Source organism: Gopherus flavomarginatus, chromosome 6 (genome assembly GCF_025201925.1).
Source record: "Gopherus flavomarginatus isolate rGopFla2 chromosome 6, rGopFla2.mat.asm, whole genome shotgun sequence".
In the NCBI taxonomy this organism is placed as follows: Eukaryota; Metazoa; Chordata; order Testudines; family Testudinidae; genus Gopherus; species Gopherus flavomarginatus.
This window is the reverse complement of record NC_066622.1, coordinates 29,852,841-29,962,995: the sequence shown is the minus strand read 5'-3', so window position 1 is coordinate 29,962,995 and position 110,155 is coordinate 29,852,841. Positions and strand designations below refer to the sequence as shown.

The 110,155-nt window shown below is 51.0% G+C and overlaps 1 protein-coding gene across 2 annotated transcripts; it reads left to right on the top strand.

The window, feature by feature from the left end:
- Positions 1-959: 959 nt before the first annotated feature.
- On the top strand, positions 960-105,236 carry PACS1 (phosphofurin acidic cluster sorting protein 1). Of its 2 annotated transcripts, none has more exons than XM_050959180.1 (24): positions 960-1,227; positions 55,498-55,585; positions 66,275-66,364; positions 69,868-69,993; positions 70,299-70,443; positions 74,401-74,492; positions 75,138-75,218; positions 76,549-76,605; positions 77,582-77,742; positions 81,004-81,097; positions 82,034-82,114; positions 82,500-82,615; positions 85,369-85,507; positions 86,180-86,284; positions 87,533-87,639; positions 91,357-91,511; positions 92,023-92,133; positions 92,758-92,860; positions 93,439-93,481; positions 94,880-94,922; positions 95,761-95,896; positions 96,843-97,069; positions 101,328-101,447; positions 101,903-105,236. In XM_050959180.1, the coding sequence occupies exons 1-24, from the start codon at positions 968-970 to the stop codon at positions 102,013-102,015; spliced, it is 2,793 nt and encodes a 930-aa protein (XP_050815137.1). In that variant the 5' UTR covers positions 960-967; the 3' UTR covers positions 102,016-105,236. The 2 variants fall into 2 exon arrangements, with proteins under 2 accessions (XP_050815137.1, XP_050815136.1); XM_050959179.1 differs by having other exon boundaries at positions 76,546-76,605.
- The last annotated feature ends 4,919 nt before the right edge of the window (positions 105,237-110,155 follow it).

The window sequence follows — 110,155 nt, the reverse complement described above, 5'->3', positions numbered from 1 at the left end:
GGAGGAGGAGCAGAGGGAGTTAGTGGGGTGTGTGTGGGGAGGGTGGGAAGAGGGACAGGGCTGGGTTAGTGGTAGGGTGGGAAACAGGAGGCAGTGAGGTGGGTGGGTAGTGAGGATTAGAGGGGGGCGGAGGAATTTAGTGTAGGGGTGGGAAGGAGAGGGCAGAGGAGCTTAGGGGGCTGAGGGGTGAGGCAGTGGGGTGTGTGGGCAGAGAGGATTAGAGGGGGCAGGGAGAGGGCTGAGGGATTTAGTGGGGGGGTGAGAAGGGGAGGCAATGGGGTGTGTGGGCAGAGAGGATTGGAGGGGGCAAGGGGATGGGGAGAGGGGGCTGAGGGAGTTAGTTTAGGAGGGGGAGGCAGTGGGGTGGGCGGGGTGGTAGCAGGGTTAGTGGGGAGGGAGGGGGGTGAGTGGGCAGAGAGGATTAGAGCGGGCAGGGAGAGGGCTGAGGGATTTAGTGGGGGGGTGAGAAGGGGAGGCAATGGGGTGTGTGGGCAGAGAGGATTGGAGGGGGCAAGGGGATGGGGAGAGGGGGCTGAGGGAGTTAGTTTAGGAGGGGGAGGCAGTGGGGTGGGCGGGGTGGTAGCAGGGTTAGTGGGGTGGGGTGGGGAGGAGGAAGGGGCTGGCCTGGCCGGGACTGGAGGAGGAGCTCAGCATGGCCCTTCCGACCCTTTAAGCCGCGGGCAGGAGGCGGAGGCGCGCTCCTGCCAGCGGGTGCTCGCAGGGCTCATCCCACCCTTCCCTTCTGTTTCCCGACCCTCTTCACGCCCCCGCCACCCCAGCACGGGCACGAGCCTGGCGCTCCAGCGGGGCGGAGCGGTGGGGAGGTGCGAGCCCCGCTGTGACCAATCAGGTCGGCGCGGGCTCCCCCGTGCCCCGCCTCCTGTCCTCGGGAGCGAGCGGCAGCGGGCGGGAGCGCGCCCGGGGCAACAGGCAGGGCCGGGCAGCGGTGCGGGTCTGGCTCGACTTCATGGCGGAGCGCGGGGGTCCCGGCGGCGGGGGGCAGCGCGCCCCCGCCCCGCAGCCCGCGGCAGCTGCGCTCCCCCAGCAGTCTCCCTCGGGGCAGCCCCCGGCCCAGGCCCCGGGCGCGGCGCCCCTGCCCCCCAAGCCGGGCTCCGGGCCCCTCACCCCTGGCGGGGCGGCCCCGGGCGGGCCGGCTGGGCGCCCGGTGCAGATGAACCTGTACGCGACCTGGGAGGTGGATCGGAGCTCGCCCAGCTGCGTGCCCAGGTGAGAGGTTGGTGGGGCGCGGACCTGACCCCCTTCCCCAGAGAGACCCGGCTGGACCGGGCCCCCCTTCTCCCCCCTCCCCGGAGAGACCCGGCTGGACCGGGCCCCCCTCCTCCCCCTCCCCCGGAGAGACCCGGCTGGACCGGGCCCCCCTCCTCCCCCTCCCCCGGAGAGACCCGGCTGGACCGGGCCCCCCTCCTCCCCCTCCCCCGGAGAGACCCGGCTGGACCGGGCCGGGCCCCCTCATTCTCCCTGCACGGAGCCCTGGTTGGAACAGACCCCTTGCCCATGGAGAGTCTCACCTTCGCTTACCCCTGCTCCCTTCTGCTTTGTCTCCCCTCCCCACACACACCTTGCCCTGCTTCTCCTTCCTAACAGGGGTCTCCTCTCTCTGCCCTGCTGTTCCCCAGTTTCCTCCCACATGGGCTGCTATCATCCTGCTCTTCCATGGAGCGACCGCAGGGGACCCTGCCCCTGGACCCAGCTCTCTGCTCAGCCTAGCAGTGGCCAGCCCCTTGGGATAACCTTCGGGCCCTCCTATCATAGTGGTGGGCTCTGTAGGATACCAGCTCCCCCTCCCCCCTGCTGTGGGGGCCCATATGAACCACAGAACCTGCATAGGAACATATGTCTGCTCCTGAGCCCAGAGGGACCAGCATGGGGCACGCACTCCTTGCTTAGTATCCATTCATTCCCATGGGAACTACCCTCCTCAAAGCAAGGTGAAACCCAACTCTGTTTTGTCTCCCAAGTACCCAGGAGAGAGATCAACTTCCTCTGCCCCACACGTCGCTCACCTGCCCAATCTTGTAAGTGCGACATGCCACAGCCACCTCTGGGGAAAGCACCCTTTCTCACTCAGGTGTGTGTGCAGGGGCCCATCCTGTTCCCCTTCTACTTGTGCCTGGACCAGGGACACACCCCCTTCCTAAAAATGCTAGTTGTTGTGAAAGCCCAGTTGGTGGTATTGGGCTGGCAGATGGGAGCTGCTGCCTGGCTGTGCCTGGCTTGGGAGAAGTGTGTGGCTACTGGGAGATAATCAGTCTTAGTTCATTGATTGTTTGTTTATTTTTAGCGCCGTTCCTTTGATGCTGCCAGAGTCCAGGTGACTCGTTGTCATTCTGCTCTCGTGCTGCTGCTGTGGCAGGGATCGTAATTGCTGTGCTAATCTGTTGGTGGTAGCAGAAAAATATCTCAGACAACACATCCGGCTGTTGCTGTATTGTGGCTATTTGTGGTCACTAAGGCGGCTTCCTACATGCTCAAGGGCACCCCAACCTCAAACAGGGTGATGGCAGAATACACGTGCACATTTTTCAGCTCACAGAGCACTGGCCTCGGGCTTGCCTCGCGCTCCACTGGAGGGTTTAAAAACCAGCCAACCGCTCTTGTTTATTTCTTGGATGTTTTGATGAGAATTCAGGTTTTTTCCACCCAGTGTATTTAGGATCTGCTCTGTATTCAAATACATTCAACACCCCTTTAAGAACAGTGCATGTAGCCCACAGAACCAAACCTGCACTGAGGTCCACCTCCAGTAAGCGATCCTGCTTCTCCAGAGAACACTTAGCAGTGGATCCTCCAGGTTTCTCTGTCTAAATAAGTAACTGGTCTACGTTTTTTTGCACGGTTTGCTCAAGTCCCTAATTAACTTGTATTTCATTGTCCTGGCAAACTATGCATCTAGTGATGAGTGAGGCTCACTGCAGAGGTGACAGGCTCCCTTGGGTAGCTTGTGGTCTGCCTTGGATGGGGTATATAATGTTTATTTCACCCCCCCTTCCACATCTCTCTTATGGGGGTGTCAATTTCTGAGGGAGTGGCAGGTTAATATGTTGCATATGCAGAGTTTGGTTCAAGGTGAAAGCTATTTCTAAAGCAAATGGAGTAAAAGGTGTGGCTTTTTTGTTCATTTGTTGGGGAGGCGGGGTTGGTGTGATTATACCAAGCTAAATTGTGCTCACTTGAGAGGATGTTCTCATAATTCAATCCTGGGCTAGTGCCTTAGGAGATCTGGGTTCAGGTCCTGGCTCTGCCACAGATTTCCTGTGTGTCCTTGGGCAAGTCCCTTCATATTTCTGGGCTTCAGTTTCCTATTCCTGACATAGAGAATTAAACCTCTCAGCCCGCAAGGCATAGAAGACAAATTCAGTAATATTTGAGGTACTTGGATGTGATTGTCAAGAGGATCTTATACAAATACTAGACTGTTACTCAAGTAACAAAAAGTTAGTTCTGTTAAGACTAAACTGAATCTATCTAGCTGTGTTTGGTCCCAGGATACTAGAGAGACATGGTGGGTGAGGTAATATCTTTGGACCAACTTCTATGAGGGGGAGACAAGCTTTTGAGCTGCACAGAGATCTTCAGGACAGAAAAGCTCTGTGTATCTAGAAAGCTTCTTCCTCTCACCCACAGAAGTTAGTCCAATAAAAGGTATTACCTCACCCACCTTGTCTCTCTAAACTGAATCTTGACCTTTCTATAAGAGGTAGGTGCATTTGGTTTTTAAGAGCAAACTACTGCTCTTTGAACTTCATAACTAGACACCTCTAGGCCATTAAGGACCATATTTCAGCGCTATTTGAGTACTGGCTCAGTATACACTTCCCCTTGGGCTACTTTGCCCTCCCTAAGGCATTTCTGGGTGATGCTGCACATGGCAGACTTCTCTTGTCTGCATTCCCCTCTCCCCTGCTCTGAGCTTTGGCTATAAAATGTATATTTGCTGTGCATGCAGTTTCTGCTGGTCAAAGGGTTACTTTGATTCCTTGGGAGAAAAGGACCATTCCAGATGAATGAGCACTCTGCAAAGGCTGCCGTTGTCTCTCAGCACTTCACTCATTGTGCACATCCTAGTCAAAGTCACTGACATTTTCAGGACAAGCTCTGAAACCCTCCTAGGAAAGGTGCCCTGATTGCCAATTATCAGCTCCTGTAGCATTTTGTCATGTGATTGCTTATCTTTCAGATGGGCTGCTAAGGTCAGGCTTGTGCTTACACACTTTTTACCTCCCATCCTGTCAGCTGGTAGTTAAATTGTTTCATCATCCATCCAAAAAGAAAGCAGATTTAGGGCCTGATAGGTTTTCTTTCCCCAAGATCCTGAGCAGCTCCTTCTCCTGTTCACTTCAGCTGGAGCTAGGGAAGCTTGCCACCTCTGAAAAGCAGACGCCTAGCGTAGGCCTTCCCAGTATCCGCAGATTGCTGATGTTTTGGTCCTAGTCAGTTTTAAAGGAGACTGTAGATACCTGTTCTGCACCAGGGTTCTGTAGTGCATTTCAGCATGGCTGTGCAGGACCACCCCTTTTGTTGGGATCTTTGTCTCTTTGTGACTGGACACTGAGTGTCAGTACAAGTGGCTTCACAAGATGGAAGTCTCCTTTCTCATTTTAGTGAACAGCTGTGTGGAGCAGAGAGCCTGCTGTAATTCCTAGCTGGATTCCTAGATTATAAAGCCAGAAAGGACTCTTGTGATCATCTGCGCTGACCTCCTGTCTATCGAAGGCCATATGACTTCCCTGGATGAGGAACCTGAAGTCAGTGAGGATATCACAGGGATTAATTTAGCTTCTCATGTACAAAGCAATTGAAAACCTACAGCCTGAATAGGGACTCCCTGAAGCACTACTGACTGAGCTAGCCAAGCTTCTAGGGCCCAGGAATCAAAGGACCATGGAGCCTGGTTTCTTTCTCACCTAGAGGGAGTCCCTCTGAGTTTGGTTTGTGGCATGTTGGTTGTGGGTGCTGCATGCTCACAGCCTTGTGGCTGAACTGGGGGCTTGTTTTCCAGGGCTATTTCTTGTGGTCATTACTCCAGAATTGCTTTTACATTAATCTACCATTCACAGATGAAATCTCAGCTCGTGTTATAACTTCCTCTGCTGTGAAGATGACAGGACCTCCTTTCTTGCCCCATAGAATCGGGGTGATTTGTGCGCTACATTTTTGTGGCCTTGCCATTTACTGTACATCACCGTAGCTGGCATGGTTCTGATTTGAGAGGCCGGCTTCTGTGTCTCACGTAAAACTCTAAGGCCGCTTGGGTTTTTCTCTTGTATCTCACCCATCTGCTAATTCTGGCGTTTGGTAGATGTAACTGGAATGCAGAGAGTTCTGGAGGAAATGCGGCAGGCCAGGCCTCCTCTTGTTGGCTGCTGCTGTTAGAGTCCTGCGTCAGTTTTGAAACACAGCTGTACCAAAGTGTGTTATACCTGCTGTGCAGAGCTTCGCTGCCCTCGGGGTGGGGGAGAGACAAATCCAAGAATTGTTTTTTCCCATTATCCTCAATTATTGTGGTGAAGGGCAAAGTGAGGAAATGTGCCTGTATTGGCAAGCGTCCAGGGTAATTTGTCATGGTTGCATTAAGAAATAAACGCAGGCAGGGATTTATCAGCCTTGGTGGGTCTACGCTCCTTCCCATCCCTAATCTTGTAACAAGGAAGCCCTCCATGGTTTCGTAACCTGTTTCTGTGTCTTGGTGGTAACTTGTTTCACATTTCCTACCTTCCAGAGGTAGCGTGATAAGAGCGGTCCTCTGCTCTCTGTGAGTTTGGTTCCTGAGCAACTTGACCATTTTTGTGATGTGCTTCATTTATTTGCCCGAGTTTAGAGATGGAGGAATTGGAGTCCTACAGAAATCAAATGAATTTCTAGCAGCGCTAGGAATGGAACCATGATCTCTAAATTCTAAGTTCCCTGCTCTAACCCTTCCTCCCAGAGCTGCAAATAGAACCTAGGAGTCCTGGCTGGCTCCTGCTAGAGCATGTTCGTATTGTACTGTGTCTACTGGCTAGGGAGGCTATGGAGGTATACAAGATCATCTTTAATTTATGTGTGCCCATGCCTTAGAGTCTTAATTATCATTTTTAAACCGCAAGATGGCTAATCAGATTTCAGACTGGGAACAAAGTATGAAAAATGCAGACCCCCACAAATGCATGGGAAAAGCAGGAGTTGTCAAGTCTTGAGCTTAGTGTGCAAGCAGCACATTCTGGGATTAATTGGTAGAACACCAATGGACTAGGAAGCAGAGGAAAGGAGGCCAGGACTTCTAGAGTCTTAACCCTGCCCTGCCACTAACTGTCACCTGGGGCAAGTCACTTTGTCTCTCTTTCTCCAGTTCTGAAGCGGGGCGACTTGCCTGTTTACCAGAGATCATGAGGAGTAATGTTTATGCAGAGCTGTGGAAGTATTGATACTGAAGGATGCCATGAAAGTCTTAGCCTTCTGTGGTGATAAGATACTCAGAATCAGAGCGTGCTTTTAACCTGAGCAGAATCCTTGTATATTTCATTGCACTGCTGCTTCATAAGCCAGGAGCAGATGAGAAACACATATACACCCCAGCTGTAAATTAAATAATACAATCTTGCTGTTCTAGAACAAACTTCTTTTTTAAAAACTCCATGGAACTTAGGTAACAAGCAAACTCAACCTCAGCCTCCAGGTATTGTTAGTCAGCAAACCTGAACAAGCTTTGGTTTAAAAGAAAATACAAATTTCTCAAGAAACTTGGACACTTCAAACAATTGGGAGAGGAGATCTTTGTCTTAAAAATAACTCAGAATCCTCCTTTCTGTCTGAAAATGTTGTGCCTCTGGTAGATAAGTGATACTTAAAAGGCCTGTAACTGAAGGAAGGTAATCAAGTATATTTTTCTTTGTGCAATGTACAGGGAGTTGTGTATAGTCAATTTCATTATTTCCCTGCCTACTTGATTAGCTAGTCAGTTTCTTCATTCCTGAGAAATCATTGTAGATTTTTAATTGTATTTGAGTTCTTGCTCTTGAAGGATAGGGACTGGGGGGAGGGCAGGGAGATGGGGACAGGTTGTGTCTCTTTAAATTTGGCCCAAAATGTAAATTTTATTTTCAGATTGAAAACAGCCCCTTTTAATAATGAAGACATTTGTTTACAATTTATGACTAGGATTGTGTCCCATTAATGTCTCAAGTCATTGGCAATAAATATATTGATCAGCTTTGAAATTTAGAAGCCTGAGGCCACGTCTACACTACCTGCTGGATCAGCAGGTAGTAATCGATCTATCGGGGATCGATTTATCATGTCTCATCTAGACATGATAAATCAATCCCTGAATCAACACCCGTAATCCACTTTGCCAGGAGGAGTAAGTGGAGTCGACAGGGGAGCCGCGGCGGTCAACTTGCCGCTGTGAGGACGGCCAGGTAAGTCGAACTAAGATACCCTAATAGTGTAACTGAAGTTGCATATTTTAGGTCGATTTCCCCCCTCCCCCAGCGTAGACCAGCCCTGAGTATGAGTATTAGTATGTTTTAAAAAAAATATTTCAGTGGTAAAGCACTTATTGGGATTTAATGAAGCACTGTGAAAGTGCAAAGCTAACTTTGGTGGCTTCTAGATTAATTGTAGCCCTTCACAAAAGGATCAAGGTGTTCTGGTGAAAGGCTCAATAAAAACCTTCTACTGTGCAAGGGAGATCAAACCAGACTAACAAGCTCTTAGGATGTATAAAAAGACAGAGAATGTTGGAGCCTTGAGAGAGGTCTAGCTCACAGGGATGAGTAAGGGAAGACATGATAGAAGTGAGTAAAGTAAGTGTTGTTGAAAAGTTCAGTTACATGCTCCTAATTGACCCTTTCTAATACCAGAAGAAAACACTGAATTAAATGAAAGGGTGGCAAATTGAAGCTGAAAAGAGTAATAACTTTTAGTGCAGTGCATAATTAACCTGTGGAACACACGGGTCACAAGATATTGAGACCAAGATCTTAGGAAGGTTTGAGATACTAATTTTAATAACACCCAAAGCTATGTTAGAGAGGATGAAAACATCTAATGTGCATGTTGCGTATAAGCCAATCTCTCACTGATCTGGGTTTAGGAAGAAACATAAGGCTGTTATTGAAGACTATAGGGGTTTCTTACACCTTTCTCTAAAGTATTTGATACTGCCACAGTTGGAAACTGGAGACAGGAATCTGGAGTAGATGGACTATTAGTCTGATCCAGTGTGGCAACTCATTTGTTCTGAAAAAAGACCTTCAAATGTGCTGATGGGGTCTGAGAGACGCATAGCAAAGTGTATGAAACACACTAATTTGGTTGCCACATCACTGCTCAAAAGGACTGTTCTTTTCCTTTGGTGAATTAGTCCTGTGTGTGCTAGAAAAGTATTCAGTGTGTTTTTGAAACTGAATATTAAACTGCCACCCAAATATGTTCTTATTACAGTAAACATTTCACGCCTCTTAGGCAGTACCTCCTCTGCCTTCCGTTGCTTACTTTTTAACATAGCTGTGATGGTTCTGCTGATTGAGGTGACACCTCTCAATTACAGGAGCAGCAGAATGGATGCTTGTCTTGAGGTGCTTAACTCTGTCAAGGAATGGTGCAGAAATGACACTTTGTGTGTAAAAACGTGCAGCCTGTGGAATTTGAGCAAGGTCATTTCAAGGGAAAAGCGGACAGTGTGGAGATTTCTAGTGGTGTTGTGGGGAATATTTCCATTTAGTTTCACTTTGGCCTGATCAGCACATCTCTGCTCTCAGTGTTACAAGGGGAAATGGTAAACAACGTTCCAGCAGTTGCTATAAAATCACTCTGTTGTCAAATAGTTCAGTGTTTGAAAATAAGTGGCCTGCAAATGTAAGGCAACCTGGGTTAGTGCATTATTAATAATGTATTTAAAAAGCCATCTCTTTCAGTGTGTTCTCTCTACTTGCCTTTACCTAACAAATATGAGGCATGTCAAGTCTGCAGTAACTGGGGTTTTCTGGAGGACGCTTAGGAGGTGTGATGCGTTAATTGTGAGGTTTCTCAGGTGTCAGATCTGTAACTAAGGCCCCTCTTTTCCCAAGCGTTTGCTGGATGTCCGTGATAGGCCCAAACACAAACGTTTTCAGTACTCTGATTAAAAGTTGCTCCTAATAATCTATGATATCCTAGTTTTCCATAGAGACTTCCAGGACAAAAGACTAGACAAGACTTGAATTTTTAATGGGTACGGAACAGTTTTGCGCTCTCTCTACATTATAAAGAAACCAACCCCCTTTCATTTCACCTTTTGTATACAGTTTAGGGACACACATTAATGCTGACACTTCAGCACTGTGTAGGGGGCAGACTGATTTTGTTTGAAGAGAAGTTTTGTTTCTATATTTCATGTACCATCTGGCTTTGCTGGGATAGGCTAAACCTCAGTGCATGTTAATAACTGGCCCAAGTTGTTTTTCCACATGATGATATAGAGCATGAGGTGAGGGGAAATCATTCCCGAAGCCATGAAGTGTCGCAATGCATCATAGTTATCCAGGAGGTCCTGGCCCTTAAGCTATTTCTATCCTTTGTCAGGTCATTTGTCAGTGCAGTTACCTGGTTTTAGCTGCAGAGACCGCAGTAGCCCACCCCAAAATGTGCCCCTTATGTCATGTTAGGTGCCAGAATGAGCATCCCGTTTATATGAATGGAATTAGCTCACCCCTGTTTGAGAGCCGTTAAAAGCTCTGATGTTCAGGTTCCATTCAGAAGGCTTTTAACAAGAAGGGCTCAGAAAATGAACCTATGTCAGCCTGAATTTGAATCTGACATGGGGCTTGGATAGGTAGATCAGGTGGGCTGGGAGGTTAACCCCTGAGGTAGGCAATGGATGGGGGGAGAAGGTAGAGCAATGGTCTCTTGTGTGTCTTCAGCTTGTCCCACCTTCTTTGTTCTCTGCCTATGTTCCCTTGGCATTCTTGCATTTCCCTTGTTGTAACCAGATGACTTGCTTTAATTAATGATTCATTCGAGGCAATGGCTTTTCTGATAAGATCCAGCGCCTTCAAAGGGAACGAGTAATGCTAGACAGCCACCACACACACTTGCTATTGACAGGGTTTGATTTAACCCAGGGTGTTTGAAGGTAAACTCTGGCACAGATCAGCCTGATCTTGTTAATGCAATATGTTCTGTTAATTATTTTAATCGCATGGAGGAACTATCAGCGCTGTTCTTGCAAGCTAAACAGTGACTGATGAGGGCACTATGTGGATGAGAGATCTGTGTGGGGAAAATAGGGGCTGCAGGGAGTAGAGTGGGTGGCTTAGTAGCTGGTGCTCCTCTTAAGTCAGTATGGAACCCTGGCAGTCTGTGATTGAGGGGGACCCTGTGTTACAGTGTGTGCTTTTTTTTTTTTTTGTTTTAAAAAAGGAAGGAAATCCCATTTTCAAAGGGTGGAACATTAACTCCATTATCCTGAGCAAGTTTGTCCTTGCATTTGCCATTGGATACAGTCGTCTTTTTGTACTTAACTGTTAATCAGATAACTTCCACGACCAAGGTCGCTGCTTTGCTGTGATGGTAGGAAGTGATTTCCCCCCACACTTTTCTAAAAATCATTCTGGAGGCACCAATTTATAGACATAATTTTTACTGAGCGTTTGTGTCTGTCCATAAATTACCATCTGTATGTTACAGGCATCAATAACTGCGTGGAGTCTTTAAAGAGCACTGGCAGATGTTATGATTGGAAGCATGATGAGCTCATTCAAATGATTTTCTATTAATGTAAACAAATGGAGGCGCACACAACAGCATATGCTAGTCCTTATCCAAAGCACAGCACAAGGTAGGCCAAGAAATCACTTTGGCTAGCCAGTGATTTAAAGAATGACCTGGTCAGAACTCAGCCTTGTCACAAAGCTAAATAATGATTTGCACACAGAGTTTAGCAAAGGAGTTCTGAGGGAATCTCAGTTTAAAGATCCAAGGCCAGGCCCCGGGAATGGGGCTGTCAGGAATCCCCCTCAGGTAGAAGTTGCAGAATGAAATCGGGATGGGTGTGAATCAGTTATTAAATCTCTGATTGGGACTGGTGATGAGTGAAGTGCCATTCCTCTCCCTCCACCCCCAAGCTTGTTAGTGTGAGCTTATTTTTAACGCCGTACATGGGAAAGGACAGGAGGCCTTGCATTGCTTTTTATGATGGTGAACTGAAACCTGTGGGACAATCAGAAATAATTCTCCGCTTGTCTTAGAGTTTTCCATAGTGCCACACTTTCTGTAGTGCTGAATCATCTATGGGCATTGGGACAGTCAGGAGTAGAATGCAGCTGTCCTGGGTTCCAATCTAGTGTCTTCATCACAAGAGAACACCACTACTCTAATACTAATCTTCACTTTCTACAGCCCCCTGCCTTAGTCCCTGTTCATCCTGTGCCCTGAATGAAGTACAGGTCCTGCAGAAGAAATAGCATGTGAATGTCATTAAAGACTACCTTCCATACATACACAGGGGGCTCGTGAAGATTGCTCATACAACCTTAATTCTGTCACTTCCTGACTTTCTTTTGAGTCCATGATTTTGCAGCTTTGGTGTTCTTTTAGTGTAGTTTTTTGTAAGAAATTCTCTCTGTGTGTGTGTGTGTGTGTGTGTGTGTGTGTAAAATATATATAACTAAAAAACTAAACCTATCCTAAAGAACTATGTTGGCCCCTGCCTGGGTCAGCAGCAAGAGTTGAACTCAGGACCGGTAGCTTCACAGCATGGACCTCTACCACTAGAGCAAAAGAACTGATGGCTAGCAGTAGGGGGGTGTAATCCTCTGTGTGGATCCTTCATTGTCTGTAACAGACCTTGCCATCAGGAATCCTAGGTTTTAATTTTCTGGATCTGAAGAGGAGCGTGATGTGATGACAGCACAGCCAGACAGAATGAATGTGCCAGGTCTGAAAGGCAATATGCCTCTGGATGAGATGTGGGTCTGCTCTAATAGAGACAGGATTCTGTTTCCAGTTCTGCCTGAAATGACCTTGTGTGCGACCTCTCAGCTCCCCCATACGTAGCAGGGAATAAACGGTAGCGGCTTTGCTCGCTAGTAAGAGCTGTGACATGCATGTAACTATTATCAGCAAGTGGAGCAGCTGAGATTAGAACTCATGGCTTCCCGTTGGCTCCCACCCTAGCACTTCTTTCCACTGACCAAAGGGATAGTGGCTGCTTTGTTCCATGGGAGCTCAGGGTGGGGCCAGGAGTGTGCTCAGGGAAGATGGAAAGTTCAGAGATTTTAGCAGCAATCTTCTAGCAAGCTGTACGGAGCATGTGCAAAAGGTGATTTTCCTTCAGCTGCTTGTTACGCTGTCAAACCTGGGTAGATTTTCATGCGGCAGCAAAGGACCCCTTTGACCATAGCACTGTCCCCCAGTGAGATTTCAAGTTCCTGCTTGAAACCTTGGCAGTGCTTTAAAGGAGTGGTGGTGGGAGGAAGTTTAATCTTGGCAAAACTGCCTGTTACTCCCTAACCTCATTTGTGCTCGGACTTACCCCCAAAACTCAGCTTGTGGCAGAGAACAAGTATGGAAAGCTTCAGTGGTGAAAGTTTGGCAAAGTTATAAGCAACAGAAAACAAGAGCTTATAATGGAAAGTGACTGTAAATCTAGGTGTCAGTACCAGCTGTGCCTGTTATGTGTGTAGGTACACAGACACACACATTTCTCTCTCTCTCTTCCCCCCCCCTTTCCCCTCCCCTCCCCCGGAGTCCCTCAGTAGTGCTTCTAGCACTAGCCAGGCTGGGTTACTCCCCAGCAATGCAAGAGGCTCCCTCTGGATCCTGAATGTACTGCTCCCCTGGGTTACAGAGTAACAGCCATGCTGCCAGGAAGTACATCACCTATTTCATACTTGCCACATCTAGCAGGTTTGGTGCCTACGTGCTCCAACGCCACCATAAGCCTGACCTCCGACCTTATTAGCACCAATACACAGTCTGCCTTTAATAAGGTTTGTATTCAAACAAAGCAGTTTTTGTCCCAGTGTGTATTTGAGGGAGTCACAGTCCTGTACAGTATTCCAGTCTGATTTCTTTTGCTTTGAACTGGTGGAGCATTCTGTTGCAGACATTTTTGTCTCTGTGTAAGTAATGGAACAGTGTATGTGGCACTCTGTATATCCCTGAATCTTAACTCCTGTGAATAGGTTGGAGTTGTTGAGACGGAGCACAGCCATTTAGGACAGGAAGTGAAGATTCACACCATAGCTAATTCAAGCTGCTGGGCAATGTAATTAGCAAAATTAGCATGGGCTAGGGAGTGAGGCAGGCTCTTCTCTTTTCAGATATCAAATACGATTCTAACTATATTCAGATATATTTGAGCTTTACTATCAGTTACATTTTATTGCACTTTCCTCTGCCTGCTAATGATGCTGGGGAGCTGAATCCCCTGCAGCATCGGCAATGCCCCCAACCTGTAACAGCCCAGAGCACTGTATAATGGGAGGGACCTTCGGGGACTTGCCTGGTGTCTCTGTATCAGGGAAGAGTCAGTGTAATCCTCCTTAACCCAGCCTCGATTCAGGCATGCCTAGTTGGAGCTTTGCTTCTCTCCAGTGCTGGCCATTCCACAAGTGTCCTTAGCAGCTAGTCCCGTTGCCTGGCACGGAGTTGCTTTGTTTTGGTGTATTTTTATTATGGTATCTACTGCAAACAGGGCTCGGTCGTGGCAGGTGCAGAGGGCTCTGGCTCCAATCCAGCAAAGCACGTGAAGATTCCATTGTCTTTAGTGGGATTACTCAAGCAGTTAGCACTTAAGCATGTGCTTAACTTTCTGGTATAGTTATAATAATAAAGCAGTGATTTTCCTATTGAGTTTTTCTTAATAACCACAAAACTAATAGCATTGTTGCAAAATCAACATGAAATCTTATCAGCGGAGCTGCGTGTCAAATCTAAATCTCCCCTGCTGCCCCTAGGCGCTCATTCAGTCCTCCGTGGCTAATCAGAATAACCCCTCCCTGTTGGTCCTCTATGCAGCATATTGGCCTACATTTACCATGCTTCCCTTGCTGCAGATTCCATTATCTGCCACGGCAAAGGTGTCCTCAGCTGAAGAACTCTCCCAGTCATGAATAAATGATGTGGCAGATCTTCAGCCAACCTTAATGCACTGTTTATGAAACTGCAATTACTAAAACGTTTTATGAAATTATTATTACTGGGCGGCAAGAATGACTCTGCAGAAATGGGCTCCTGAGAATTGGAAATAGGAACTAAACCGAGATTTCGGCATTCTCTGTTTACTCATTGCAGTTTGATGGCGCCACACTAAGTTGCTTCTGGTAAGTTTTTTTTTCCTTTGGCTAAACTGCTCTGAACTCTTGCCTGAGCAGCAGTTGATTGAAGAAATGTTGGCTATCCTGCGGGTCTTCAAGCAGCACAGTATAGAAAGCTTCTCCTCCATTCATTTCCTGCAGCTCACAGTACATACGGTCAGTTAAGAGTAACACAGGTGGTTCTGTAACACCCACACTATTTACTTCCCCATATGTGGGGTGAATATATCCACATGCTGGCTTTAGTTTCAAAAACAGGAAGTAAGTGTTGACTTTTCCTCCTTGTAACTGTCTCACTTGACAGGAAAGAGAGGGTTCTTAATTCTTAGCTCTGCTGTGGCACTTTTCATCAGCAGATCTCAAAGCACTTTACAAAGGAGGTCAGTATCATTAGCCCCGTTTTACAGATTGGGGTGGGGAAACTGAGCACAGAGCAGTGGCTTGCCCAGCATCACCCACCAGGCAACAGAACACAGGTCTCCTGAGTCCCAGTCTAGTGCTCTATTCCCTGGGTATGTAGCCTCTCGGTTAAATGTAACTATTCCCACTATGGCTCCAAACCAAACATGGAATCAGGATACGGGGTTGGGACTCGGCCCTGTGTTAAACTATCTGCCCTGCTACAGAATCTGTAACCTTGGGCAAGTTACTTAATTTCCCTGTCTTGTTTCCCCATCTGTAAATGGGGATTGTGACTGGTTGGAGCACAGAAACTCTCCTGGGAGCTGCCGCCTGATGTGCCAAGACTACTTCTACCCCTACTTTTCCTCCCAGCTCAGGACTCTAGCACCATGTCTTGTTGAGCTAGACACTCCCGTCTGCATCAACACAGACCCCGGGTCTAAATTACTTGCCCCAAAGCTGCAGGTTTACCCAAAAGCAGCTCCCAGAAGTGTTCCTGTCTCTAACACTCAGATGCCCAACTCCCAATGAGGTCTAAACCCAGATAAATCCATTTGACCCTGTATAAAGCTTACACAGAGTAAACTCATAATTTGTTTGCCCTCTATAATGCTGATAGAGAGAGATGTGCAGCTGTTTGCTCCCCCAGGTATTAATACATGCTCTGAGTTAGTAAGTAAAAAGTGATTTTATTAAATACAGAAAGTAGGATTTAAGTGGTTCCAAGTAGTAATAGACAGAACAAAGTAAGTCACCAAGCAAAATAAAATTAAAATGTGCAAATCTATGTCTAATCAAACTGAATACAGATAAGTTCCTCACCAGTTCGAGAATGCTCCCTTTTACAGACTAATCTCCTCATAGTCTGGGTCCAGCTTTCACTCACCCCTTGCAGTCACTGCCCTTTGTTCCAGTTTCTTCCAAGTATCCTGAGGATGGAGATGCTCTCTCTCTTTAGCCAGCTGAAGACCAAATGGAGGGGTCTCCAGGGCCGTCCTTAGCCATAGGCAGAATAGGCAGCCGCCTAGGGCACCACTAGATCTGGGGGCACTGCTCTGCCGGGAGACTGGACAGACGGGAAGCAGTGGAGCATGTAAGAGCAGGGCTGCTGGGTCCTAGAGAGACGAATGCAGCACAGTCTGAGGGAGGGGATTGGCTGCTGGGGTCTCTGGGAAGGGGTGAGGGAAGGAAATCACCTGTGGGTGTGACTTTCCCCTGGCATGAGGCGAGGCAGGCTCAGCGGCTCTGGCAGTATCCTTTGTTGTCCCCCATAACATCCATTCTTCTCCCCAATGCCCCGCAGAGCACCGCCCCGTTTCTCCCTCCCCCCCCCCCATGGAGCACCCCTCTCTTCCCCCTCCCCTCCATCAGGGCTGGGTTGGTGAGGTGCTGTGGGGGAGGGGAGGCTGGCTGGCTGCCTGCTGAGGAATGAAAGTGAAAGTAACTCACTTCCTCCAAGGCAGCCAGGATTAGAATGGTCGCACAGGGCTGGGCTGGGGATAGCCAGATAGCATGTGCGAAAAATCAGGACAGGGGGTTGGGGTAGGGTGAGCAGATGTCCCACTTTTATAGGGCCAGTCCCAGTTTCTGGGTCTTTTTCTTATATAGGCTCCTATTCTCCCCCACCCTTGTCCTGATTTTTCACACTTGCTGTCTGGTCACCCTAGATAGGGGTAATTGGTGCCTATATAAGACAAAGCCCCAAATATCAGGACTGGCTCTATAAAATCAGGACATCTGGATCTGATCACCCTAGCTGGGGAGCGCATCTCTCCCCTGGGCTGGCAGTGATCCATCTTGTCTGGCGGGAGCTGCACAGGGCAGGATGAGCTGCTGTGTTTCCATGGGTGCCCCGTCCCTGAGATCAGATGCTGTGCTAACTTCACCATGGTCTGTTGGGGTGGCGGTGGTGCGCATTGGCGTGTGATCGGATCTGAGGGTTTGCTGCTGCTGTTGCCACTCTGCACCCCAAGAGGTGGATTTTGGGGTCCTGCAGTTTTCCACCTATCTCCTTCTCTACTGCAGCTGTTGGACCAGCAGCCTGGGGGGTGAGCCAAGCATGAAAGCAGTACTGTGTTGCCATTTAAAGTGTCATTTAACAACTTTGTTTGCCAGAAATGCTTGCTAACAATCCTGAATTCAATTTCAATATTTTTTTTTTAAAATCAATATCTTAGCCAAAACCAGAAAATTAAGTTGTTGACAATTATTTGTGACAAGTTTGGTATGGGGAAGGGAGTGGACCAGTTTTCATCAGAGAAACAAAAAATGTTGACTGACTTTCCTATAACCCTGTTACTGCTAAATAGAGCCCTCCAACAACTGTAATATGCTCATCTCCTTACTAATGTATAGAGCAGGGGTTGGCAACCTGTGGCACACGTGCCAAAGGTGGCACGCAAGCTGATTTTTGATGGCACGCAGCGGCGAGCTGAGTGGCTCAGCCTGCCACTGCTCTGGGGTTCCGGCTGCTGCCCCATTGGCACCCAGGGTCCCGGCCGCCGGCCCCACTCAGCACCCATTGCTGGCCTGGGGACCCCAAGGAACCCCAGGCTGGCAGCGGCTGAGCAGGCCAGAGGCTGAGACCCCGGCTGAGCCACTCAACCCACTGTCGGGCTGGGGTTCCATTCACTCAGCTGGCAGCGGGCTGACAGGACTAAATTCAACGAAATAGGAAAACAAGAGCAACTAATGACAAAGTGCAAGAGCCTAGAGCAGTAGTCTCCAACCTTTTTTCTCTGGTGGGCACCAGATGAAGGACCGTGGTGGGGGACAAGCATCTGCCGAAATGATGCGGAATTTCAGTGGCATTTCGGCAGATGCTCGTCCTCCGGCCAGTACGTGGGTGCACTGAGAGGCCCCTGCGGGCACCGGGACACCTGCGGGCACCGCGTTGGGGACCCCTGACCTAAAGAGCCTCCTGAAGCACGGTGATCGTTTTGATTTAAATGGACTTGAACTGTACGAAAAATTGAGTTGTTGCCACACGCAAAATCGATGATGGACATTGTACAGTTTATTCATACCAGCAAACTTGTTGACGTATATCCTAATGTGTACATTGCCACTCGTATTCTACTGACAATTTGTGTAACAGTAGCATCAGGAGAACGGAGTTTTTCAAAACTAAAGCTCATTAAAAACTATCTCCGCTCTACAAGTCAGGAACACTTGACTGGTCTTGCTATTCTTGCAATTGAACAAGACATCACTTTGTCTTTGTCATACGATGATATTATTACTGATTTTGCAGCCAGAAAGATTGCTTTTAATTAAAAACTAATCCTTGTTTCAATACTTCTTCATAGAAATTTCCAATAAAATGTTGACAAATTAAAAAAAATGATATTATTTGCATCATTCTGTCAAATCAGAATTTTTTCTATAGTGCTGCTGCTTTAGTGCTAGTCCATCAGCTTTACAGTGTGCTTAATTAAGTTAAACTGGTTTTAATAACATGCATGTGGCAAGTTTTCCAGTACTGTAAGCTTATGTTTGTGTTGCTAAGAGCAAGACAGGCACAGGGGCACCAGTTTAATAATCTCGCCTAGGGCACCATAAATCCTAAGGACGGCCCTGGGGGTCTCCCAGGGGTTTAAATAGATTTTCTCTTGTGGGTGGAGACCCCCCTTCTCACTCCTATCCAAAGTCCAGCTCCAAGATGGCTTTTAGGAGTCACCTGGGCAAGTCACATGTCCATTTGTGACTCATAGTTTTTACAGGTAGCATCCATTGTTCACATGCTACCTTGAAGGTCCTCAAGTAAATTTCTTATGTGGATTGGATCCATTGTCTTCTAAGTGTTTCTTGATTAGGTCCTTAATTTCAACATTCCTTTCTCCAGGAACTGACCAAATGTTCTACTAAGCTTATTTAGAAATCAAGCCAGTACACAGCCAACATTCATAACTTTGAATACAAAAATGATGCATGCAAATAGGATTAATACATTCAGTAGATCATACCTTTGAAATATGTTACATGGTATATGTAGCATAAAACACATTCTAAGCATATTTCCACAAAGCCTTATGGGATGGTGTCCCAGGGATGATGATTGTTCTCTTCCCCCCTGCATTGCCTATCTTGTTCATTTGGACTGTAAGCTCTTGGGACAGGGGCGCGCTGTACAGACATGACTTGGATGTGGTTTCTCTGCTTGCCTCTTTAGCCATAAACATTTCCATCTCACACACATTGTGTTGCCATCAGGAAACTCCAAATTCAAGTAATTAGCCTTGCATGCAGCCCTGGCCCCTTCCTCTATTCCTGGGCCCCCTCCCTAGCACCCTGAGTATCAAGATAACAAGTGGAGCAGGCACTGTTTAGAGGGATTTTGACCTTTCATTATTGTGAAGCCTGAGACAAGGCTGATCTCTCTAGTGAAATTAGATAATGTGACTCAGCTAATCACTGCAGAACTAACTGCGTTCACCCAGACCTAGCCTGGGATGATTTAGTTGGGGATTGGCCCTGCTTTGAGCAGGGGGTTGGACTAGATGACCTCCTGAGGTCCCTTCCAACCCTGATATTCTATGGAACAGCAACTATGCATCTGCTACCTAGTCAGCGCTACCCACCTCATACCCCCTCTTTGGCTGTGTCTACACCCATAATTCACACCGGTGCACGCTTCCCAAGGCCAGATCTGGTGTCAACAGGGCTTGTGCATTTTTACTAGTCTGTCCTCTCAGAAGGCTTGGTAAGTTGCAGTTCGTTTTGTAACACCTCTGAAATAATCCTCATCTTGGCCAGCCTGCTTGTCAGTGCCTTTCAGTTTGTTTGCCTGTATTTTGTCGAGCTGGGCGTGCTGTGAGCAAGTACTGGGGCAGCGCCTCTCACAAAGGAGCCCCAGGGTCTGTTTTGGGCTAGTTCTCTTAACAGTGCAATTACATACTCCCAGCCAGGTTTATGCTATTGTTCCAAGGTTGCCTGCAATCAAATCTTTCCTAAAGTGTTAGCGTGGGGAGGGTGCCAGGCAGGCGGTGGGGTGGGAGCGGTTCCCCATCGGAAGGGCCGGGAGGGCGCCAGGCAGGGGGTGGGTGAGAACGGTTCCCTGGGGAAAGGGCCGGGAGGGTGCGAGGCATGCGATGGGGTGCGAGTGGTTCCCCAGGGGGAGGGCACTAGGCAGGCAGTGAGGTGGGAGTGGTTCCTCGGGGGAAGGGCTGGGAGGGCACCAGGCAGGCGCTGGGGTCAGGTGGGAGTGGTTCCCGGGGGGCAGAGCCGGGAGGGCACCAGGCAGGCGCTGGGATGGAGTGAGAATGGTTCCCTGGGGGGAGGGCACTAGGCAGGTGGTGGGGTGGGATGGGAGTGGTTCCCCGGGGGCAGGGCCCGGTGGACCCCGCTCTTGTCCAAGATGGCAGGCCACCTTACTTGCAAGCATCAGTGAGGCTCCCCTGCAGCATGGATATTTGTCTCTTTTCCCCAGGAGTGTGTGTATTGGTCAAACACTGTTTGAAATCTGTCAAAGCAGGTCCTGCTGCCTGACCCTCCTAGGTCCTCTGCCTCAGTGTGCTTGTGCTGCTGCTTGCTGCAGGGATCCCAGGACAGGTCTTTTCCCTGGGTAGTGTGGTGAGCTGCCCTTCCAGAGCCTTTCCCTGACCCGGGATCTCCTCCAAGGGCTGCCCTCCTCCCTGCAGCTCCCACTTTAGGGTGAACAGATGTCCCAGTTTTATAGGGACAGTCCCGATATTTGGGACTTTTTCTTAGATAGGTGCCTATTATCCCCCAATCCCCTGTCCCAATTTTTCACACTTGCTATCTGGTTACCCTGTTGCCCTCCCCGAAGTGAGCTGCCTTTTGTCTCCCCAGCTGGGATGCAGCTGATCAGTCACATGGGGACCTTGTGACACCCAGCAATAGAAGTGCCCTGATGTTTTCAGCAGCCCCAGTTGGCTCAGTTGAGGGCAGCCCAGCCAGTGTGCACTGCCCCCTGCAGAATGCTGTCTGCTCCAGAAATGAAGCTGGCATTTAAAAGAAATGATGTTTCTAGCCATATGGCAACAGAACATAACCGGTGCAGTGGTGTGACTCCTTGGCCCAGCTTAACTCTGAAGCTTAATGGTGAGTTTAGATGCCAGCATTAACTATTTCACTGCTGATCAATGCACAGTAGGCAGGGACATGCCTGCTCCCCTCGAGCTGTCTCTTTCAGCCATGGGAGGTGGGCATCTTTTATTCAAAGTCAAACGATTTCAGAGCCTCCTTAATTTCCTATGAGTACAAACATATCAAAAATAGCAGTGATAAGGGTTCTGTTCCCAACCCTGCCACTGGCTTGCTGGGTGACCTTTTGGTGCCTCAGTTTCCCCCCTGTAAGGTGGTGATAATACTGACCTCCTTTGTAAAGCGCATTGGGATCTACTGATTAACAGCTCTGGATAAGAGCTGGGTGGTGATATGTAGTTTCTTTTATAGAAGTATTACAATTATAAGGATATAAAGCTTTGCTTTAGAAGTGTAATAAAAATCCCAATGCCTCATGACCCCTCAGATTGCCTTTCATGAGCCTCCTGAGGGTTGCCACCCGCCAGCTGAGACATGCTGCTTTAGAGGAGGGTAATCTCATATCCCCCGGGCTACTAGAGCAGCACAGGATGGTTCATGAGGATGAAACGCCTTCCTGACCTCTTGGCAGTCAGCTGCTGTCCTGAAGCATAGAATTATTATCACTTCTCTTTTAGGGAGCCTAGCTACTAACCAGGATGCAGCAAACAACTTCCTGACAGTGACTCAGTGTGGCTAATCTTTAGTTCATCGACATAGTGTGCTCATGTTTGATGGCACGTTAGCGGAACTTGCTGAACTTGCAGGTGGTGAAGAGTGAAAGTCCTGATCAGCTAAGTTGCATTGCAAGGTGCAAATCGCAGTCCCAGCTGGTGAGGCCCTTTCTGTGGCAGGCAATGATGTTGCTGTATGAGAATCTCGCCATATCCCAAAGGTCCTCATGACTTCAGCTGGTTAAGTGGGTGCTCAGCGCTCCTGGAAATTAATGTCAGAGCGTTCTCTTAGGCACGTTGCAACCGCTAGTGGCCTGTGGCCTTCGCAGGGGAGGAGGGCTTGAACAGACCACAGAAAGGTCTGATTAACTCAGAAATCTAAGCCATGTCATTCTTATTTCACTGCTCACATAGGTGCAAAAGTCTTTTAGTTTCAAAGGGACGCTCTGGAATTGAAAATCCCTCGTCTGCAGACTTCGCACCTCCTCTCGTTATAAGTAACACTTAAAACAGCTTGAATGTCTTTGATGTTCAGTTATTTTCAGTTTCTTCACCTTGCGCTTGGGACCATGTGACTGCATACACTCATGGCTCCTTTACTGCATTCTTAGGGGCAGGAGGTCTGGTCTTCCATGGAGGAACGCTGATTACAGAATGGAATGCACTCCACAGCACAGAGGGGGAAAGGTCTAATTCTGTAGCTGGGTACTGTCAGTATTAACCCCTGTTTTTACTTCTCCTCCCCTTCAATTTTGCAAACTGCTCTTTTGGCCCAGAAAATTCTCATGTCTCAGACTTAAGGAAGTTGCTGTATGCCTTTTAGATTCTAGTGAAGTGATTGTAGTGCATTTCTGAGCCGAGTCCTCTGAATAATTCTAGCCTTTTGGCTTCAAGATTGCCATGTCCTTAGATTTTTGTTTTTCTGTGCATAAGATAACTTTTGAACGTAATTGATCTACAAACAAATTCAGTTCCCTTGCACACTAGTTAATAGCAGCTGCACATGGGAATACGTAGTCATCCACAACTTCATGACTAAATATTCCATTGCCAGAGGCAACTGCATGTAAATATTTAGTCTTTGTCTAATTAGTAGCGAAATATTTAGACGTCAGTTAATTAAACTAATTGACAGTTCTAATATGTCTGTATGTCTGAAGACCAATGATGATGTCAGAGACCCTCTTTAGCAGCAGCTCCATGAAGGATTTAATTCTTACCTGATTCAGTGACAAATACCTGGAGTCTTACAAAGCAAGGTGTTCAGACAGGTGTGCGTGGGAGAGTCATCCTGCAGTGGCACATCAAGAATGACTTAACATTCATGATGAGCCACTGGTGTTAGGTCATTCCAAATGAGCAAACTTCCTCTGTTGCCCTTGGAGATGTGAAGTCTGAGAGATTGAGATGAGTCCTATGATTTTTTTAAAGGGAACTCACAAAGTTTGGCTGTTAGAAATGGTCCTCCAGATACAGCTCAGAAATATTGTAGTTGCAAAATTTCACTGAGAATTTCCAGGAGGTGGTCTGAGTGGAGAGAGAGTAAAGCTTTCTGTTCGGGGAGCATGCTGCAGGATGTGTCATTCTTGTGACAGGGAAAGGACCGTCACTGTTTGCTTTTGGCAAGTGGCAGGAGACAGAAAGGAACTGTGGGTAGAATTTTCAGAAGTACCTAAGTCCCATTTTCAAAAGTGACTGAGGTACTTGGGAGCCTTAAATCTTAGGCTGCTAAATCACATTTGAAAATGGGCTGACGAGCTCTGTGTAAGCTTGATAGCTTGTCTCTCTCACCAACCCAAGTTGGTCGAATAAAAGATACTGCCTCATCCACCCTTTCTCTTGGTCATAGGACCAACATGGCTGCAATACCACCCTGAACCTAAATCACTTGGGCACTCATTAATTGTCTCTTTTGCCTAGTGATCAGTTCACTCAACCAGGAGCCAGAATCTTGTGTGTTCTGATCCCATCTCTGCCAGTGACTTGTTCAGGCCTTAAATGAGTCACTTAATCCCTCCTCTTCAGCATCCCCAGCTGTAAAATCGGGATAACACCCAGCCGCTTCCCGGGGGGGTGGTTAGGACAAAAGTTAGCTTGCTTTGAAAATGGAAAAGCACCAAGGGCTTGAATCTCTTCAAAAGACCCAAAGTGTCAAACTCCTCTAAAAGAACTCCTGTGTTAGCTGCTCTGCTCTGAAATGGCTTTAGAATGCTTGTCGCAAATGGCAGCTCTTGTTTAATTACAGCTAATGTCCTGCTGGAGTCACTAAGGTCCAGGGAATGCTGTGGCCACCACCACTACCACCTGCAGCCACTCATTCCACTTGGCAGTGTGACTGTAGGGGCTTTAGCACATCTCGCACGGCTGAAGCCATTGAGTCTTTCGCTTCCTCCCTCGAGTCAGCACTGAGGCGTGCAGTGATCTCCCACAAATAGTCTTGTCACGCTATATTGCTTAAATCTCATTGGTCTCTTAGGCCACCTCCAGACTACCCAGTTAAAATCGATTGCTCGGGGATCGATATATCGCGTCTAATCTAGACGCGATATGTCGATCCCCGAGCGTGCTTATATCGATTCCAGAACTCCATCAACCCCAACGGAGTTCCGGAATCGACAGAGAGCCGCGAACATCGATCCCGCGCGGTGTGGACGGGTGAGTAATCCGATCTTAGATATTCGACTTCAGCAACATTATTCACGTAACTGAAGTTGCGTATCTAAGATCAATTTCCCCCCCATAGTGTGGACCAGCCCTAAATTGCAGTAAATTAAGATGATTCACCAAGTGCTTCGGTTCCTCTTATTGAGATGTGAGGGATCTTGGCCTGTTGGAGTGCCTGTGTCATGGCAGAAGCATGCAGAGGGTTAAATTTGCAATACACATCTACCCTAAAGAGTTTGCAGGGAATGGGTTGAACTTTAAAGTTGGGGGGAGGGTTCTTAGAGCTGGGATGCTGCCCTGGAGTGCTGGTTTTTCACAGCTGAAATATTTTGAATGGAATATTGCATAGTCTTTGTAGTTGGAGTACTTCTTGGCCCAGCTGGCTCCAGAGTTGGATTAAGGCATAAGCTAGCTAAGCTACTGTTTAGGGCCTTGTAATATGAGGGGCCTCTTAAAAAAAAGAAAAAACTGACTCTGTTTCAAATGTTATCAAAATTGGTGGATAAAGAAAGGAGATATGGGAAAAAGAAGATTCTCTCCAAATGTAGAGATTTTCGTTCAAATATGACAAAAATATACACACCTGGCTACACGAATACCCTTACCCTACCCTTACCCTTCACTAATTGTTCATTATTGATAGCTAGGAGGCCACGACTGAGAAAAAAATGATAATCACACTTGTAAAATTACTATTTCTGCAAGTAAGTCTGCTATATCCGTCTTCTAAGGCAGTGTTTTGTTGGCCAGCTCCTTCTGGTAAAATCCTGATCATGCCGTCATAACTTATTTAAATAATAATCTCACTGCCTATAAAATTGGGGAAAATGTGAGGTTGGACTAGATGGCAGTGTCGTGAAGTGATCCTGCCGCGCTCCTGCTTGTATGGGACTCATCCTAGGAGTGACGTCACATAAAGCACCCCCCTCGGCTGGTAATAGCCGGAAGGCTGCCGTCTTCCGTTTACAGTCCAGCACGCTCAGTCGTATAGTGCCTTCGCTCCTGTTTTTTTTTCTTACGTGTTAGCGTGTGCTTCTTTTGATCTGTACATACGTACAATTGTGTATTTTAGTGCGCACACCGCTTTTTGCTTCATGTACTATCCGTGCTTCACATGATTGAGTTTGCAGGCGATCATCTTATGGACTTGGGTTGAGTGGCTCTTGAGCAGGATAAATTTGTGCTGGCTTCCCTCCATCAGTTTCAGGAACCTTCACAGTAAATATCAGAGTGTGCTGACAAAAGGGTAAATAGAAGGTCTTGAGAGACGTGAAGGAAGATATACATATATATCAAAATATTCTGAGTACTTGGTGAGCAAGTAATTTTAAACTACATGCATATATGATTTATAGGCTACTAAAGTCTATAATAGTCATTATATTTGCTTGAATATAGGCAAGTTTTTCTCACTTTCTCAGTTCCTGTCTAGAGATTACCAATCTTTTTTTTTCTGGTAAATTCTTTTTCGCATGTATAGCTTGTTGTCACTCTGTGTGTGTGAGGTGTTTACCTGAGATTAATCAGTGGTCCTGGGAGAGACAGAGGATAGAGAAGCGAATGTGAAGAGAGATGTTTGCCTTGAAAAGACTGCAAGAAAAGTTATCTGCCCTAAGCATTCTGTGCATTGAAAGTGACAAACTCTGTAGCTTATCATTTGAAGACATCCTCAATGACTTTGCTGTCCAAAAATCATGAAAGAAAATTTTTTAAATTTCTGTGTGAAAATTAATGTGATGTGCAAACAGACATACTGCAGGTTGCACTGCTTCTGTTAAGTGAGCTGGTCTATGTAACTGTTGCCATAGATACAAAGTTTTCAAACTACTAATTAAGAAATCATAGCTGAAAATATGTTATTGTGAAACTATTTTATAATGCAAACAAGCATATTGCAAGACATGTTTCAGTTAGATTATTATTCTGTTTTTACAACTTCGCCTTTGTATATATGCAAATATAAAGCTTTCATGTTTATATATTCAGTGTCCTTTCTGTGAAAATAATATATATCTTTTTAATCATAAGGGGCCTCTTACAGTTGACATAGTTTAGGGCCTCAGAATGTCATCATGCGGCCCTTGCTGGGTCTCTAGAAGCCCATTTGGAGAGGCCTGGCAGTGCCTGGAAAGTGACAAGGAGGCTAGTCTGGCATAAAGGGTTAGTGTGTGAAAGAAGGCACGAAGTTGAGAGTGGGTGAAAGAAATAGAGGGAGTGGGTGGGATGTTCGGAAGATGCAATTGAGATGAGAGCTGCTGTGTTCCACTCCCAACAACTGCCTTTCTACTGTGGGTGAAGCATTTATTGTGTGTTAAATGGGCACACAGCTTTTTGTGGCAAGACAGTGAAATACGTGGTGATGGTTTCTCTTTTGCATAGGTTCGTATACCCCTGCATCAAGGCAGCTTCCTTTGCTCTCCAATTGACACTTGTTTAGCATTGCTGACTCTGCAGCTACCTGTGCTAACTGCTCAGCAGATGAGAACTGAATACATTGGTACCTGTGTATGCAAATCCTTCCAATCTCTGAGGCAGATGTGATTTGGGGTGGCTTCCTGGCCACTCCTTACTGGAAATGCTGGCAGTCAAATTCCAGGATGAGTAGCTGGCCTCTTTCACTCACGCGAGACAGTTGAAAGCTTCTTAGAGCTAAGGAAAATGTGATCCGATTTTTAAAAGCACCACATAGTATTTCCATGCTAGTGGAGCTCCGTTCATGGGAAGGTGCTACCTGGCCGCTGAAGTTACTCACACGGAGGTTACTTGACAGTGTGAGTCCAGGGGAGTTATGGGAATGGAGGATTAATGAAATTAACAGGGCACTGGTAGTGGTTTAGAGCTCTCTGCCTGTACATAATGTCTCCTTTCAAAACCTGTGTCTTGATACAGGCTTGGCAAGAGAATTGATATAAACTGATAACTGGATTATTGGCGGGAAATAGCTTTCTAATCAAAAGTCAATATGGGTCTGGGACTGGAGGAGGAAACAAACGTTTGTATTCTGGTGAGAGGGGTTTGTGTGTTGGGAAGGCACGTTTGTGATTCAAGATCTTTTCTGTAACCAACATTTTCACTAGTTTATAGAGCTTGTATAACTCAGTTTTACCTTCAGATACTGACTTGCTTAATTTTTTTCTCCAGTGCAGCCTAATTAAGAAGTTGAGGTGACTGTTTCACTTCTATTTTGAGGTGTTGTGCTGGGCTGTCTGGATCAGTCTTGGAGGACTATCGCTAATGCTCTTCCTTTTGGAAGAAAGCCTGAGTGGAATGGATGAGGCTTTTCTGTTCTGGAGTAATGAGTATGGAAGCTTGCACTGTCTGAAATGGTGGCCAGGGCTTGAAAACTTGCCAGGCGTCAATTGCCAGACGACTAAATAAGCCTACTTAGGTAAAGCTATGTAAAAAGACAATATGGTGAATAGCATTCCTCACTTCCTGCTGCCCCCACCCCCAGGAGTTGGTATTCATTCATACTTAGATAAGAGGATGATGCCGGACTGGGATCAAGTCCTGCCTTTGTCATAAACTCCCTGTGTTACCCTTGGACACGTTTTACACTCTGTCTCAGTTCTCCTTATGTCAGATCAGAGTAATACTACCTGATCATCCAGCAGTGCTGTGAGGATAAATTCATTAGTGTTTGTGAGCCATTCAGATATGAGTGTGATCAGGGCCATGAGAGGAGCTGTATAGTTGAAATTCAACTGCTGGAAGCCGGAGCTGGACAGGTTCAGACTAGAAATAAAGGGCACACTTTTAATAGTGAAGGTAATTAGCCATTGGAACAATTTACCCACAGAAGTAGTGGCGGTGCCATCACTCAGTCTTTGGGCTGGGCTACACTAGGGGAGGGGATCAATCTAAGATACGCTACTTGAATAACGTAGCTGAAGTCGAAGTATCTTAGATCTAATTACCTACCGTCCTCACGGCGCGGGATCGACGTCCGCAGCTCACCCTGTCGACTCCGCTACCGCCGCTCGCTCCGGTGGAGTTCCGGAGTCGACAGGAGCGCGTTCGGGGATCGATATATCGCGTCTAGATGAGACGCGATATATCAATCCCCAAGAAATTGATTGCTACCCGCCGATACAGTGGGTAGTGAAGACGTAGCCTTTAAATCAAGGTTGGACAGCTCTGTAGCTCAGCCAGAAGTGACAGGCTTGACTCAGGAACCACGGGAGGATATTCTCTGGCCTCTCTTATGCAGGAGGTCAGACTTGATTGGGGTGGGCAAACTTTTTGGCCCAAGGGCCACATTAAGATTGCAAAACTATATGGAGGGCCAGGTAGGGAAGGCTGTGCCTCCTCAAACAGCCTGGCCCCCGCCCCCATCCAACCCCTCCCGCTCCCCTCACTGACTGCCTGTCTCAGAGCCCTCAACCCATCCAATCCCTCCCCCTGCTCCTTGTCCCGGAACCACCCCCTCCTGGGACTCCCCGCCCCTGACCACCCCCCAGAACCTCCCCCACATCCAACCACCCCCTGATCCCTGTCCCCTGACTGTCCCCCGGGACCCCCCCGCCCTTTATCCAAACCCCTGCCCCAGCCCCCTTACCATGCCGCTCAGAACAGCATATCTGGCAGCCACACCACCTGGCTGGAGCCAGACACGCTGCTGCTCTGCTCAGCAGGAGCGCGCAACCCCGTTACCCAGAGTGCTGCCCTTGCGGCCGCGTGGTTGCGAGGGAGGGGGAGACAGCGGAGGAAGGGCCGGGGGCTAGCCTCCCCGGCTGGGCGCTCAAGGGCCGGGCAGGACTAGGGTGACCAGACATCAAATGTGAAAAATTGGGATGGGGGTGGGGGATAATAGGAGCCTATAAAATCGGGACTGTCCCTATAAAATTGGGACATCTGGTCACCCTAGGCAGGACAGTCTCATGGGCCATAGTTTGCCCACTTCTAGACTAGATGGTTATAATTCCTTCTGGCCTTAAAACCTATGTATCTGTTAATTCTGGAGCGTGATGGTTTAGGCTGCCATGCACATCTGACAGGGAGGCCAGGAGCATCTCTCTGCTACTGTAACTCTGCAATGGAGAACATCAACACCCCCCCCCCCCCACACACACACACACATGCACAGTGCAGCCTGTCAAAGCTGAAATGGCTGCCAGGTACAGTGTTTGCTAGATCATCCCTCCAGTTAGTTACTGCTGTGTCTGTTCTGTAGTACCACTGAGTGACTATATATAGGGCAGAGTTCCTCAAACCATTTGAGAAGGAAGGAGGAAGCTTTGTTTGGGTTGTTTAGGAATGACAGGTTTCCTGTTACCCTGCAGGATCATTTTCAGTTGCTGTCAACAGTTAAGGTTATCGAGACGTTGCTTTTTCTGATGTCAGAACATGCAAGTCTCAACAAAGCTTCTCTAGTATCCTGATGTACGAATTTCCTTTTGCCACTTGGAGCAGGTTTTGACTTGAGTCAGTGTGGCTAATTGCCTCTGGCAAAGCTTGGAACACAGTCCATTGCATTCAGCAGGAGACTCCTGCAGTGGGCAGAAGAGTCCTTGAGATGACCTTGGTTGACAACTGGTTACTGAGTAAACCTTGCTTGGCTTTGGAAAGATTGGTGCTAGGGAGGGAAGGACATAGGAGATGTTCTGTTGGTGCTTAACAGCCTGGGAATAAATTATGTACTTGTCATGTCAGTGTAAAGGAGGAGTGATAGAAAATGCAGTTAGTATCAAACCCAAGTATATGCCTTTCAGATGGAGCACTAACCCAAGGCTCCGACATTTCACAACTGTCAAATTTAGCCTTTCTGAATGGCTAGACGTCTGAGCCCTCTGTGCTATTAGGAGTGGATGGTTCCTTACGTGTAATCCTCCCTAAATTTGCATTAAGACTTTTTGGCTTTGGTTCGTAGCCTCAACGACCTCTGCTTTGACGCCTTGCTCCAGTTGGGCAGTATTCCAACAAACAAAAGCACTCTTAGTTCTCTGTACATTTTCTAGAATTTTGCTGATCTATGGGCATAAACTTTTAGGAACTAGACCCCTTCCTAAGGCAGGGAGTTCCGCCGGTGGGATACAAAACAGGATCCCACAGCATGTTATAGTGTGTGTGTGTATTTCTCCCTGGGATGGCGGGCCCTCACAATAATGGCGTAATTGCAGTTTAAATATGTTTTACTCCTTTAGCCCAAGTGATATGGACTCATGCTTTTGGTGTTGAAGATTGAGTTGCCAGGCTTATATGTCTGGGGTGTTCTTATTGGCAGCCACAGTTCATTAAAGTACCACTTGAATTAAAATAGCATTATTGGCTTGTGTGTCAGCCTATGACCCCAGTGTTGCTGTAAGCTGAACCCGGGGAAATCTGTTAGATGGAATTTGTATTGTCCCAGGTGACTAAGGTTTCAATAAATCTACATGGTTATATTTAAAACTTCTTAGACTTTGCGTATACTAGGAATGGTGATGGAGAAAGATTTATAATTGCTCTTGCTGTTAAGAATCTTTCCTTACTATCTAGTTTTACACTATTCCTTGCATGCCTTCAGGCTAGTTCTGACCTCTTCCAAGTCTGAATATTTGCCTTTCTCTGGCTTGGTACAGGTGACCGTTAAAATGCTAAAAGCTTTGAAACTGCGGGTATCTTCCTTTCTGCTGCTTGGAACATTGCTTCAGAACTTCTTCATTGCTGGAACAACTGCTTCAGCACAGATAAAAAAGCTCCACTTCCGTTGGACCAGTTTGGAGAGAAGCTGTTTCATCATCACTGCTTTGAAGGTAGCTGGCTGCTATCTAAGGGTTTTTAAAGCTGCATATATTTGCAACATTAGTCTTCATTTGTGCTTATATCTCTCTCTGAATGTGGCAGGATCCAAGCTGTGCTGTCGGAATTTTCCTTGCACTGAATGTTTTCAGTGAAGTGAAAAAATCTAGTGAGAAGGGCCCAGTAGTGGGCAATAAAAGCTGATTAGAGGCATTGAAAGGCTTCCATACAAGGGGAGATTAAAAAAGAATAAGATTTACATAACCTACCAAGGAGGTGAATAAGAGGGGACGTAGGAGAAGTGCACAACACAGTGAACATCAAAGCGAGATTCGCAAACTCCTGGGAACCTTTTTTTGATAAATCAACCTTAACTATAGCAGTGCTACTGCTTACGAGAATAAATCAAAAGGACAGTGGCCCCACAGAGGTATAAAGGGTTACAGTAGATCAGGAAAATGTCCCAGCAAGGCTCCCTGATTGTTCTTTCTCAATGATGTCCGTATCCAGTGGAGGGCTGGCTGGTAACTTTCTGTCTAAACTGTTTTGTCATAAAACTGGGTTTTCCCCTAAACCAAATTTTTTGCAGAAAGGATCTGCTTTCAGCCAAACAAACAAATGCCCCAAATCCAAAATATTTTGATTCAAAATTCCACCACTATGCTTCCACTCTACTCTGAACAAGACACCTTGGACAGCTACAAGTCCCATGACTCCAGTGAAGCTCCCCAACACCCATCACCAAGAGGGTGCATCATAGGAAATGAAGTTCGGCCACAGGGTTTGACCCATAGAAGAAAATAAGAGAGCAAGGCTCCCAAACTACAGCTCCTATGAGGCACAACAGTGTCATTTTTTCCATGGGATTTTCCCCCTTGCCCCTCCATTTTCCGACCAGCTCTATCTAATCTATTGTGCTCAGTTTAATACATCCAAAAGATTTGAATGCACAGCTGTCTTCACCCCATTGGTAGTGATGTCCCCTAATCTCTAGTTATGGTCAGCTTAAATGACTCGCAAGTCCAGATAGTTAGCTCAAGCTAGCTATATTGCCTCTCACATACAGGGTGATCAGACAGCAAATGTGAAAAATTGGGATAGGGGTGGGGGGTAATAGGAGCCTAAATAAGAATAAGACCCAAAATTGGGACTGTCCCTATAAAATCGGGACATCTGATCACCCTACTCACATGACTCCCGCGAGCAAACTTTTCTCAGGAAACCCAGAGATATGATTTATGACACACAGGGAGCTGAGATGTTAAGGAAGAAAGTGCCAATCTTTTCACAGTAATTTTTTGGCATCAAACACTTTAAATTGCTATTTTTGTTTAGCAAACAGATGGAGCAGAGCAATAACTACTCAAGCTTTCCATCTCTGGCACTGTCAGAGCTCCTCTATTGCATTATAGCCTTTTAATCCATCTCCAGATTTGTGTGATGTGTCTAAGGAACTCCCCTCTGATATCTGGGTGCCTGCATCAGAGTTGGAGTTTCATTTCTTCCTAGGGCATTAAATACCCATGATTCCAAAGCACTGCCCAATTCTTAGCCCAGCTGTCTTAGTTTAGTATTTCCTGCTAGATTCCCAGCTTGCAATGATGGAGGAATAGCTCTGAACAAGCCCAGATTTTCCACCTGGAGCCACCATGTTTTATTTTTACAATCATCAAAGGGAAGAAATTAACAAGGATTCCAGTCTGGGCATGGTAGTTGGGCTGATTTAATTTGTTTCGTTGACGAGACCATCTGTTTCGAGGACCCTTGCGGAGCTATTGCTGCAAAAGGAGTTTTATTATTTAGACGGCAATTAATTCCATTAGGGACAGTATAATGAGAGGTGGTTACGTAGCACTGTCTGCGATGAGCATATGGTCAAGAACAAGCCATCTGAAAATAAATAAATAAAAATTATATGGATGTAGCTATTAATGGTGCCTTGTGCTTTTTCCCTTAGTGCTAACAGTGCTTTGAAAGCATCTTTTTCATGTAAGGTTTTCAAAGCAAGAGTTTGTGGCAGTATCAGAAACATAACAGGGAGTGCTGGCTCCCAGCATGGCCTGGAGGAGTCAGGAAGTCTCTCTTGTGGGCAGTTTGCCCCATGATTGTCAGTTGTATGGGTTTCTTTAACCTTCCTCTTGAAGCATCTGGTACTGGCCACTGTCAGATGGGATACCAGACTACACGGCCAACTGGTCTGGCCGACCCACCAGGCTGTGAGGATTAAACATCCGTGCAGTGTGCAAACGGCTTTACTAATGATATAATTTCAGGCTTACCATGAATGGTGTGAATAGTGCTCATGGCAGCCAGCTGTGTGTTGGAAAGCAGCCGGGGTATGTGCTGCTGTAGAAGTCTAAACTCTAAGATTGATGTAGATTGAATCTTGCTGATTCTTTCTGCACAACATCTCTGAGCCAACCTCTCCTATGCGGCTGCACAGCTAAAACTGTCCTCTGGGCCCTCAACTTGCATCTCGGTTCTTGCCCTGTCCTCTGCTCTTCCCACCTTGCCCTGCTTGAGTCCATTCAAAATGCTGCTGCAAAGATCCATTTTCCTAGCCTATTGCTCTGACTGTGTCCTCCTATTCGCACATCCCTCTGCTGGCTCCTCCTTCTCTATCATCACATCAAACCTCAGCCACTTGTCATCACGGCCTATCTCCACTGTACTGTCATCTCTCCCATGCTAGTGAGATGTTGAGTCCTGTCTCCCTCCCCTGTCTTCATCGCCCACTTGGCAAATCCCCCTTTGTGTTTTCTCCCTGCTGCCCCACAAAATGGGGAGGTGCTCTCCATAAACATCTGCCATGCTATCTCATTATCTACCTTCAAATCCCTCCTTTGCAATGATGCCTATATAAAAGTTGACAAGGGTTAAGCAGCTAGTGTGCTGACCACTGCCCATAGTGCTGAGCGGGACTGGCTCGTGGTTCCCTGAGCCTCCCCTGTTTGTCTGTAATCATCCGCTGTCTGGTCCCATACTGAGTTTGTTTTTGGGGGAGGGGCTGTCTTTGTTCTGTGTTTGGGCAGCACAAACCCAATGGGGTTCTGGTCCACATCAATACAAATAATAATGTAATAGCTTTAGTATCTTGGAGTGAAGAGAGCTCCCTAATAGCCAGCATCATATGTAATAAAAAAGGTCTAGGTAAGATCTCAGTAAGATGAGAAAACAAGATAACAAAACTGCCTTTCCGGTACCACTGTGGCAGGGACTCGCAGGTGCTTTGAGTCCCTCTGTGGGCCACATGCACATCCCACTGACACCGAAGCTCTGCTATGGCCAGGCCCTTCCATTTCAGATGAGCATCACTGCCATTGCTATGCTTTCCCGTTGCCCTTAGCTGAGGCACCGGAGGGTGTGAAATTACTTCAGAAATGGACACTCCTTCCAGGCTGGAATGGGAAGCAAGTTTGGAGGCTTGCCCAGCTCATCAAGTGCAGAAGAAGAGAATAGTGTGTGTTGTGGGCACATTGAAGCTGTGTGGCAGTTTGAGATCCCTTCATCTGGCCTAGTAATGGCCAATTAAGGAATCTCTGAGGCCAAACACTCTGATTTGTAATTGTAATGCTCAGCTTGGCTGGCTAAATCGGTCAACACATTTTGGGCTTGTGCTTCCTTTTCAGCTGCACTGAAAAAACAAAACAAAAAAAACAATACTCTGCTGGATTGGCAGCCTCTGCAGGCTAGTCTCTTGGCTCCAGAACAGGTGACACAGGGTATGGCTTTGTCAAGTGCTGCCCTGGAGAGGGCTGGGAGAGATGAGTGGAGCCTCAGTAGCCCATTCAGTCCTTGGAGCCTGCCGTTAAAACCCTGTCCTGTTAGGAATTGGAGACACTGTTGTTATAACCAAAATGTTCAGTGAAAATGTGTGAATTATTTAGAGAGACTCGGGGCGGGGATGGAGGTAATATCTTTTATTGGACCAGCTTCTGATGGGAAGAAAGACAAGCTTTTGAGCCAAACAGAGCTCTTCTTCAGGTCTTGAAAACAGCTAAATACAAGATTGAAGGGCTGGTTTAGCGTAAGTAGCTAAGCACATATTCTAAGGGACGATTTAAGGTAAAGTGGCCCATTAAGACCCATGTAGTCGTAGGACAAAAAGGGGGAGTGGGGGTTAGTGGGTTACAGATTGATGTAGTCAGCCACAAATCCAGGGTCTCTGTTCAGTCCATGATTTTTAGAGTCTAGCAGAGTGATGAATTTAAGCTCCCAGGCTTGTCTTTTGAAAGTGTTGAGCAGGTTTCCTTTGATAGGTCATTATGAATTAGTTATGCAGCCAGCAGGGTCGGCTCCAGGGTTTTTACCGCCCCAAGCAGCAAAAAAAAAAAAATCTGCAATCATGATCTGCAGCACTTCGGCAGCAGCTCTACTGCCATCACTTTATTCTTTGGTGGCAATTCAGCGGCAGGTCCTTTTCTCCGAGAGGAAGTGAGGGACATGTTGCCGAAGAACCAGACGTGCCACCCCTTTCCGTTGGCCGCCCCAGGCACCTGCTTGCTGCGCTGGTGCCTGGAGCTGGCTCTGGCAGCCAGTGCCCAATGTGCTGTGCTAGTGTCATTCCAACGACCTGATCCTCCCGGGCCACTGGTGGTCTGTCTTCGGGATCATCTCTGTTATCCACCGTGACAGCTGACAGCTCTGAATCTCTCAAGGTGTGGCAAGCTGCACATTTATTAATGATGGAGCTTGCCACTATGAACAGCCCTGACAAACTAGCTCATTACTTTCCTGATGCAAGTTAATGAGATTTCCCTATAACGAACCCCCTACCTGCTCTGTGGGTTATATCAGGGAGGCTAATGGAGGCCTGCAGATTGTTGCTCTTTGTAATCTTGCTGTCTCCCAAATTCTGCCGTGCTTGGTGTGCTAGAAGTACTAGATGGAGGCATCCTAGATCCATGTTTACAGCGTGCATGCCGAGCCTTTGGAAGGGTTTGAGATATAGATGGACTTGGTGTGTTTCCTTCCTGAACGGTGGCCTGAATAGCTGCAGCATAAAGCTGTCTTTTTTTGTCTGACTTCGTGTTCCTTTTTCATGCTCTGGCTTTGGAATTGCTGCTGTGAGGCCAACAGGTACTGAGCTTCTGGCCTGTCTGAACACACTGGAGCACACAATCCTTGCTTTATGGATTCAGGAAGTTCAAGGCCAGAAGGGGCCATTAGATCATCTAGTCTGACTCCAGTACATCACAGACCAGAGAATTGCAGCCAGCAGGGTTACTTGTCTGACTAAAGCAGATCTTCCAGAAAGGAAGCCAGGCTGGATTTGAAGAGAATAAGAGGTCGTAAATCCACCCCTTTCCTTGGGAGTTTGTTCCAGTGGTGAATCCCCTTCCCTGTGAGAAATTTGTACCTTATTTCTAGCCTGACTTTGTCTAGCTTGCTCCCCACCATTGAGTCTCTTTTTGAGAGCCCTCTGCTACCAGAAATCTTCTCCTCCTTAGGTACTTAGCAAATGGAATCTGATCACCTCTACTCTTTTTGTTAAGCTAAATAGGTGAGGGTGGTTGGGGGTGTAAATATACCATTGCTGCTGCTGAGGAAATTAACAAACTATATCAGCTGTTTGTATAGGGCCTGCCCAAAATCCAGTATCTTTTGTCCTGAGCTTCCTATTTGGTTCTATGGCAACAGCTAACTGTCAAACATTAAGCCATGTCTATCTAGTGAGCTCCCAGAGGCACAGCTGGACCAATGCAGCGGTGAGATCGTTCATGTAGCCGTTCCATGCCGATGGGGGAGAGCGCTCCGGTCAACATCATAAAACCACCTCAATGAGCAGCGGAAGCAGTGTTGGTGGGAAAAGTTGTCCTGCCGACATAGCACTGTGCATGCTACCACTCATGTTGGCGAAACTTATATCCCTCGGGGGTGTTTCTTCCGTATGGGAATGGGAATAAACTATGCGGGTATAAGGCACTTTGATCCTGGTATCACTGCATCCGCACTAGGGGCTGTACTGCTGTACATAGATGGGTAAATAATCACAGCCTTAACAGAGGGATCCTGCCAGTAGAAAATGTGCAAACAGGCCCATACCCTGTTCAGTGAGCAGAGTAGAATGAGCTGGTGGGGTTCTGAACAGGGAGAATGGCAGCTCTGGAATGCTGACATATTTGGTGCTAATTGGCGCAGTTTAGTTAGAGGAGCCAAAGGCTGAACTCCGATCTGCTTCCTGTACGCTAGTGGTGGGGTAGGGGTAGGTGATGTGTGTGGCAGCTGCTACCTTTACTTTGTCTGTTCTGTGAATGGTGCCTTCACTTCACAGTAGTTATTGATCAGGTGCCTTATGGTTCTTGCTACAAAAAGTCCCATGTGAACAATTGCCCGGCTGCACAGAGCCGGGCTATCATTCCTGTCAAACCACCCAAGGGATTTCTGCAAGTATCCTCCGTTCCTGGTTTTGGAAGGGAAACATTAGTCAGTGGCTTTCAACCTTTTTATCGTTTGGAGACCCTTAAAAATTTTTGAATGGAGGCGTAGATCCTTTTGGAAATCTTAGTCTGCAGACTCCTAGGGGTCTGCAGACCACAGTTTGAAAACCGCTGCATTAGTTGATCTGCACAAAATACCCCACGTACAAAGACTGAAGTCTGTCTTGAGAAGGTGAATGAGCAGACCCAACTCCTGGTCATCCCACTTCCAGTGGTTAGGAAATAATTCAGCAGCCTGAGGAGGATTGCTCCCAGCCCACTATTGATCACTGGCCCCATTCCATATTTCTGACATTGACATTTGAAAGGATACGTGCTTTGAAAAATAATAGATCGGGAACATTTGTCAACTCGGAATCCCAGTAATGAGTCTTCGAGCTGAACTGCAGAGTAGCGATATACATTTCGTGATACAAGGGGAATAGTAAATCAGTTATATAATCATGCGCATGCACACAAGTTAGGCATCCCCTTTCCATTTCTCCATGTATTTTCATTCTGCAAAAATCCAACTGCTCACAGTAAAACACACTGGAAATGTAAGAGAACCTTATAGCCGGTGAGGGCAGGTGTCTGCTGGAGAAGGCAGCTTTATTTGGAATAATTCTCTTCCCCCAAACATCTAAAGAGCCTCAGTGCACCCGAAGGTCCCAAGGATGTGAATCTTGCATCTAGCAAATACTCTCTCATGAGCTCTTTTCCTCCGGCTGCTAGAGTTAATGCAGCTATTAAAATTGCTTCTGTTGAAGAGCTCATTCCTGTTACCGCCCTCTAACAGTTTGAAGTTTTACAAGATAATTGGACTGTAATTTTCCTTTTATATAAAAGCTTCCTTCAGCAGTCTTAGAAAATAACGTTTTCCCCTTTTGTTAAATGCTTGTCAGGGTTAGCCTGAATCTGATGCCTGTTTTAAGCTTAGACAAAGGCCAAGTGTGTCTGTCACACCCCTCCCACTCCAGTCTATTCAGTATAAAACCTTATACTCCTGAATTCTCTTAAGCAGTGCTGCTACCTTTTAGGTGAAAGGGGTTTTGATCAAGTTATCAGTTAACTCATGTTGCCCAGGAAAGCTTTTTTCCTTGGAGAGTTCTTTGGCTTTGCAGGCTTTCCCCATGAAAGCCATAGGCAGGGAGGAGAAGTTGCTGAGAGGGGTAAATAGGAAATATACCAAGAATTCATACAGCCTTTCTTCTGTGGGAGTGGTAGAGGGCAGACTTCCTGTTATCAAGGCGAGCAGCACTTCCTCTGTCTCCTCCCAGCACCGAGAAGTTGGTTGCGGGCAAGGCAGATTGGCTGGCGGGTGGAGAGATGGTTCATTCAAGCTGTCTCTGTTATAAAAAAAGCAAAGGCTGGTCTTTTAAACACTTGCAAAGGCTTCAGATGCCTGACCCACCCTGGGGTACCAACTGTAGCTATGTATGTAAATATTCACATTGCAAACAGACTTCCAATATGGTTCTCCTGGCTTTAGGGGTGGGGATTCCCTTCCTTCTTCACCCACTGTGCTAGAGAAACCATGAAATTACCAGCCCTCTAGGTAGCTAACACTTTAGTAAAACTTTACTGGGAAGTTGGGAGGCTGGCATGATACTGGAGCATTACAGCATTAGCTGTGCTGTCTTGTCCAGGGAACTACGATCTACTTGCCCTGATTTGTCCTGCAGTTGAATTGTGCTTGATATCCCTGGCCTAAAAACTATTGCATAGTGTTGCTGTGCGCTATTAAACAGCTGCCATGTTCCACCCCAGAACTGGCTGCTTTTCAGAGTTGAACGGATTCCTGTTTCATGAACACCTTGTATCTGGAGCAATATAAAAGACTGTTATTATGTGTATCTCTAAGGTGTAGTTCTTACAAAATGTTTTAAGCCTACAAAATTGGTTTTCAGAGAAATTAAAGATGTACAAAACTGATTAGTTCAGCTTCATCTACATAGGCTAGACTAGAACTAAATTCACTGTCTCTGTGTATGTCATATAGTCATAGTTTATAAAAGGGGTCGGCAACCTTTCAGAAGTGCTGTGCCAAGTCTTCATTTAGTCACTCTAATTTAAGGTTTCGCATGCCAGTAATACATTTTAACGTTTTTAGATGGTCTCTTTCTCTAAGTCTACAATATATAACGAAACTATTGTTGTATGTAAAGTAAATAAGGTTTTTAAAATGTTTAAGAAGCTTCACTTAAATTAAATTAAAATGCAGAGCCCCCCGGAGCAGTGGCCAGGACCCAGGCAGTGTGAGTGCAACTGAAAATCAGCTCGCATGCCGCCTTCGACATGCATGCCATAGGTTGCCTACCCCTAGTTTATAAATACAGAAGAGACATTGTGATCATCTAGTTTGACCTCCTGTGTAAAACAGGCCATAGAACTTCACTGAATTAATTCCTCTTTGAAGTAGAACAGATCTCTCAGAAAAACATCCAGTCTTGATTTAAAAATTGCCAGTGACGGAGAATTCACCACAGCCCTTGGGAATTTGGTCCAATGGTTCATCTTAAAAATTTGCATCTTGTTTCTAGCTTGAACTTGTTTAGCTTCTTCCAGCCATTGGATCTTTTTAGATCTTAGTCTGCTGTCGTATTGCTTTTGCAACCACAAACCAAACCTGACTACGTCTGATAGTACAGTAAAGATGTTTCTTAATTACAGAGCAGCTGTAAGCTCTTTAGATCAGGGACTGTCTTTGTTCTGTTTGTTTGCTGAGCACAGTGGGGTCCTGGTCTGTAACTGGGCTGCCTGGACACAACCACAGTACCAATAAAGAATATAGTACTAAAGAACCAATCAAGGTGTCTCTGTGGCACATCCATAAGCATTCACAGTTGCTAGCTCACTTTCCCCTAGATCTGAAAAATAGCTAACCCCCAAGCAGAGCAGAGAGAGATCCATGCAAACTGGTGGTGCAGTTTCTGGGGTTGTTTAAAAGGGGACTGGAAGCAAAGAGTTAATTAAATTCCATTCCAGTGGTGGATATGTGCAGTTATTGCTACTAGCGTTAGTTCATGTGGGTGCTGCCTTCTCGGCCTCCAAAGCAAAAGAGATTTGTGACTAGCGAGGCTCCTTATTAGCTTATGATGCTTTTATGTGGGGCCCTTGCTACCTTCTTCACGTGTGATTAAACACGGTTTAATGAAAGGGAATTGCAAAGTAAAGTGAATCTTTGTTTTTGTTCGTGATCTATACAAAATTATGGATTTAATGGCTTGGTGACCCCACCTCCAACCTGCACCAGCTCTCTCCATTGCATTCCAACAGGTCGCCTTCAGATCTGGGGAGTGAGTGTAAAATGCTGTCTGTCTTGTTGGTGGTCCTTCTTGTACATCTGCCTTGGTTGTCAGTCACGTGCTGCTTGCAGTCTGCATTTGGTGTGGCTGTTTCTTGCCATACCCAGGCAATGGACTTCTGCACATTTGACTTTTTGAGCTGTGTTTGTCTTCCTGTGTGGTTGTGCAGCACCTAGCCCCATGGGGGGCTGATCTAGACTGGGGCCTCTGTGCTCTTCCACACAGTGCTGCCAATCCCAAGCATTCAAAGATCATGAGTCAGGCTCTCCAAACTCCTGAGGTGTTTTAAAATATGTGTTCGGCTCTCCTGAGGCTGTCTGGTTTCTGAGCCCTTAGGGCACTGGCTCCCAAACGGTACTAAGGCAACTGCATTTTGTCTTTTTTGCAACTCACTATTACATATATTCACCCTCCTCCCTGGCACTGCAATCTTAACTGTGGCCTGATGTGGAGGGGAGGCCAGGTGCTAGGGTGGGGTTCAGAGATGACCCAGGCCTGCTAATAGTGTGGGGGTAGAGGTGAGGGCAGCTGGCTTCAGCGGTGTTATTGAGCATGCTCAGTACATCCAAGCAGAAAATCGGGGGGAGGGGGGATGTGACCCTGCATGACCCCCCCTGGCCCCCGCACACACACAAGTCGCCTCTGGTGGGGTTGGAAAGTGAGTTTACCCGCAGCGGTGGCTCCTTTCCCACAAGGCTGGGCCCAGCCTTTGTGCTGTGGGCATTATGACCTGGTGCATGGGATCACAGCACCATTAGGTTTGGCCTGAGTGACACTGCAACCCTGTGTACCAGATCATAATACCGAGAGCCAGGAGCCTGGATAAACTGCCGCTGCAGGATGAATGTAGGGTGGACTTGCTCTTTAACCTCCCTGCACTTTACTAGGCTGGGACAAATGTATGTTTGCCTATGGCGACTCATCTAGAACCTTCCTGTAACTTGGTGAGTCAGGGCCCACCGTTTGGGAAACAGCTTTGAGGTGTCACATTTTCCAAGCTTTTCGCTATAACCATGAAGCCTTGCTTTTTGAAAGCCAAAATCATCACAAACTGACATGACTCCAGGACAGGATTCGGCAACTTCTGGCACGCGGCTTGCCACTGTAAGCACCCTGGCAGGCCAGGTTAGTTTGTTTACCTGCCGTGTCCACAGGTTCGTCTGATCGTGGCTCCCACTGGCTGCAGTTCACTGCTCCAGGCCAATGGGGGTGGCGGGAAGCTGCGGCCGATATGTGTCTCGGCCTGCGCCACTTTCCGCTACCCCCATTGGCTTGGGACGGCGAACCACGGCCAGTGGGAGCCGCGATCAGCCGAACCTGCAGACGCAGCAGGTAAACAAACTGGCCCGCCTGCCAGGGTGCTTACCCTGGTGAGCCGTGTGGCAGAGGTTGCCGACCCCTGCTCCAGGACATCGAATAGTATGATGAAATCCTGAGTTGGCAAAACTATGGAAAACAACTAGGCTAATGATCTGTAGATGTCAAAAATGACTTTGCTTTCTAAATGAGTGATCAGCTGCCATGACTGCAAGTTCAGGAGGGTTTCTTTTCTGGGGAGACATTGGCATAATTCTTAATAAAGCCAAAGATGACAGCAGGTGATGTCTTCTCTTGTCCTTTGCTCCATTACTTTTGCCTGGAAACAGATGGAATACACAACTACTGTTATCTGAGGATTCCTTTAAAATTGTTTCAGAGGAAACTGAACAGCCCCAAACAAACACTTCCATAGCAGCATAGTCGTTCACATACACAATAAGCTTTGCCTGGCAGATTAACCTCAACAGGGGAATGATTCACTGGTTACATCTCTCGTTATCTCTGGTGCTTTGCTACAGTATGATCTCTTCCGGGCTAGTTGTGACATTGTGCATTTAAGGATGTGTACAGGTAATACGAGGGTTTCTTTCTGTTTTAGCTGCTACTGGAGATCATTGCAGCAGAGGGCAGTTAAGGCTATGAGACAGGCTGGAGAAAATAGGGATAGTAGCATGAATGGAAAGTGTGCAAAGTTCATGGAATATTTTAGCCATGGAGTTGAGCAGATGTGATGTCTCAGAGCAGTCAGATCTCTGAAATGTAGCCCCCTCGTTCCTCTGGTTGGCTCTGGAGATGCAGGCCTGCAGGGTGTATTAGTGGTGATTCAGTGATAATTCATGCTGCTTGTTCAGTGCTTTTCATCTGGAGATCTCCAAGCATGTCATAAAGGAAAGTATCATTCTACAGATCAGAACTGAGACAGGAAGGGGAAAGTAAGTTGCCTGGGGTCACATAGTGACAGTGATAGAGTGGGGAATGGAACCATGGGCCCTGACTCAGTATCTGGTGCCATAACCAGCAATAGATGCTTCTGTTTTCTCTGGGTCACTACTAAGCACAGGGTACCCATGTGGCCCTGTGCACTTCTACATTGGTGGAGGGGTCACTTCATAGAAAAAACCTTGTCTAAACTCACAAGTTGTGCCAGCTGAACCAAACCCCTGTAGACTCCTTGCACAGGCTCTTCAGCCAGTTATAAGAATGACTTATATTGACTTAGCTTAGCACCATCCCTGACTTAAAGTAAATGTTTCCAAAGTGACTCAGGAGCCTAGATCCCATTGCCCAGGGCCTCTAGCTGCTACCATTGTACAAATCACTACCAAGAGAGTGTGTAGGTCTTGTCTCTTGAACAGATCAGGTACCTTATGTGTGACTGTTAGGTTTGGAATTTTGTGCTATCTATGAACGCTTTCCAATGAGCAGTAATGACTTGGTTTGGCGTGTTCACATTGGCAGCATCTTGCAATTCTCCCTAGCAAAAAAAAAAAAAGAAGAAACACCCCTACCAATCACTGGGCTCTCACACTTGCAGAGCAAAATGTAGCAATGTTTGATGGTTTCCTGTGTCTTTTGTCCTTGCATAGTGCTGTGTTTACACAGCCTGCATACAGCAGCTGGGCATCCCTGCAGAGGAACAGTATGTTTCTCTTTGTGCTCTTCTTGTATTTTCAGATAATCCCCAGTGAGTTTGTGTGCATTGCTCAGCTCCTCGCTCTGGGAAGAACTGAATCTGTCTGCATCCTGCTGACACCAGATAATGATCAAACTGTGGAAGATTTATTTTAACACAGCCTATTACAGAGCTAAAGCTGAAACCTGGAGCTCTTCTTCTAAACAGTAACATTTTAACCATGTTAAATCAACATAAAAGGAAGAGCCATATGGGATTATTATAGTAAACATAGTGTTTTTCCTGTTCTCACTAGCTGCTGACACATTGAAGGACTGGGTAAAAGGCTATTGGGATAAAGATAGGGCCCTTCAGGGTGGGTGTTGTTTCTGTGTGTCAATCATCTTTATATGCTTGGCATATGTTAGCATCTACAGCAGTACTCAGGAAGCCACGGCACCTCTACTCTTCCGTTCAGCAGCATGACCGCAAGAGAGAAAGCAAGGATTATAAATCAAGGCGTTCAAAAGTGTCTGTCTTTACTTTGGTTATTTTAGTTTGCCCATCTGACCTCCTTTTTCCATGCAAATGGCACCGAAAAGGCTGCACGCCGCCAGCAACTGAGTGTGTGAAGACTTCCTGTGGATTTCCTCAGCTGGCTGAATATGACAAGTGCCAGCTTGTACAGAGTTAAACAAACACACACAAGACCCCGCTGGCTACAGACAGCAAGAGCCACTGGGCTCCATGTTCTCTCTGATCACATTGGCTAATCCCTGGGGAAATGGAGTTCTTTACATCTGCTGCCTTCCATCCTAGGCACTCTGCTAGTATATGTGTGTCAGACCGAGCTGGCAGACCACAGCAGCACTTCTCAGGGACCTGTCTCTCCAAGCATGGGCAGGGATAGTGCTATCTCCACATGCTAGCGGGTAACAGTAGCTCTGAGCGCCCCAAGATGCTCTCATTAATCTCAAGGCCGGTGTTAGTTAAAGGGCCTAATGGTGCAATGTTGAATGTCACCATTAGCTTTCTTATTGCTGATCATTTAACCAGAGCAGGGGTTTGCAAAGTATGTTCAGCAGAATGAAAAATATAAGGACTGAGTTCTGGTGGAGTTGGGAAGGACTGTGGAGCTCTGAGAATTAAAAGCTTGGAAACCCCCTCAAGCATCTAGATTGGTAGAGTTTAAGGCCAGAAGGAGCCATCGATATCATCTAATCTGACCTTGTGTATAGCCCAAGTGAGAGAATTTCACCCTTTATTGTGCCAAGTCGCTTGTGTTTGATTAAAGCATCTTCCAGCAAGGCAGCCAGGTTTGATCAGAAGACAGCAGCAGATGGCAAATCCACTGCTTTCCTTGACAGTTCATTCCAGTTGTTAATCCCTGTCTCTGTTAAAAACGTGTGCCTCAATTTCTAACTTGTCTGGCTTCAGTTTCCAGCCATTGCTTCTTGTTCTGCCTTTCTCTGTTAGCTTAAAGAGCCCTTTGCTACCCACTCCATTTTCCTCATAAAGGTAGCTATGCACTGTAATCGTCACCTCTCAGTCTTCATTTTGATAAGCCAAAAGAGTGAGCTGTACGTCTTGCCCTGTCAGGCACTTTCTCCAGCCTTCAGATCATTTTTGTGGCTCAGATCTGCATCTTCTCCACTTTTTCAACATCCTTTTTAAAACATGACCCCCAGAACTGGCCGCAGTACTTGAGTGTTATTCCCACTAGTGCCGTATCCAAGGGTAGCTCCATCCCTGCTCCAGGTCATAGTGGTCCTCTTTGCCAGGCATCGCACTGGGAGCTCATGTTGATTTGTAGGTGTTCTGGGGTAGTGGGCGGAGCTGAGCACCAACATGTCCCCTATACCTGACCACCATAGATTTCTCCTAGCCAGGCCTGAATACTAGTTTGCTTGTGCACCCTGCATGATTGTTATACACTGTGTTGTAATAATGCAGCCTGTGAAATCTCTGTGTCTGCAGCTCCCTTCTGGTTATCCTTTGTACATCACTATTTAGCTTGTTTGTCATAGAGTGCGGCGGTTTCCTGAAACCCTTTTCTAATTTGCTTCTGCTCTGTTTAACTTTCAGCTGCCCTTATACATTACTGGCTAAATTAAAAGCCCTTCCATATTCATGCACCAGTTTCACCATTTTCAAAGGAAAATAGTCAGAGTGCCAAGACTGTCCCCAGCTAGTGGCCTAATTAAATGTGAAGACAAGTATGTTGCTTACATATTTTTTAGGTCAAAGCTGAACTTGGTCTGTTTTTTGTTTATTTCTCTAAACACAAGAAATAAGGCTGATCTTGGGGTTAAAAGACAGAACTTGTGAGGTCTGGGCTCCATTCCTGGTCCTGCCACAGACTTCCATGTTACGTCACTGCTTTGTTTCCCCCTCTGTAAAACCGGGATAGCTAATTCTTCCCTACTTCTGAAGGGGTGGGTGACTTAGAGATTACATGGAGCCTGACTGGATATCTGGAGATCTGGGTTCCATTCCAGATTCTACCACTAACCTCTAACAAGCCTCTGTGCCTCGGTTTCCCCATCTGTACAAGGGCACCAGTCCTTGTCTTTCTTTTTGAGATCTAGCAGTGAGATGCACTAGAAGCTAATTACTTTGGAACTGGTAAATGGAAGATGCTCTAAAATTAATAGTTCTTTGCTCATTTAAAACTGCCTGGTATGAAGATGACCTTTTTAGGAGCATAGGACTAGAAGGCAGGGTCACCAAATCTAGTCCCTGCTATCATAGCCAACCCCATCAGAGAATCCTGGTCAGAAACATCGAGCTCCATCTTCAAACTAGTTGGAGCGAGGACAAATAACCTTCCTATTGGAAGGCTGTTCCAGAACCACACTCCTCTGGTTAGAAATCTTCCTTTTTAAATGATTTTTCCTCTGGCTAGTAGAGAAGAGCGTTAGATCCGGTGAAACCCATGCTGCAGCATGTCCCCACTAGTCCACCAGTAATGCTACACCCCAGTGCTCTGCAGGGACTCTGACATCCAAACTAGTGTGACAAAAAGGTGGGAGAGAGGCTCAGTTTAGCCACCGTTCAATAAAAGCCTAATTATTGCAATTAATTCCTCTGGCCTGCGAGTATTTACTGTACTAGGGTTACACATGTTTGGTGCAGTCCTCTGGCTGCTGGTGAGCTGCTTTGGGCATCCCAGTTTGATTACATGCATTAAGGTGTGTCTACATGCTACACAGACAGACAACTGACGTAATATAGACCAGCCGACGCCTTTCCCTCCACAGCAGGAAGCATGTACCCCTCCTACCTATTGAACTAGCTACCCTAAAATATCAATATTAATAGTTTTTAAGGCCAGAAGGGACCATTAGATCATCTGGTCTGACTTCTATGGTACAGGCCAGACAATGTTAACCCTGCACTGAGCCTAGGCAGTTGTTTGACTATAGCATCTTCCAAAAAGGCAGCCAGGCTGGATTTGAAGACAGTCCATCGCTTCCCTTGGCAGGTTGCTCCAATGACTAATCAGCTGGGCTGTTAAACATTTATGCCTTATTTTCCATTTGAATTTGGCTGGCTTCAACTTCCAGCCATTGGTTCTTGTTCTGCCTTTCTCCGCTAGGTTAAAGAGCCTGTGAGTATCCTGCATTTTATCCTCCTAAAGAGACACCATGATTGAGTCACCTCTTGATCTTCTCTTTGCTAAACTAAGTAGATTGAGCATTTTAAGTCTCTCACTCTAAGGCATTTTCTCCAGCCCTGGAGTCAGACGTTTCCACGCAAAGTGACTCCTTTAGCTCCAAGGGTAGGGGCTGGTGCTGAAAGTCTGGGGTTCAGTCCCACTGGAGGTAAACAGGCCCAGTGTGTTACACAAACAGGCATGGGGGAGGAACTATTCCCATGCCTCCAAGCACCGAAGGACTGTAATGATCAAGTGTCTCTAGGCTAAGCCTCTCTATTATTTTATTGTGCAAACAGCAGTGTAACTTTCACTCCGGGATCTTGGAGAGCTTGACGAACAGCAATTGCTCCAGCTTGGCAACATGCCTATGAGATGGATATTACCCAGCTGAAAGATGGGGAAATTGAGGCATAAGTAGGACTTTTAAAGAGCACGAGAGTGAAAATCCCAGTTGCAGTGACTTCCCCATGGTCATACAGAAAGTCAGTAGCAAAGATAAAAATAGAACCCAGGCATCCAGCCCCTCAGGCCCCTGCTGCCACCACTAACAGTTATAAGGAGAAGGAGGCCATATCTCATGGCTAAAGCAATGGGCTGGGTAGTAAGGTGTGGGTTGCACTCCCAGCCCTGCCACAGACCTAGGGAAGCTGCTTAACCCCTCAGACCTCTGTTTTGTCTCCGTAACATGGAGACAACCCCTGCCTCCCATGGATGCTGAGTTCCTTGGTGCCATAATACTTTAAGTATGATGATGGTGATGGTGGTGGACAAAGCGGGTAAAGAGCTAAGTGCATTATCTTCGTGACCTGCATTCCAACTCTGGTAGCTTTCAGGGGGAGTTGTTCATGAGAACCAAGTGTAGATAAATCCCGTACAGGCCTGCTCTCTCACTCCTGACCCAAGTGACTAAGTTGTGAAAGCTCCAGTGTCGCTGACTGGAGCTCTTTCAGGAACTCCGTAGCGATAGTTTTCTGCCTGACAAAGCTGTATGGTTTCTCAAAAGATTTCACAATGATGGATTCTTGCAGCAGCCCTGGTACATCAGGAACGCCTGGGTTTGCAACATATCATAGATCTTCCTTTGGAAGTTGTGGCTCGTATTATATGTTTTCCCTTTCCCTCTGTGGCGCATGTGAGGAAAGTGAGGTTATTACTCCAAGGTGGTTTCTACACTTAGTGGGATGGGGAGAGGATTCTGAACAATCACGATTCACGTTTGCAGTCCTAGTCAATCACCTACCTCCTGGGCTGATGTGTGGCGGCTTAATGTGTACCTTAGGCCAGATAAATGTAATGCATGAGGTGGCCTGGATTATGTCACCTGAGTAGTAATTTTCCCTGAATTTGCAATCATGTCTTGGAAGTGACCTGTGACTTCCTCCATGGTAATCTTAGGTATCTCTTGGCATTGTGGCAACAAAAAAAACTTGCTGTGTCTAAACAGCTTTAGAACTCCTAGATTTTGTTCATCTGGGAATGGACATGGGTATGGATTGGAGACTGGTAGATGATCTCCGCTTGGAGAGGAGATGAAAATGAGGTGTCCATGCTGAACTAGTTAGATCCACCTTTGGTACTATTGATCATAAGGCAGTGGTGACCCTTGTAGACCTGTTGCAGTAGATGAGCCTGCTTTTAGCTACTCCTTTCCATCCGAAGGTGTTTGGAACATGCTTCTTTCTCTCTGAGGATGCAGTCATGAAAGGCTGTCAAAAGATCCCATCTACCTCCCCCATTGCTCAGTGTATGTATGGGCTGTGGAGAATGTGGTAGATATTTATAGTATTTTATGAAAATTATGTACTTGTTTGTTCTTGTGTTGGGGGTTATGGGATCACGAGGGGTAAATTCCAGTGGATGCTGAGAGCTTGTCAACCCAGGGAAATAGCCCACAACAGTTGTTGTGCACTAGCTTCCCGTGTGAACATTCTTATTCCACATTCATGCCTTGTGTGGTTAGTGGATTAAGCTGAAGTGCACAAAGGCACTCGTAGTGCGGAATAAGAGTGTCCATGCAGGGAGTTAGCGTGGAATAGCTGTTATGTTCCTAATTCACACCCTAGCTATTCCACACAAACACCTCATCTAGACAGACATTAGCAAGCACATAAGCAGATCAGACTAACACCTCTAATTCCCACCTATTCACTGGTAGTTACAGAACAAAACAGAGAACCTACTGCTGTGAAGTCCAACCTCGACCTCCTGGTGAATAACCCAGTTTGGACCAGGCCCAGGAACCCAGGGAAGAAAAAGGAACTTTGAAATGATGTTTATGAATGGGATTCTGTGACAGGATGGACTGCGATAGCAGGGGACTGGACTTGGTTACCCAAGAGGGCCCTTGTTCTGTGTCCTGTGCTCCTGTGAATAAGTCTGCCAGTGACTCTTGGATAGAGAGAGAGGGTCTGCAGAGAGATGCAGGCTGAACCTCAGACTCAGAAGAGGTGGCTGGGACACCCAGCTAAAAGGGCAAGGAAAGGATACAGATTGGGTGAGAGAAGATGCGTATAGGTGCTTATTGCTTTAACCCTGTCTCTCTCAGCTTAAGTTTCTATGAATCAATAAATCATACTTGGTTTTGATGAAGCTATCTTGAGTCACTGCTGATTCTTACTGGTCACAAACTCCCATAGAGAAGTCTATAGCCAGACCCAAACCCAGCTGGGCCGGCTGAGGTAATATGGTTGGTAAACAGGGAGTGTTGTAGCTTGGTGATCTTCTCTAAAGTGGGGTGAACCTTAGGGTTCCACTCTGGGAGAAGTGCAGGTAGAAGCACTTGAAAGACATGGAGAGAGCAAGAGAGATCCCAGGGGCAGCTCATTCCAAACTGTAATGTGGGGCTGATAGGGGACTGAACTTTCAGCTGGGCAGCTCTGAAAACCAGGCCACTTCTGAGCTGGCTAACTAGAGACATCCAAGCCTGAAGATTTTATCATTTGCTTCTGAAAACAAGAACAATGCACTCTCTGCCCACCCCTCAAATCCTGCCTGATCCAGCACTGATCGTTCTTCTGACTAAGACATCTTCTGTTAACTCTCCAGATGCTGAAAGCTGAAGGACAGTATTGGGTAAAGGTTAGGGTGCATCTGCTCAACCTTTTCTCCCTTTTAACAGAGCTTTTTGCGTGGGAATTGCCTTTGTTTTTCCAGAGCATATGGAAATACATACACCACCAGTTCCCGTGTAACTGTAAAAAATATGTAACTGTACTTAGCATTTGTAAGGTTCCACAGTGTGCAAAGAGGCTGCCAGTATGGAGTTCCCTTGTGCTGGCCTCTTATCTGTTGCAGCAGCTGTGCAGATAACAATAGATATTCCCACATTGCTGCTTCCACTTCCAAAACAACTTTGTCTTTCAAGCAGTGTGACCTTTTTAGAACCACAGGAGCTAAGTGGAGCCCAATGTGTTTCCTCAGTCAGCACCTAATGTGTTTGCTGTTAGCTGGCAGCAGGTCCTTACCCAGTTTCTCTCACCTTTGCAATAAAACTATGCCTCCCTGAACCCCTTGCACTTACCTGTCTCCTTCCTGAGCTCTGGCATGTGCTTCTGTTACAGGTGCATTCATGTATGCAGATGAACAATGAGTCGTGGATGACTTACCATGTGCCTGGTACTCATGCCGCATCTGTCATAAACAGATAGCTAAGGGTTAACGTCTCTTTCACCTGGAAAGAAGTATCTGAAACACCTGACCAGAGGACCAATCAGGAAACAGGATTTTTTCAACTCTGGGTGGAGGGTTTTTTGTGTGTGAGTCCTTTGTTCTGGGTCTTCTGCCTACTCTCTCTCGGCTATGAGGGGATTTCTATTTCCTGCTTTCTAATCTTCTGTTTCCAAGTTGTGAGTACAGAGATCATAAAAATAATAGGGGTTATTGTTTTTTTCTTTTATATTTACATGTCTATAGTTGCTGGAGTGCTTTGAATTGTATTCTTTTTGAATAAGGCTGTTTATTCAATATTCTTTTAAGCAAATGACCCTGTATTTGTCACCTTAATACAGAGAGACCATTTTTATGTATTTTTTCTTTCTTTTTATATAAAGCTTTCTTTTAAGACCTGTTGGAGTTTTTCTTTAGTGGGGAACTCCAGGGAATTGAGTCTGCAGCTCACCAGGGAATTGGTGGGAGGAAGAAGTCAGGGGGAAATCTGTGTGTGTTAGATTTACTAGCCTGACTTTGCATTCCCTCTGGGTGAAGAGGGAAGTGCTTGTGTTTCCAGGACTGGAAATAGAGAAGGTGGACTCCCTCTGTTTAGATTCACGGAGTTTGCTTCTGTGTATCTCTCTAGGAACACCTGGAGGGGGGAAGGGAAAAGGTTTATTTCCCTTTGTTGTGAGACTCAAGGGATTTGGGTCTTGGGGTCCCCAGGGAAGGTTTTTGGGGGGACCAGAGTGCCCCAAAACACTCTAATTTTTTGGGTGGTGGCAGCTTTACCAGGTCCAAGCTGGTAACTAAGCTTGGAGGTTTTCATGCTAACCCCCATATTTTGGACGCTAAGGTCCAAATCTGGGACTAGGTTTATGATAGCATCTCAAGAGGCTTCTCTTTGCAATTAACCAAATCTGGCTCCATCTGCCTTTTATTCCTTTTCTGCTTCTTTATTTCCAACTGCTAGAGATTGACATGGGCCTGGTGGGATGCAAAGTATAGGATTGCTCTTGGGAAATCTGAGTTCAGTTCCTGGCTCTGCTACAGATTAGGGCCCTGGGGCAGATCTCCCCTAAATTCCCAGCTGTAGTAACCCCTACCTTTCTTAATAGAACATGGTGACCTGTTACATGTTCATCTGGTCTGGCCTCCTTAGCTTGTCCATAAATAGAACAGACCTAACCTTTTAAACTAGTCCTGGCAAAAAGTTAGTGATGTTGGCTCAGACATCAGGTCAAAGGTTGATCAGGAGAGCACTTTAAGAGGCTTCATGCCGCTGAGAGTTGGGTCAGAGAGTTCAGCAAAGAGGCGACGGTTCCCTTTTTTGTGGCATGGGTGCAGGTTAACCCCTATTGCATTGAAGATCTATTGGATCTCAGATCCTATGGTGATGGAGGTCGGACAGTTGGAGAAAGGAGAAGCTATGAGGCCTCAAGCTGGGTTTCATGTCTGTTTGAACTCAACTCTGAAAGAGTCCTAGGTGGGACCATCTGCCCTGCAAACTATTTTTTGTCCTTCTGACCCATTTTTTTCCTCCTCTCCTTTTTTGTCGATCTGCTGGCTTCCTGTCTAATAGCAATGCTTCTGGCGTGCTTCTATCTCAGTGACGTAGCCTGGAGAGTGAAGGTGGTGCTGTGAGGGACGCTGGAAAGCACCTGTTTCTTCCTTCCATCCTTCTATCTCCCCTTCATCTCTGAATGAGGAAGGTGCTGCCTTAGGTGCATCCTGGGACTTTGTTACTCATTAATTGTGGATCTGAGGAGTTAGCAAAGTAATCACTAAAAACTGCAAGTGAGAACTTAGATCTAACAGAAATCTAAGGATGCACAGCTACAAAACCATGGCATGTAAGTTACCGTGGTCTAGTGGCTGAGCTACTGGATTGGTCTTGAGCAATAGGGATTCATCCTGCCACTGTGTAGTATTTGAGCATCTTGTCTCTGTGGGGTAAGGAAGTCTTATTACTCCCATTTTACAGATGGGGAAACCAAGGCATGGAGGGGAAGTGATTTGCTTAAGTTCGCCCAGCGGCAGAGCAAGGACTAGACCCCAGAACACCTAGCTCCTCCTCAAGTACCTTAACACAAGATCCCCAAATCCACTCTGGCGCCAGTAGACCCAGGGGATTTCCCCGTTGCCTAGAGATGAGAAGAATGCTTCCTCCATATTGCCATTTGTTGATGCCACGCAGGCCCCTGAACTTTACTTTAGGATGATAGCATTTCCCAGCACAGGGTTTTCCTCTTGCTCCAGCCACTGCTCCCAGAGTATTCACAAAGGGCTTGCCATGAAAGGAACCCTGGCTGGAAGGCATCCCCATCTCCTGCTTCTTGGGCTGCCACGGTGGGGGACCAGTGGGAGACAGCAGTGGCAGACACTCCCCACGGGGTTCACACGGAGGAGTTACTGCTGTGGCCTGATCAGAAGAGTCTGCCAGGCACATGCACAGTTCTGCTCCTGGGAGCAAACAGGGGTGATGCCCGTCTGACTAACGGCACTGCTCAGAGATCAGCACTTCCAGCGCTCCCCGGCAGGAGGCGCCTTTCTGCAGTCACCTCTCTGGTGGCTGAGGAGTGATGCCCTCTCAGATGGCCTTTTCATATGCAAGCTGGAGAGCACTTGCTGGTGCCCCCAAAGGTTGTAGAGCCCATCTGAGGGGGGTGCCCAGTCCTGGGTCTTTGTCCTTGGAGAGAAGGCAGGGTAGAGGTGGCTGGAGCCCAAGCTCCAGCTTTCCCTCCATGAGCAATAGGCATTGTGGAATGCAGAGTTCCATTTACCATGTGCTAATTGGACAGCTGGAAAGGAGGCTTTCCTGCCTGCAGAGGGAGGTGCAGCTGTACCTGTCCTGGGCAGAAAGATCACTGCGGTTATTCACTATCCTTAGCACAGAAGGTAGCATCTCTGGCAATGTCAGTCCGTCTCAGCCCCCTGGCACCTGGACCTGGTCCCCACCACTCTCGTGGCACGTGCATTCGAACTGCGAAGGAAGTGTCTGTTTATCTCCCCTCCGCTACGTTTGGAGTCTTCATTGCTCTCTCTGCCCCTAGAAGTGCACTGGGGCTGTGAGCACTATAGCCTGTTTCCCAAACTGGTCCTTTGGCCCGAACCAGCCCTCAAGATTGACCCTAGGCTGTCCTGCCGTTGGCAAGCCTTCTCCAACAAGAGTCAAAAGGAGAGAGCGCCTCCTAGCCTGCCATTTTGAAATGGCTAATGTGTGTCTCTCGGGTCTACCTGGTGGAAAGGTTATGTGGCTAGTGTCAGAGCTCACAGCCTGAGGACAGCGGTGGCCACATTAGAGGACAATTGCATGCATCCCAGTGGGAGAGCTACTAGTAATTTTTTCCCTTTGCTACAATCTCTTGTCCCTCCAGTACAGAGAATGGAGTTAGTGGATGAAATTTTCAGAGCACCCAAGTGATGTGCTCCTGAAATGGGACTTGTGCTCCTAAGTCACTTCAGCGCAGTTGAAAACTCCATTCAGTCTCTGCACGTAGGCATTCTCCCTCCCCAGGTCCATACTGCCATTAGAGTCCCACAGAAATGGATCTTAGGACTTTAATAGGAGGGAAAAGAGGAGAATGTATCTGAACTACCTGACGGTTTCCTTTCTCTGCATAGTGAGGTCCACAGACCCAGAATGTTGCTACAGGATCTGATGCAGGGTTTGGCTCAGTGGAGAAATGTGCCTGCTTCTGTTGAGCTCTGCAGTGCGTAGCTGTCGAGTTTTTCTGGAAGTTTTTCAAGTTTTTTTTGTGAAGATTCTGTCAGTCAGCCAAGCAGGTAACTTCCACAGAGTAGGAAGGGCTTTGGGGCCTGGGCTGCACCCATTCCTGGCAGTGACTGACAGGTCAGGTTTCCCCGCAAAGCTAGAGACCCACTGTAATGTGAGTATGGAGCTGATTGCTCAGTGAAAAGAGATCTCCCGACTTTTCTGGGACAGATCAGGCAGTTGGTAAAGTACAAAGTGTCTCTCACAATGGGTGTCCTTTGAAATCTATTTTCAAAGATTCTTTAATGTGTGGCCTGCATTATACCACCCTCTGCTCGCGACAGCACACAGACAGTGCAAGCAAGTGAAAATCACTGGTAGCCAAAACCCCCATTACCCAAAGGTTTGGCGTGGCCCCCCAAGACCTGGCTCTGGATAATTGGGGCTTTACTTGTGTGTTAACCTATGTGCCTTCTGTGCATTAGTGCAGTCCATATATGTTATGGCCAGAAGGCCTGTTCTTTTCTAATCTGATCTCCTACATATCACAATCCATAGCACCTCACCCTGTAACTTCTACATCAAGTCCAGAACTGCCAGAGGCTCAGGCTGAATGGAACAGGTTTGAGTTGCCTTCAAAGATCACAAGTTCAAAGCAGGTCAGTGCAGTGTTGCTTGACTCCCACATGAGCTTCCTTTCCCTTTCTCTGAGCACTGTTTTTATTGCAGGAGGCTGGACGGGCCAGGCACATAGCTGGGAAAATATTTGCACCACAGAAATGCACAAGGGCATGTAGACAGCCTTGGGGAGTGTCTACTCCAACCAGCTTGTAACCCAAAGAAGCGCAAAGCTCTGAAAAGCTGCCTCTTGGCCCCGATGGAATAGGAACCCATGAGTGGATTGCATCTGTCACAACCCCTGATTCCCTGTTTAGCTTCAGGAATGCTTCATCTCTTCCTGCATCTCCCAGCTGCTCCATCCTGTTTCTGACACTTTCTCTTCTCCTGACAGGTTGTTCAGCTTGACCCTGAAGAAGCTTATCATGTTGAAGGAGATGGACAAGGACCTAAACTCAGTGGTGATAGCTGTGAAGCTGCAGGTCAGTGTGCCCAATCAGCTGCCTGAAGATGGTGTGTTTTGCACATGGGAATAGGGTGGGAGCGTTCCAAGCTAAATAGTTGCTGTTGGATTCCCAGATCTCCTGCTGACTTTTTCCCCACCTGGTGCCCCAGTTTCCCTATCTGAAAATGAGGCTAACTATGCCCACATGTGTAAAGCACACTGCGATTGACAGATGAAGAGCTCTTTGTAAGACCTAGATAGGTATAATTTAGGGGAAATCTCTAACATGCGAGGATCTTGCCCTCCAGAACAGCCTGCCCTTCAGGCAATCTCTCCTCCCCTAGAACAGGAAAATGCTGACGAGGCTGCTACAATGAGATGGGCTGTGTGGGGGTGGGGGGTAACAAAGCAGCCGGGGGTGGGGATGAGTTGACATTATTCACACAGTGAGGAGCAGCCCAGCAGGGTAAGGATGTAAATCAAACTGGAATGTTTAAAGAGCAATTAATTTTCTCTAAGGTGTCATGAAAGAGGCAGGTCTTAGGAGGGACTTGACTGATGGGCAGAGGAATGGCCTGGGTGAGGACTCCCATGCAGTCCTGGTGTGTGTGTGGTGCGGGGAAGTGACCAGACAGGCTGTTGAGTGGAGAGGACAGGCAGGCAGGGAACAGAGTGAGAAGAGTGACTAAGTGAGCAATGGCAGTGTTCTGCAGAGTCAAAGGTAGCGGTGGAGGAAGGGGAGCCAGTAACGGGGTCAGATCAGGCTTGTGATCTTAGCAGCTGTGCTTTTCCTGGTGGTGGAGTGGGACACCGGGCATGTCAGGGAGCCCAGAAGGAAGGAGGTTACAGCAGCCAAGGAAGGAGATGTAGACCTGGGCAGGATCATTAGCAGTAGAGAGTCTGGAGCCAAGAGATGTTCTGGGGAAAGCAGCAGCAAGACTTTCTCTGTGCACCCAGCCCGTGGACTAGAGGGAGGCCTGGGACAGGGGTGGTGTTGGGAAATGCTAGGAAGTCAGTGTTGTCCCTGCTCCAGTTAGATGAATGCTGTTACAGATGTAACTTGCTGTGGTCTTTCTGGTAATCCTCTTGCAATAGGCGCAATGCCGTGATCGGCCCATCCACTGCTTACTGATCTGCTAACATTATGTAAGCCCTGCACCGTCAAGAAAATGTATAACCTGAGCTGCTGTTGTGCATCTTTCTCTGCCAGTTTCGATGTCTGCAGCTCTACATCAGGTGATGCCTGGGAGCTCTTCCTTCCCACTCCCCCGTAATGAGTCTTGCTAAAAGCTGTTGCTCTTGCTTACCATTCAGGCTGTCAGCTTTGCAAGAGATCATTGGCATGCTTGACGCACATTCCCTACCGCTGTGTGTCTCCCCCATTGTCTGAGAGAGCCAGCCTGATCCAGCTCTCTGGCTGTGATGCCCTGTGGGGATTCCCTGCAACACTTGGAGAGGAGATTGAGGGCTGAATCACTCTTGGTTTATAAGTGCAGCTGCTTTCTATGTTTGAAAGGGCATGAAGAAATTAACCCCTCCTTTCAGGAGCTCAGGGGTTTAATTCAGGTAGTCTCACTATGTCTGCAGCCCTTTAGCTAGGACATTTGGGTGGTTAATTACAGGGGGGAGATGGGCGCCCTCAGGATCTCCACCGCATATAACACTCCACACACTTGAGCCATCAAAACGAGAATCCATTCACAATATATTGTCTAGAACTTCAAAATCGAACTTTCCCTCTTCTAACGTTGTTGGTGTTCCTGCTGTTAGGGCCCTGAGTTAATATTCTAGTCTGAGAAGGTGGGGCAAAGTCTCACCTCCTATAGCTGTGGTTAGGTTCCTGCCAGGCTTGTGCAGCTTGGACTGTTCTGACTCACGCTGGGTTCACACTCTGAAGGTAGTCTGCAGCTATAAGAACTGGAGGATGTGGGTTCTGTTCCTACTTCAGATCCTGCCCTTCGAGGCCATCAGCACGTCACCTTTTTGTGCCTTACATTCCCCGTCTGCCAAGCGGGCTCCTGACTGCCCCCCTTTGCAAAGTGCTCTGAAATCTTTGGGTACAAAGCATGTCAAACTACAGCCAAACTAAAAACTGTATGTGCAGCTTTATTGACCAAGCCCAGCCATGTCTTACGCCCAACTCAATGGCACTTCTCTGTTGGCCTGCACTGCGATAGCTTTTGAATGCTACATCCAATAGATTCCAAAATTCCAGGGAGTGTTCTAGGCATCTGTGGACAGAACCCTTTGATTTTGTGAAAATCAGAAAAAAACGAATGGAGGAAATGGGAGACGCACAGTGCTTCCGGCGGGGATTGTAAATGCCAATAGGGAAGAGGAATTGTTCAGGATGGCCTTTAAAAAGCACATCTTCTACACGTGCATTCTTCTACATGCTACGGTCTGCAGAGCCATTCCAGTGGATATGCCAGCCTGCTTCAGCTGGGGACAGACCAGTCTGAGAGTCACCGGCTGCAGCACCCCCTCCAGTTTTCTCTGCCTCCCCAGTGGCCACCCTGACTCCTCCCTGTTGCTGAGCTCTGCTGAGGGAAACCCCAAATAAGCAGAGCAGGGCACTGTCTGAAATAACTAAATAAGCTCCTGAAGGAGGCTTGACTTCAGAGCATTCCCATTTTCCCATCCCCAGACAATTCTCATGTTTTGCAGATGGATGGCAGCCTTTGCCTTTTGCTCTGACACATGCTTCCAGGGTCCCTCTCCAGGATCATGGCAGCAGTAATATTTGGCTTTAGGGAAGAAGGAAATTCACTTAATCTTTTCCTAGACAATGTTTCTGATCGGGTTCTGTACAGAGGGAAAGCTGAAGCAAACACTTGAGTAGTATGGTTCCTGGAGTAGCTTGGCTTCAGGACAAACACAGACACATGGTGCCTGGAAAGTCGATCATTGGCTCGGGTTTGGGACCAATACTAGCAGGGATGAGGTCTCCTCTCAGAAGAAGATGGCCATAATGGAAAACAAATGGTGTCCCAGAGAAATTATCGAAGTCCTACTGGAGCCGATGCAGAATTGTGATCTCCTAGACAGGCATGCTTCAGTGATCCTGGCTTTCTGTGATTTCTATGTAGTAATTCTGGGTATCGCCTCCACATCTTGCCCTGTCACATCCAGTGGCAGAGATCTAGCTCCAGTTGTATATTCTTCTCCCCACTCCCAACACTGGAGAATGCAGAGAATCAGGTTTTTTTAAGGAATCTTCCTCATTTGGCTCAGAGAATGAGAACCAGAATGAGAGAACCGCATCTACCAGCTGGACCAGAGTGATTCATTGAGATCTCAGAGCTTCCATGGATAACAGACCTGTTCTGGTCGTGACAGCGTGTCTGATCGGGTTTTTATACACACTAGGAAAAACACAATCAGCTTTTCTCCAGAGAGAAACTCTCCCTGTCCTGGGCAGAGCAACGTTGGCTATCTCTATGTACGTTGCCCACCCAGGGGGAGATGAACACCAAGACTTCCGCAGCAGAAGTTGGATTAGCAGAGTAACTCCTACACCCAGAAATATCTAGTTGTAAACCAATTTGGTGGGCTGGTGATCAACTGTCTTGAATCTGGAAACTGTAAATAAAGTGTCCTGCAGCCTCTCTGTATCGGGATGTATGATGATGAATGACATCTTGCAGAACTGGATGAGGTCCCTCCTTTGTTTTTCTGCCTATATCATTGCTCCTCAGTGCAGTACAAAAACTAGTGGGGAGATAGAGGCGGTGATACTGTTTTATGCCTTTCCGGCTGAAGAGCCAATGGCACTCGGGCCTGATTAACTGAGTGTTGAATCGTCACTTGTCTTTAGCTCAAAAAGGAGGTCTGCTTTGCAAGACCAATCCCCCATCTGTGACCAGACAGGTTGAGAGGAATACAGGCTGAAGTGATATAATAATAATAATAATTGGAGATATACCAATCTCCTAGAACTGGAAGAGACCTCGAAAGGTCATCAGGTCCAGCCCCCTGCCTTCACTAGCAGGACCAAATACTGATTTTTGCCACAGATCCCTAAGTGGCCCCCTCAAGGACTGAACTCACAATCCTCGGTTTAGCAAGCCTATGCTCAAACCACTGAGCTATTCCTCCCTCCAGTTGCCCCCAGGCACTGCGAAGGAGAGCTCAGCAAACAGAATGTATTCTGCTGGCTGGGTGCAATGTCCCTGGTTTAACTGCCATGCTAACCTGGTGAAATGTAACCTTGAGAACCTCCCTGAGGGCGTTATTGCAAGTGTATCAGAGTGGCCAAGCAAAAAGATCAAGTCTCTGCAGTGTAATGTTCTCAGTATGTTCAAGAAAAGGACGTTCTGTGCAAATCCCAATATTAAATGCTTCCTTAGAGCATCAGCTTTATTCCAACCTGCAAGGTCATAGAGCATGACCTTGGATCCTTACTCTGCTCCTGACAGCACTACTCAGACTGAACCCCTGTGGAGGTGGTGTCATACTTCCTGTCCAAAAGAGAAGGCTTCTCGGTGTTTGAAGTCGGGAGCTTTCTCTAATGAGATCCTGTATTGTTCTTTTAATGTAGAGAAGTCATTTCATTTCCTACATAAATTGAAGAAATAGTCCTCCTTCGGGTAAGCATCCAAATCCAGTCTCTAGGAGCGCAGAAGGTCAGATGGCAGAGTAGCGATGTCTCCGGTACAGGGCCGGTGCAAGGATATTTTGCGCCCTATGCGAAACTTCCACCTTCACCCCCCCCACTCCGATGTCCAGCCCCCACCTTCCTATGGCCAAGTTCCTCCTCAGCGGCCCAGATGTTCACAAAGTGTAGGGGGCACGGGGAGGGGAGAGGAGCTGCAAAGAGAGAGGTCGTATGGGGGCTCTCCCAGGGGGTGAAGGTGGCAGAGAGGTGGGTGCACGGGATTGTTGGTGGGGGTGAAGGTGGCCAAGAGGTGGAGGGGACGGGGTGTAGTGACTGGGAAGAGATTGCACAGAGGCAGAAAGGGCTCGTTGCAGGGGGTGCAGTGGGAGGGAGGGAGTGGCACAAGGGAGAAATGAGCAAGAGGGGCTGGCAGGTGGGGGGAGAGTGTTTGTGCCCAGGGTTGTTGTAGGGGGGTGAAGGTGGCAGGGATGGGTTTGCACAAGGGAGGAGTGGACAGGAGGGAGATGGCAGATGGTGGTGGGGGGAGGTCCTGAGGTTGATGCAGGGGTGAAGGTTACCATGGCTGGCTCGGGGGGTTACCGGGTGGAGGTTGCCCAGAGGCGAAAGTGGCAGGACAGGGTGGGTTGCTGGGGCAGGGAGTGCACAGGAGAGAAGGCAACTGGTCAGTGGGTGTTAGAGGGGGTGGCGCTGGTTGGGGGAGGGGTGCCCAGGTTGCTCCCACATACACCATTCGCCAGGCCAGGAGCTGGACCTGCCCACCCCTTGGTGCTCCGTGGGCCCCTGCGGCTCCCCGCGGGCCAGCTAGGTACTTTGCAGGCGGAATAGACACCCAGCTTCTCTGCCCGAAGAGCAGGGCACAGCTGTGCCTTCTTCCCTGCGCTGCGGGCCAAGCCAGGCTCCCCGCCGCCCTGGGGCTCTCAGCGGTGGCACAGGCAACCAGCCTCTCCTCCATGCCTGAGCCTGCTGCCGCTGCCACTGCTGAGAGCCCTGGGGGCGACAGGGAGCCTGGCTCAGCCCACGGCCCGGGGAAGACGGCACAGCTGCTAGTGCTAGACCACCCTCCCCTTCCCCACTCCGTGGGTGGCCCCTCTGGAGCTGGGAGGCAGGGAGTAGCAGCAGCCCCCTTGTTCTCCTCTGTTTAAAAAAAAATTGGGGGGGCACCACTTTTTGGTGCCTCCAACCACTTGGTGCCCTAGGCAACAGCCTAGTCTGCCTAGTGGTTGCACCAACCCTGCTCCTGTATTGAGACTGGCTGGACAGCCACATGGTCATCAATATGTAAGTTTGCCAACTTCTGCATCTTAGCCAGTGCGAAAAGCCTTCTCCATCCCTTAGTGCTCAGGGGAAGATGGAGGAGTTATAATCTACCATGTTTTCAATGTCTTTACTTAAAGAATGATCCTGCTTCCCACTCTGGGGGCATGCTGCTCTGAAAAAACAGCAGATCTGGTGCTTGGAAAGTCCATCATAGTCTTACCATGAAGAAGTATAAGAACATGTATCCTTGCTTACCTGAAAAGTTCTCTTCTTCAAGTAATAAGGTCCACAGATCCAGCCCACCCAGGAGACAAATGAATGAATCATCCAGGCTAGAGATGGAAATTGACATCCAAGGATTTGGATTTGTTGTCACTGAAATTTCCCATGCTCTGAAATAGGAGAAATTGTGCTTTTTCCCCAAAGTACATGAATCGCAGTCTGTAATTTAGGAAACTAGGTCTGAATGATCCTGGCTGTGAAAGTTCTTGGCTGCAGGAGACTTCATGTAGTGGGGCATTCCCCTGCTGCCAGTGACTGTCAGGCCTGGTTCTGCAAGCAGATGGAAGTACCCATTGTAATGGATGTGGGGACCTTGTTGCTCAGTAAAAGGGAATTTTCAGGTAAGTGCAAATATATATTTTTTTTCTGTTTTTTCATCTTCCAAGTTCTTTGCAAACATTAGCTCTCACAGCCTGCCCCAGGAATACCATCCCCCGCCTCCCATGGATGCACAGAGATGGCAAGAAAAAGTCTGGGAAGAGCAAGGATTGGAAATGGAGTTGCTGATCCCAGTTCTGTGGTCTCTTCCTAGGAGCAATAAACTTCCTAATGGTCAGATCTGCTGGACTGGGAAATAGTCTCTCCTAAGAAACATCCCATGAGATGGGGCAAAGCCTTAGAGATTTGCTCAACTCTCTCCCTCCTTTACAGTATCTTCACCTCTACTCCACTCCACATCTGCCCCTTCTCCCCTGTTCTTCCCTGCCCCGTGACCCCTTCCCTTCAGTGTCCCAGTTCACTCTGCTTGTGAGTTACATCCCTTCACCCTTTGTTTGGTCTGTTTAGACTGTCAGCTCTTCAAGGCAGGGACCATCTGCTACTCTGTACAGCGCCTAGCACTGTGGTGCCCCATTCTTGGCTGGCCTTTCGGCACTACTGCAATAAACAGGATTACTAACCATAACCGAAGTGGAAGCCACGCGGCGCTGCTGGGAGCAGATGGGGCTAATCTAGCAAATGTAACTAGTATGACTATGAAGAAGGAACTGGTCTTTCCTCAGGCAGCCTAGCAGTGATTTGGAGAGAGACCTAGAGACAGCAGTGGCCCACCAAAGAGCACTGCCAGTGCTGGGACAACCCAGCACTGCATCAGGGACTTTTCCAGCAGCTCCCTTTGGACCAGGGAACTCTTCAGTCCACATTTCCTGTGTAAGGCAAAGAGCTCATTTGTCTAATCACAGGGGTGGGGGGATGACCCGCTCCATCCTCACTTCTACCAGAAAGCCCTATGCATTTAATTAAAAATTTATCCCAGGGTGAATTAGTTACAGCTGAGATGATGTGCTTTTATTACTGACTTGACTGCTGGGGGTTTTAATCCTTCCCCTCCGGGGTTTCCATAGACTGTACAAATGATCCCACATCATAGCAAACCCCAGCCCCCCCCTCCCCCCCGGCCTCCACACCTCACCATAAGTCCTTACCAACCAGTGCTCAGGGGGTTTAAACCAGTATTTCGTGTCCAGTCTAAGGAGAGCTGTTACCGAGAGAGCGTTTCCTTTTATTGCTGTCTGCTTCCTGCTGTTTCCTTATCATGTTCCTCATTGTTAATAACTTGAGTTTATTAGGGTTTCATGCAGAAGAATTTCAAAGTGCTTTAGGGACTATATATAGCTCGCTCTGTCCCTGTTGAGATGCAGCCACCTCTGCAGCACGCAGCAGCCATTTAGCAGCGTGGATCACAACATGCAGCAGGTCGGAGCAAAGTAGCCTGTTTGATTGCAAGTGCCGGAGGCCGAGTGACACTTCCCCCACAACACCGCTGCCTTCGAGAGCCAGTGAAGAACTTTCAGAAGAACTCTGACCTCAGGGGCACTCGCATCACTGCCGAGTCTGAGGCCATTCTCTTGTGGGGTACACATGCAAATATTTAATGAGCTAATTAGCATATAAGCGTAAACCTCAGCTTGAAAATGTTTGTGTGAATTTGATGCAAATCCTGCCTACCCTCAGTGAGGAAGCACTGTGGGTATGGGGATTCCTGGCTCTGGGTGCAGTGTGGGGTCTGATGGCTTGAGCGGTGGTTCCTGACAGCAGAGCCAAGAGCCCACACCTGGCATATTCGCTCTGAAAAGCCATGTGGCTCAGGGGGACAAGATCTGGATCTGTCCTATTAGAGACCTGGCTTCTCTTTCCCAGATAGCAGCATAGGCAGCCTGCAGAAATATTAATAGCAGTCCATGGAAGCGGGAAGCCTCAAACTCATGGTCTCCTGGTTTGCAACTCAGTGCACCTTCTTTTCGGTCTAAGGGTGTCAGCTGAGGTGTGACAAGGCTGCCAAATGTGCCGGTGCCCGGTGAGATGCGAGGTGCATGGCGGGTCTCCGCTTAGGACTTTCTTTGATGAGCATGGCCTTGAACATCTAGACAGCACTTAGAGGGCCTCACCTAAGGGCCCCTCTACTAAGGTCACGAGCAGATTTGATTAGCACTGCCTGCCTGCTTCAGGGTTTGTGCATCTGTCTTTGCAGCACCTAGTGCTGGCCACTCTCAGAGGTGGGGTTCTGAGCTAGACGGGCCGTGGGTCCAATGAGTCTGGGAGCTCCTATTGTTGCTCATTTTAGGCAGCATTGGCCTGACTCCCACTACAGGTTATCAGTGGGGATAGATCTTCTAACCCTCGGCAACAAAAGCACAGGCCTCTAACACTAAAGCTATAACTATATAAGCTGATAAGAGATTCAGTGATGGGAAGGCCGGAAGGGCCCATTAGATCATCCATAGGGTCCTACCAAATTCGCAGTCCATTTTGGTCAATTTCACGGTCATAGGATTTTAAAAATTTGTAAATATCATGATTTGGTCTATTTAAATGTGAAATTTCACGGTGTTGTAATTGTAGGGGTCCTGACCCAAAAAGGAGTTGTGGGGGGTGGGATGTCACAAGGTTATCGTAGGGAGGTTTGTGGTACTGCTACCCTTACTTTTGTGCTGCTGCAGGCGATGCCGCTTCATTCAGAGCTGGGTAGCTGGAGAGTGGCGGCAGCTGGCCAGAAGCCTGGCTCTGAAGGCAGCGCTGCCATCAGGAGCAGCGCAGAAGTAAGGGTGGCATGGTACAGCATTGCCACCCTGGCAGGGTGCTGTCTTCAGAGCCGGCCAACAGCCACCACTCTCCTGCCGCCCAGCTCCGAAGGCAGTAAGGGTGGCAACTCCCCCTAAAATAACCTTGCCAACCCCTTGCAATTCCCTTCTATGTCAGGACCCCCAATTTGAGAAACGCTGGTTTCCCCTGTGAAATCTATATAGTGTAGGGTAAAAGCACACAAAAGACGAGATTTCACGGGGGTAGACCAGATTTCATGGTCCGTGGCACATATTTCGTGGCCATGAATTTGGTATGGCCCTAATCATCCGATCTGACCTACTGGATGGCCCAGGCCGAGAACCCGTTCCCCCTGCACTCAGCCCAGACATGTGTGTTTGATGAAATACAGCCAGGCTGAATTTGGAGACACTGAGAGATGGGGAATCCCTCCTTCCACCCACCGTTCCCTTGGCAGTTTGTGCCAATGGTTAATCACCCACACTGTTAAATCTTGGTGCCTTGTTTCAGTTTGAATTTTTCTAGCTTCAGCTTTCAGCCATTGGCTCTCGTGCGGTCTTTCTCTGCTAGGGATAAGAGTCTATTTTGCTGTGTGGATCAGCTCCCAGAGGGGGACATGCCATATGTATCCAAAGTCTTCCACTGTCTGTGGTAAGAGCAGGGAGCAGTTGGAGTTGGGATTCCTGTGGGCATAGTAACAACATGCCAGGGGCTTTAAAGGTGAGGCTCTGCCACCCAGTGGGTCTGTGTGCTCTGGGGAGGAGTGGCTAGAGCAGGAGATACTGGGTATTATTCCTGGCTCTGCCACTGTAGTGTGTGACTGGGAGACCTGGACTCAATTCCCTCCTCCAACAGACTGTGTGAGAGACCTTGGGCTCTGTGCCTTAGTTCCCCATTTGGGCAGCAGAGATAATCCTTCCCTAGCTCCCACTAAAGATTGTTGAGGTGCCCAGATGCTGTGGGGGCAGGGGGGCTGGGTAAGTGCAAGGAGATCTCAGATAACAGGCATTTGGAAAATGCCAATGTTATTCCTACAGCACGAGCACTCCTTTTGTCTGGGTCTGTCTCCGGGAGCTCTCTGCCTGCCGCTGGATCCAGAGCTTGGTAACGGGGGTGGGGGGTGGGGGTGTGGAGGATTTAAAGTGGTGCTGAAAGTGAAACAGCAGCAGGGGGATTCCTGCTTCTTACAGGGCGTGTGCAGGTGTGGTGTTGGCACTTCCTTTGGAGATCTGCCAGGCAGTGCGTTGGAGAACTGGCCTCTGGGACAGAAGATGAAGGGTGGATTTCAATCCTGTCCTCGCCCCCCAAACCCCCTTCACAGCTATGGCTAAGGATCAGCATGAGCAGGAGGCTGCAATACCTTCTCTCCCTGTAGTTGGGCTCTCCAGGGTGGGGTTGGCTCAGGTTGATGGGGGGCACTACTGGGCAAGGTTGCCCTACTGGTGCTGATTTGGCCACTACTCTCTACCTGTCCTGATCCCGAACGCAGGTGAACATGCAACACTGTCCACTCTGTGTTGGTTGCAGGGCTCAAAGAGAATCCTGAGATCCAATGAGATTGTCCTGCCGATCAGCGGACTTGTAGAAACAGAGCTTCAGCTGACCTTCTCACTACAGGTGAGTGTGCGCAGCCGTGCGGGGCACTGAACTGGAGAGGCCTTTTCCTTCACAGGTGGGAACTCCCGTGTGGCACCAGGTTAAGGTTATGTCTCTTCCAGTGTACCTGAGGGCAGGTCTACACTACAGCGGGGATCCATACTTTGAGATCGATCCACCGGCAGTCGATTTAGCGGATCTAGTAAAGACCTGCCAAATCGACTGTGGATCGCTCTCTAGTTAGCCCCTGTACTCTGACCCCAACGAGAAGAGTAAGATAAGTGACCCCGCGATCACATAGCTGGAGTTGCGTAGCATAGGTCGACTTACTGCGGTAGTGTAGACATAGGCTGCCTTGGTTTTTAGAGAGAAACTTTGGCTAGAGGGGCCTTCCAGAGTCCCTAATGCCCACAGGGCTACAAAGCTCTTGGAAGTGGCAAGCTGAACAGCCACAGTTGCACTTAATAACACCAGGTTTCCTTGAAAGCTCCAAGCAATGACAATTCCATCATCTCCTGTGTGACATTCCCCTTGCCTGCCCTCTGCCAGTCTAACAGTTGGACAGGAGACAAAAATTATATGCCTGGTGTGACCTTGGGCAGGTCCTTTACCGTCTCTATACCTTAGTTTCCCCATCTGTAAAATGGGAGCTTTCTTAGGAATGTACAGGATGGGACTGGACTTCCTGGGTCGTTGAGTCCATTCCTGTGATACTGTAGGCAACCCTGCCATGCCATTAATGATGGAGGGTTCAGATATTCCAATGCTGGAACCGTACAAGTACCTAGATTGAGTGAGGTAGCAATGCCAAAAATGGCTTACAACTGTGCTCTCCACGCAGCTTGCCATGTTTCATCCCTGCTGCTTGACCCCTTTGACAACTCCCTCCACCTTTGTAAGATCTTGGCAGCAGAGAAGCAGGCCCCAAATGTCAGCCTTGTACCATGGGACTCTTGTGTTTTCCTGATACGCTTTGTATCTTTTTAGATGTGACCCTTCCCCTTTCATGTGGAGAATTGACAGAGCGGTAACTAGCTATTTTTGCGCCTAAGGCAAGAATATAAAATTGTGCCTGCCTGCCCCCGCTCCTCTGGCCGCGCCACCCCACCCTTGGCTCCTCTGGCCACTCTCCCCTCACCCTTGGCTCCTCCAGGCACACCGCAGCCATGCTGTGCCCCCCCTCCACGCTCCTCCAGCCTTGCCCACCCTTGGCTCCTCCGGGAGCACCGCGGCCATGCTGCGCCCCCCTCCATGCTCCTCCAACCGTGCCCTCCCTTGGCTCCTCCAGCTGTGCCGCCGCCCCCCTTGGCTCTTCCGGCCACACTGTGGCCATACTGCGCCCCCCCTCGCTCCTCTGGCCTCGCCACCCCCCCTTGGCTCCTCCGGCCATGCCCACCCCTTGGCTCCTCTGGGCGCGCTGTGGCCATGCTGCGCCCCCCCCCCGCTCCTCTGACTACTCCCCCCCTCGCGCCTCGCTCCTTCAGCCGCACCGCGGCAGTGCTGCCCCCACCTTGCTTTTTTTTGGCTTGAGGCAGCAGCAAAAAAGTTAGAGCCAACCCTGTGCTCCCCGCTCCGCCTCCACCTCCCTGGGCCTGAGCGTGCTGCCGGTTGCTTCTCCATGCTCCGGGGCGGAGAAGGAGGTGAGCCCTTGTGCCCCTCCCCTTTGTGCACCTGAGGCAAGTGCCTTGCTCACCTCGCCCTTGTTATGGCGCTGGGAATCGACCAGCATCCCTAGAGTATATGAGCCAGGTATATGATCACAGAGTGAAACTGACTAGCCTACTATAACTTCCTAAACTGAGTGACATGCGCAGAGCAGACTAGCTTCCCCCACATCCCCAGTTTTCGGCCCTCTTTGAATACACCCAAGTGTTGCTTATAATACAGCATAAAAGGATTTCCAAATGATTTTAATCCTGAGGAAAATGCACCGTGACCAGTAATAAGAATTGATTAATTAAACTGTTGCAATGACATCCTTTGGCAGTTTCCATCTCTTTTAGCAACTGGCAGTGTTTGCAGGCAGTCCTGGCCTGGGACAGGTCCTTGGAGTAGTTCTGAATGTCCTTTTCTTCCCTGCACTCACCCAAGAGAGTGCATACAGAGAGCCTTGTTATTTCTCATGAGGGACACTGGATCTTCCTTTTGTTTTTCTAAATACAGACTCAAAATGGCAATGAAGCTTTTGCCATACCTCATTTGCCAGTGAAGGTAAAGTACTGCCCTGGGCTGTGTGTCCTGGAGCTGTGTGGTGTGCTCAGACATTGAGCATAGCACATTCGTCATCCTGGATTATTTCAAGGTGTTCATGACCTGTCTGATCCCTTCCTTAAAGCCTCTCTGGTGTAGCAGCTTTTGGAAGCTGCGGTATGCTCAGAATGGCCAGCCAGAACACTGCCTCTTTCAACAGCTGGCTTCCAGACACTTCCTGAAATTAACTTGGTTTCTTTCAGGAAGAAGGCATAACCAGTGTGAGGCATGGGAAGGCAGGGAACTGTCAGGCAGGACTCCTGGGTTCTGTTCTTGGGTTTTGGGCAGGAGTGTGAGCTAAGGGGTAGAGCAGGAACTGAAATCCAGCAGTCCTGGGTTTTGGTCCCAGCTCTGCTGTTCTCTCAGTTTGTCCTTGGCTAAAGGGTAAAATCACTGGCACTTCTAAAAATGAAACTCTAAAGACCCATTTTCAACAGTGATTTAGGAGCCCAAATCTGACTTCTTTCGATTTAGGCTCCTTAATCACTTCGGTGCTTTTGAAAATGTCATCTTTCAGTGTTGCCATTTTGCCACGTGTAAGATGGGAATAACTTATCTGCCTCCCAAAGAGAGAGGAGGCTTAAAGTTTGCAAAGCACTTGGATTCCTGGAGGAAGACATGACAGGAGGCAGAACGCTATTCCTCCTGTCTCTGTTTGGTCTCCCTGTGCAGTGCTAGTTACTGTCTGCAAACCTAGCCCGGCTTGTTCTGCTCACATTACTCATGCAGGTAGTGGTGTGAGATTTTCCCATCCTCTTTCTCCTGCTAGTGGAGCTGCAGCCACCCTGCCCCCGGACAGAACAGCTCACCCTCTGTGCCTGGTTGTCCGCTGTGCTGCAAAAATCCCTGTTTCCCAGGACAGGCAGTTAGGAGCTCTGAGAATTGTAAATGCGTGCGCTGTATGGTCTTGTTGACCCTTGGCTGCTGCTCACGTTGCAAGCTGGATCCCACCAGGGGGCTTATCACCAAACAGGTGTGGACGGGATCTTAGATCCCACTTCCATGACTTTGTCATACCAGCTCCAATCACCAGCCTATTTGGCCTGACCACTTGCCTTTACCGATCAGACCAAGCACTGTGCCTAGGGTGGGAGCTGCTATTTGGTGCCTGGGAGAAAGATACGTTAGGCTTTGCTGTCCATGGAGGAGGGACGGGATGAGGGGATCTCTGCTCCCCACACCTTCACACTGGGCCACATGGAACCCCAAACATACCGGGCTCTCGTGCGGCCCCCTGTCATTGCTGCTCTCTTGACTGTCACTTGCCCTTGCAGTATCCCCACTTCCTGAAGCGAGATGCCAACAAACTGCAGATCATGCTGCAGAGAAGGAAGAGATACAAAAACCGGACCATCCTGGGCTACAAGACTCTGGCTGTTGGGCTTATCAACATGGCTGAGGTAAGGAGGAGGACGAGGAGGGAGGTGCCAGGCATGGTCATGGGGAAGACGTGATTAAATGTAACCTCTTCCCTCGTCAGCTCTGACTGAAGCAGAGTGCTGTGTGCCTACGCTGGGCTCAGGGGTGGGACCTAGCCAGAGATACCTAGACCAGCAGAACTGTCTCAGTTCTGTGTCAGCTTGGGTCCTCCTTGCATGGCCCATGCGGGGCCATGGTCTCAATGGGGGTGACTGGCTCGGTATTCTAAGCAGCCTCCCATGGGGCCTGCTGGGAGTACATGTCGCATGGTGTCTGCCCTGCCCAGGTCATGCAGCATCCCAGCGAAGGAGCTCTGGTGCTTGGACTCCACAGTAATGTGAAGGACGTATCTGTGCCCGTTGCTGAGATTAAAATCTACTCTCTGTCCAGCCAGCCAATCGACCACGAAGGGCTCAAGTCAAAACTGTCCGGTAAGGAGGGGACTAGTTTGGGATGAGGGGGGCTTGGGCGTGTGGTATCCAGAGGGGGAAGCTCATTGGGTGCCCTGGGTCCAGCATGACTAGGCAGGTGCACAGCTTGCTAATTATCAGTTGGCACAGTGAGCTGCAGGTGTTTTCAATCCTCTCCATCGGGCATGTGCCCCCCTCCCTGCTGGGAGAGAGGTGGGTGGCTCCCTGGCAGGGGACGCTGTGCTGGCAGTGGTGCCTCCTTCAAATGAAATGGAACCGGTGTTCTGACTTGGGCATTAAAGTTCCTGAGTGAGTCACTTGCTGTTTGTTAGAACTGGGGTGTCGGAGCCAGTGTCTTGGCCAAACTCCACCACAGGGAATTATGTTCCACCTCCCTAAATTCCTTCCCAGCTCTGCCTTTTCTCTGGGACTGAAAATTCTTCCCTTCCTGTCCTGAGCTGTTGTAGAGTGTGGCTACACATTCCTCCCCAGAGGGAGCTGCATTTCCACACTGTGGCAAAAACACTTTTCTCCAGAGACTCAGCTTGACTTAAGTCTCAGAAGGAGAACAGATTTTTCTTGGTCCCTGAAACCTACCAGCTCTAAAAGCCACATGCCTGCTGGTTCCGTTCTGCATTGTACAGCTCTGCTAGTCTTTTGTATGCATGGTTGGAGGCAGTGTCTTAGAAAGCACTTGGAGCCTCTTCAGCTACATTCTGTCCCTGCGCAGCTACATGTGTTTCTGGTGGTTCTGTGACACAGCCCATGTGCGAGCAGCAGCTGGCTGGGTATCGACGCCTTCTTGGTTACCGGTAGGGCGATTTGGTCTAGGGTTTTAATGTGTTTAATATGCAGGAGTGAAGGTAAAACCCTGCTCAGGGCCCAGTTCCACCACGTCCATTCGCATCAGATCTTGTTTGGACAGTGGAGGCTAATTCCTTCCAACACGGCTATATTTAGCCCTGTGTCTTGGAATCCTTCCGTTTATGATACTGTCGCGGATGGCTGCCTAGGCAGTAAATCTGGTTGCCAGGGAAACCGATGGAGATGCAGGCTTTGTGTTGGATTTATTTTAATATTTGGGTTTATTACCAGCAACTCTGTGACCCAACAAGGGAAGGCACCTGGGCACTGGTTGGGGGCGGGGGCTCCTGTTGATCTGGAAATTTGCACCCTTTCCTGTCCGGCATCTTGAGGCAAATAGAAATCAGTCCAGGTCTCTCATAGACAGAGCCTGAGTTCCTCTGTGGTGACTGAATCTAGTCCTTGCCACAGAATTGTACTTCTTTATCTAGCTTTCATTAAAAACAAACCTGTGCAGCTCTTATGGTTGCTAAGTAAACCCTCCACATGTGAGGGATGTAGTAGTGTCTGCCTGAGTCTGCAGGCAGCCTGAAACAAGCGTTGTCAAATGGAACTTCATTTATCTCAACGGGCTGTTAACTCTGAAGCATACTTATGGCAACATACATATCAATATGGTTTACTATTTAGCTGCTGAGCATATTAGTGGAGACATCCCCTCAGTGTTTATGGTGTGTGCGCCATGCCCCTTGGCCCTATCTTCTAGGAAGTCTGTGTGTGCGTGTGTGTGTGTTAATGCTTATAAAGTGCTTTGAGAGCCTCCAATGAAAGGCACTAAAGAGGGGTCCAGGCTTCTTGCTGTAAAGGGAGAGGTGGTTCTACTCTGCTAGATTCCGTGAGGAAACAGGAATGTAAATATTGTGAACCATGAAATCCCCTCTCTCTCTCAAACTCCAGCACCAGCTGATCTTTGTCCTTGAGTGGGAATTTAAACAATTATTTTATTTTAATAGTATCCAAGGACAACTCCCCATCCCCAAAAGAATCTAACCAGATACAAACAACTGACTGTCAAATGATGGGAAATACCAGATGGTCCCAAAGGGAGTGCTGGGAGCTATTTGCATCCCAGTAATCCACCCAGTTCCCAAGTTCATCAGTCAGTCCACGGCCAGCTCATCTCAGATGTTGGTCCGGCTCCATATTCCACACTTCTCCACACCATGCACAGGGCGACTGTTCTCCAGCCATTGGCTGCAGGCAAGGCTGCAATCAGAAGGACTGTGGGCTGCTATGGGCCATGGGGATGCTGTCTTTGGACATGACTGAAGGAGAGGGGCGGAGGAGGATCGACTGGGCATTTGCTAGTTTTTTTGCTCCCTTAGGGTATTGGAAAGGATTCATTTGCATTTACCTTGGATGTATCAGGAATGGCTGTTCCCTGAGGTTTGGAGACCCTAGAGAAGCTGCCTGGGAGCTTTCTCATCCCTTAAATGAAGGGGGGAGAGGTTGAATCTTCAACAGACTTTATTTTCTACCAGCTGTTCATCCAGTGGACGGCTGGCCTGGTGGCTTAGCACTTGCCTAGGAGACCTGGGTTTGACTCCCTGGGCCACCTTGGGTGAGTCCCTTAGGGTAACTGTGCCTAAGTCCCATTTTCAAACACGACTTAGGAGCTTGAGTCTCATTGGAAGTCGCTGGAATTTCGGTGCCAAAGTGCCCGAGTTACTGTGGGAGGAAGGCCTTACACTCTGAATTAAAGGATGGGGATACATGTCGCCAGGAGCTCAAGCCATTTAACTTAGTAAATAGAAGGTTCAGGGGTGACTTGGTCTGTAAGCACCCATGCAGGGAACGGAAATTGGCTAATGGGCCCTTCAGTCTGGCAGACACAAACGTCTAACAAAAGCCAGTGGCTGGAAGTTAAACTAGATGAATTCAGACGAGAAATAGGCATAAATTTTTCATAGGGAGGGTAATTAAGCATTGGAACAACCTGCCGTGGGCTGTGTTGGATTCTCCATCGCTGGTGATTCTTAAACCAAGATTCAGCCAGGCGTTAGCCTAGGCCAGGGGTCAGCAACCTTTCAGAAGTGCGGTGCCGAGTCTTCATTTATTCACTCTAATTTAAGGTGTCGTGTGTCAGTCATACATTTTAACATTTTTAGAAGGTCTCTTTTTAAGTCTATAATATATACCTAAACTATTGTTCTATGTAAAGTATATAAGTGTTTTTTAAATGTTTAAGAAGCTTCATTTAAAATTAAATGAAAATGCTGAGCCCCCCGGACTGGTGGCCAGGACCCGGGCAGTATGAGTGCCACTGAAAATCAGCTCGCGTGCCGCCTTTGGTATGCGTGCCATAGGTTGCCGACCCCTGGCCTAGGCCTCAGGGCTTCCCTGCACTATGCAGGAGCTCAGACTAGATGACCACAATGGTCCCTTCTGCCCTTACAGTCTATGGATCTAAGCCACTCAAATGTGACCCTTTCCTCGATGCCTTGGTTTCCCCATCCCCCCAGTCCGGTCACTAATCCAGCTTTCCTTCAGCCTCATGCCTGTTGAGACTGTAAGTCCTTTGGGTACTAGCCCCCCCGGTGTCTCTCCCACCCTCCAACACAGCAGGGCGTCCAAGCATTACGGCAGCACAACCCAGCTTTCGAAAGAGTCTGCGTCAAAGGCCTTCTCAAGCAGACCTGCCTCGGTGGGTCCCATGGTGCCGGGGCCCTCCTAGTTCTCTAGTCACCCACAGAACCTTCGAGGGTAGATGAGATCTGAATTTCTAATGGAAAGCCAAGCCACTAAAGCCTCTCTCCTATATATTGTGCGTGACCAAAAAAGGACGCAAGCTTCTCTTTTGGATCACCCTTAAAACCAAGTCCTGACAACTCTGTGGCTACTTATGGTACTTTCCACTAGAGAAGGGATGTGCTTGTCTGATGGTGGAGAGGCCCAGTGCTGGCTGCCTGCTATCCCATCTGTAACATAGGCCAGGCTATACAGAGACTAGGGCCCTGGCTGGACGGCACCGCTCTAGAGGACCAGTGTGCACTGCAGAGCACCCTCTGACCTGCAAGACTGTGACATATGGTGTCCTGGACCTTATGCGAATCCTGCTGACAGCGCTAAGCTCCCGTGCTGGACTTCCAGCCTAACCCCAGCTATCTCTTCCAGATCGGTCCCCCGACATCGACAACTACTCAGAAGAGGAGGAGGAGAGCTTCTCCTCGGAGCAGGAGGGCAGCGACGATCCCCTACATGGACAGGTAACCCCCACCCTCTCCCCAGTCTGCTGCCCCCTCAAAGCGCTCAGGGCAGAGCTCCATTGCAAGGCATTACCAAGCAATAGGCTGGCTGGGCCTGGCTGCCTTCATTTGCAAACCCCTCTTTCCATGGGTTCAGGCTTTCTTCCAGTACTGACCTCTCCTCAGTGGGAGGGTTTCCACCCAGTTTCTGCCTTTAACCCTCCCCAGCCCTGCGTACTTCAGTGGCCGAATCAAAGCAGAGAAGAGTGCCCCCAGCAAGCTCGGAAAAGGATGCCAAGTGGCTGCCCCTTCCAGCCTGCACCTTCAGGGGGCAAAGGGAGCCAGAGGTGGTGCTGAGCAAGCCAGGCTGGGAGCTGGTTCTGTGAGCATCCCCCTTTGGGAAGGGAGAGGAGAGGCGGACACCTTGCAGAGCAGCCTCCCTTTGGGATCTAGCTGAGGACTGTGGACTCCAGGCCACTGATCCCTTGGCTGTTTGCCCCAAGTGGTCACCTATGACTGGGCTTCTACCTGGAGCTGGGCTGCTGCGCCCCAGGGATGAGGGAGATCCTGGTGAAGGGAGCTAGCTGTGGTATTGTGGCCAGGCTCCCATAGCCCCAGGGGCTGCGAGGTATTTCTCTGAACGTGCTGTCTTCCCCGCCCCACAAGGACTTGTTTTACGAAGACGACGATCTCCGGAAGGTGAAGAAAACGAGGAGGAAACTGGCCTCAGCCTCAGCGATCACTCGGGTGAGTGTGTTCTGAGGGGGCTCTGGCTGGCTGGCCGCCTTCTGGCTCCAGTCTGGTGTGAGGCCTCATGCCAAGAGGGTCTCTGAACTGGTAATAAGCAGCTTCCGAGGGGGACTGGGTGGCTCTGGGACTTGGGGTGAGGCAGAAGGAGCCATTCGCCTCTCGAAGTGACCGCGGCTCAGCAGATTCAGACACGCTGCTGTGGTGTGGGGGGAGCTACGCAGCTTCAATCTCCAGAGCTGTCAGGTTGTCCCCTTTCCACCACATTGTCACTCATCTTGGCGTGGCTGTTTGACCTCAGCTGTGGCTGGGAAGCTTTGCCCTGTCTCCAGTAATGCTGCCTCTCACCGTGCCCTGCTCAGAAGGCAGGTACAAGAGCTCCTTGCATGCCTCTCCTTTAACACCTAGCTGTGATAACAGCCTGTGAGCTGCATGTGGGTGCTATACATGCTTTCAGCCTTGCCATCTTGTGCAGTGCACTTGGCCGATCTGCAAGCTAAGCAGGCTTGCTCTGGGCTAGACCTCTGGAGGATGAGCCGGAGGTGCAGCATGGAAACGTGGGTGACTCAGGAGGAGGAGTGCTCCCCTCTGGATTGGTGCTAACCCCAGTGCATCAGCATGGTGCTAGGGAGCGCTGTGCTGCACTCTGCATGTTCCCTGCTTCCAGCCCTGCATCAGGTTTGAAAACTCTAGTGGACTTTGAGCTGTCACTTAAGGCAGCGTTTCTCAGATGTGGCCTCTGTGGCACCCAGTGAGTTCCCCACCTTCCCAGGGATGGTGGGGCTCAGGCTTTGGGCTTCAGCCTTGGGGTGGTGAGGTGGAAGGCTCTGGCAGCAGGGCTCCAGGCTCCGGCAGTGGGGCTTCAGGCTCTAGCCTGCTGCTGCCTCCCCTGGCCCCCATCCAGGGCTTAATTTGTCCCCAGGCTTGCCAGGGCTGAGTAAGTCTGCTGTGAAAAGTGATACTTGTATGTTTGTTAATATCACCTTTCACAATGGTCTTACTAGCTAGCAATAAATGACAGTGACTTGGACGTGTATATGTGCATATTTATTTGTTTTTCCTAAAATTAATGAAGTATTTTAGGAAGAAGCGTGAAAGCGGCCACCAGCAAGAGTTGATGGCCACACTCTGAGGCCACCAAAAAATTTGTCCTGAGACCCCCTGATTAGGGTAACTGGGATGATCTGTGGGGTGATGCAATAGTCTCCTTCCATTGGCCCCTCAGTCGCACCTATGGCAAAGGCCTGTGCCCCGTCTTTGGGGCCCCCGATTCCTGTTCCCTTTCTTGGTGTCAGTGTAACAAGTCAATGGCATCGTTTCTTCACAGCAGCCAAATATAAAGCAGAAGTTTGTGGCGTTACTGAAGAGGTTCAAGGTGTCGGACGAGGTAGGTGCAGCCCTTCTGTCTTGTTGCAAATGCCTTCGCTATTGCAGTGGTCTCTTGTTAGTAGCTGGAGTGCTGGATGGGCTGTGATCCAGATCAGGTGAAATGCCATCCCTCATCACCGCTCCTCCCTCCTCCAAATAAAGGGCAGTGTGAGCTCAGAGCTCAAGTCCTTCAATGGATTTGTCTCGTTTTTGTTGTTGGAAGGGAGGGGAGTAGAGTCTAGTGGCTAGAGCAGAGCAGGGCTGGGAGCCAGGACTTCTGGGTTCTGTCCTAGCTCCTCCACTGAGTCATTCATGGCAAATCACATCACCTCTGTGCCAGGTTCTCAATCCCTTGCTCTAATCACCAGACCACCTCCCTCCAGGTGCTGGGAACAGAGCCCACCTCTCCCTCCCCTACTCCGTTTCCGACAGTCTGACCTCTGTTACCAGTTACCCCTGGCTCCAGCTGCTGGACCCCATTTGTCTCAGTGCTGCGGATAGAACACAGGAGTTCTGAATTCCAGCCTCCCTATTCTGACCACTAGACCCCACTCCTCTCCACCCTTCTAACAACCAAAGGATCAGGGGGTGAATGAAACTAAGTAGGGGACCCTCCTGCTTCATGGGCTAAAGCAGACATGAGCTGGGTGTTAGACAGGCCTGTGAGAGACAGTGTAATCTGTCATCTGCCTCTGAGGTTTCTTGCAACTTTCCCTGAACTGCCAGTGGTAGCCACCCACTGACACGGGATCCGGGACTCGCCGGGCCATTGCTCTGTGGGTGACTCTCCATGTTCTCTGGGAGATGTCAGACCGACAGCTGATTGGTGGGGTGTTAGACCCTTAACATGCCATTGGCTGGAGAGAGAGAGTCAAGAGCAGGAGGAGGTCCTTGAGGCTTCTTCCAGCACTCGCTCCCGTGGGCTTCCACGAGATACGCAGTCTCTGCTCCGGGTTGCCTGGCCTGCCGTCTAGTCTGGAGTCTCCTGCCCACAGGTTGGCTTTGGCCTGGAGCATGTCTCCAGGGAGCAGATCCGAGAGGTGGAGGAGGACCTTGACGAGCTGTACGACAGCCTGGAGATGTACAACCCCAGTGACAGCGGCCCAGAGATGGAGGAGACGGAGAGCATCCTCAGCACGCCCAAGCCCAAGCTCAAGTGAGTGCTGGAGGTGGGGCAGCATGGTGAGCGACAGCTGCAACAGGGAGTGAGCCTGGGCTGATGGGAGCCATGGGACATGGCAGTTGCTCCCAGCTCTGCCACTGCCTCGCTGGGTGAACGTGGGCAAGTTGCTTCCCTTCTCGGTGCCTCAGTTTCCCCTCCCACCTTCTCTCTGTCTCCTCTGTTTAGACCGAGAGCTCCTCAGGGCCATGGCTATTCTCTTGCCACACGTTTTGGGCCGCATCTGGCTCAGCAGGGTCCTGATTTTGGCTTGGGCTTCCGAGCACTCTTGTAATACTACTAATAGTGTGGGCTGTGGGACTAAGAGTCAGGCCTCCAGGAGTCTCTTCCCACAGGACACTGACACAGCAAGTATCTACAGTGCTCCGTGACTGCCTGTGAAACACTGTCATTATTTACACTGTAGTAGCTCCTTGAGGGCCCAGGTTCATTGTGCTGGGTGCTGTATGAACCTGTAACACAGATGTGCTCCCAGCCCTACAGAGCTCACAATCCAGCCATGAGACTAGACGGGAAGGGGGAGCACAAGGTGACCCTGAGATGGTTGAAAATGACTGTAATTCTCCGTGAGAGACAGTGTAAGTCTCCACAGTGCTTTAGGAAACAGCTGCGCTGAAGTGCAGCTAATTCTGGGGTGGAGCACAGCAGCCGCTGCGTCAGTGACGTAAGGGTGCGTGTTGGCTATGATCATTAGAGGGCCCAGCATCTCGACTGCACATTCAGAGCCCCCCCCCCATCCAACAAGCCTCATGGAAACTATCCAAATGGGCTGAGACCTGGGATCTCCATTAGTGCTTCCAGCCAGTCTGGAATCAGAGTGCTGACGCTCTAGGTCTCTTTCCCTGCAGCTGAGACTGGTGTCACACACCGTCCCCTGGGAATTGAGGATTAATTAGGATTTGTGCAGCCCTTGGAGATGCCTGAATCAGAGGAGTGATCTGTTCAGCTAGGTTGTTTCTCACCCTGCTTTGCTCATGCATGCCAGCCACTGCTGCTGCAGCCCCTTCTCCTATGGGTGTCCCCCACCTCAACACCCCAGTCAGAGCCCCCTACCACATCTGCCCTCGCAAGCCTCTAGACACTCTGAGAGGCAGCCTGAGCAGAGCATCTGACTTGTGCGGGATTCCTGCCGTCTGCCTAGAGTGATGACTTGAGTCACAGTGCTTCACAGACCCCTCCCAGACCTGGGAACAGAGCCCCGGAGTCCTGGCTCCCAGCACCTCTGCTCTAACCACTAGACTCCTCTCCCCTCCCAGAGCTGGGGATAGAACCCAGGAATCCTCATTGCCAGCTCCGTCCTGATCTAACCCACTAGACCCCAATCACTTCCCGTAGTTGGGAAGAGAACCCAGGAGTCCTGACTCCCAGTCCTGTGCCTTACCCACATGGCGGTCTGTGGGGAGTGCAGTTCCATCGCAGGGGGCATGGGGGCCCTTCTCCAGCATTGCCAAAGGGGCTAGGAGTCACTGTTGCTGACAGGTTGGTCAGTGGCTTTGGAAAACCGGCACCTTAGATCACGGGCAGTATTCTATGTGAGTCACAGCCAAGGCCAATGTCGCAGGTGCTTAATCAGGCACCGATAGCAATCTGAGCCCCTCCTCCCCCTCCGCCCGCACATTCCCCTTTCCAAAGCAAGTGTGGGCTGTCAAGCTAGCTCTACCAATAACACCCTCCCCTTCCTGGACCTGATCTGTGCTCTCTTCTCCCCCCTGCAAAGCACAGCCAGTGATCTCGCCCCTCCCCAACTCTGATGCTTGCTGTCCCCGCACTGCCCAGCTCTCAGCATCACTGCAGCTCCTCATGTTCCTCGCTCCCCCCGGCCCTCACTGCTCTGATCCAGCCCGGGCACAGCAGCACTGCTCTCTAAAAGCCAGCCTGGTTCTGATTGGCCCGAACTGCATCCCTGACACCATGCGGCTCCCTAGGGCTGCCGCGAGCCAGAGCTTGACATGGACTTGCTGGGCTCAAGGGCTGGTGGGGTAGGGTTCAAACACCGGAGTAGGAGCACTGAGTGGTAACTGACTGTGCAGAAGCTATTGGCCACACAGGGGCTGCAACAGGGGATGAGGTGCTGGGACTCCTGCTTCTGTCCTGCCCCAGTCTTGCCACCCGAGGGCCTTGGCAGCTGCGCCCGTCCCCTCTCTGTAGCTCAGCTCTCCCACCTCCTGGGGAAGGCGTGCGAGACGGATGGCTGTGTACGTTTGTCCCGGGGACCAGTGTGACTGAAGCTGTGAGTGGAAGCCAGGGCACCAGGCCGCCTGGATGTAAGAGAAGGCTGTAACCGGTTCCCAGGGGCTTGTCTGTACCCAGACGTTGCACTGGATTGTGGGAAATCGCGGCAGCTTTTGTGTGTGGACTTGTATCAGTTTCACACTGGTGCAATGGTGTTAGTGCTCCCAGTAAATGAACTGATGCGAGTCGAACAGAGAGAAGCCAGGCTAGCCCAAACCAGCCTTGCAGGCTTCTGTGCTCTCTGGACTCTTGCAGGATGAAATCAGCTGCTGTTATGGTGCTGCAGCTGTGTGGGTGACCCGGGACTCAGGCTTACCTGGCATAGGCCCCTCTGGTACCAGAGCGAGGCTGATCGGCGCCCACGCTTGCATGGTGTCAGGGAGATCAGTGCAAATCCCCACAAGGACACTCTCTGATCTCAGTTTGAATTAACCCTGTTCCCAGTTGACTTGAGCTGCAGCGGCCATAGGGCCTTTGGCACCAGACTAGCTAGAGCGGTTTCGGTTAGGTCGGTAAGTGATGCCATCTCAGCTTTCTCATGCAGACGAGGCCTGCTGTGCGTCTGCCCAGCCCCCAACCTTCCCTGCTTGGAGCTAGGAGGGGGCCCAGCAGCACTGCAGCGTTTCCAGGGGTGGGAGAGGCCCCCGGAGAGAGTCCTTTGTGGGAAGGATGAGCCTGTTGCTCCAACCCAGGCTGGGGCATTTGATGCTCTGTAGCTGAGACAGTGCCAGAAAATCCAGAAGGGATGGAAAGCCCTGCGCTGGCGCCCATTGCTGTGCTATCCTATGCCAGTCTGGAGGGCCCCTTTCAGAGCACTGCAAACCATGGGAGGAAACAGAGTTTCAAATGTCCCCAAAGTTTCTAACGTGCAGGCCAGCCCGGAGGCACGCCCGGGATTCACACAGGGCATCCCTGAGGCTTGAATCCCTCTGACCCTCTCCTCACCCCAGGCTAGGGTCTGCAGCAGCACTTTGTTCCCTGACCCGCTGCATCTCTCCATGCCAGGCCATTCTTCGAGGGAATGTCTCAGTCCAGCTCCCAGACAGAAATTGGAAGCCTTAACAGCAAGGGGAGCCTGGGCAAAGATGCCACCAGCCCAGTGAGTAATCAGAGGGAGGGAGTGGGTCCCATGTTCCAGCGGGGAGTGCCAGACGTAGGCCCATGTGGGTCTGGCTGCGTGGTGATTCGCAGCTGGGACATGACCTCAACTTCAATGCATGTGAATGCGGTCACAGGATCTGTGCTCTCTGCTGGAGCCAGGTGGCTGCGGGAGTGCTGGGCGCAGGCAGATGGGAGCAGTGCTGAACTCGGCTGGGGCCTGGCTCAGTGGCCGAGGCAGAGCAGCGCGGCCTGTCAGTGCAAGGGGCAGCTGCCTGTGCCTTGTAGTCGCTCAAATCTTAGCCAGCACTTATCCCGGCCCGTTGGAGTTGCCCCCAACCCTCTCTCAGTCCAGGCAGTTCTGGCGCACAGAAGGGCGGTGGGGTCTCCCCTCTGGCACTGCGGTGCTCCCAGCTCCTAGGCAGAATTTGCTTCCCTAGAGGCCGGCACATACAAACTGGGTTTTCTAACACTAGTGTTTGTAGAAGGCCAAGCTGCTGCTTATCAGCATTGATTATCTGTATTCGCCAACACACAGTACCCCCACTCCAGGCCCAGCACCCTGGTGCGCTAGGTGCTGTACGAGCACTGAGAGCTGCCAGTCCAGCATCAGCCAGGAGCTGGCCGGTAGGCACAGGCAGACAAGCAGTAAAGCCCAAGGAGGCTGAGGCGTTCCTGCTCAGCACAGTGGCAGTGCTGCCAGGGGATGCCTGGAGTGGGCCTGGCCCTTCATACCCTGCCCAAAGAGTTTCGCTGTCTCGACGGAGCACTCAGCCAAGGAGGGCAGGGCTCCAGGGGATGAGCTGGGAAGCGCTGTTAGGATCCCGGCTGGGCCAGTGGCTCTGAGCAGCAGCCCCTGGGGTGGCTGAGGGGGAGCGAGCGCAGCTGCCCCAGACCTGTAACCCTCCCATCCTTCTGCCCTTGGCTGGTTTTTCAGATGGACCCAGCTGTCGGGGACAAGCTGAAACCTTCGCGGAGTAAAAACCTGGACGACAGCCTCAGCGAAATAGACACCCTGGTAACATGCCCTAGCCGCGCTGGCCCACTCTCCCCTCAGTGCTCCGTCTGGCTTAGGGGCTGGAGTCAGGGGGACATGGCACATACAAGCCTCTCCCTTTTGGGGGAGCTCACGTGCCCAAGGTAACACCCTGCGCTGGTGCCTGTTTGCCCCTGGAGGCAGCATGGCCTAGTGAGTAGAGTGCTGCAAAGCTGAGCTCAGGATGGGAGACACAGCTGCTCTGACGATAGAGCCCAATTTGTCTCAAGTTGGCACCTACAGTCAGTGACTGCTTGGAACGACATAGTCAGTGGCTTTTGGCTGCGAATTGTCACCCATTAGGGCCCCAGCTGTTGATCGCCAGAATGAGCTCTGGAGCCTCCTCATTCCCTCCCCGTGTTCATAGGAAGCGAGCGAGCAGGACACGTTCGGAGACTCCAGCACCACGTTAATCATCCCCGAAAAAGTCAAGACACCCATGAAGAGCAGCAAGGGGGAGCTTCAGAGCATGGCATCACCCAGGTAAGGTGCCTGCTTTAAAACCAGGGATGGGAGACATGGGTGGCACGGGGCAGCAGGTGACTGCCTCTAGGGGACACTGGCTCCAGGCCAGCCCAGGGCAGGGGGCTTGGCTGTCTTGGGGGCAGAGAATAGGACATTTCCCTTTCCCCTTTAGAGAATTAGCTCCTAGCCAGGCTGATAGCTACCAACCATTGCCCTCCTTCCATGACCTGTCTTGATCTAGCTCTTAATAGACAGGTTCCACCTCCTTGTCCTTCCCCAGGTGGGCCCCTTTCCCCAGCACTCTGCAGGGTTGGAGTTCAGATCCTGCTTGTCACCCAGGGAGGAGGCTCCTTGATCTCACAGCTGGTGGAACTCGATTTCTCTTAGAACTGGTTTATTGAATTCTCCCTGAGCACAGGCTCTCTCAGGCTTTACTCGAACTGTCACTCCAGCCCCAGAACCCCAAGGGCACATATTCCTCACTTGTCACAGGTCACTGATGTCGCACACTGGCAGGCTGTGGGATGAGATCACCAGGATCAGTGGGGTTTGCCCCTCCCCCAGAGGTAACCGCTGCCTTCTGCTCTCCAATGAGTTGGCCTTGAACTGGAGAGGTTTAAAGCAAACTGCTGGTTACAGCCCTGCTGAGATTCCCTGCCAGAACAACCTGGTGTGTTGCACGTGGACTGCCTGAGACCCTCCCAGAGAGAAAGGGAATGTTGCTGGAGTCAGGAGGCCTGGGTTGCATCTCTGGCTCTGCCCTTGGAATGTGTGGTTCTCACTATGTCGCCTCAGTTTCCCCATATCAGATGTTGGGCACTCACAGGACTGTGTGGCATTTTGCATCCAGTTCCCAGCATTAGGCATCTTCCCCTGGCCAGGTTTCTGATCTGGTCTGTTATTGCCCGTTCCATCCCAGGAAGGGTGGTGAGGCCTCGTGGCTCTAGGTCCCCAGCACTGGATGGTCTGTGGGCAATCTCAGCGTGGCTGGATTTGAACCTTTGACTGTGTGGTGTCGGGCCCCCATCCCGTCTCCAATTTCCTGTGGATACTAGGCCTCTCCCGCTGTGAAGGCAGTGGGTCCATGCTGGAGCTGCACTGAGTGAAGGATTGGAGCCACGTACCTAGTGTGTTCAAAGGCCTTTATGTTCCCAGTGGAAACCTGCCCCATCTGCCTCCTGCTTTGCCAAAAGTGCATCTTCAATGTGTGACACAGGCTCGCTATACGGGCCCCACTCCCAGATGCTATGGGGGAGGGGGAGCACTCAGCCATTGATACCCCGCCCCTCATTTGTCTGCTCATCTGCCTGATAGTGCTGAAGCTGCTTCTTGCACTCTGACACTGAGCAGTGCCTCGTCGGAGCAAAGCACCAGGCTGCTTTGTCCTGGAGTTAAGGCCTTTGCTTAATTGCTGTGAGGTGACAGCAGAGGCAGCTGTGTCCTCGGGCTCCTAAGAGCTCTGCTGCTCCATTCAGGCCATGCTCCGGATCAGATCTGCTAGGCTTACAAGCGAAAAGCTCTGATTTCCTGCCCGCCAGCACTGCGAGCCCCTGGCTCTCGCACCTCCAGCAGGGGAGAGTCTGAACTTCTGGGGGCGGGGAGGGCATGAGCACTAGATCAGCTGATTGGGGAGCTCAAACTGTATGATCAGAAGGAGCCCTCCTGGCCTTTACATGTCTGAATCTAGGAGCAAGGACTAAAACTGTATTCCAGTCAGTGAAGGAAGAGCTGGGACTCCAGTACCCAACCTGGCTGTGCAGTAAGGTGGGGCCATCGGAGCCAAGGTCACGTTTCAGGGGAGTGGCACACTCTAATGGGGGAACTGACAAATATTCCTTAGCAATGCGGTGGCAGGGTCTAATGGTTAGAGCAGGGGACTGGGGATCTGGACTCCCAGGTTCTGTCCCAGCTCTGGGAGGGGAGTGGGGTCTACTGGGACAGAGCAGGGGAGCTAGGAGCCAGGACTCCTGAGTTCTATCCCCAGCTCTGTGTAGGAGAGTGTAGGCTGGAGTGCATGCCAACCTCATCCCACAGGGGCCTGGGCTGGAGAGCATTCCCGTCTTGCCCTACTGAGGGATGGGGTATGGGCAGGAGCATGGAGTTTTGTGCTCTGAACTGGCCATGTTCTGGGTCCCCTGACCCCCATGTTGCTTTGTTGTCTTGGTTTGTAAGCTTGTATGTCCAAGGCCTGCACAGCATGGTCCTCACCCCTTCAGGGTCTCGGTGCTCCAGGAGAGATGCCAAACCTGTCAGCCGTTGGCAGGCTCTGCATTCCTGTGGTGATCCAGCCCCAGCACCTAGCACAGCCCCCTCTGCTGCTCTGGGATTGTTGGAGGAATACGGATTGTGGCAGAGAGCCCTCTGAACCCTTGGCAAATGTGGGCACCTTCCTGGCTAGGAGCCCGACTTGGATCTGCTGGGGTCCCCTCTCAGCCTGTGCTGGCTACAGACTGTACATGGACTCTCCCTGTGTCTGACCAGCCCACTCAGTCCTGTTTGTACCCAGCAGTGTTGCTGAGCTCCCGCTCTTGACAGTGCGCCAGGAAACCCATCACATGGCCATGCCATACTGTTCCCTTGCCAGCAGGCAAGCATTGTCCTGGTGCAATCGCTCACAGGAGCCCCAGGGCGTGGCTCAGACCTGAACGGGGCCTGTGTGTGTATCTGCAATGAGAGACCCTGGTGTGTGGGGGAAGGACCCTGCTCTCCCAGCTAGATGCTGTGCCATGCCAGGGAACCAGGCCAACAGCACTGTCCTTTGTCTGCTGCAGCAAAATGGAAGGTGCAGCGCACACGCCCCGGCAGAAGAGAAGCACCCCGCTGAAGGAGAGACAGCTCTCCAAGCCCCTGAGCGAACGGACCAACAGCTCGGACAGCGAGAGGTCCCCAGATCTGGGCCATAGCACACAGGTGATGTGACTGCAATCCTAGGCACTGCTCCATGGAGGGGTGATCCCAGCCTGCACCACCTACAGCTGGGAGCTCATCACAGGTCTAGTCAAACATGGTTGGTTGTCTGGGAGTCCTGTAAGGAGAGCCAGGGGCTGCAATGAGCGACATCAATGGGGAGCTTCTCTCTAACTCTACTGAAGCAATGGCATTGGTGGTGCAGTCATGCGGGGGGGTGGGGAGGATGCTAAGTAGGGGGCGCTCTCCCTTCAGTCAGTGCTGGCTCCAGTGCAGCACTAGGAGGTGCAGTGCTGCAGGGAGCGGAGGGAAGTGCTCTGTAGGGGGCACTCTCCCTTGGTCAGTGCTGGCTCCAGTGCAGCACTAGGGGGTGCAGTGCTGCAGGGAGCAGAGGGAAGTGCTCTGTAGGGGGCACTCTCCCTTTGGTCAGTGCTGTCTCCAGAGCAGCACTAGGGGGTGCTCTCCCTTCGGTCAGTGCTGGCTCCAGAGCAGCACTAGGGGGTGGCAGGGGCCTCGCGGCACGTGGCTGGATACGCTGAGATGAGGGAAAGGCAGAGGGCTCCTGGTGACAGCAACAAGGGAGAAGCAGATCACCAGGGAAACCTCCAGGGTTCTGGCCCAGCCCAGTGTGTGTCGCCTGTGCCCTACCAAGGCTTAGCCCTCCCTTCCCAACAGATTCCTCGCAAGATCGTCTATGACCAGCTGAACCAGATCCTGGTGTCAGACACAGCCCTGCCCGAGAACATCATCCTGGTGAATGCGGCCGATTGGCAAGGCCAGGTAGGGAGGCCGGCCCAGGATTGGGACCCTGCAGATGCTGCTGGGCAGGGGTGGCAGTGACCCATGGAGATGAGGCCCCTCTCTTTCCCTGTCTTCCGTTGACGTGCTTCATCCCTAAGCGAGGAGATGGGGCCTATCTCCCGCCCTGCCAGTCTCTGGGCTCTGCTGCCATCACAGTGCCTGCCTTGTCCAATGCAGACTGAGCAACAGCTCGGGTCACCCGGGCCCTCAGAGCCCTGCTGCCCTGGGAGTGGAGCTGGCAGCTCCGCAGAGGGGCCATCGGCGGAGTCACGGGGAGCCATTGCTGGCAGAGAGCGTGTTAAGTGGTGCTCCGGTCTGTGCAAGCAGTGGGAGTGCAGGGCATTGCCTGGGCTGAGCTGCGGTGGGGGCTGAATGGGAAATGCCAGGGGGAGGGGCTGGGTTGGCTGCCCTGCGGGTGAGCATTACTGCTGCTGCTGTGACTGGGTGGCAGAGTTTGAATCCCATCTGAGCATCCCCCTTGACTTGGCGTGGAGTCTCCCTGAGCTGTGGCTATAGGTGGGCTGGAAGCTCTGGGGTGGATGCTGATCTTTCCCAGTCCGGACCAGGGCAAGTGTGTGATCCGATGGCTCTGGGTCTCTGCGTGTCCCTCGCCAGTCTTCCTCACTGCAATACCAAGCACCTCTCGAGGCCCAGTCCTCCCGCCCTGCACAGAGTACACAGCACCTTCTGAATTGCAGCTGACAGGCCCACTCTTGTTTGCACACTCTGTAGAGAGACCAGGGTTGTGGAGCCTGATGCCTCTCCCCTGCCCTCGAGCAGGTCCCTCACTGGAGCCTGTTGCATGGGCATTATAAGCAGCCTGCCTCTGCAAGCCATGAAGGGGAGTCTCCAGCACTGTTGTTGTGACCTGTGACTTGCCTTGATCTCATACCTGAGATTGCCAAGCCCAGAGCAAACCAGCCTCTGCTGCCTCACAGCTGCCATTTCCCACTCACTAGGCAGCCACAGCGCTCCCAGCCCTTGGCAGTCTGGAATGAAAGCACACCCTGTGGCCATTGCCACCTGTCCTGCCTGTGCCCCACAGCCTGCCAGCCCTCGGCAGGAACAGCCAACTGGCACAGGGAGGTGCACGCTTACCCACCTCTCCCCAGGGACTCTGGTTGCTAAGCACAGAGGAGGAGTATTGCGTGGCAGGTGGTGTAACCGATCCCTTTGCTCCCATACGCACGGGCATGCTGTGCTCACCTTTCCTCCTCTTCTTGCCAGTATGTGGCCGAGCTGCTTCGGGACCAGAAGAAGCCAGTCGTGTGCACATGCTCCACCGTGGAAGTACAGGCCGTCCTGTCCGCTGTCCTCACCAGGATCCAGAGATAGTGAGTAAAGGACAGTAGCCCTCCGGTCCCAGCACCGAGGGCAGATGGTTCCCGTCGATATGGGTATGGTGGAGTTGCTCTATTAGCTAACCCTGCTGTGGGTTATGAGTCAGCTCTTGCAAACTAAGCAGGGTGGGGTCAGGTCAAGTGCTTGGAATGGGAGGCCTCTGGGCAAAACCGAGGTGTGGCACGAATGGTGTCGGAGGTTCATTAGAGGGCACTCTCCCCTCGGAGTTGATACCAAACTAATGACCCAGTGTGGTGCTAGGGGGCGCTGTGCTGCAGGGAGTGGGGCAGGAGCTCAATTGGGAGTGCTCTTCCCTCATAGTCAGTGCAGGCCCCAGCATGGCACTAGGAGGCGCTGTGCTGCGGGGAGCTGGGTCGGGGCCTGAGTAAGGGTTGCTCTCCTCCAGGCTATTCCTGGTGCCAGTGACTGAGTGGTAGTTGGGAATGTGGTAAAGTAGGAGGAAGGGCTGTTGATCCAGTAGAGGGAGCTCCAGTAGGGGATCCAGGACTGAACCACTGCCTCAGGGTGATACTAGTCAAGTGTCACTTGAGATGCTGTTTTCAGATGGGAAATAAAACTAAGAACCTGGCCATTTGTGTTCATTCAAGGGCTCCTGACAGTATCATGTTCCTGCCCATTAGCTCCCAGGGTCCTGCCCAGAGTCCGGCATGGTAATTATATTCCACCCATTTAAAACATCCCTGGCTGCTTCACTTTGTGCTCTAAGCTGTCAAACGGCTGCTGTGTTCCACACCAGAGCTGGTTACATCTCAGCCCTCAGCAAAGGGTCCCTCTATAAACAGCCCCTTGCTGGGCAGACATTCCCTGTATAACTCCCTTCCCACATCTCTCTCCAGAACTGACTGCATTTCCTTGCTAGATGAACTGTCTCTTATATAATAGCTGCTGTGTTCCACCCCAGAGAAAGCTGCATTCCAGTAGTGGATGATTCATGCAGTGGTGTATAGCACAGCAGGGCCCTGCAGGGTGAAGGCTGCCACAGATGTTTAAGATACTTAGTTCATAGTGCAGGAACCTGGGCTGGAGTCTTTCCATGGTTTTCTTGCCTATGATTCAGAATATCGTGGTGTTTGACGGACAAAGCCCAGCCTACTTCATGCACAAGTGGAGCCGCCTAGGCCTTGCCTACGGTCTGCAATCTCCACTGCTCCCCAACCAGCTCTGCTCCTAACCCAGGCCGTGCATTGCCAGCGGATCCGCCACAGGCCTGCTTCCCTGCAGCTAGAGGTGCTCTGCAGTCACTTCCAGCAGTGCAGGTACTGACCTCCGCAGCCATGACTCAGCAGCAGCTGGCTGGGGATGCAGCCGGCCTATTTTTACCCACGCTTTCTGCCCGTCTCCACACTTTAAAATGCTGTCTGTTCCCTGGAGTTGTTTTCAGGTGAGCCGATTGTAATGGTCCATAGAGCCATCTCTCCTTCCGCCTGCACGGCAGAGAAACAGGAGCTTGGGGCTTATTTAAGATGTAGAAAGGTACGAAAGATTTCCCTAAAGAAAACCAAGCCAAAATGTGCCTGTTAGAAAGTCAGGTCCGATCGGTCTTGTCTCTCTCCAGGAGACTCTATGGGCAACTGGAGAGCTAGTAAAAGAATTACCAGTCCAGGTACCAAGAAAGGGGCAGGCTGAGTCAGACGGCAGGACGTAGTAACACCTGCAACTTGGGGCTTGTCTGCACTTTCTGGGGATCAATGTATCAGTGGTGGATTTAGCATGTCTTGACCGCAGGTTGCTCTCCCGTCGACTCCTGTATTCCACCTGAACGAGAAGCGCAAGGGGAGTCGACAGGAGAGCGTCTCCCATTGACATCGCATAGTGTGAACCCCCCAGGAAGTTGATATAAGCCCAACATTCACGTAGCTGAAGTTGCGTAACTTAGATCCATCTCCCCCCGTAGTGTAGACAAGGCCTTAGATGCTCTACAGACATCTGAGATAAATGTTCTTTCCTAACAGTTCCACCCTCTCCCTTCACCAAAGGGGAGCTCCCAATCCACCTTGCCAGCGCGTCCACGGAGACCTTCAGGAACGCTCCGACTTCACTTTCTTCTCAAATAGATAATTGAAAGTTTGTTTCTCCCACCTGCCTTTGTGCATCAGATCCTGCAGGGACAGGTGCCTAAAGCAAACCTGGATGGTTAGATCAGAAATACGCAAGAAAGGCTGGAAGCCCATTGCTTGCCTCTGCAGATCACCCACACCCTGTCTGCCTGCAGCCTTCCCCCCCAGGGGTCTGTCTGAAGGGGAAACCGGGGCCCATGCTCCTTTCCCCGGGAGAGGATAACCTGTGTGAGTGTGAACATCCCTGCCCTCTTTGCATTTGAACATAGGAGTGGAAGGGGCCCCCTGGGCCATCAAGTCCTGTTCCTGCTATCGCAGGCTGTCACAGAATCCACTACACCCCCTGGGGTCACAGCTTCCAGCAAAATCACTCCCCTGCTCTCCTGCCTGTGGTCCAGGCCTTCAATCTGGTGGCCCCCACGAAGGGGGATTTGAGTACTGATGACGTGGAGGCTGGCAATGCCTGCAGCCACTTACGCTTCTGAAGGAAGAGGTCTAGAATTGTTCTGCTTGGCAGAGGAGGGGCGAGGCAGAGGCCTAAGCAAAGGGGAGAGGAGATGCTGTCAGTTCAGGCAGGTGAGATGGGGAGGAACTACAGAGGAGAAGGCTCTTGCGCCAGCAGTTGCATGCTGGTGAAAAGAGGAGCAGAGGGGCTAGTGAAATACAGGGAGGGGAGCTAGAGGGTCTCGGATGGCGTAGCTGGGAGGGCCCATGGTACTGCATCATAGCACTGATCTCTTCCCTCGCCTGGGGACAGGCTGTCCCAAGCCATTTGGTAGCTCCTTTCTTTGGCCCTATTAACTGCCTAAAGAAAGTTGGTGGTTCTCTGGTGCCCTCTAGTGGTGGCCGTTGTGTGGCACGTTTAACTGCAACTGTTCTAGATCAGCAGCTAGAGGTGCAGCGCTGGGCTGGGCTGTAGGGCGCCAGGCCCATGGACGTACTGGGCATTAGCAATGCTGGGGCTGGTCCTTGGTCCTGAGCACATGCACTGGGCCTGACGGGGAGGCTGAGCCATTGGGAGCTGCTCGGTGCGGGCACGCTGGGTCCCAGGGCTGAGAGAGGCTGGAGCGGCGTCAGGACCCCCAGGATGCTCCATGTGGCAGTGAGCAGCAATGCTAGGTGCTGCGCGGGCTCTGCTGGCTCCTCCCTCAGTGCGGGTGGCAGTCGCTCTGTCTAGCTGGCAGGTTGCTGACGTCACTGCTCCACGGGCTGCTGCCCTGCTCAGGGCAAAGCTTTTCATCTGCGAGTCCCGCTGGAGCACTCTGCTGGGATTTACTGCCTGCTCCCTGGCATGGTAATTGTGGCTGGGCGCGGCAGTGCTGGAGGTAGCAGCCGCTCATCAACTCAGTACGTTGCAGCCTGGCAGGAACAGCAGCCCTTACTACCTGTACTGCCTACCACAGTGTATGGGGAGGGGCACCCATCGTCTTCCTCGCTGAGCAAGGTACCCCTGTATGAATGGCCCCTGTGTCCTACCCCAGAGCTGGCTGCATCTCGGCACAGGGTGAGGGCCCCGGTGCCCCAGCCCAGAGCTGGTCAGGTCTCAGTGCTGCCTTGCGTGTTTAAGTGTCGTACCCTGCAGGCAGAGGGGTGCAATAAGCACACACTCTCCCATTGTCCTGTCTTTTCCAGCTGCAACTGCAACTCCTCTGTGCCGCGGCCCGTAAAGGTGGTGGCTGTGGGGGGGCAGAGTTACCTCAGTGCCATCCTCCGTTTCTTTGTGAAGCAGCTGGCGAACAAGACCCCAGACTGGCTTAGCTACATGCGGTTCCTCATCGTCCCGCTGGGTAGGTGCCTCTGCCCAGACCCCGCCCAGCTGGTGCGAGTCCTGCTTGACCCCCCCCCCCCCCCTGCAGCCAGAGTGAGGCTGTTGGTGTAGGCCTTGTTCTAGCCTCTCCCTGTTTAGTGTGGCTGAGCCGTGGGTGTGGGGTCTGACACTGACACCTAGGGGTGCACATGGCAGGGGGGCTGAGCAAAGCACATCTGGGTCTGTAGCAGGTGCCCCCAGGGTAGTGGCCACCTCCTGCTGGGGATACTAACACAGAAGCTAGGAAAGGCCTCTGCTTTGCCATGGAGCTGGGTAAAGGCCCGTCAGGATGGGGTGGGAGTCATGGGTAGGGCATCCACAGGACAGCTAGATCATCGCTTCTGTAACAGCATCCCTGGGGCCATAGGGGGTGCTGCCCATGCCCCTCGGAAGCGCCTGGCTGAAGGACTCCTCCTGCGGGCACTGTAGTGCACCGCAAAGAACCCCCACAGGGGGCACTGGAGCAACACCCCCCTTTCTCTCCTCCGCAGGCTCCCACCCTGTAGCCAAGTACCTGGGCTCGGTGGACAGCAGGTACAGCTGCACGTTCCTGGACTCCGCCTGGAGGGAGCTGTTCGGCAGGGCCGAGCCTCCCGGGACAGGTGAGGAACCGTGCAGCACCAAGCACTGCGTCCATGGCCCCTGTGCTGTTGGACAGAAAGGGCTGTGAGTCACTGTTCCCCAGGGGCTAGAGAGGGAGCAGCTAGAGCTGGTCACGGTCTGTGGGGTAGAGGTGGGCCAGGCTGTTGGGATGTGGGTTGGTCTTCCCTATGGCAATGACTGTTCTGTCTGCACAGAGCAGGCCTGGTCAATTCCTTCCTGAGCCCTGGTTTATTCCCTGGGGCTGCTCCCGGCACCAGGGGTCATCGAAGGGGTCACAGCTCCAGCCCGGTGTGCAGTGTGTGTGGGGGGGTCTCTAGTGGGGCCAGGGGGAGCTTTGGGTGAGAACGTGTCCTTTCCCCTTCCTACTGCAGCATAAGCTCTGGCCCTCCAGTCTTGCTGCCTAGCCACCTGCTTCTCCCTCAGCCGCCCCTGTCTGGGGCAGGATCCCCTCTGACCCACACACCCCTTCCCCTCTGCAACGAGAGCACCTTCCCCTCTGCTGCCACTCAGCCAGCGGGGGGCACCCTTGCTCTGCTGTGCGGCTTACCCCTACTGCGGGCTCGGAGGCAGGGAGCGGGCTCTGTGGGGATTGCTGGTCACCGCTCTCTCCCTTCTGCCCCCAGAGCCGTTCGATGTGGTGGGCCGCATCGTGCAGTATGTGGGTGGAGCCAGCATGACCCACCAACTGCCTGTGGCCGAGGCCATGCTGACTTGCAAGCATAAGTTGTAAGTGTCGCCCGGGTGACTCTCCTGCGGAAGGGGGCTGATCGCACGTTACAGGCACTCAAAAGACCCTTTCAGTTGGGATAGCAAAGCTGTTAAAGATCACTGACAAGGCAGCTGTGATCGAGACTCCTTGGTTCTGGTCCCTGTTCTGGGAGTGGGAAGGGGAGTGAGGACTGGTGGTTAGAGCAGGCAACTGGGAGCCAGGACTCCTGGGTTCTGGTCCTGGCTCGTCCACTACTCGGTGTGTGACCTCGGACACATTACTTCCCCTCTCCGTGCCTTGTCTTGTTTCCACCTCTCTCAAAACTGCCCCGAATCTGGGTATGTTTCTGGAGCACCAGTTCCCTTTGTATCCCAGCCCCTCTGGCATGGGCACGGGAACTTACCTGCCTCATCGGGTGGGAGCTGTTCCGTGGTCACTATCAGTAATGTGGTGGGGCGGGGGAGGAGTTCAGCCTGGCGAGCTTCGGATGCCCCTCATGCATACAGGGTGAGGCGTTCCCTGCCTGCTGGGCCCCAGCTCACCGTCCACCCCCCAGCAGACCCTAACAGTCGTCTGTCTCCTCCTCTTTCTGCAGCCCAGATGAAGACTCCTATCAGAAGTTCATTCCTTTCATTGGGGTAAGGCTGTCTCCTTGGGTGTCTAGCTCTCCCTGGGGCCCCTCCAGTGGGGGCCCAGGAACACTGCTGGGGTGGGGCAAGGCCCATTGTGACCCTCCAGTTTGAGCCCTGCCTCACCCAGGGTAGAGCTCCCTGCCTCCAGCCCATCAGTGTTGGGGCTAAAGCAGGCTGGAATTAACCCCCCTGCCCTGGCCCTGGGTTAGTTCTTCTGGGGGTTAATCCCACTCCCTGGTAAGCAGGTAACTCTCAAACTTCTCCTGCTGTTGTGGGATCCATGCAGGTAAAACCGCTCCAGAGCCATGCTCTCCAGGGTGTGCCAGCCCCATCGCGTCTCCGACACCCAGAGGACCTGGATCACGCTGCTCAGCCCCCAACTCGCTGCAGTGGCTGTGAGGGGCGTGAGCTCTGCTGGCCACCAGGGGGCGCCATCCACCCACTGAGCAGGGAATGCAGTAACTTGCAGGAGGGCCCCTTCTCCCCATAGAGCGCTGGGACTTCTGCTCTGATCTCGTTGGGCCCTGAGGCAGGCTGGCCGAAACCGAGGGCCTCCGCCCAGGCCCCAGGCTACCCAGAGAAGAGACGTATCAGGGTTGGGCCTCTTGGGGTTAAACCTCGGGAATAATCAACAGCGATCAGAGCCTTTCTGCTGTGTCCATCCTCATAGAGGTCTGCTTGGAGGACTGGAGTTAGTGTTTCCAGCCCTTCGCTGCTGCCTAGTGGATAGAGAACTGGCCTGGGAATGAGGAATCCTGAACTCTATTCCCAGCTCTGCCACTGGCCTGCTAGGTGCCTTGGGCGAGTCACTTCCCTGCTCTGTGCCTCAGTTTCCCCATCTATAAAATGGGATGATGCTTCTGCTATAGCCTGACTGGCTCTGCATAGAGTGTCCTGGGGCATTGGCTGTGTGCTGCTCTCTGATCGAAGGAACAAAGGGGGAGGGCGGCCCCCATTGCTTGGAGGGGCTCGTTGTCCGGATACTTTCAACACACTGGAGTGACAGGGCGGCTCCGTGCCCTGCCATTGTAAACACCCCAGTGCAATGTCCCAGAGGGTTAGGCTGCCATTGCTTTGGGCACTGGGATGCCAGCCAGGGTTGATGGCCGGGAGAGGGCATCTCCCACTCTCTGTCACCCCAGGGGTGCATCGTACTTGGGATGTGGGCAGCTCAGATGCAAAGATCCTAGGGGGTCCCGTCCGCTTAGATTTCTGCACGGAGCTGGTGGAGCGCGAGTGGGGATGTGAGCTCTTCTCCCACGGTGCAGGAAGGGTAAACAGCAACCTTGGCCTTGCGGCTGTGGGTCTCCAAGAGGAGCAGGCTCAAATGGCTCCTCCTGGGCAGGCTGGCGGGATTGATTTCCAACGCAGCCTGAATTGCTGATCTCTGTCTCTCCATTGCAGGTGGTTAAAGTGGGCCTCATCGAAGATTCCCCTGCAGCCACAGGTACGTCCCCTGCCAGGCCGACCCCTGGCTGGGTCCAGGGCAGCTGGGACTGGTGCCATGTCGAGAGTCTGGGGGCACAGTTCCCACCTCCCCAAGCTGCTCTTAGGCTCTGTGCAGGCTTCCTCTACAGTCAGCAGGGCCAGGAACATGGTTGGTTAAAGGCAGGGTGAGGCCCCGTCTGGCTTAGAGACCCTCCCCTCCCAACCACCCCCTTCCACTCACAGCCCAACCTCAGCTCATGGAACCCGCTCCCAGCTGGGCTTTTACTGCCTTCTGCTGCCAGTGGAGTGGGGGGTTGTCCAAGCAATGGGATCTCCCCTCCCCCAGCTCCAGGCTGTTGCTCGGCTTGTTCCCATGTCGCTCCAGCTGGACAGGGAGTGACGGCCGGATCCCCGCAGGGAGGCTGGGAGCTGAATCCGTTTGGGCTGGGGTGCAGGGGGATGATGCAATGCAAGAGTTGAGGCATTGAAGGGGAGTCACTAGAGCTGTGGAACCTGCCCAGGGAGGTGACAGCGCCTCAGGGCACCCCTTAGCCTGGTACCCCCAGAGCGCCCCTGTCCCCAGGTCCTCCTCAGGGCAGAGCCTGGGAGCTTTCACACCTCAGGAGTGACTGGGTGGCTGGCAGCAACAGCGAGCTCATCTCCCACCAGCTCAGCAGAGTGGGGAGGCCAGGGAGCCCCTGTGGGTTGGCTGGGGAGCCCCTGTGGATGGGGAAGGAGCCCTTGTGGTGAGGTCGAGGCGCCCTGTGGGGAACCTGGAGGTTTGGGGGAGAAATTAGTCTGAGTGGCATGGCCCGGAACCTGCCTCACCCCAGATTCCCCCTCTGCTCTCTCGGCAGGAGATGGAGACGATGTGCCCATGGTCAGCCTGACGGTTCCCTCCACGTCCCCCCCCTCTTCCTCCGGCCTAGTGAAGGACGTCTGTGCCACCCCCCCATCCTCGCCCTCCATGAGCAGTGGGCTCGCTGTCGTGGGGTGAGGCAGCCTTGACCACCGGCCCCATGGTCATTAAAGAGAAACCCCATGCCCCGGCGGGCAGATTGGCCCCATCCATGTGTGTGCAGGCCTAGCACACTGGGGCAGGGCTGCGACTGGGCATCCCGCAGGGCAGATAATATCTGCCATGTTCCAGCTGGGGAGAATGAGGCCTGAGTCGGGAAAGGGATGAGCTTAGCCAGACAGGGAGTCAGCAGCAGCTGGAAGAACCCTGGCATCCCGGTGCCCGGTTGTGTGCGAGGCCATCGCGGTAGAGTGGTTCTGGGGCATTTGCTCAGTAATAGCCTCTGCCATCGTGGGGTCGGGGGTGTCCAGCTCTTGGAGCTCCTGATGCTGGCAGGTCCCTTCCCTATAAGTGCTCTTGAGTGGCTGGTGCCCCCGTGCCCCCGCCCATGCAGGGTGAGACAGTCCTCTTGAGTCTACATCTGGGGCTTGCTCTGAGATAGTGCTTAAAGCGAGAACACGGGAAATCAGGATTCCTGGGTTCTGTCCCTGGCTCTGAGGGGGCATGGGGTCTAGTGGGTTAGAGGAGGGGGACCTAGATTCTGTACCTAATTCTGGGTCGAATCACGTTACCTCTGTGCTTCGTGCCCCCTCGGCAAAGCAGGCTGGCATTCACTCGCCTCCCAAAGGTATCAGAGTTAGTTACCATTTGCAGGGGGCATTGGGATCTCCCAGGAGCCATCAGCCCAGGAGTCTGGCATCGAATTTGCTCTGCTGGGCCCCCAGTATCCTGGCACTGGGAGCCAGAACTCCTGGGTTCTCTTCCAGCTGTGCCACCAACTTGTTATAGGTCTTTGGGCCAAGCCCTCCCAACCCATGCCTCAGTTTCCCCATCTCCATGATATGGATGGTACTGTCCTGCCCCTTGGGGGTGAACCCCTGCTCTGCCCAGCTGCTGCTGATGCTTCCCCTCTGTCCTCAGGTCCCCCAGCAGCCCCTATGGAGACGTCATTGGCCTGCAGGTGGACTACTGGCTCGCCCATCCCACAGAGCGGCGGAAGGAGAGTGAGAAGCGAGATGCCAGCTCCAAGAACACCCTCAAGAGTGTCTTCCGCTCAGTGCAGGTGTCGCGGTTGCCCAGCAGCGGGGAGAGCCAGCCCTCGGGGACCATGGCCATGACAGTCGTCACCAAAGAGAAGAACAAGAAAGGTTGGTGCGCGGGGGTTGGACTGGTGTCGGTCTGGTAGCACTGGTCCCCTGCGAGGGGGTGGGGAATGGAAGCTGGGGCCTTTTCCCTCTGGGGGTACTGCCTCCGATCTGGCCCCAGGGCAGTAATGACCCCAAGTCCCCTGATCACCGTTTCCCCGTGGAACAAAGTCCATGGTTTTGTCTCCAGAATTAGCACTAACTGGCCCATTCCTTGGAGGTGCTAGGGGCAGCAGACTGGCTCGGCCCTGTGTGTGGGCCCCAGAGAAGTCCTGCTAGCTAAGGAGGAAGCCCATTCTGTACGTCAGAGCTAAGGGCTCTGCCAGCCCCTCTTCTCCCCACAAAAAGTGCCAAGGGGCTGCAAGCGGCAAGGCTGTGTCCTCAGGACACTCCCACGCTGCCCTCTGCAGGCTGCCCGGGACTAAGCATGCAAGGTGCTGCTGTTTGCAAGCCAGCTCTGCCTTCCCTCTGCAGGAGGCAGCTAGGCAGTGGCAAATGCACCCCTCCCTCCCCACTCCCCATCATCGTCGGCTCTGCTACTGGCATGTCTTTCCCAGCCCCCTTGTTCACCCCATACTCTGGAGGAGCTGACTGAGTGGGGGTGTCACTGGGAGGCTGTCAGTCTAAACAGGCCCCTGCTCCTTCGCACTGGGCACTAGATTCTGCCTTTCTCACTGCGGCCGACGGCGAGAAATGTAACATGCGCGCAGTCTAGGCATGGCAGGAACGTGGGCTGAGGCGGTTCGGAGGAGACTCACTCACAGCTACGAGTACTTCCGTGGGTGGGGAGGAGCTTTCGGACAGTGCGTTCGTTGGCACTAAGGCCTGATGTGCCCATTAGATCATCTGGTCTGACCTCCTGGATGGCCCAGGCCAGAGAACGTCACCCCACTCCCAGGGGTGACCTCCTGCACTGAGCCCAGGCGTGTGGGTTTGAGAAGGTAGCCAGGCTGGATTTGGAGGCACCCAGTGATAGGAATCTCCCTCCCCCTGCCCGCCTCTCCCCACTTTAATCCTCCACACTAGGAATGTTGATGCCTCATTTCCAGTGTGAATGGGTCTGGCTTCAGCTCCCACCCCTTGGTTCTCATTCCACTTTCTCTGCTACATTGAAGAGCCCGATAGTGCCTGGGGTTTTCTTCCTGGGAATGTCCTTACAGTCCTGCGAAGTATGGAGCTAGAGGAATTCTGAAGACACGATGGGTAGGCTGAGTGACCAGCGGAAAAGTATTGGAGACAACTGGAGCTCAGCAACCACTAGCTACTTCTGGCAGGCAGATTTGGTCTGCATGGCACATCTGACGAGCTCAGCGGGCGATGCCTGTGTGCGGGCTGGTGGCAGAAGAGCAGGAAGCAGCTCTTGGCTGGATGATACGTCTCCTAGGTGGATCCGAGGAGCTGTTCGTCTGCAGGGACCAGCAGAGGATGGTACCAAACAGACTGCCGTGGCTTCAGGGTGCCAGGAATGGAGATGCCCCGTAGGAAGGAGGTGGTACTCAAACCCAGGACTGAGTCACCTCTTGACCATGTTGATAAGCTAAAGCTCTCTAATGGCACAGATATAGGCCAAGGGCTGGGAGCGAGACCTGACACATTCAGCCTGGAACCGAGGGGCCAGTGTTTAGCAGGGAGGGGGATTTGCCCTTGGAAGAACTGCCTCAGCGACGGGGGTGGGGAGGTTCTCCAGCACGTGGCATCTCACAATCCAGACAGGACGTCTCTCTGTAAAAGCTCCGCGCCTGCCCAGCGCTGAGGCAGGGGTCAGGCTGGAGGCTCACAATGCCCTTCTGGCCTCAGGCTCGCTGAAGGTGCAGCTCTGAGTTGCAGTTTTCCCACTGCGCAGACAGACGGGCGGCTGCTGCCTAGCTGGCTGGGAAGGCCGTGGTGTGGGGGTCCTGCCTGAGTGATGGGGTGGCTTGGCCTGGGGGCTCAGGCCACACCCTTGGCCCTTGCCAGCTCTAGTACAATTTAATCCATCTTTGCCATGCATCAGTGTTGGCATAAGGACTCCCTTCCCCCATCTGGGGCTGGGGAGGGGCCGAATGAACCCCAGGGCTCCCTGATGTGGGGGCAGCTCCAGCAGTGCAGGATTTACAATCCAGGACAGAGACTGTTCCCTCCCCAGGCAGAACCTGTCTCTCCTCAATCCTGGGCTTGGCCGGGGACATGGGGCACCCTGCCTGGGAAATGGGCCTCAGCTCTGTGGAGCTGGAGAGGGGGGTCGGGGGGATTGGCCTACTGGGATGTGTTGGGCCCCCAGGCTGCTGAACTAACCACTCTAGGGCCTTGAAATGCCCCTCCCACCCTGGCCAGAGGAGAGGGAACCTAGGAGCCAGGACTCCTGGGTTCTTTCCCCATGTCATTGCTGACTCACAGTGGGACCATGGCTATGGGGTGGTGGTGTGCAGCTATGTGTCTCCATAGGCGCTGAGTCCATGGGTGCTCTGGGGCTGGGAAAAATGGGAGAGCACCCACCAGCAGCTCCCTGCCCCGCCCCAGCTCACCTCCACCTCCGCCGCCGCCTCCCCTGAGCGCTCCGCATCCCCGCTTCCCTTCCCAGCGCTTGCTGCCGTGAAACAGCTGTTTCATGGTGTAACAAGCTGTAGGAAGGAGGGGGAGGAGTGGGAATGTGCTCAGGGGAGGAGCCGGGGCTGGGGTAGGGATTTTGGGAAGGGGTCCAATAAGGGCAGGGAGGGGGTGGGGTTGGGGCGAGGGCTTTGGGGAAGAGGTTGGAATGAGGGTGGGGAGGGAGGGGGGCAGGGGTTGAGTCAGGGGGCAGCGGGGGCAGCACCAGGAGATGTTGGCACCTGTGTGTGTGTCTGAGGCTTTCCCAGCATCTCTCCATGAAGCCCTGAGCTCAGTCCTGCTCTGGCTTCCAGGGCAAGTTCTGCTCCCCCACAGCCCTCCTGGCAGCTCTGGGCTGGGACAGTGTCTCCCTGGCCAGACCTAGCCCAGGAAAGTGGCCTATCCCTTGCTGCTGCAGAGCAGAGCCCTGCTCCGAGTCAGGAGCTCGGCAGGAAGGAGTCTGGTGAGGCCTCTTCAACCAACTCCAGCTTCCAGGCCCCTCTCTGGAGCTGCCCCCCGGCCCTGGGGTGTCCAGCCCCCCTTGCTACCAGCTGTTATCCTCTGAGCTGTGAGCCAGAGTCCAGCCAGGTTTGAGTCACTGCCCTAAGAAAAAAGAACAGGAATATTTGTGGCACCTTAGAGACGAACAAATGTATTTGAGCATAAGCTACAGCCCACTTCATCGGATGCATAGAATGGAACATATGGTAAGGAGAGAGAGAGACATACAGAACACGAAAAGGTGGAAGTAGCCATACCAACTCTAAGAGGCTAATTCATTAAGATGAGCTGTTATCAGCAGGAGAAAAAAAAACCTTTTGTAGTGTAATCAAGATGGCCCATTTCAGACAGTTGACAAGAGGTGTGAGGCTACTTAACACGGGGAAATAGATTCAGTCATTACTCCTCACACCTCTTGTCAACTGTGTGAAATGGGCCATCTTGATTACACTACAAAAGGGTTTTTTTCTCCTGCTAATAAAAGCTCATCTTAATGAATTAGCCTTTGAGAGTTGGTATGGCTACTTCCACCTTTTCCTGTTCTGTATGTCTCTCTCTCTCTCTCCTTACCATATGTTCCATTCTAGGCATCGGATGAAGTGGGTTGTAGCTTATGCTCAAATACATTTGTTCGTCTCTAAGGTGCCACAAGTGCTCCTGTTCTTTTTGCAGATACAGACTAACACGGCTGCTACTCTGAAACCTGCCCTCAGAAACACATTGGGATGCAGTAGATGGGGCCTGGACTCCTGGCTCCGGCTCTGCCGCTCACAGCGTGACCTTGGGCATATCACTACCCCCTCTGCCTCAAACCCCTCCCACACACACACATACGTGATGGGGAACAGACTCTTTAAGTGCTGTGAGAGCTAAATATGACCCACTAGCACCCACGTGGGCTCCTGACTGACCCCTCAGGGACTCGGAGGGGCTGAGCCCAGGGCCCCAAGGTACTTCTAACAGCCAGTGCTCAAATTGCACCCAGCTGGGGGCATTCTCTCTCTACCATTCCCAGCCTATGGATGCTGTTCCTCCATCCCTCCACAGCTGGACTTGGGGTGAGGCTGGGCACAGAGTGCAGGGTCCATGTGTCACCACCAGCCTCTGGGATGCCACATTCTGCCTCTCGCCCAGCTGCCCTCCCCTCAGCACTGCCATCTAAAGGCTTGTGCTGACCGTGCGCCTCTCCTTCCAGTCCCCACCATCTTTCTGAGTAAGAAACCCAAAGAAAAGGAAGTGGATTCCAAGAGCCAGGTGATTGAGGGCATCAGCCGGCTAATCTGCTCTGCCAAGCAGCAGCAAACCATGATGAAAGGTAAGGCCTGCCTCTGCAGTGCAGCTACCTCTGAGGCAAGGCAGCTGGTTATACACAGGTCCCTCGTCTCTCACTGAGATGCAGCAATCTCTGGGTGGGGACGCAGGGATATTTATAAAGAGATGCTGAAATGCAGCTAGCTCTGAGATGAGTCAGCTGTTGATCCAGAGGTCTCTTGTCCAGCGTGGAAATGCAACCACTTCTGGGGTGGGCAAGCACTTTAACAACCACCCTGCAATACCAGTGTTGGGGAGGCAGGTGGGAATTATCGTGTCTGTTTGTTCAGATCCAGGGCTGGGACAGTGTCACTTGCCATCCTGTGGGGGCAGCATAGGCAGGCTAGGGGCACAGGAGGCTCAGAACTATAGCTCAGCCGGGGCTAGCTACCCCAGGCCACCTCCTGCATCGCGAGCCAGCTGCTAGGCCCTGCTCTAATCTCCCCCATTCCTTTGCAGTGTCCATCGACGGGGTGGAGTGGAGCGACATCAAGTTTTTCCAGCTGGCCGCACAGTGGCCCACACATGTCAAGCACTTCCCTGTTGGACTCTTTGGCTCGAAGCCGGCGTGACAGCGCCCGTCCTGCTGCTGGGCAGTGCCCACCTGCCAGGCTGAACCCTCAGCCAGCAGGAAGCCTCTTCGGCTACATCCCACCCTCCTTGCGTAACTGTGTTGGTATGTTCTGCACTTGGAGGGCCGGAGGAGGGAGCACTCCAGTGCCAACCTGTCATCCCCCCATCACCAGCTTTGTCTCCAGCTGCCACCGACCGCTTCCTCGTGTGTGTGTGCGCGTGCATGTGTCTGGGTGGGTACGTGCACCGCATTGGATCCCCATGCCCAGTGGGGAGGGACCTCTAGCCCGGAGCAGCTGTGGCTCACTGAACAGCCAAGCCAGGGAGTGCTTAGTGTGTGAGAAGGCCAGAGCTGGCCCGCGGCTCTACCCTCGCCTGTGGCCAACACACCCCTAACCCCCTTCTGTAGCTCTTCTCCAAAAGCACAAGCAGCCAGGCCCCAGGCTGGGTCCCCACTGCCATCTGCCCTGGCATAGCATGTGGGCCCTTCCAGCACAGCCTCCTGTAGGCAGTGGGCACTCGCTGATGCCCAGGGCCACTGCACTCCATGCAGCGTGCCCCCTGCTGTTAGCAAGCGGAGGAGAGCCCTGGTGTGTGATGCTGCAGCTGTTCTAGCTTTGTGTCTAGCTGGAAGATGAGCCCATGAAGGGAGCCCCCTGCAGGTGAAGCCAGAGATGGGGGCAGTGGGGTTTGGAGGTTGAGAAGGGGTGTCTGCCTTGCCTGGCCTGAGGCAGGGGCGTGCTCTGACCTCCGGCTGTGTGTAACCATCCCCTGGGCACTCGCGTTTGTCTCTATCCTAAATGTTTGCCAAGACCTAGTTGCTTAAATTTATCCCTGCCCCACTACCCCCCCACCCCCCGTGTCTATCACCTTTGCCACATCATGCTGTCTAGCCAGGCAGCACAGGACAGCAAACCCATATGCCAGAGCAGCCAGCTCTCAGTCGCTGCAGGCTTGGCTTTCCCACTGCCCCCTTTCCCTATCCCACACTCAGCTGCTGGCTGAGCTCTGCTCTCCCACGCTGCCAGCGGCTGCTTAGAGAGCTGCCATGCTTCAGCTGGGGTCTCTTTCCTCAAAGCCAGCAACCCGAATGTAGTTTGCTCCAAACGGGCCAGCTCCGAGCACAGAGTAGGATGGTTCAATAGGGATCAGGTCATTGGGGTTGGCCCAGTGTATTACAGCTCTGAGCATGGCAGACGGAGATCCTGTGTGTAGTGAGGGCGGGCGGTAATATTCCATGGATGGCCTTTTAAGAATGAAGCAGCAGGCAGCTGGGTCCTAGTCCCAGCCTGAGCTCCTCACAGCACTGAGTCCCTGACCTTGTTCTTTAGCACCCAGGTATGGCAGGAGCTAGGAAGCAGCATCTAGCCATCCCAAGCCAATTTCACTCCTGGCTGCACTTCATCCCTCCTGCTCCATCTCAAACCAGCACCATCATTACAAACCCCCCTTAAACCAAGCCCCATATTTGAGCTGCTTCTCCCATCCTCCCCTCCCCCTACTGTTGTCTTTCTGACCCCCCCGGCCCCAAGCAGGCAGCAGCCAAGCGGTTGGATTCTCCCATGCAGGCTCACTGTGAGCTCCACTCTTTCCTCCCTACACGTCTGGTGGGGAGCCGCAGTCCATGTAAGTGTGGTCTGGTGGGTCCAGGAATGTGTCCAATAATTCCCATTGGGCACTGCTGAGTCCTGGGCCATGAGCAGGATGCCCCTGATCCCAACTCTGAAAGAGCCACAATTATCAGGAGGGGGCAGTAAGGTGCCTCCCCGAGCCTTGTTCTGATGGGCCTGGAGTGCCACTGCCTCAGCCAATAAGCATCCACACTCTTGGGGGGGATGGGGGGTGGGAGGGTGTCTTAAAGAGCAGGTGGGAGCTGCAGTCCAGCCCTCTGGCATCCCGGCCACCCTGCTTCCCCCAGCCCTGATCGCTCAGTGCAGCAGGCAGGAGCGAGGGCATGAGATTCCAGATGATCTCCCCCACCCACCTGGTAGCAATAAAGCCAGCTGAGCCACCAGCAACCTGGCAGAGCCTCCACACAAACACTACGTTCCATGCTGCCTCCATTGATTTCCCATTGTCCTCTGTGCCGGTCTGGCTGGGTGGGGAGGAAGGTCACTGGGCTGTGACAGGTGCCACCCACAGGCCTGTCCAGCTTCCCCAGGCGAGCGATAGAGCCGGGTAGCAAGTGTCTGTAACAGTGCTTGCCTGCACTGTGCGCCACTCACCTGGGCGTGGCAATTCCTTTGAGGGTTGCTCAGGTGGCCAAGGCAAGCTCCGAGCAACTAGTGCTTGGGGGACCAGAAGTCCCGAGCCAAATCGCCAGCGTAGACCAGTGCCCCATCGTGAGCCCCTGCAGGCCAGCTGTTCCCTGCTGACCAAGTGTGTCCCAGCCATCTTCTGTTGCAGCCTGGCCCCCACATTGCAGTTTCTCCCAAGCACAAGGAGCTGCAGCCAGCGCTGGCCCCACAGAGGGGTCTTGTTTGCTTGGCGTTCTCTGCCTTTTGCATTCCAGCGTGGCCTGTTCAGTCCTGGTTCTCCCCAGGGCTCCCTGTCCCTCTGTGCTCCAAGCCTTGCAGCTGGCATCGGGCAGGGGGAGGTCAGCAGGCTGGGCGTGGGCTGTCTCCTCAGCCTGTGCACTAGGCTAGGGCTCTGAGGCACTCCAAAGCCCCCAGGAGGTCTCAGCAAAGCTCCGGTGTCCCCTCAGGCTGGGCCAGCTGGGGGTAAAGGGACCCAAGGCCCATCTGATCCCAACACACATTTCCACAGACAGAGTCATCAGAACATTCTAGGCCACTCCAATCTCCATGAGAGCCGGTGGAGTCCCCATCTTGGTCTGTGCCCCCACAAATCACTCCAGAAACTCCCTGCACTTCCCCAGCTCTGTGGGGCCCTAGGGAGCTCTGGCTCCAGGCTGGAGCCACACAAACACCCAGCGGGACTCTGGTCCAGTCTGTGGGGGCCGGAAGGGGTCTGGTCCGGCCCTCAGGGCCTATGTGGGCTGGGAATCTCAATCTGTCCCGCCGGGGCACTGTGTACATAGCCCCTCGGTGTGTATAAGTGCGTGCCTCTCCTGTTTGGTTTGCGCACTCCGTCCACGTTGGGATCATTGTCCGGGGTTGGGGAGAGACCCCTGTTGTATTTGACACATTTTATTGGGGGAACTGCTGTCCCCCCTTTTTTGGAGTTTTTTCATTAAATAAACTGTGGTTATTTCTTAGAAGTCATTTCTTTATTTAATCAGTTCGTGTCTGTTCAGCCTGAACCCCGCAGGTGGCTCCCCAGTCCACAGGGGGTCAGAGCTGGGAGCCAGGACTCCCGGGTTCTGTTGCAGGCCGAGTCCGCTACAGGTGCGGGTGTGTCATTGGGGTGTAGACATACCCTGTGTGACATGGACCATTGTCTCGACACTGATCACAAGAGATTCCCACTGCTTTCCCCTGCTGGGACAGGCCAGGAGGAAGCTGGAATTGCAGGGTCGCTCGGCTTTGTGCAGAATGAAGAAGCCCCTTCCCTGGGGCACTGGAACCATTTGGGGTGGGGGTGGGGGTTGCTGGAGGCCACTGAACTAAACTGTGAACCCTCTATATGATGGGAGCCAGGCATTCAATTGCTATTATTCAAGCTAGGGGGTGCTGCCTCACCCCTAGTGCCAGTGCCCCTGCCCTGCCTCAGTCAGTATGATGGACCTGGTCTGCCCTCCCCACCCCCATGGTGGACACTACACCATTCAAGCACCATTCGCTTGCTGGGTCCTGTTACCTGGTCCATTGTCTTAGGGCTGCTGCTCACATTTGGCTGCAGTGGAGAATTGCAGCTGAGGGAAAGTGCTCCCCTCTGGGCCAAAGAGAGAGACATGCACCACCCCACACCCTGGGGGAGAGAGCCAGCCCCTCCCACCATACAGAGGCAACCCACCCCCAGCCAGACCATGCCGCCTGCAGGGCCATGTATGGAAAAACATGCCTGCATTGTTCCAGCTCAGAGCAACTTCGGTGCCAGCTGTACCTAGGGGCTAATGTTGGGTCTAAACTTTTGGTGGACTTTGGGGAGCCAAAACACACCCAGACTGACTGTCTCTGCATAATCCTTCCTGAACCCTTTTGAACAAAGCACTGACCTGCAAACTACTCATGACACCCCCTTTCCCTAGTAGCCATTAGCCTTTATCTCTATGCATTTACTTGTTAACTTGCTTTTCCTGTAAAATCTTGATTAATTATGCATGACCATTATCTTTTGTTAATCACTTTGTTTACTTCTGTGTATAAATATTGATGCTCACCCCTAATAAAGGGGCCACACTTAATCTAAAGCTTTTTAGAGCTAAGGATAGTGTGAGCCCGTTGATCAACGCATTGGTGTCTGGTCTCTGACAGAATTGTGTGCCCCATACCAACTCCGCACGAACTCGGGTGCTGGAGAGGTGAGTGAGGACTTGCTTTATTACCTAACAATTTGGGGGCTCGTCCGGGATTCCTTCTGGTGCGGTACCTCTGTCCAGTGGTCAGACCACTCATATATGAATTGGCAAGGCGCCACAGGAGATTTCTCCCAGCCAATTCAATATTGAGGGGTCGTGTATTGGACAGCAGGGTAAACGCCAGTTGGAGGGCTCCTGTCAGACACCATGGGTCAAGGGACTAGCGTGCCTCTTGAGAGTCCGTTGGGGATTGTAAATAAGTTATGGAACGAAGGGAAACTCCCAGTACAGACAGGAATGTCTAGGAAGAAGTTGTACACACTATGTGTAAGGAATTGGACTGGGTATACCGCGGTATTGGCCGACCCGGAGATGAGGTGGCCTTCGTATGGCTCTTTCGAACAGGCTGCCTTAAGAGGAGTAAAGAGCCAGATCGAAAAAGACCATCCGGGACAGTTATGTTACTGGCTTTGTTGGAACACAGCAGCAGAGCTGTGGAAATCTTTAAAAATTATGGCAGTCAGGTACTCTCCCGAGAGTGAACCCCCTCCAGGTTATTTCGATGAAGGGTGTAGACCACGGCGTGTTTTGACTCGTCAGCTGGTCCCCTCTGCACCTGCCCCTATTCCTCCGCAGGGGGACTCTCTCCATGTAGCAGAGGGGAATCTGCAGAATCCCAAATTGGAATTTCTGCAGAAGGATGAGGAGGAAATGGAGGGGCAAACCTCGGGAGGAGTGGTTACTAGGCTAATGTCCAAACAGATACAGCAGGGTGCATGCCCCCCCCTGAGGATAGCCCAGAGGATGTCCCCGTCAAATCTCTTGCGAGTAATAAAAGTATAGTTAGAGAGATGCCTTTACAGGTGCACCACCAGCTCAGCCCATTCCCCAGGCCTGGATCAACTACGGGAAACAGCAGCAGCCGCAGCAAACTCAGCCTCGTACCCCGGGGGCGAAGACAAACAATGTGATGGTCTTATTTCCTTAATGTCTTTAGCCGGCTCCTTTCTCACTTTCTCCCCTCCCAGCAAAGAGCCTCGTTTAACCCTTTCAGTCCAGGGACTGCCTGTCTCTTTCCTCATTGATACTGGGGCTACTTTCTCTCTTTTAAATCATGCCCCCTCTCCCTGGCTATCCTCTGAGGTTAAAACTGCGACTGGGGTGGAGGGCAACCCACAGTCTCTGGGACTCACTTTGCCTTTGAATGTTATTTATGCTGATAAATGTTTTCCTCACCGTTTTCTTTTTTCCCCAGCTTGTCCGATCCCTTTGATGGGCCGGGATTTACTCTGTAAGCTTGAGGCTACTTTAACCTGCACTCCTGAAGGGGTAGGATTATTGATGACAGTGTTAGGAGATTCGGCCCCTACTCAGGGTAATTGGGAAACACCCCCCTCTCTCTCCCCTGACCTCACTGACTTGCCTTCAACCCTCTGGGGAATTTCTGACACTGATGTTGGCCTGCTCCTTTCGGCAGAGCCCGTAAGGATTCAGGTGAAGCCTTCCTTAACCCCCCCGTCAGTCCCTCAATACCCCCTGTTGCTGGAAGCCCGGGAGGGCATCCGCCCCATTATCGAGGGATTCATTGCACAAAAGCTAGTCTGCCCTCAGCGCACTCCCTGTAACACCCCTATACTGCCTGTCAAAAAGCCTCCTAAAAAGGACGGAGACCCTGTTCGTTGGCGCTTTGTACAGGATCTACAAGTTGTTAATCAGTATGTGGTCCCTCTTCATGCAGTAGTTCCTGACCCAGCTACTATCATCAGCCAAATCCCCTGGGATGCTGAGTGGTTCACTGTTATTGACTTAAAATCAGCTTTTTTCAGCATTCCTGTGCACCCAGACTCTCAGTATCTCTTTGGTTTCACCTGGGAGGGACAAAGTTATGTCTGGCAACGACTTCCTCAAGGCTACAGAGACAGCCCCACGATTTTCAGCCAGTGCCTCCGCCACGACTTGGAAGGTTTCACCAGTCCGCAGGGATCCACATTGGTCCTATACGTAGATGACATCCTATTAGGTGATCGCGAAAAAAGCTGCCCTCCGCATCGATGGTAAGGCACTTTTATTATACCTACACACCAGAGGCCACAAGGTAGACCCTAAAAAGATTCAGTGGGTCTCACAAAAGGTCCGATATCTGGGCTTCCTGTTAACCCCAGAGGGAAGACAGATGAACCCAGCCCGCATAAAGACTATTCAAAACTGCCCTCTACCGAACACCAAGAAACAACTTCGAGGTTTCTTAAAATTAATTGGCTTCTGTCGCCCCTGGTTGCCGTCCTGCGGGGAGTTAAGCAAACCGCTCCACCGACTCACTGCTAACCTTGCTCCTGACCCTTTGCAGTGGTCCCTGGACACTATTCAAGCCTTTCAGTTACTCAAGGACAGTGTGGCCTCCTCCATGTCTCTCCGCCCCCCCAATTACAGCAAACCCTTTCACCTTTTTGTCCACGAGAGGGGCGGAATTGCTAGTGGTGTCCTTACCCAGCTGAGCGGGCCCCACCATTTCCCGCTTGCTTTTTACTCTCAGCAAATCGACCCTGTCGCTCAGGGAACCCCATCCTGCACCCGAACTCTGGCAGCAGCTGCCCTGCTGATCACAAAGGCAAAGAGCCTAACCCTGGGTCATTTTACCACGGTTTGGACCTCTCATGCCTTGTCAGCCCTTCTGCGTAGGGGCACAACCCAAGTCTTTTCGGCCCATCGTCAGCAACAGCTAGAGGCCGAACTCTTAGAAGACACTAACCTAATTTTTGAAAGGTGTGGACCCCTTAATCCAGCTACCTTGCTTCCTGACCTGCCAGTCCTCCAGGATCAGCACGACTGTGTGGAAGTAGTTTACAGCATCTTACAGATAAGAGACAACCTGTTTGACGTGCCACTGGACAACCCCGATTGCATCCTCTTCTCGGACGGAAGCTCCTTCTATGTTGATGGCAAGCGTTTCACTGGTTATGCTGTCACCTCTGAATGGGACATTCAAGAGGCCGCCTCACTGCCAGGCAACTGGGGAGCCCAAGCCGCTGAACTCTATGCCCTGGCCCGAGCTTGCCAGTTGGCCGCTGGTAAGACCGTTACCATTTTTACTGATAGCAAATATGCTTTTGGAGTTGTGCATTGTCATATCCACCTCTGGAAGTTTCGAGGTTTCCAGACAGCTGCCGGTAAACCCATTCAGCACCTCCCCCTCATCCACAAGCTTTTGGACGCCCTCCAAAAACCCTCTGTCCTGGCTGTAGTTCACTGCCGGGCCCATACTAAAGATAGTAGCCCCGTTACCCGTGGGAATGCCCTGGCTGACGCCTCCGCTAAGAAGGCTGCCACCTTACCTTTAGCCATGCCCACATTGGCTATTGCAGCCTCCTCCTTTACTCCACCGCACACCGTACCAGTACCCGCTGCTGAACTACAATCGTGGGAGAGCCTCGGGGCCACTCTGGTCAAAGGGACCTGGCTTATGCCAGATGGCCGAGCCTGCCTCCCTCGCTCCACACACCCCGTGGCAGTTCGCTGGCACCATGATAAAGGGGGTCACTACGGCACGCACGCCCTCGTGAACACCATCGCTCGCTTTTGGTATGCTCCAGGCATTCAACCCTATTGCCTATCAATAGTGAAAGCATGCAGCACATGTCAGCGTAATGGACCTGCTCCACCTCTTAACAAAATTAAGGGTGGAAAACCTCCGCCTGCTGCTCCATTTCAACATCTTCAAA

Coding starts and splice junctions, on each gene's coding strand:
- PACS1 (XM_050959179.1), top strand. CDS start 968: ATGGCGGAGCGCGGGGGTCCCGGCGGCGGGGGGCAGCGCGCCCCCGCC. Junction 86,285..87,532: donor CGGCCGATTGGCAAGGCCAG/GTAGGGAGGCCG, acceptor TCTTCTTGCCAG/TATGTGGCCGAGCTGCTTCG. Junction 92,861..93,438: donor CTGACTTGCAAGCATAAGTT/GTAAGTGTCGCC, acceptor CTCTTTCTGCAG/CCCAGATGAAGACTCCTATC.